Genomic DNA, 144,179 nt, shown 5'->3' on the forward strand with positions numbered 1-144,179 from the left:
TGAGGATCTATGTCTAAGGAATGCAAGTGAGCAGTAATGGGTGGAAAGGCACTAGGTAACAATCCCAGCCTGATCACTAACGCAGCAGGGGCAGGACTTTGCTGGTTTGTAGACTACATGCTAAGAGGCTACAGTTTATAGAAGATTGATATTCATAATCCATTTCCTCTCCATGGAACTCAATCAGTGGGGTATTTTTAGCCGGGTTGAGTAAAAGCAAATTTCCAGCTCTTTTCTTGCTCCTTTTCTTTTTAAGGTGTTGGACATTTGGGAGCATTTTTCTATTTATTTTCAGTTAAATACGTTGTGGAATAAAAAACTGTAAATATTCAGTGTGTATTCACTGCCAGCTGCATGCTTTTGGTAGAATTTGGAGCAAGCTTTCTGGAGTAGATTTACTTCCAAAGGTTAGTTTCAGCTCAGGCATCTGACAACACGTGTGCTGACTAGATGAACTTTGTTCCAAGTTCACTCTGAAAAGTATGTTTACAGTAATCACCTCCAGTGCAAGCTGATATTCACTTTATTCCTGCAGCGTGTGTTGATTTGAGAGCAGCCTGAGTCATTGCCAGTTATAAAAGTATTTGCATGCAAGATTGTCAGAAAATGTCCACTTGTACTAAAAAAGGCTTCATATAACTCTAAGAATGTTCCCCTTAAATTATCACTCACACTCACTCTACTCCTCTGAGGGTTCCTCATCATTTTCTGCAGGGAGGTAAAATCGACATTCTCCTGACAGTATAAACCAATATTTATAACCACCACCGACACAGATTAGATATTCCTTTAGAGAGCTAAGTGTTGTATATCCATTAGAAAAAATATATCCTCGTCAAATTATTCACAACTTTTAGACAACTTAGAGCTGAATTTTTCATTTAAGCAGTGCAAAGATTTGTTGTATTAGTATATTTAAACTTATCAGAGGCTGACAGTGGGCGCTGCCATCCTGGGAATCATGTCACAAAACTCTGTGTGATAATACGAATGATTACTGGGTAAGTTGTCCTGCTTGAACAGGTGCAGCAAAGGTAACAGGAGCCTTGAGTTAGATGTCAGTCCAGCCCAGTTTGTGCACACACATGCTGTCCTGAGAAGAGATGTTATCAGGAAACATAACTTGAAATGTGGACAGTTGTTTGGACTTACACAGTCACTACTTTCAGTGTCTGTCTTCCAGCTTGTGTTCTCTGCTTCATACCCACCCGCTCTTACTTTGCAAATACTTAAGAAGACTAAGGCTGGGATGCTCAAAATGATAGTGGAAAGCTAGTCAGCCACTGTTTCCCTCAGCACTGGTCTGATGTAACACCAGCACTGGGCTTTTCGCTGCCGATCTTGTCAAAAGAGGCACGGGAAAGCCAGTGATTGAGGGTTATTAAATTTTGTCCCGAGGTCAGTTCCCATTCTGTATAGGGTTAATCATGAGCTCAGTGCGGTAAGACCTCTCTGACTCTCGGCTGGAGCTCACCCCGATGAAAGCAGGTAGTGGGCGTCCAGTTAGCATGGCTCCCTGCTGTGAGTGATGGTTGGGGAAGCATAGAAATTGCATTCACAGACACACGGAGCTGCTCTCCTCCTACTTGTTGTTCTGATCCCACAAGGTGTGCAGTTAAACCCCCAACTGCATATTTAGAAAGTATAGTTAAATAGTGCCCAAAGTAGCTATTCCTGTTGTTTTCATTTGATATAATGGTGCACAGGATATACTGATGGCCCCAAAAAGCCTGTTGGTCTATCTCACATATCTGGTCTTATAACTTCTCTACACATTGTGCACTTACAACCACATTTGGATTGCACGTGAGTGATCCCAAGAAACATGATGGTGTTTCGACGTGATGCATTTCAATGGCCATAGCTTAGTAGTTCTGAGTTTGTACATTTCAGCTTTGTACACAGCCATAATATAATATAGTAGAAGTCATGTGGCCAGCTGTCAGTCAGCGTAATATTAACATTTCTACACTTGTAAGTATTGAAGTATGAAACTTTTTTGTTGGTAATATTTTACAGTGCATTGTATTTATTGACATAATGGTTCACTTGTGTTTGTTCTGAATTCTTATTTTAAACACCTCACGAATCCTAGAGCTTCCTCCGCTGCTGAATCTCATTGGAGCTGTGGATCTGTGGAATTTGTAGATCCATTAGTGCTCTGATGGAAACATGCATGATGGGACTGTTTGAAGGGTTCATGATGACGGTGCTGGAAATACTTCACGGAAAAGAACTACCAAAATGTATATTTTGCCGGTCAGGGTTAAAAGACCACAGAGTGACAGAGCAGTGAACTAACTCCCACCTCTCATTCATCCTCCACTGAAGCCAACTCTGACTCATCAAGTCACACACACACAGTCATGAATCAGAGAGAAAAGGCCAGAGTGGATGGTGTGTGGTGTGGTGTGGGGGCAGTGGGTGGAGGTACCAGGAGTACAATAAAAGGTTTTAATATGTCCTCAATACCACATCAACACAGAGCCTGTGTGGCTGATACAGCGGCTAGATGTTTATCTCTAATCAATATGAACACAAAGAGATTACAGCAAAGTCTTATCATCTGTCATCTATTACAGTGTAGCTCCAGTAAATATACTGTTGTTGTCTGCACTACCTGTTGTGGGGGTGGGTGGGGTGGGGTGGGGTGGGGGGGTAAATCCTGCTGTAGTCATCTGGTTGAGCAGCTTTGAGTTTCAGTGGCACTGGTCCAGTCAGAGCTGTGGCGATGATGAAGTGAACTCAGCCGACTGTGTCCTTCCCCAGCTTTGTAAGTGGTATCATGAAAGCACTCCAACATGTAAGGGCATATCTGATTTGCAAACCAAATACCCTCAGCCAAAACGGTCTCTTTCAGTTGTTCACAAGTGGAGTTTATTAAAGAACCATTTGACAGTAAATTATGCCACTTACAGTATGTGTACAGGCTTTTTTGCACTTCCCGCAAGCTGCAGATAAACTGACGGAATGATATGTTGGACATTTCTCATTTGATCTGCAGTGGTGTTGAGATCAGGGTGACAGAAGCTTTAAAAAAAGAGAATATTGCTGCTGTAAACATGCTATAATTTCCATGCTCTGCTTTTTTGTACATACGTGGAAAGTCACCACGATCGGTGCTGTCAATTTGAAAACACGCACCCTTAAAATGAACACGCTTTGCTTATTGGACACAATTATTGTTACAATAATAGAAGAGACAACATGTCCGAGCTGAGACGCTTGAGTCTATGTCTAGTAAATCCCACTTACTGCAAGAAAGCAGATCACACACATTACAGTATGCCAGCCATATTGCCCCTCAGAACAAGACACTCCACACAGTAGATGTAAGACACAGATGCATACATGCATAATGCATGAGTGTTGAGCAAGTGTTCACATTGCGATGTGAGTGCGCTGTTGAGAGTATTTATGGCATATTGCACCGTGAATAATGACTCCAAACACACATATGTACACACACACGCGCACATATTTGCATGTACATTGATGCACACACGCCTGCAGACACACTTAACAATCTAGCCTCTGCTGGAAGTACACACGGATGTCTTCTTGGCAGCTTATAACCTGTATCAAACTACCTGCTTGGCTTGCACTGAGCAAGTAATGACACGTACCCAGTCTTACTGCGTGCACTAAGAGGAGTGTATAGCACAGTCCCCGCTAGACTGTCGGTTCTGTTCAGTGTTAATATTGAGAATGAATCACCGTGCTGTCCTTTACATACAGAACAGATTTAGTGTACTGCACCTATTGATCACCGAGCAGAGGAGGATACTGTATCTGTCAGTATTCTCGATTGGGAAGAGACTGTTTACAGAGGCCTTGGGTGCTGCACTCGGTAAACTTATTGACCAGTAACAAGTATGCTCAAATAAACCCTGCTCATGAATATTGCCCGACATCCCATAAAATGTTGATGAGTGTGCTGTGCTGGATCCCTGGTTGTGTGTTTTTCTGTGTTTCCCTGAGGATGTGTGGAAATCTTTTTAAAAATGTATTTACAGTCCGCTGTAAACACTCTAAAAGTCATTCTTTACCTAAATCATAAAAACAGATACAGACTAAGAATAAAGTCATTTTAGTTCGTCATAGTCTTCTATATCACTGGAACCTTTTGTCGTTGTTTCCCAAGCAACAGTATGTGGGAATGCTCTGTAAAACCTGCAATTAAAATTTCGTCTCACATAGTATTAATCATTTAACAGTTCATGTTTATTCAGAATGTAATTTTCACTCACAGTCCTAATGAATCCCCAAGTATTCCCTGAATTTCTGGTAAATTTTATTCATGCAGCAACAGTTTCACTAAGATCACTTCTTCAAACATAATGTGACTAAGCAAACTGCTGAAACAACTATAACAAAAGACTTTAATATAGGTTATTATGCCGCTAATGACTAAAGTTGAATTAAACTTTAATACAAGATTACAGTCGTAAATGTGTTCAAATGTACGAATCAGATATCAAAAACATTGTGGGAGGAAAAGGAGAAATTCCTCTCATTTCCAGTGTCAGTTAATAGAACTTTAAGTGCACATGTGAAATACTGAAGGATTAAAAACAACTTACCCTGTTATTACTACTCTTAGTCTAGTTGTTTTAGGGCCAATAAAATATGATCACATACTCAGACTGTGGAGAGGAACTGATGAAAATGTGACTTTTGTGTCGCTGACATCTTTATTAAGCGTGTCATTCTGAATGTGTGCAGTGCGGCGACTGGATTTGACCCCACTTGTTTCACAACCTACTCGAGAGTTGACCTGACTTGGGGCGTCTCACTGGAGCGCAGACTCTGACATTTATGGGCTGGAAATTGAATTGGGACTCAGACCTCGCAAGTTTAAGTGACTCCAACACGGCCGGTTGTGTCTCGCATCTGTTGTTTGTTTGAAATAGAGTTTGGCGACATCCATCAATCACAGCGCTACTTTAATTTACACATTTCTGCAAGTGTCGCATTTTTCCCAGCATGATCAACTAATGTAATGAGCTCAGTGCAGGAAGCTGAGGGGTGAGGTTTGAAGGGGGTGGGGGTGCTGATTGGGCAATGAAGTCCTATCATGAGGACTGGAGGCCCACTGGGTGGTTAACAGGCCTCTCTATCAATCAGCTGAGGAGGAGAGGAGAACACACGGGCTCTGGAGCCTCCTCCTTCCCACACACAGCCTCCAATTAAACAATTAGGGGCCGAGGCTTCTCTAATTGGAACCATGGCCGGTTCTGCTGCACAAGGGCCTCTACTACATCAACAGCCCTTCGGCACCCTACTCCATGCCACTTAGCATGCCCTTGAGGTGAACTCTTAACATCCCCGTTGCTCTGTCTCACTGCCCCCCTCCTGCTCCTTGGCTCTCTCTCTCTGTCTGCTTCTGTTTCTGATCTAATTGCAGCAGTCCATATGGATGGTGGGAAAACTGCAGTGTCTGCAAACCTGGGTGTATTTCCTGTGGCTGCTGTGTCCTTTATCGTGGCACAAGCTGCCATAATCCCAGAGTAAGGATTCAGGATTGCATGCTAATTCCTGCCGTACATGAGGCTGGTGTAGCTTCTTGCATGCGCCCCTTGAAGTTTAAATCCCGTATTTTCCAAGATAGAAACTTCAATAACAAATACCCACGCATGTTCTGGGTCAGTGACTCCGCCTGGAAGCAGACATTGTAGACCTGACTTATTACACCACCTGAAACACAGTGCAGCTTCCTCAGATTTTGCCCGTCCCTCAGTGTCACAGTGAAGAAAATGACAAAGCACCATGTCACGGAGGAATGCCAGGCATGTTGTAGCCAGTCACCCAGGTCAGCCTCCTGACAGCGGGCCAGTTTTATGGTTTTGCTGACTGCTGCTTTTGATGGTGTAATTTTGACAATGATCTCATTCTCTCCCTCTCCCTGCCTGGTCTCGAGGAGCTCTGTGTTCAGCCTTCTTCCCAGCAACTGGCAGTCGGGAGGGAGAGGTGGGGGTGCACATTTCATTAGCTTTCAATTCATATTGAATTTATTAATCCCATGCTGGTTCTGCAGGGTGGAAGGCTGCTTAAGAAGGGGAAAATATCTTCGATATAGACACCTTTTCCTCCATCTGCTTGCAATGTGTGTGCAAAAGTGTATGAAAGAGAGGAGGGAGAGAGGGGGAGGGAGGGTAAGGAGCCAAGAAGGCGGGAAGGGAGAGGGAGAATAACAACGACAGCCTAACAACAAGGGCTTGTGAAAAGACTGCAGCGGGAAAAAGTGTGTCAGATCATTTACCAGTGGGGATGCACGACTTCGTCTTTTTAAAGGCAGCAGCCCTGCAGAAAGGCTCTTGTCTAGTCAGCACTGCAACAAAGGCACAGCTATGGCTTTATTTGTGCGCCTGGAATGTTCCTGTGTGCGCAGGGGCAGCACCCGAACAACTAACCCTCAGCTTCATCAAGGGAGGGAACATGGCGCTAACCTCAGCCAGACCTCACCCCAGATAGAGAAGCAAAGCATTGTTGCAACCACAGAGCTGACAAGCACTTCACACTATTTAACTACAGAAGTGACTTAACAAAGAGCAGCTCTCTGCCTAACTGCCTCTGAATAACACTGTTTGACGTCGCCCTGAAGAGACTCGTGTTGTAGCACACTGGTCCTGTTACAAAGAAGGTTGTAGAGTTGGATTTGAGCAGGTGTCAGCTGACACACAGCTGAACTATATCCATCCCGTGTGAAGACGGTTTACAAGCAGACAGCCACTATTGTTTCATGCTATCATGCTTTGTTGACCTGCAAAACCACCAGGACACCAGGCTTTTCTTTTTTTTTTTTCGGTTAGAGCACGCAGTCTGCACTGCCTGGCCCCTCGCTCAGCGTGCCTTTACACACTCCAGCCCCGGCTGCTCAGACGGAGGCTGAGGGCACTGAGCCAGCATCTCTGCATCCTCAGCACTCTGCAGCCCTCTCAAGCTAATGAGGAGGGGGGCTGCTCCCACTTTGTCATATGAAGAACTCTCAATTTGGCATTTCTGTGCTTGCGTTTGTGTGTGTGTGTGTGTGTGGGCGGGGCTGGAAGCTTCCCATTCAAGTTCAGGTGCTGACAACTCTTTTTACAATGGCAGCAGAATTAAGCTGTAATAATTGAAAAATATATATTTCTATTCTTTTCTCACTCCTCCCCAAATACTTGATCTGGCAGAGTTCCGACCACCCCGGTAAAACCTAGTTGACCTGCAGGCCTCCAGCTCACACCAGCAGCCATCAGTGCCAGATATTCCATTTCACTCATGAAACTGTAATGAGGTTTCTAGACAGGGTTCAATTATGGGATTTTCCTCTTCAGTGTGTACAAGCTGTTCAAAAAGTCTTTGCTTTAGGGGTCATCAGGAAGAGATGGCCGCATCTTTAAAAACGTCCTGAAAAAAGTGCATTGTCCTTAAAAATGGCTTGTACGAGTACAATATCTCTGCACTTCCTCAACACGTTTCTCACACGAATTGAAGCTAAAACAATAACTGTCTTCATGGTGAACATACACAGTGCAATGTAAAGCCACAGTGGTGACAGGAAACGTGTTCTCTAAAACTTACATACAATTTTATATATGTCTGAACTTGAGCCAAACAAGAGCCAATTAAATGCCATGCATGATGTTCTCTGTTTCCTTCAGTTCACGGGTCAAGTTTTATTTTCATTGCCTGGCTTACTGGCCGCCTGTGTCATTATGTTTTATGTTGCAGTACAAGTCAGATTTACTCTACTCTACTTTCCCAGATGCAACTTCATCAGCAGACTGTAGCACTGGTATGCTTCTGCTTCCACGTTTCATGTTTTTCTCCCTTTTGAGGTGAATTTCTCAGCTGATTAGAGTAAGACACTGTGTCTGCTTCAGGAAACAGGCAAAAAGCTGATAAGTACATGTATTTATTTACTGTTGATCACAAAAGGGCTAATTACCATCCAGGGAATGTGAACCAAGTACTTGAATCTCATGCGCTTTTGCATTTCAGCTCAGGCTCGTGGCTCTTAAAACATTATATCATTGTAATTCAAGCACAACCTTGGCTCTCAAGATGTTTTTATTCCGCATTTTAATAACTTTGCAGTCAGAGCCAAGTGTCATTATGTGAGTAAATGAATGGAATAAGCCCTTGTTCTTATTATTTTCAAAAGCTCTCCTCAATCCATCTTTGCAGACAAGGTTTAAAGAAAGGTCAATAGGCAGTGTGCATATATATATGTTTGTGTGTGAGTGAGAGAGAGGGAGGGAGGGAGAGGGGAAAGCCAAGAGCACATATCTCTGTGTGCTTTAACATGACGGCTGGGAGGAGGGCTACTTTATTTGAACACGGCACGCTTGTTGACCCTCTTCATAACTATTCCTCCTCTGCACAGGCCAACAATGGGATATTACCACTTAGCCTCTGTAAACACAAGTTACGCTGTTGAACTGTGGACCTCGGAGTCGCGCTCTGAACTATTGGATGCCTCAGCTGTGGCTGCCAGTGAAGGGGAAAGAAAACCTTTCCTGTCTGACTGGTCAGTTTTATTGATTTACAGAAAGCTTTTCAGAGGAGTCACGTGATTCTCGTGATCTTTCAGCAGCGGGCGGTTTGTCCTGTTTCCTCGTGTCTAAGGTCATAGGACACACAGAGCAACACACACATATATATATATATATATATATATACACTGCTCCATACTGTATTGTCACCTTGAGCTACTATTTGAGCATGTTAAACGAATGCTGTCTTACACGTTAATGTTTTTTCTGTCTTATCTGACCACCGGCACTATTTAAATTCAGCCCATGTTCTCTTTCTGGCTAAATCTCAGTTTTATTATGCACTTGCTCATGCAGGATTTAGTCACACAAGAGTGAGGCAGGGCCCTCTGGCAAATGCTCCTATAGCAGAATGGCAGGGACCACAGAGCATGTCAAATCAAATGTCAAAAGAGCTGTTGGCCAACCCCAAACTATCTTACACTTTCATTTCCCCAATATTGTTGAATGCTGCTGGGATAGAATATATATGACAGAATGTCTCTGTGGGACTTAGATAAGAGGGAGCTGGAGATAAGTGAGAGAAAACCATCGCCAGATACGATAGCAATCTGGTATTCACATTAGTTACTCTGCTATGACAACTGTGCTCATCGGCTGTGCCATTAGATGTTTTTTTCTGTTAAACAATCCTATACAGATGGTATCGCGCCACAATTGTTTTTTGTGTCAAGGAGAACGGAGATAAAGCGTGGGAAGCACTGAATGTGAGATTATCATTCATTCCTATGGGGAGATTTAAGGTTGAGAAAGCTGCTCAATCCTATGGGATCAGATGAAAGGCACAAAGCCTCAGAGACCGCACAATACAAGCAAAAAACTCCTGTTCTACATTGTATTGGTAATTAGTTTAAAGTGCTTGCATAATTAACATATCTATGGCGGACCACATCATTCGTGCCTGGAACATCTCCTGTGGTTTTTCATGTGATGGACATATGTGCCTTTGGCTTGGGAGCAGTTTGGACTCCGTGTGGTTGCAAAATGAGCAAACACTGTTGGCAATAAAAGACACAGACAAGTGTCCGCATTATTTTCATCCTCTGCAAATCATGTTGGTGAAGTATCGTCGAAGAAAGACGTACTTGGAGCAGATCTCCATGCTGATGTTGATGTTTGGGGCACTTTTATCCCTCCTCGGGCTGCCACACCTTCATGACTCTATCAGTGTTTGAAGAGCAGCCGTCTGTTTTGTTCCCTCAGGACCGGCTGTCACCAACCTCTCTGTGGCCTGGTTTTCCCACCTCTCACCTTCTGTATGCCAAACAGGGAATGTGACGTATGATTCTATATCATCGTATAATCTGAGACACAAGAGCAGAAACAAATAATGGCACATCTCTGATGTGTGGACACACAGTCGGATATTTACTGCTTATTTACAAAAGTTAGTGACGATGACAGTTCAGGGTAACAGACGTTGTGTAAATCTGGGATTACAAAGCAAAAGCAGTGGAATTACCAGAGGAAACTAAGAAAGTTGCATTTCAAGGGAGAGTAATTATTTAGCAGTAAATCATAGGATAACAGAATTATGGGCTAGTTGGCCAAACAGTCGCCACTGATTTCCAAAAAGCAACACGCATTATCCTATAATTAGGAGACAGTGCACAATGATGAGGCAAGTACTCGCTAAAACTCATTATTATTCCATAAACCTACGGCACTCACTCTTGGAAATGGAGGCAGTAATATTCTGGCTGGGAGTGTGCCTTGGGATAAAAATGGAAGGAAAGTTTTGTTGGCTGAATTTGGTTGAAATTTCTTGGTTGCGTGAAGAACTGATTGTACAAAACAAACTATTTGGAAACTCAGAGAGACAGCGATGGAAGACTAAACCATTTTGTATTTTGTAATATTGTATGTATAGTACAAATTGTAATGATGTTTTATCCACAGTATAAAGACTTGATTCATGGTTGAAATGCTCGGCTCTAATAGTTCTGACTGAAGTATTTGCATGCACAGCTTACAGCGGGAGACTCCAATAACACAGGGGCCGTCAGAAGCCAGTTAGCCTTCAGCTTAATGCAGACTACAGAGCATACAAGCCAACAGCACTGGTTTTATTTGGTTTGTTTCCCTCACAATTTGCAGCTGTAATTGAAGCCCTTTTGGTCTGGCCCAACACCAGTTTGGATGCTGGTTGTATGAGATCAGAAGTGCAGCTCTCAATAGTGCAATGTTTTGCAATATTTAGAAAAAGAATTATGCGTATAATGGAGCTCGTTCCAGAGCAAAAAAGTTTCACTGAGTTTAATGATATACAACCGACTGGTTTCAAGTTGGATAGTTGGAGGGAAATTCTGGCTGCAGCCAAAACCCGCGAAGAGTGTTAATAAAATGCAGATCAGAACATCCTGAAGACAACCAGCGGAAGAGAAAGAAAGAACCCAATTGTGTAAAGAGAAACGGACAAATAAAATGAAAGCGTCAAAATGACAGTGATTTTAACTGTGGACAAAGAAGTGGAGAAGTGTGTGTGCCTTTCAGCTAAAGTTTTATCACACAGCAACAAGCTGATCTGTGCCAGAGTCAGTAAAAAGCTGATTGAGCTTTGTTTAGTCAAGAATAAATGCGGTTTGGCCTTCGGGTTTGTTAATACCAAGCTGTTGCCTGTTGCAGCACATGTAGAGACATTTTGACATCCTCTCTTTGACTCTGAATTTGCATAATTCATTCACTCATACTTCCCTTTGACTGTATTGCTCTTGTTGGCATAAATATGTCACCAAATAAACGTTCAATTTATTCAACATGTTCTCATAATGTAATTAATAGCTTCTGAAATGTCCCTTTACATTTTGCTTCTGCCGTCGGTGCTCCCTGATGCTGCTCTGCACGTAGTAAATGTTTGATTTTACTGCTTTCTTTCTCTCACTTAGTTCAGACTCTGTGAAATTGGGGTCAAATGAGTGCATTTGATTGAAGCAAAACAAAACAAAGGGCGAATCGATGCATCTCGGTCGCACATATCAAATGCAAGTGCGGCATCACATGCGCTAGGTGGTGCACTGTGTAAGTGAGCAACTTTCCAGGGTTTGATCACTGGTAACTGAATCTGTTGCTCAGTAGCGCCACTTGCGCTGGCCTGGCGGCAGGAGCGATCAGTCTTGTGTTATTACAGCCCTCATGACCACGACAGAGTCAAGCCGCACGCACTGGAGCGGGGCGCGTCGTGTCGGCGCTGTCAAAATAAGAGCCGCGCTGAACAGAACAGGCCGCGGCATCTTTTGCCGACCCAAAGCCCGCAGAGGAACCCAGCAGCACCGCTCAGCGACGACATGTGAACGACAGCCCCGGGTGGTCCCGGAGCAGAGTCCGCAGCAGTCGTGTTTAGAGCAACCAACGCAGCCGCGTGCTTTTACTTTCCCGGAAGCGCCGCGTGCTCTCCGGCGTGTTTGTGTCTGCGCGGCGCGAGCTTGACGAAGCTCTGACCACGAACGAGCCAATAGGCTGTGGAAGGCAGAGTTGTCCCTGTGGCCGCCATTAAAGAAAGGAATCCATGAATTCAAATGGAAACCAACAGGAACCGAGGCTGAGAAAATGATCGAAGTAATCGTTGAAATATAGGCCGATGCCACATTTCCAGAGGGTTTTACGGGATGTGTTTGGCTTTTAGACACATTTTTGCGATGGAGGAGTAAGACAGGACGTTTTTATTTTTTTTAAGCAGAGACCGTTTTAGGGCTAAGGGGGAGGGGGAGAGTTGCTTCTTTGCTCTCCTTTTCTTTTTGTTTTATGAACATTTTTCGCTTCCTTTAATTTGTCCCCACTGAGTGCTCCCGGGATGTCCACGTAGGGAGCACACGGTCCCTTTTACCCGCTTTTAGCTCCGGCGGAGGGAACTGCAGTCGGAAGGTTGTTGAATTAACTATCCTCCAGCCAAATGTTACAAAAAAATTTTCTCGTTGATTAAGCCTGCACATCTCAGAAAACACCAATCCGCAAATTGTTCTTTATTTCCCGGGAAGTGAAACGATGGAGACTTGGATCTCGCAGTGAAGAAGGATGAGTTCTTGTTATGTACCAAACGGGGCCAGCTTGGAGGATTGCCATTCCAATCTATTCTGTCTGGTAAGAGATTTAAAACTAAAGGAAAGCAGCCATTTTTAACTAGCTGAACGGGGGCTAAGCTAACGTTAGCCGCACAGGCATCAGTTGATAGGAGCTTAGCTAGGCTTACGGCCCTGTCGAGCTGACATCATTTCAGGACAACAAGGTCTCCTGCCTCGCTAATGTTGCCCCCCTCGCCTCCTCTGAACACCGTGACACCGGGCCACACCGGCCTGCCTCTTAGTACCCTCTTTCTGACACATTTCCATTTTTCCACCGGCGGACCGAACACTCAAGGTTAACGCCGCTCGCTTGTCAAGCTTCATTTACTACATTTGTCAGGACAGACAGCAACACATCGCCTCTCAGCACGGAGGAAATAACTGCTGTGCATTTTGCTGCCCACAGCCCGGCCGTGTGTGTGTGTGTGTGTGTGTGAGTGTGTGTGTGTGTGTGAGTGAGTTGTTGTTGTTGTTGTGGCACTTTCTCCCCCCCACACCTTGTTTGTGATTAACTCCCTCTCGCCACATCTCCGCCGTGTTTCATCAAGTGGCGACCCGTAACCCGAACACCTCACGCGCCGGAGTTTGCAGCGTCCACTCGTGTCGCGGGGAAAGCCGCCGTGAAATCCCGTCTTTGTGTCACACTGACACTTCGCTCCTGGAGGGTCCGATGTCGGTGCCCAACTTGCACAGCCAAGTCCAGATGAAAGCACGCCCCTCATGCTCTGCCTGTGCACCTCTGCTTCTTCTTCTCGTTGTTGTTGTTGTTGTTGTTGTTGTTGTGTGCAACAAGCATGTAACAAGGTTGTTTGTGGCAACAGCGTTTGTTTGCAAGCGTTAATTATTCATGTAATATGTCATCATCTTGTTTGTCAGTGGCCTAATCTCCTTGGACTTCATTTTCTAGTATTCACACCAACTAGGGCACAGGCCCCAGGCTGATTATATAATCTCTGGCATGCATTCCTGAGCTTTACAAACATCAAGGTAGCTGCATATCTAAGCTGCACTTTTCACTTCTATAAACTACAGCATGAAGTGGGATGGCGCGTCCCCCCCCTCTGCCCCCATCTTGCTCATCATATCATGTTGTCAGTTATGACCAGTTGACAGTACCCTAAATAGTTGCGGTTGTGATCCCACTCGCTTGTAGTGAAACAGGTGTTCTTCAAATGCCCTGCGAGGTAAATAGTGCAGTGAGCGCCCACTGTGTTGTCTGCAGTTTTCGCCACCGCAGCATGTGCAGAGACGCTGCTCGAGTGAACAGTTCCTCCTCTGGCCGGATAATCAAGAACATGGTCTGAATGTGTTTGTTGTTGCAGTTAATTGGCTTGTCAGCAGGCTTAACTTCACTTGTAGTTTAGCAGAAGAAGAGTGCAATGCCACCTCCACCACCTCCTCTGAACATCCTGCTTCCACAGTCGGAACTTGTAGATGTGATTTGTGGAAAGCCAAAATGTAACCTTGTAGAAAAAGAAGATCTTTGTGACACAGAAACACCTTGTGGTGCAGTGACACAGGTTCAAGACCAGTGCATTAAGACTGTGCATTAGACTGTGATTGACTTGTTAATACATGCATGCAAGACCTGTTAAAAGTCAAGCGAGGGGGGGGACATATAAATGCATCAGTAGTAATTGTTGACACAGAATGTCGTACAGTGACAGCACAGGGAAATGGTACACTGCTTTTACCACAAGTTGACACAGCTTCCAAGCTGTCCGCCCCCTAAAGGTAACATTTCATTGCAGAAAATCCCCACTCTCTCAATACTACTTAGTTGGGTCGATTGTGTGTGCTGAACTCGTAATTACAATGTTTACGACAGCACTTGAAGGCAGCGTTGGCTACAGTGGACAGGCGAGGCAGAGGCTGGTGGTTGTGGTGCTGTGCCTGTCTGGCTGACATTTTCCTGCTCACTGAGACTAAGCATAACACCAGTGCTGTTATGACTCACTCGCTGAACAGACTCCACTTTGTGGTTTTATGGTGAAAGAATGCTAACACATTGTAGTACTTTTCCCCCCTTCATTTTTCGGTGGATAGTCCTCTCCAGAGTATGATACTACTTGTTGCATGCTTTTCTTTTTTTTTTTTTTTGCTTTTTAAAGGGAGCTTGTTGGAATTAACTCGTAGTGCAACTTCAGCTTATCCGTTCCCGTATAATAATGCACCCGTGTAGCTGGCGTTTCATGAAGTATGTAGTTTGAGCTGCCGTGTCTTGCATAAACAGAAAAAGGTTTCTAACAATTAAACAATCACTCAAATATCTGTTGTTCGGTGTTAGCACTGAATGTGGCATTCTAGAAATTAACAAGACCCGTGTGTCCTCAGTGAAACTGATAGAATTTGCATTCTCCTCGACCAAAAATGCAAACACACACATGCTAGTTTCATGGTTACTCCATGACGGGGTTATCTGAGAGAGGTGGCAGACAGGAAAAGAGTCTTGGTAGAAGAGGAGCATCTGTGACATGATTTGAGCAGCTTCACCTGTTGCTTGTCTCATATCTTGAAAGGCAGGAAGGCAGCTGTTTGAACACAGTGTTCCCTACTGAGACCCAGAACCTTAAGTGGCCAGGGGGAAGGTGAGCAGCTGGCAAAATCAGGGGTCGTAACCCCCCCCCCCAAGTACGCGTCACCTCAGGAAAACTTCCTGGCTGTATCCAGTGACTTTGGTCTTAGATTCTGTCCCGGTGCAGCAGTGTGATTTTTGGCTTTGCAATGTGAAAGATAAAACTTCTCATGACCCACGCACATTTGCTCTCTTACCTGAGCATTTACTAACACACTGGTAGGGGGAGGACCTTTTAGATTCATAGCAGCAGCATCAAGTTTTCAACGAGACGCACTCGTGCACACAGCCTGGAAAGTATGAACATTGGAAGGAAATACACATATCTTTGGCACCCTCTGTTTTTGCACACAGGCTGCCAGTAATTTATTTTGAAAGGACAGACAGAACAACTGCAGAAGGTACATTTATCCTTGATAGAGCAGTCTGCCTCTTGGATATTGTTGATGAGGAGTACTGACGTGTCTAGTCTTTGACAGAGGGGCTATCCACTTCTGCCTCCTCAAGCTTAGGAGTACACACACACACAAGTTATTATCTTGTCTGTAGGCCACAGTTTGGTTTAATACACAATCACCCGTATTTTGTTCAAAATCACATTTGCGACGACCGTAACAGAAAAGAGGTGTAACAAAATGTTTTTACACCATATGGTTTTATGACTTTTTCAGTGCAGGTTAAATTTGTAAATTCTAAAGCCTATTGTACATCTGTGCATTCGGAGAGATTGTTTAAAAAGCTCCCCCTTCTGTAATCACATTTAAAGGTTATACAGCATTCAACTAAAGATGAGTAAACATTGTTTTTTTTCATGGGACTGAAGTTGTACAAGATTCACTTGTACTTGTTTCTAGAGTTAAGCGTAAGGCAAATGTTTCTTACAATGCTTGCTCTCGATCTCTCTGTGTTTTTCAGTGTCAGACCCAGAATGCTGTGTCCAGTTGATGATTCGCAGATACAAAGATGAATTTTTAGTATTTCAGCAGGGACATTAGGTGTTACAATCACAGATTGTATAAAGAAATTTTAGTCTTCATCAGTTGGTTACATCTACAGTCATGCAAGCGCTCGCCTCATTCCCCGTGTAAACAGACTCTGCTTAAAGTCTTGCAAGAAAGGACCTGTTTGATCCAAAGTGACCTCGGACGTTTTATTGTCTGAATCTCCCACATAAGCTCAGCGGGTTTAGATGTGTGTCGTTAAAATGAACTCATGTAGCTGTAGGGCTGCTTCAGATCCTCACTTTTCTCAAATGTGTAGTCACTTCAAAACTTCACAGTGTGTGCGAGTCCACCCTCTCACCAGGTTCACACAGCGTTAAGCTCGGCCTCTCTAGATGAACTCCAGCATCCAAGCAGTGCAGGAGAGAAAAGTCCAGGCTAAATGTCTGAATGCTATTCAGCTCCACACTGCAGCTAGTCAACATTATTGCTCACATACATTGTCATTACTCTGTAACAAACGTTTGCAGCACATTCTGTGTGCAGGAGATACGGCAGGAAAAAAAAAAAAAACTGTGCTAGCAACTGTAACTAGCAAGTATGAATCAGACTGTTTTACAAGTGACAGTTATTGTCACTGAGAGCACTTAGTGGTTTTCAGCGTTAAATAGTTTTTACACTCTTTTCATACTGTACATAAAGTCCATACTAAACGATGATGTTGGAATTTTAACACCGAAGCTCGCGTTAAGATAAGAGCACTGTTAGTCATTTAAGTGCAACTTTGAAATAACAAAGTTACACTTCGATCGTTTATTGCAGAGATTAATGATCATAAAGCATTGAGGTGGCTGTGACAGTTTAATAATGCAATGTCTGTTAATGATAATGTTAGATATTGAGGGGGGAGATATCAGATATAGCCCTAAAATGACAAGCACCATACATTCAATAAGTCATTTATCACCAAGGATAATTGCATGTTGATAGTAACTCACAGCATTTAGTTACCCTGTAACTAAGGAGAAGGGCTTTCCGTGCCATATTTTAAAGGAAAGGATCATAATGTATTCAATTGCCTACTTGGCAGAGAGACTGCAGCATAGATGCAAACATCCTGATGATGACAGAAACGGTCACAAAAAAAAGGTGATGAATAGAACTGAAATGTAAGATGAAGAGTGCTCTGCTCTCGTAGGCTGTTGTATTTCATTCACAGTGCAGCAGCAGCAGCAGCAGCGTTGGCAGCTTTAATCAGTATTTTAGCGGTGACTGCTACTATAGTAGCTAAATCTCAGAAATGAACCAGGTCAAAGTTTCAGTGCCCACAGGATGTTGTCAGTTCGTTCAAACTGCCCCGCGTGTACAGTTGCATTGCTGTAGCTGCAGTTAATAACAAGACGCATGTCAGTGTTCTCCCTGCGTGACACTTCAAAAGTCGCTTGATACCAGACTGACTGTTAATTAAACTATTTAACCTTCACGAGCACACGTGGAGCTGCTTGTTTGCTTGAACTTGAAGAATGACTCTGTGTTGCTTTTTGTAAATGATCTGTGCAACAGTATACACCAACTAAAGCAGTGTGTGCCAGCTGAGAAAGTCTATAGCCAGCTAATATTTGTCATGGGTTAATTTCATTTGAACGACTACTCAATTAATGGTCCAGTTGTTTTAGAGCAGATTGTAACTGCTTAATTGCTGCACTCACGTTTTTATTTGGTTGGAGATTGGATAGCGAGCCGTTTGCATTGCCCTATATTCTTTTGTTCTTGTTGGTGTAACATTTACATAGAAGATACAGTAGGAAACTTATTTGTGATGCAAATACGAGGCAGTGCACTCCACCTTGACAATAACAAAGTATCAAGGAATTATTGCATTTGTTCAAAACTTTAAAACATGAAGTGAATTTACAAGGGGGTATTTCAGACAAAGTAAGCAAATGTGCTTTGTGTTATGAAAAAACAGGAATGCATAAAAGTGTAATTAATATATTCCAAATAAGGTACAAAGATGTGGAGGTCGACTACATAAGGCCAAGAGGTGCCAAAACACTTATTTGTGTAAGAGTTCTGTTATTCAAACCACAGTATCGCTGCCCTGTCACCAGCGTGATGCCTGGCTGTGTGCGTGCAGCACATAATCACATCTAAAGGTGTGAAACCAACGTCTAGGAGAGGCCCATGATATAATCTGTAGAGCACTTATGAACAAAACCTTTTATACGGTGAAACACACAATGCCATTGGGGACGGGCCATGGTCAGTAAGATGATGGGGAGGCTGTTCACTTGCTAATTGCCTAGCTGCACTGCTCATGATCTGGTTTCACAGTTAACCGTTGTCCCCACCCTCCCTTTGCATTGTGTGCACAGATGTTTCCTAGCAAGATGCAGGTGTGATGTAGTGCTTCTCACACTCCAGCAGGAAGGAGCAGCCTAACTGCTGCAGCTCTGTCTGTCTGTCTGTCACACACAGACCTAGCTCTGCTGTTTGCACGGTTTGAGCTGGTCCTCTGCATGTGCAGCAGCTTTTGAATTCTTCAGGAGCCAGATTGTTAATGGGAGATCATGATGTTTTGATCATACATCCAGACCAATGCTGTGCTACGTTATGATGACACTACAATGCAACCTTGTGCTTTTGTATGGTTGCCAGCAACCCTTTCCCTTGAGTTAGTGGTGGAGAACTAATTAAAACACATGCTCCATGTTTATTGATGATGTATACAGTGTATATATCATAATTATGGAGTAACAGTCTAGCCTGTATGCTGCTGTGGTGTATTACCTGGACATGTGCATGAGTCATAAATATAGTCACAACTGAAGTTAGAACCACAGGTTTATTAATGACGTTTCCACCCGTGAGTTCTGACTACATCTTATGGCTCACTAACTTGTTGTTGTGATCCAGCTCTGCTCCAGCTGACGCCACACAATGCTGTGTTTTGACAGTGCCCAACCTACGCCCAACCCTCACCCCCACCCCCATCACAACTAACACCACAAATCTCCCAGCTTATCCCAAGCCAGGCGAAAGACCACCGCTTCGCCACAACCACGGGTAATCACTTGTTCAGGCTCAGCGCCTCTGCACTTGAGTTAAGATATCCCCTGAATTGTAATGGATTAATTGGTTGAATATACAGAGGGACAGCTTGCCAACTCAGCCTGAACGGAATAGGACTAAACGACATGAAAATGAACAGTCCATGTTCGCGCAGATTACTTGAAATGTCTACAAGGATAGATAGGGGACCAAGATTGCCAGCAGAATTGGGGATGTACGCCTGAGGCATCGTGTCTCTGTATTTTGTGGTAGTTAGTGTGTGTGTGTGTATGCGTGCATGTGTTTAGGTAGGCGTGGGTAGTCCGTCGGCGCTTGGGTGATAAGCAGCAGTGCTAGCTAGCAGTGGAGCGTAATGTTCCTGCTTTAACACTTAATAACCCCGCCAGTGATTTACTGCCTATGAGGCTTTTTCCTGTGTGTTTTGTTCTCTCTATAAAAGCCAGACAGCGTTTATAGAAAGGCAAAGCACCCCCCCAGCACTCACCAATAATGAGGATTAAGGTGGTGAGACCACAGTTACCAGCATTAGTTTTTTCCTGTTTGTGTTTCGAACATGTTTTTCATGTTGATATTGAAAGCACCTGAGGCACATGTACACAGTTCTTTGCAGAAACGAGCAAATGTCCCACATTTTGAGGGCAATTTCTATTTTGTATGAACACACAGAGATGCACTGTTTGCTTGTCATGTCGTGTGTGTCTTTGCCTGTTTCAATCGTCTTTTCCCTCCAATTTTTTTTATTTTCATTGCTACGGTTTTTTGACAGCCTGGGTGTCTTGTTGTCAGAATTAGTTGGTGGGTGAACTGCCCCATAAAAGAGGATTAATACCTACTCTTTATGCCCCGCTCAGCACATGTTTACTCTAAGGTGCTGAGTGGATCCTGAAGCAGCGACTCTCAACACTAACGGTCTCTCCCTCTCTCCCCCTCCCTTGTCTTGCAGGCTGACTTGACAGGAATCAAATGGAAGAGGTTTGTGTGGCAGGGTCCCACCTCTGCGCCCATCCTCTTCCCAGTGACAGAAGAGGACCCCATCCTGTGCAGCTTCAGCCGCTGCCTGAAGGCAGACGTGCTAAGCGTATGGCGGCGCAATCAGCGGCAGGGCCGAAGGGAGCTTTGGCTCTTTTGGTGGGGGGACGACCCCAACTTCGCCGATCTCATCCACCACGAGCTTGCAGGTGGGAGCCACTTGGCACACACATAAGGGCATGTCATGTGGAAAAAATAATGTACGCTCCATTAAGCTGTGCAGGTACATCCTCTCTGTGCTGCTTCCTCACTGCATGGAGGTCAGAGGTCACCTCCAGCTACTGAGGAACACTCGGGGTTGCTTGTTGAGCAAGAGTGCTCACTGACACAGATGTTTGCTTATAGTTAAAGAGCAGGTAATTTACTCTGCTGATCGATGATAGTTAGACAGATGGTCAACCAAGTCACTCTCTCTAGTGGGTTTTTGCAAATGAATTAATGCGAATGAATTTGAAGAGAGAGGACAGCTATTCTGTGTCTCAGTCACTGCTTGGCAAGAAAAATAATCTTTGAATATGAAATTCACCAATGCACCTTTTGTTGGATCCATTGAAGGTAAATAGCTAAAAAAGTGATGGCTGTAAAAGATAGCTGGAAGTGTAAAGGGCTCACAGCTTTTGTAAAAGAAGCACTTGAACATCGATCACCCTGTCAAGATATGTTATTGGTTGTACAATGAAAAATGATACAGATTTCACTGCTTGATTGTCGGGTAGGCACAGGGGAGACACCCTGTAAGTGAGAGCCTCAGGGAAGTGTTAAAATCTGTGTGATCTGATACTTCCCTAATGCCCCCTCTTACCCTCCCCTGACTGATAAGCTGACCAGCCATGATGGTGGTGCCAACACCTGCAGGGCAACTCCCTTTCCCAGGAGACACTGGGCATCACACGGTCTCATTATTGCATGTGTGTTAGAGAGAGGGGTCTCATACATCATATAGCGGGGTATCATATGTAAGTGATCGCTGGCCTACAGCAGACAAAGCACCACCTTGCTTTTTTATTTTGACAAAGCAGCGCAAGTGATCTAGAGTCACGTGTGGCCATTCCACAGAGGATGAACTAGAAAGGATGGAGGTATGGGAAGCTCAGTCCGACTCTAACTTGAGTGAGAAACACAGCATGCAGGAGCAGCCATGCAGAAACGAGGCAAATGCATCCACCCCCCACTTTCTTCTTTTCCGTCTTCAGTAGTGTTAGAGGTGGAAGATGGAAAAGGCCATCTTTATTCATGCTCTCTGCCATGTAGATTGAACTTTGGAGACTGAGCCAAGCACCGCCCTTCTGTGACCCTCCTTCATTATGGGACATTGTGCCTGAAGTGGACTCAAAATGGGAGCTGAAGGCTACGACGGGCAGCTCATTCAGGCCTAACGGGTCCTGGTAATTACCTGAAGCGTCTGGCTCAGACCCTCTTAATAGAGTGTGCTACATTTCAAGTAGGAGGGGTGTGGAGAATCTATATTTGGAAATTGTTGGAGTCAGTGCAATGGTCCTGCACAGGTTTTGGGGAGATTTTACGTGATGTGTTTTGTGTTTCAGGAGATAAAAATTAGATGATTGAATATTGACCAGAAAACCTGCGCTGCCTCTTTTCCCTAGGCATTTTAAAACAAAATGATGAATTGTGTTTTGGCAGGTCTTGTTGCAGACGTGGTATTCCTTGAATTTTTAATAAAACACCACATCTACAGTGCATCTATTCCTCTTAGCAAAATGTTGACCTGGGGAGTCGCAGAGAAAGATCCAGGGCACCTGATGAGATTTTTCACATTCCCCACTCCCCATGTTCCTCAAGTGTTTTGCTCCCTGTCTCAACTGCGTCTCGGTGTGAATGGTTCCCAGATGGGCGGTGTAATCCGTGTTTCCTGTTTGGAAGCTGCTGCTCCCTTATCCCTAGTGGAAGATGTCTTCCTCCTCCTGCTCGAGCCTTTCCCACCCTGTAGCTGCTGTGGGGCTCTGCCAGTGAAATGAAGCAGAGCAGTCCATCTAGATGGATCTAAAGTCAGCCAGAGGGCTTCTTTCTCTTGTCTTCCTTCCCCAACCTCTGCGCTGCAGCTGCTGATCGGTCTGTTCAGGACGGTGTGTCCTGAGACCTGATAACACAGCTGAGACGGGTGGAGGAATGTCGGGACTTGTGTCCACATTGCTTTACATGTATGTGAAAATGGTAGTAGCACTGTGGAGGAGACGCTGCTGCGTCTGCCTACAGCCCTTTAAAGTGTAAAGCTGACATTACACTCCATACTCCACCAACGGCATGCTTGATGGTCAATTAACTCACACACACACACCTTTCCGAGGCAGGGATTGCTGTTTTTCCCTCAGATTATCTAATTGGGAATAAGACGATGTCATGTGACTGCTGATGGAATTTTAAAAAATTGTCTCTGTCTTGAGCACCAGAATTGAAGATCACTGCCTGAGTGTTTGCATGTGTGTGAGATGTGACTGTTGCGTTTGTGGACTCTCTTGGGCGCTCTGCACGTGGAGGTGCGAATCGACAAATACCAGTTAGTGTTAGCCGGGCAGACCCCAGCAGGACCGGCCCACCTATGCACTCAACTGGAATGTCACAGCTGTTGTCGCCTTTTAACTGCCACACCCCCCCCCCCTCACAAGTTTGATTTTTTTTTTTGCCTTTGGTCCTAGTCTTGGGAATTTTTTACAAAAAGCTTTATTTTCTTTTTTGGGTTTCCAGCCTCTTTTTAGTCTTTAGTGCAGTGTTGGCGGTAAACATGAAAATCCGCTCTTTTCCTTTCATTTCAGCAAGCTGAAATGGCACTTGCTCATTTCCCCCCCCACCCCCTTCCACCCTCATTAGATTAGCGGCCTGTGAAAGTCTTTTAATTTTGAGCAAGTGCCATTTCTGTATACCAGTGTGCCAGTAATCCCTTCTCTCCAGGGAGATGAGGGGAGAAGGAGTGAGCTAGAGAGATGAGAGTAGTGAAGGGCGGAAAACTTGAGGGATCTTTTAACGTCTGACACTTAATCACCATTGAAGGAATGTAAGGGTAACCACCAAGCCCCTTTTCTACACTGTTGGACAACCCGCCCTGCTCGTACCAGCACAACGAGAAAACCAATTCTAATCTTCCCCTGGCCATGCACAGAAATTATTCCCAACAAGTGAATGCCATTGCTGAATTAAGACCCACCCCTCCCTGTGGTTGAGTGAAGGCATGTATTCTTATGCAAATTCTTTGCTCTCTTCATCGTCCCCTCCCCTCAAAAGCTGGTGGAATCTCCTGACCAGGAGCATCCAGAGTGAAAGATAAATGGCTGCCTTTTCCTCCCTGCAAAGACCCACTGATCTTTTTTTCATAGAAATTAGGTCTGTCTGTGAGGGTAATTGCTTCGTGGTACATTTCTCCAAAATTCTCACTAGCCTCTCCCAGCTCCTTTTCCCACCCTCCATAGTGTCCTTTCCCTGTTCAACGAAGTCCCACAGGGGCTTCCACTGCTGGCGGTCTGGCACCACTTTTCCCTCTTGGGTCTTTGCTAGTTCACTGTTCCCTCATGTGACTCTCGAGCAGTGGGCTTCATGCTGCAGTCACTCTGCACCTTTCTGATTAAGTAGAAAGCGGAAAGAACTCAAAGAACATCAATGCAGAGTTTTTACCAAACATAATTTGATTAATACATTCAATTTGGGGGTTGCTGTCTCGCAAGTATGTGAAACGTATATCCGCGCATATTCCTCTCTTTGAGCAGCATGCCAGGGATTGTTGAGGGGATGGTTGAAAGGGAGAGACGGTCGTCTGCCGTCCAGAGCAGGTTATCTGCGAGCCATCTCCACCGTGGTCCCTGGAGCTCACACACCTATTCATTACTGGGTGTTGGGTAGAGAGAACGAGAGAGAGAGAAACGGTGGGGGAGGGAAGAAGAGGGTTGCATTTAAAGTGTCCATCTCCTCCACCAGTTGATGATGAGCACATTGTTTGGGATCCATCCAGTGATTGAGGGAAGAGAAAGCTCAGCTCAGCAGCTCATGTAAACTTGTTTTTCACAGTGATCTTTTGACAGTTGTTTTAGTTTTTGCTGGTATAATTATTAGATTTTTTTCTAGCATTGCCAAGTTCATAGGTTTTTTTTTGTTTTGTTCGTGTTTGACCACTCTCCTCTGTGCCTATTTGAATCAAGAGTGAAATAAAAACAACTCTGCTTTTCACCTCGGGGCAGAATAACCAGATCCAAAGGGCATATTTCAGTAGTCTGTGAGGGCTGTGTTGGCTGAAAGTTTCACTGTTTTACAGGTCAGGCTCTTTTTTCCTGCCTTCTGTGAAGATCTCATAACACACATATCTCACATCTGTGAGAGATGCTATGAGCTATTGAAGCACTACCTGCAGAATACAGATGTTTGTAGACAACAAACTTCCACGGCATTCGATGCCAAAACATCTGTTTTGCCTCTGTGCCTTTTTCAGTGCTTCATTGTCTATATGACTGCATAATGAGCCACCTGACCCAAATGTTTGAGCTGCTGTTGATTTTGTGTGAAACAGACTTAAACCCTAAAACAACAATCGTTTGGAGAGATGGTGCACTTTTTCAGACAGCATGTCCTGGAAGACATCCACAGTGCTGCACTCACTGTTCACATGAAAAGTGCCAGAAATAGTTGTGTAACGAACGAAAAAGAGAGCTCGAGAAAGAAGTTGAAACCCTGCCTCCTTTCTCACCTCCACACAGCTGGCTAATCATGGCGTGAAGTGGGTGTGAATGTCGGACTGAAGCTATTTGACCATCCAGCATGCAGCTGGTGGAGTATGGAGTACACTGGTAGCTTTACACCTTTTGTGGCACAAGCTTGCGTTGATCATCAGCGAGCCTCTAGTGAACAGATATGTTTGCTCTCCATGCTGTATGACAACACGGAGAGCAATTACTACCTTCTCATATCAAATAAATGAAACTGTGTCTGAATCTGAAATCAAACTTGGAACTTGCAACTGCTGCTGCTGTGTGTGACACAAAATGCATTTAAAAATGCAAAGAGTTGTTTCAGACTTGTGACTGGTATAATATTTTAACATAAACCTGGAAATAATCAAAGTTTGAGGATGCAGAAACATTTAAAAGACAAGGTGTGATGGAAAGGTGTTAAGGAAACTTAAATGTTTAAAATTCTGCACCATTTCTAACAATCAAATTTAAGCATTCAGCAGATCAGATGAACTGATCTCCTCTGTACATAAGGCCAGAAGCTTAAATATTTCCTCTTCATTCTGTATGTCATAATGTCTTGTGTTTTTAAATGTTTCTGAATCCTCAAATGTTTGGATTCCAGGTTTATGTGAAACATTTTTGCACCCCAGTGTAGTAGACTACAAATGTATGTAATCCCAGTTAGATAGCTGTGATTTTAAAACTCCGCTTGTATTCAATTTAATAAAGCATGCTTATTTGATCTGTGCTGCTGCCATGCAGCCACTCTGTTGCTCATTTCCTGGTGCCTGTTTCCATCTGAAGCCGGTCACTGACTGGCTGAGGCTTTTTCCCTCTTTCAAAAAACTCGCCTGTGGACTTGAAGTGTTAATCTTTACGAGTTGACACATTTTGACAATATGAAAATCTGGGATCATATTTGTCTATTAGAGCCGTATTCTTCCAGCAAAATGTCAAGCCATCATTTATGTGGTTGTCTGACTCTGCACTTGCAGTCCTATTTTAAAGATTGTAATGGCATATTTGCTCTCTTGGATAGTGACAGGAGCGATGGCACACAAAAATGAATGCGATACAGATTCAGTCCCACAATGATGTAAGGCCCATTGTATGCACTGCAGCCCGTTGGATGCCCCAGGCAAGGATTCAGAGAGGAGAAATGCCACTCACTCTTTAGAATTTCCAAATGTTATTGACTTGGACAGCCTGTGAAAGTCAAACTGAATTTTGAAATCTCCACACTTCAGCTGCAAACACGGACAAAGGAGGAAGGTGTCCGAAAGCTTTTGCGTGGACGGGACAGTGAAGTGCGGCTGTGGCTAAAACTAATTAAGAAACTGATGTAGAATATATAAATGGGACAGGAAACATGTTCTCTGGAATGACATTTAAACATCCTGTTAACACCGTGAAAGCTGTGTTTTTCTCTTTTTCGTCTCGGCAAATGGCACATTCACCTTTCTTATGCTACGTGATCACTGCCGAAAAATGCCGTAAATCCTCGGTCTTGGTGAATGTTTGTTGGGACTACACACTGGCTCAGTGTGGCGACGGTCACAGAGAGGCTGTGGATGTGTATCAAAGATAATTAGGCAGTGATGCACGTGGTTAACCTTGGCTCGGGTTTTGTCGTGCTCTCTCTTATTTTCCCTTCAAAGATGGCTCTAAAGTTCAGTGTGCAACGCAGAGAACGATGATGAATAGATAAAGCCAGACCAGCTCTTAGGAGGAAAAAGTAGAGGAGGCTGATGGCTTTTGTGCTTGGGGATCAATTTTCCAGGGCTAATCTCCTGCCTGTAAACCACCCTCCGCTTTCCTCTTTTCCTCCTGCTCCATCTCCCTCTCTCGCTCTCTCTGATGGATCTCCATTGACTGGCACAGCGCAGGGACTCGGCCATGCATGCTGCTCTGGCCCATGGGTGCAGTCTCCCTCTCTTCTCTCTCTATCTCTCTCTCTTTTCCCTCTCTGCTCAAGAAATATTCATTAATTAGTAATGGAGACTTTACAGAGCACCACTGGTTCTCTCTCTCTCCTTGCAGATAAGGAGGAAGAGGAGGAGGAAGTGGAGGAGAGGAGAAAACCTTCTGGCCAGGCTTGGTAGAATCCCCCTGAGCGCAGTCGATCACAAGGCATTAATCTTGCTGTTTAATGACCGACTGCTGCTCTAATTGCTTATACACAGACGAGCAACTGGGGTGGGAGGGTACCTCAAAAATTGTTCCTCAGCTTAAACTAAATTCCTTAACTTCCTGCTCACTTTATACCGACCCCACACGCACGTTTTGTTGAGATATTTAGCCGTGTTTTGAGGATGCATAGTGATGCTGAACTGTAGCTGGTTGTTACAGAAAAGGTTTTATGAGCTTTTGTGTCAAAAGGTGTTTCCTCGCTAGAGGTAGCTGTGAGTGTTCTTAATAGAGCCGCTGTGCACCCGCTTAAGAGCTCTTATAAAGGTCAGCTCATCTGGGCCTGCTACACAGGAGGCAGAGACATGAAAGTGTCCCAGCCATCAGCTGAGCTCATAAATCTTTGTTTAAATGAGGCCACTCATCTTTCACCCTGTGCACTGACCACCACACACCACGCCCCGCCCCCCCCATCACATGTGCACTCACAGGTCTGTCACCAAGCTGGGATTTTGGGTCGCATGTCACCCCCAAGTCTTATAATATAAGACTATAATCGTCTGCTACAGCTCTGCACAAAAAGACGGTGACGTACATTAGGTGAACATTGAACTGGGTGGCAGCCCTGAAACATTTAGCACGTACAGTTTGAGTCATGTTGATGTTAGTTTATGCCCTCAGTAAAGCTGAATATTAATTGTTTCAGTCAAAATGTTGCTATTTCCAGTTGTGAGGATGCTTTTCTCCATCATATATGATAGGACACTGATGACCATGTGTATGACTGGTTGAGATTAAACAAGGAACTTCACCTAAGGGCTCTGTGCAATTGTGATGGGCAGTTTTCACAACTTTTTGACTTTATAGACAAAATGATTAATTGATCAAAAAAGACAATAATCAGCAAATTAATTGGGAACAAAAACTTCCACTTCCAAATAAGACTGAACACTGAGATGCTGGAGTTTCTGCACTCAAATCAAGTGTGACGCACTGCTCTGTTACAAGTTATGACCCACTCCTTCTCTGTTGACTATGGGTGCTGATGATCTTTTGTTTTTCCGCAGTGGTTTCCCATTCAGGGGAATGGCTTTTTTTTTATGTGGAATAATGATGAGGGCTGTTGCTTTTGTCCCTTAGAAAGCAAATGCATTTCACTCAAGGACCAGGGAGGCAAAGTGCTACAAGAAAAACAAACATGCTCATTTCTTTAAAAAAGGGTTTTGTCCCCCAGAGCCCATTCTGGAGTTGTTACCCTGCCATATGTGGCAGGTCGAGTCCAGACACATCTGTCATGGGGATTCCTCCATTAAACATACCAAAAACTAAGGCCAAGTCCTGTTTGTCCCCGAGAGAAGAGTCACCCTTGTCCTGGATGTTTGATTTTGTTTAGAAAATTAATTTAAAAAAAAAAAGTTGCGTTGCCATTTATAGTGGGTGCCACTTTGTTTACACCGGAACAACTGTAGATTTCGACTGCAACATTAGTTTTGTCTCTGTCTGTCTGAAGCTGGGAGTGTTGCAGCAGGCATTGCATGATGAACATGAGGTCGTTAGGAACACTTGATGTAAACCAGACGCCTGTTTTAGAGCTGCTTGGCGCTCGAGGGAGAGACTGAGGAGGAGCAGGCGACAGGGAGGAGGAGGGGGTACGGGGCAGATGTGGTCTTGGCAGAGGAAAGCAGATGGGATTGCCATGGCGGTTGATGTGAAAGTAGGTGTAGAGAGGCTTCTGCCAGTTTTACTGAAGAGTCATCATCCACAGAGGAGTCTGCAGGTTTAACTGCAAAATTCAAGCTGGGTTGATTTGTCTCTTGCGGTAATTTGAGCCTTTCTGCTCTCCTCGTTTTCCCCTGTCTTTCAAATGTTATCAGTCACACCAATCTGTCTCTTCACCATTAGAGTTTGGCTTAAACCTTATTTTGTTTTCTTCTTTCCTGCCCTTTCTCTTAATCTGCTGTCAGTGCTGCGCTGGGCTGGCTTTCTCCTCGTGTTGACTTTTTGCCCTCTTGCCTGCCAGGATGGCCAGACCAGCTGCTAAATCACTCAAAGCAGAGTTGGTGACAAGCGCTCTCGATCCCATGAATGCTGCGTCACATCCACAGTTTCGAGAAAGTTAAATGGCTTCATACTGTTGTTGATTTATTTGCATTCTGCAGTTGCTGTTAATTTTTAATAGGAAATTGCTGTTTTCCTGCTGTTTTCCTTCCTTTGCCCTGCTTTTCTGTGTCCCTGATCTTATCCCTCAAGATGTGAGTGTACCCGATGAATTAGTTTGTCGCTCTTAAAATCGTCAAGCACGTAGCCCCCTTTTCTTGGCAGCTAGCCCGACGTTGTTTTCCTTTGGTTGGATGTAGTGTTTTAAAGGCTAGCTGAACTTGCTGTGTCTAGTAGAGCTTCGGCATTTGTAAGTGGATTTGATGGTTTTGGTTTTTCCTTTATAGAAATTCATATTGACACTTTGACATTAGGTTTTCTTTTACATTTTTTGATAGCCTCCATGTAACATAGGTGACGGCTTACACTCAGGAAAAGCAAAAAAGCTCTCTGCATCTGCTTAAACCAATTTTTCATCTCTGCCAGACTGGCACTGGGCCCATGGTGCCTCTCTTGTTTAAGGGAGGCAATCGATGTAATTTCCTCTCTTTTGATAGCCTTGAAATAATCATCTAAATTTGAAATATCTTTACCTACCTTTGCACTACAACAGTAAGCCAAGGGTTCGCTTAATAATTCAATACATTTTGATTAACTTGCTTCTGGTCTGGCCTGTGCCTCCCTGGCGCACGCCAAGCTAGCACGAAGGGTCGGTCGCACCCGTTATTTATTTCGTCTGTGCTCAGGCAGAGACGGCACACTTGGGGAGATGTTTGGAGACTTGACTGAAAGGAGCTTAAGTGCTGTAAGATGCGAGCAGTGGCTGTTAATGAGATTAGACCAGCATTCAGGCCAGCGCAGAATGTGATTCAGAGAGCAACCCTGATATGGGTGTAACGGGGCATTTATCCATCCTGAACAGCTTGGTTCAGGACACTTGGTTCGGTATGAGACTCGTTCCAGTTCGGTATGAACCAAATAACTGTTGTCCTGTGACTCTGACACAGTCTAATTACAGTGGAACTATTTGCAGGTGTGGAACAGAAACTCAAAAGTACAAGTTCCACCCGAAAGTGCTGACAGTGTGTCAGTTGCTTTCTGTTAAACCATGCTAGTTTGGTTATTGAAGCCTGCATAGCAACACTAAAGATATCCAGACAAGACCGTCCTGAATAACGCCCTGTTTGAAAGCATCATGGTTTCCCTCTAAATTAAAACATCACTGACCAATCAGTGGTACACTGGGCAGGAATTGAGTGGTCAACCGAAATTGGGTAACATAGTCTACAGCAACAGTGACAGTGGGAGGGATGTTCCACAGTGTTGGTCGCAGCATATGTGTTACCGTAATAGATTTCATAGAAGACGCAGTATCTTTGCATGGTATGCTGCAAAGTGTGTGAGCCACAATGTAATGTTCCTACCTGTGCACATGGGTTTAAAGCACATGACTGTTTGACTACCTTTGGCCACGTTTAACTGTTTGAGTGCACTAATGCAAAATAAAAAAAATAAAAAAAAGAAATCTTGGTTTTTCCCCCTGCAGTAGTGAAAACAAAACCAGGGTATTATTCAACTGTGAACCCGTGTTCTGTTAGACTCCTATGCCCTGGTACTAAAAGTCCATGTGCGGAGGACCAGAAAGCTCCTGAAACCTCCACAGCCTAAAAGCAGGCAGCAGCAGGTTTCTATGTTACCTCTCTCTCTGTCTCAGTGAGACACGGCTGTTTGCATTTGCATCACCTGTTTGCCATCTTTTTGTGATATGTTTTTCAGATGCCACTTAAGATATGACTTAGTGTTTTGCATTCCAGGAAATGTTCAATTTCTGGATGAAGGTGTCTAGTGTTAACCGGCAGGCCGTTGAAAATCGCCTGTCACGCTTTTCAGATTGCCGGAAAAGTCCCACAGTTCTTAGCAGTGAATGCACAAGGTCCTATTCTGAGTTAGTTGTGTGTTTGATTAGAAACATAAATGTTCACAGCTACATAAATAGTCATGCAGCAGTATGCACCATTCTCACTGTAATTGTAAATGGAGTTTTTGTCCTGTCAACACTGACACTGCTTGCCCCAGAGACTTCTTAAAGATGTGTAAAATGGCCCAAAAAAGTCTTATGAGTTTTCCTCTTCTCACCTTTTTCTGTCTCTGTTTTTTCCAGCCGAGGAAGATGGGCTGTGGGAGAACGGACTTTCTTACGAATGTCGCACGCTGCTGTTCAAAGCCATCCACAACTTGCTGGAGCGCTGCCTCATGAATCGCAGCTTCGTTCGCATCGGCAAGTGGTTTGTCAAACCCTACGAGAAGGATGAGAAGCCCATCAACAAGAGGTACGTTGCTCCTTTGAGTTGACATGGACCTGCTCTGTGGAAATGGGTGCTCTCTTGGCTTTTTTTGTTTCACTGTTGTTCTTTAAACATGGACTCCTTCTCGTTGTCACGCTGTGATGTGGCCTGCTGCAACTGCTTTAACAGACACAGGGTTTACAGTGTGTATGTGTGCTTCAGTCTGTAGGGTTAGAGGTTCTGTCCCCACACTCCATACGTATTCATTATGGCTGCTCTGGATGGAAGCAGATATTAGATAGATATACTGTAGAAGATGCATTGCTACGTTTTTATTTGCTGCTCATCTCGATTGCAGTATCTTATGATGTGAAGTCCAATACAATCTTTATTTTATTGCATTTGTGTTATTTCTTCAACATGAAGCTTCACAGCCTAGAGTAATTAGTTAAAAAAAAAAAAATGAATGATGGTCAAACTGCCAGCAATTGATTTAAAACACGCTACTCAATAGTGATTATTTATCTCCAGCATCAAAATGTTGCTAAGAATATATGCATATCGAATTTGTCCAGCTTGCTTGACCTCACTATATTATTAGTTCAGCTGAAGCTGCTCTTTATTTTATGTGCCTGGTTCACTTACTTGCAGGTCGCTTTGCAGTTAGTTTCTAATTCAGAACAACCGGACACTTTTTTTTTTTTTACAGCTGCTGTACCCAAAGCAAACATTATTGATGTATCAAAAAAAAAAGTGTCTGGATCGGCCCCCATCCAGATGTTGTGGATCAGATCAGGACATCTGTGTGTGGTACACTACATTACACTAGTAATGTGACAGTTTTAAAAAAGACTGAAAGAGGCGTTGTTGTGCCAGAATGCCAGCACTCTCTGTCTCCTATCTCTCCTCTCGCTCTGAGTGTGTACAACTGAGACATCCTCCACCTCCTCTTTGCTATCTGCTGAGCTGGATTTCTTGCCCTTGGTGTCTGGGTTTATTGATAAGAGATTGAGACTCGGGTAGTGAAGAGAAAATGACTGTAGCAGTTTTTGCCCTGCACCACCAACAACTCCCTGCCACTTCCTACCTCATCTTGTCTCTACACTTAACATGGAACCATTGTTTACCTTTTTCTTTCTTTATTAATCATAATTGTAGTGTGAGGTGTGACAGATTGTAAGCCCGCTAGTGTAACAACTGCATGGCAGTGTTAGATGAAACAGCAGCCTCTAAATTGAGAATCAAAGAGGATGTTTTTAGAATGCTTTCGATAGCTAGCAAACTCCCAGCTATGGTCTTTGTGTGTGCTTGTGTCAGTGTGTTATTGTTTTTGGAGTTGTTTTGGTGGCGTTGCCAGATTTTCCAGTCAGGTGGTCACGGGGGCCGTGCAGCAACATAATCTTGTGTGTGCACAGACATGTGTGTTTGTTTGTTTGTTTGCAGGCCAGTTGTTCTGTCCAGGATAGAAATGGCCAGAACTCTGCTATCTGCCGTCAGCTCGTCTTTATGATCGCCACAATGTGGGGTGGCAGATCAGAGTAGCCAGCTTTAATTCAGACTCTGTCAGGGCCTTACATCTGTAGACAATGACGCTCATCTCTCAGGACAAGTACGGTTGAGTTTCACTTAACTGGCAGAATAATAGACAAAGGAGCAGACAAAATAATTCCTAAGAACAAGCCACTTCTCTTTTAAGCTATATTCATGGCTTGTATTTAGCTCTATTGCCACACAGGGCCCCTGTCGAGGGAAAAAAAACAAAACAATGGTCTTTTCCTCTGCTCTGGAATTCACAGGCCACCCTCTTTCTGTGTGTCGGCTTCTCTCTCTCTCTGCTCTCTCTGCTCACCCTCTCTCTCCCCTTCCCTCCATCCCCCTCTGCTGTCACGGAGCAGACTCGGCAGGTTATAAATAGTGGTGCAACCACCCTGAATCTTAGTTGTCGTCAAGGATGTTTTTCCTCTCTCTTTGGTGTGTTCCGCTGTGCTCTGGCCACACTGAGATTTCGACAAACAAAGCACCACAAAACTGTGACGGAAATTTGCTAGACCCCTTTTGTGTTTTTCTTTTTTCCTTTCTGTTTTGTGACCAGCTGGTCTGACGGTGAAACATTTCCTGAGCTGAGGACTATTGATGTAAGGCTGTGGTGTTTGAACGGCTCAAGTTAGTGTTGAGAGTCCCACTCTCTTATGTTAACATGTGATCAGGAGCTCCTGCCTTTGATGCGTCTTGGCTCCATGAAGTCCCCACTAGTTCTGCCTTAGTGTTCACCCAGCTAAAACTCAACCAAATGGGTGACATGGCGGTGCTTTTATGTCAGTGCTTGGATCTTAGATCATTCACAGTGACTTGCTGAATGGGGCTGAGCAGTTCCAGGGAATTCCCACCCTTATCGTCCAGTGAAAACTGTACGCAACTGTCGTGGTTTCACGGCCATCATTCTTGGATACTTCTCCTAAATAAAGGAACACCCACTCGACTGATTAGTTAACAGTGTTTGCTAACATCTCTGCTCATTTATCTCCGCTAAGCACCTTGTTCACCTTTCATTGACAAGTAGGTCAAGACGGGTGCTAGTTATTAGTGCCTCTTCTAAATTCGTGCAAGTGGATTTGCAGCATGAACAATTCAAAATATATTTAAATGAACATTCTTCCTATGTGAAATTCATCAACCCAAATTGTATTTGTATATATTTTTTACATTATTCTTTTAATAATCTGTAGGGTCATAGTAAGTAAGTATTCAGTATCGATTAATCTCGTAGATTCTGGAGCTTCAATTAGTGAATCAACAGAAAAATTATTTTGACAGTCAGTTAAAGAGAATGTTTGAATTTGTTAATTGTGAAAAATGACTGCGTTTCCTTTTTTAGTTTTGGACAGTTAGGCGAACTAGGTAATTGTGTTTTTAGCAGATTTCTGATGATACGTTGTCCAAACAATTAATCAGATACAGATAAATCGATTTATTAATATAATAGTTTTAATTGTTGTAGTTGTAGCCCTAATTGATTGAATAGTTCATTATCTGTCAGTTGATCAATCGATTGATTATTGCTGCAGTACGTGAATGCACCACTGTGGCACACTTGTCATTATCATTCATGAGTCTGAACCTCTGGACTTTGTCAAAGCTAGAAATAATAAATAATTAAAGATCTTCTGGTGTGGCTGGTCCAATTCGATGTGCTTATGGGAATGACTGACTACCCCTCTGATCATCACACAGCCCCTCTACAGCATCCAAAGTCTCCGGTTGGTGGGGGCTGTGGCCAGCTGACAGTGTTTATAACCTCAACCCCAGACCTCAGCCTGTGTTGAAATGCTTACATCATCTCCTCCCTCCCTCTCTCCCTCCTCCTCTCTCATTTTAGCTTGATGTGTGTGCTAAGCATTAGGCAGCAAACTGAATTTTCAGAAGCTTTGATAATGATAACCTCCATTAGTGCCTCCGCTTGCTTCTGTTTTCTTCTCTTCATATCAAGATATTATGAGGCATTTGCCATATTTTTTCAGAGACTCCCATTTTTATGAATCTGCAAGAAAATGAAACCTGTCAAGATTAGTGTTGAAATAAAATGCTAAAAACAGTTGACCTGTTTTTAATATTTGTCTTGAACAAAACAATGCACGTTGATTGGTTGAAGCCTTTGTTTTTATTGTGAACTGCAAATGCAGCAGTGTGTGTGTGTGTGTGTGTGTTGATACAGCTGACAGTAATTCTCTTTGTCTGGAGTACAGGCGGCTTCAAGTTGTGCAGCCTGGTTGTTTCTGTGAACCTTATGCTGCTAGGTAGACTGGCTTCAGGAAACGGAGAGCACGGGAGAGAAGACACGGGAGGGAGGGAACGAGCGAGGGAGAGCTCCTCTTGGTTGTCATGGCAGCAGGGAAATGCACTATGGGATCGTGTGTTTCCAAGGTGAAGTGGGATGCTTGCGCCCTATTGGTCAGTTTAAGGCAGACTACCTCATTGACTTGCTCCTAATTGGCTGCATTACTGAAATTCAGAGCAACATTAAATCCAGCCTGCTTTGATGTTTCAATTTGATCAGGACAAAAGGGATGATATCTCTTTTTATCTGCTCGGTATGCGCTCCGTATTTAAAGCAGCATTTCCAAGATCGACCGTGTACTCCAACTGCGCTGCAATCAGGAGATTGTTAGATTACTACTCTGCTGTATTTAAACATGTGTAGTCTGTTGTGCATTTAGTTGTCGTTGTCTGACTGAAAGCATCATTAACAAGTCAAGCTGTTATGAAATGAGGCCAGTGTGCATCAGCTCATATTACAAGAGCGAGTCATAATGAATGAATGCAGAACACAGTTATACAATAACAAATATGCCTGCATAAACACATGCGACCGTCTGCACTTTTCTGCATGACTGTGTGTTAATGTGGCTGAGCTCATTCTTCCTCTGTTGTTTTGGCCCGATGTTGGGAGGTGAATGTGTGAGTCCTGGTGCGCTGTGGCAGGCGGAAGCAGAGAGCAGCACTCTGTTAAGTAGGACAGTGCAGGATAAAGGGCCACTGCCTCCAGTCTGGGGCTAAAGCGCTAAATTTATCCCCTCCCTGCTCCCAGCACAACACAAACACACAGGGAGACGGGCACACAAACATGCTCGTCAACAATCGGCATGCAAGCCAGATCACACCGAGGGCAGTGGAGGAGCCGGCACACGAGCTTTTCATTAGAATTATTGGTGTAAGACAAAAGAGATGCCGCCAGACAAAGCTGCATGTTTAACATGTGGTGTGCACACGGACTAACCCTGCTGATATAGATATACAGGACAGCTCAGCACCTCTCTTAAATACCCCACCCCCAACACTCGACCCCCCCCCCCCCCCCCCCCCCCTCCCACCCCCCGGGCTTCCCTATACTTCATCAGTCTCTCTAGCAACAGGAACTCTAGGGAGAAATGGGCTGTGGGACCATGTGACCCGGCGCTCTGGATATATCATGTTGCTGGAGAGATCCTGTCCAGAAGATAAATATGGCTCTTAAAGGAAAATACCAGTGTTTTCCATTGGTATGGGTCATTTTCTTAATTGCTGCACAATTATAGATTATTAATAGTCCGTTTCCCATTGCATCGTTTTACTGTTATAATTTACATCACTGACCTTACAAAGACCCCACAATTTGTAACTATCTGCTAACGTGCCCATTTTAACTCTATACCCGCATTTGAACTATCTGCCTCGAGGCAAACCAAATTATTTATGCTGACCACGTCGGTTGAAACAATATTTGTCCATGAAGTTATTGCCGAAGGAAATGGGTAGACCATGTCTCTCTAAAACAATTGGTATTACTGAGTTGAAAAGGACAAATTATGGCTTTCTATCATGGTGAACTATGTTACTACAGAGGCCAGTGTGACTTTGATTAACATATCTCCTGACACTGTGTGTGTGCGCAGTGAACAAAATGCTTCCAATGTTTCAAACGGTGTGAAGAAACAAGAGCCCATCAGAAGTCTCACAGCACCGTCTTGTGAGATTTTTCCATCACTTTCCGCTCCTGAATGCCACCTTCATTTTATCTAATGCTGGTCAGAAGCCCTGAGAGAATTAGAGAATTTATCTCCCACTACTTGTGTTAACAGGTGTCATCATCTCCATGTACTGTGACACTGAGGAAACCCATATTTGTGTCAGCTGTGGAATTCAAAGGTGGCAGCAGAGATACATTTCTCCATCTGCGGAGGGAATCCTGTGTCCTTACATTTCCTCTGCTTGCTCTCAGTTGGCCTCTTCTTCACACCCTTCATTCCTCCCACTTCCCCCCTCTTCCTTTGTGACCAGAGTAAGGTTGAAAAGGGTCTGCATATTCCTGGTCAGTTGTCAGAAGATTTCTAGGGGAAGTTAAGCCCAGGAATTCCTATACAAATGCTGTTCAAATAATTTACCAGTAATCAAGCAGTCCTCTGATGGTGTTAATTTTGAGTGACAGCCAGTGGGGGGAAAAAATCTATTTCTATTCTAAATTCTATGTCTTTTTTCTTTTCTTTTCTTTGTGATAACCCGTCTTCGTCCAGCTGGCTACCTGAGGCTGCTGCTGTGTGTGCATTTCAACCATGTTAACCACTGTTAGGCGTATTCTCCCCAAAGCTTATGACAAACTGCCGAAAATGAGCCACGAGATGCAGCAGCCAAACAAACTCGTGTACTCCGACTCAAATAACAAGAGCCAGTCTTAGCTTCTAGTGACGGAGACAGAAAATGAGTGTGCATGGGCACGGGTCAAATTGGGATTTGTTATGCAGAGGGGCTCTGGGTTCAGGGGACTTGGTAGATTCACTTGGTGTACCTGCGGAGCTGCCTAAAACGTGGGCTCGTTGTGCCATGAACATGCCTGAAATGCCTGCCAGGATGTATGCCTATATGCTATGATTGATGCCTGGTCACATAATGCGTAACGTAATAAATAGCAAAGCTGTCTGTCTTTTATAGTCATGTAATGAATGTACAGATGCCTATTAGATTGTAATCTGCATGAGAAATAAAGATGAAGGGAAAAAAGTGGTTATAATAATCGTCTGCTTATAGTGATCAATTTCACCCAACAAAAGTGGTGACTGTAACTGTTTCCACTGTAGTCATTCTTGTGGCATGTTTTGGTGAAAAGTGTGCCCTTTGCACTGCATTCAGCTGCACCCTCTTCTGTCATTTTTACACGTAATTTGCCAGCATGCCATCAAATAGGAAAAATGGCAGTCCTCTGCACGCACAGTGCTTTCTCCCATCACACGTGAAGCCAACACCTCGGCCCCGTCAGAGCCAAAGGACTACATGCTTTCAGAGTTTTGATTATATTTCTGGAGTGAACTTTTTTTATTTAGGATATTTCAGTTAACCAGCAGATAGTAGCCTAATGCAAAGTACTCTATAACTAACAACTAACGACAAAGTAGTCATTCAAATTAAACTAAGTTTAAAGCACAGCCGCATCATTGGCTCAATTTTTCTGTTAATTTGTTTTTTCATTTGTTTTTATTTTTATTCGCATTTTCCCTGTAAATTCCAGTAACACCCATGGAAAGTTCCCATACCTCTAGACCAGAGGCTATCGCAGAGTATGGGGCCAAGTGATGGTCTGAAGAAGTCGTCATAGTTAATCCGTTAGACGTGACTCCCTCCCTTCCCCTCTGTCTTTTTCTAAGTAACTATGATTCCTACGGTGCTGTCTTTAATCCAGAGGTTGAGACAGATGGCCACGTTTAGAGCTAATCCCCTATATGGTGTTAGGCCTTTCACCTCATCGCTGTAGACTACAAGGTGGCTGCATTGTAGCCTGAACTAGACCAAAATGTTAAATGATTAGGAACCCTACCACAGGGTGTGGGTACTCTCCAGAGACACCCTGGAATTAAGTTAATCCAAACAGATCTGTGCTAGCCAAAGGTAGCTTCCTGATTAAATTCACTGCTTAAGTGATAATGCAAATAAAGAGGCAGAATATGTAACCTTACATAGAAGCTGTGATCCTGTCTGTATGTTTCTCCTCACTGTATAGACGGCATCGTTCAGCCGTCAGCTAAGACAACTCCCAGTTCTTCCGCTCTCTTCAAAGTAGTGTTCAAGTAAAAGAAGAGTGAAACTGATTTATTCTTACAGATTTTTTTGGTGTTTAATATTGAAAAAGGTCATGTTATGCAGTTTAACTAGAGAGAGGCCATTGCATGTGCAGTTTTCTTGTTTTGTTATTAGAATTATTAGAATACAACATAAATATAGTGGTAGATCTGATGTGCTGCTGAATGTGTTCAATCTGTATTACTTCTCTGCAACACACTTTCAATATTGCTTTATGCTGGACGTTATGTAACATTGGGGTGGGCGATGTAGCCAGAATCACCCATCACAGTATGTGATTACTTAATCAAACAATCACACTAGTCAATATATATATCATGATACTTTACTTACATTTTCCTGTAAATTAACATATGGTTTAAAATAACCATACTGTATTTCATCACGTGATTATTTTCTTTCTTTCAAACTTATGCAAACAATAACGGCTGTCTAATATAGGACAACACTTTTTAAAAAGAAGATGCTCAAGACAGTAAAACATTCTTTCAAACAGTTTCACAGGTTTGAAGGTTAACATGTGCATTAAATCCCAGCCTGACTTGAGTTGGCGGGATGCCTCCTGCTCCTGCTCTGTGTTTCTCACTCTCCTCCATGTCTGTCCAAACAGCGTTACCTCGCCTGGCAGCTGGATTTGTGAGATCATGCTGTATTGAGACAGTGTGGCTCCTGCAGTGGGAACAGTATTGCCATAGCTCAACCGGTGGACATAATTCTATAACATGGCATATACCGTCACACACTAATGTAACATAGAACATGAAGGCTTAGGCATAACAGCTAATTACCCAAACAAGAGCCTTTCATGCTCACTGATTACCTGCAAAAAAACATTTTTATTCACTGGAACTAATGCTGCCAAGTGATACTTTTAAGGTATAAGGAAATATACAGCGTCTTTCCTGCCCTAAATTTGAGATAAAAAGAAATCTGACTACTTAAATTCAGCTTTAAGCTTGGAGACTGAAAATGAAACGCATCCATGTGGCCGTTTTTGAGACATTTTAATGATTAAATCAGTAAAGGTTTACATGCACCATGAGCTCTTTCTGTGATACTTTTGTTTAGTTTCACTACACAGTCGCAGAGTTTTGCAAGTTAAGAATAATTAGTCCAGTAATACAAAAGCATGATGTCGCTCCGTTAACCTTTCCACGTTTCCCCCCGCTACAGTAAGGAAATCCCACAAATGTAGCCATGGCATTTACTTACATGTCTGTGTAGAGTGTGACACAGCTGGTAGTCAAAATTTGAAACCAGTTACTACAGCATAACATGATTTTCACAAACCGTTTCATCTAATTTGAAAGTGAAACGACAAAAGCAGGCCATGCCTTTGTGAGTTAACTGCAGAACCCCAGCTTTAATCCAGGATGAGGCTGACTAATTGGTCATGGCTCTGGGTGGTGAACCTTTATTATTACAAGTGCACAACTCATATTACTAAGGGCATGATGACCTAATGAGTCAACGTGAGACTGGCTTAAAATTCCATCCTTTTTCCATACTACAGTAACCAGTATTTCACTTATAGGGTTACAGGATGTCTCAGTCTACACAGTTAAAGAGTAGAATTGTTTGCAAGTATATTATGTTCTTTAAATAAAGTGCACATGGCGCGTTCAGGCTCAATGTGAAGTGCCACATCACATTGAGGTGGTATTCACAATCACGACGCAGTTACAAAGTGATTATGTGAACATGGCAGTGAGCATAATTGCTGAAAATATTTTTTCAGAAGAGCACAGGTATCTAGGCTCAGATTGAAACAGTGGCTTTTTAGCTGACAGCAGGTGTATTAGAGGAACCCTGGGGCGGGCAGGCGGGCGTGCACGAGTGAGTGTGTCTGCATTTGAGTGTGATGCAGCCTAAATGGGGAGGGAGCTGGAGTCTGACTTGTTGTCAGGGTTATGTCAGTATTATCTTTAGTCGGCTCCGGCTGCATCTGTGTGTGGCTCTGATAGACTTGCAGAGGATCGGATTTCTCCTCTTTTTGTGGGCTTGTCGTTCTATCTCTTTCCATTTCTCTCTCCCTTCCTAGTTTAATCTGACACATATAAAGAGGCTCACCCCCCTCTCCATTTGTGGCAGAGAGAAATCAATTCAAAGTAATAGAGCTCTGAGTGTGTGTAAGTGAATGTGCTGGCCTTTAGTTTTAGAGTTTTAGTGTAGTGTTTTCTCTGGCACCCAGTCTCCCGTGTGAACTGTGTGCTAAAGCCGGGGCTGGTGCGTCTCTCAGGGCTCTGTGTGTTTGTGTGCTTGTGTTGCTTTGGCAGCAGACAGTGCTGTTGTTTCCCAGTGGTCAGGTGGCTAGACAGTAGGGAAGATTATATCACCCTGGAAATGTGTCCTATAATTCATTGCTGTTTACCACCGTCAGTCTTTTTCTCTATCTTCCCTCCCTTATTTGTCTTATCTTTTACTCCAGAACGCCCTCTTATTTAATGAAAATGTGTACAGTTCTTATGAATTGGCATGTTTCTTGTCCCATGTCAATTCCTAATGTGGCTTTGATATGAAATTCAAATTTACACTGCCTTGAAATATTCTGCTGATGGGTAATTAAGTCTATCATGTAAACAGCAATGAAAGCTCCCCAGCACCAGTGTTGTTCAGAAAAATGTCTCCTAACTAACCGTGGCTTCTTTGAAAGTCTGTCTCACGTCACTGTCTGCAGTCAAAACAGTCCATTCTTGTTCATGTGGTAGCTGATTGTTATTGTAAGCTTTAATTCCAGTAACATTGTTTAATAATGTTGTGTCAGAAACTGAGCCCATGCCAGCATGTTGTGTCGCTGCAGCAGCACATGACCAGTCAAAACATGTTTACATGCCCCAGATTGTAATAACAAGCTGCTGCAAATGGCAGATATCCATGTGCAAGACAGACCAGAGGTGATTTCTGTCCAGTAAAGCAAAATGGTCACAGATGAAAGGCTGATCCTTGCAGTTCTGGAATTAAGTCATTTTAAGGGCCTCGGCATAATGGCCAAAATGTAGGGTACCAAGGCCAAGTGATGTTACAGTGTATGAAGACAAAGCGGTGTACAGTTAGGACTTAGTGTATTGAAAAACCTAGAACAATGTAAATATAGAGATAAAACAGCTGAACATGAAAAGTAAACAAAAATACATTTTACAAAAAGAAATTTTTTTTTGTGCAAAAGTCTTAAGCAGGTGTGAAGAAATGCTGCAAAAATAAGATTGCTTTCAAAAATATCAAATTTACTTGTTTTTATCAACTTTTAGCAAATATTGATTTGATTTAGATTTTTCTTCTGTTCGCTCACTTTGCATTTGTAAATGGATAAAAATAGATTTTTATATTATTGAAAGCATTCTTACTTTTCAATCTTGCATTTCATCAAACCTGCCTAAGACTTTTGCACAGTTCTATGTATCATCATAATATTTTAATTGGGAGCTACAGAAAATATGTCCCTGAAAATATATCAGTCTGCCCAGATGACTTTGTGACCTCACATGCTGCAGTAGGCGTATTGTCTCATTTTAGAAGCAAAGCTCCGCGTCATGGATCACCCAGCCCCAAGCAATTTCCTGGTAAAATTTAAAACATGTATTTTAATACCAATATAGTGTTAAGCTGCTTGTGCTTATCACATAATGTTAATAGGTTAGCTCTTAATATTATGTTAATCTAACACATATATTCACGGGAGTGGGAGAAATCTCGTGCAGCTGTTGGTGTACAGCATGATGACGGAGATGCTGGGAAAAGTGAGTTTGTTTATTTTGGATGTTGCAGGTAGGTGTAAATGAGGGAATCCACAGCTTTCTTTTAAGGGTGCAATGCCAATCTGGCTGCACGGGTGGTTCATTTTAGAAGGGCCATTTGGGCCACTCTCTGGGGCATCCAGGGCACTGGACGTTTGGCTGTGGTGAAATTCCTGCCCTGCCCTTCCCAGCAGTAGGGACACTTGCTGCTGCTACTGTTGTTGTGCTGAGGAAGTGCGCATCAGTCAAACGGAAGCTCAGTTCTTAGAGCGCGGCCGGCCAAGACTCACAAACATCTGTGGAATGTCACAGCTCTGCAGCCTCCTTCCTTTTTCTCCCCTCTCTATCTTCACGTCCTCCCTAGAAATGTCCTTTTAAACTTCAGGCTCTGTGGCTTCCATTTGACTCCTGATTCACCTAAAATCACGTCTCGCATTGCCTTTGTAACTCCGTGTGTCTATGCATTCATCTGATGGCTGAAAAGAAAAGCATGTGGCTCTTCAGTTGGAATATGTTCAGTAGTTAATGGTCAGTGTGTTTACAGTGTGTGTCTTTACATTTTTCTACAACAATATAAAATTCAAACAGATTGATGCAAACAGCAGCGATGCAACAGTGTTGAGAAGTTAATATGTTGGTAAAATGCTGATTAGTTAAAGCTCCTCGAGAGTCTAGTAAAAACAATTCACCTCGACACAAAGAAAAAAAGACGGCCAAAGAAGTTGAGTGAAGTTTGGGTACAGTTGTGTTTGGTAGCAATATATAAAGAACAGAACCAACATATTTTAGAACAGTAAAACACATTTGACTGAACGAGGGAAACAAAACTCAGTGAAAATGAACATTTGGCAGGAATATCATACCATGTATAATATTATGTGATAGACAAATTACACTGCACATTAGCTTACAGCAGCCCAGACAGTAAGTGAATGACCTGGGATGCTCTTTCCCGGTACGTTTACATGGGCGACTGCTATTGCTGCCATTTGCTGTAACAACAAGACACAAATTAATGTGCTGGCAAGGCTCGGCCACTCGCAGAAGATAATGAGATGGTGTTGTTGTGTTCAGAGTCATTGTTTTGTTCAGAAAACAATCTGGTTTCTTCATATCAGTTGTCCACCATTTTTGTCAGATAGTGAAAGTGAAACGGTTTTCAGTACATGAGAAATGATTCTTTCAGACTGATTGTTTGAGGATAACTCCATTCTGAAGCAAGTTGGTTTATTCAAGTCGATTAATTGATAACTCAATCTTCAGAAAATTAATCCACAGCTATTGTGATAAGCAATTAATAATTGTAGTCATTTTTAAAACAAAAATGCCAAGCATTCGCTAATTCCTGCAGTAATTCCACAGTAAACTGAATATTTCAGCTGAGAGACATAACAGTAGGTTTGTTTTGACATTGGGAACGATTGATGGTGTATCGTTAATGAAAGTAATGCTTAGTCGTGATCCTAGAGTTTGAGGTTTGTGGCTAATGTGGGCTGTAATGTGCAGTATAGTGTAATATAAGTCCAGTTATGAAATGTTTAATGAGATTAAACAGCAGTCTGAGTTCAGACACAGGAGGGAGGATGCTGTTCTGCTCCGGTGTGTCAGTTGGTGCAGGTACAGGGAAAAAGCTCTTGGATAAAGTAAAATCGCTAAGTAATAAGCTTTTTGTAAAAACGTGCCAGATCAAAAGTTCTGGATGGTGAAATGGCTGATCATCTTTTTGTGTGCTACACAGCAGACCATCCACGTGACACTGACCCTCCCTCGCTCCCTGCCGCCGCACAGGTCTCCGCTGGCCCTTGGCACCTCATTTCCATGGCATGCCAGCTGAAGGCAAATGTGCCCACCTGCCCTCCTTTGTATGTGGCTCGGCTTCAAATCCTCACTGGATTATCTTATTGTCTCCTTGCCACGCCAAAGGCCACCGGCCATTTGCATCTGAGAGGTGGAGCAGGGAGTGCCTCTGTGGACAGTCACAGTGGCGTGTGAGTGAGCGTTCGCTGTGTGTGGCGGTGAGGAGAGTAAAAGGAGAGCAGATCAGAGAGCAGCCCAGTCTATTTGCCAGGTAATAGATGAAGAGGAGAGGGGAGTGGGAGGAAAGGTGGAGACAGAGAGAGAAAAGATGATTAAAAGATCTTGTGGCTTTTTGTCAGGCTACAACGGCAACCCTCCCTCCTTCAGATTCTCTCTGAACATGACTGAGAAATCCCACACATCTAGTTAATGAACATAATATTTTGACAAGCATGTGGTTTTTTTTTGAAGGCTCTTTATTTCAGACTCAGAGTATTGCAGGTACACTGCAGCCTGCCTTGTCTCATATTTTCTCTGCAATGTTAAAATGATGCATTTAATTCCACTAATAACAGAGCAAACAAACGGGATGAGAAATATTAAGTCGTTGAAAGAGGGATTTCTCTGTCCATTAGTGCATGAACAGTGTGCTGCTGACAGGTGGTGTTTTAATCACACACATGCACAGTTTACTGTGCTACTCAACCCTGGCCTTGGGTTTTAGCCCCTTTTTGAAGTGCAACTGCTCGCTGAAAGGGAGATGACATTCTAAAATCCCAGAGAACCTGAGTCTCGAGGCAGGTTCGACATACTTTAACAGACACAGCGAGCAGGGCCCCCGAGGCGTCCCTCAGGGGGCTCTGGGACCCTTAGGCAAAGTAAGAAATAGTTTTCAAATGAAATCATAATTTAATTATGATTTAATTTAGAGACTGCAACTTGCCGTTTTTACACTCTGGCTTTAGAACGGATTAAGCAAACAAGATTTAACATGCTAAGTAGTGAGCTTTAGAGGTGCTGCCCGGTGGATTTTTTTTTTTTTTTTGTACCTGTGGGCAGAGCCAGGCAAGCTGTTTAACCCTGCTTTCAGTTTTAGAGCTAAGCTAACTGGCTGCTTGCTAGCTGTAGCTTCACTTTACAACCATGAGAGTGGCATTGATCATCTCATCTGACTCTCAGCGGCAGCGAATAAGCAGAGTTCCCAAAATGCTGAACTATTCCCTTAAGATTTAACCGTATCTGCATAATAGGTGAGTTTATTACAAAGTGGTTTCCAAAAATAAACGTGCACCTTTTTTTTAATCTTTGTTGAATCTGTATTAGGTCCCTCAACATATAAATCTTAGAAAAAACACATATTGATATTTATGATGAATAAATCAATCGTAAGAAAATCCTTAAATCCGTGTGCTGGCTTGCCCTTACCTGCACATGACCTGCTCACAGAGTCTCAGCAACCACATACACACTTTTCGCACCATGTGTAGCAGCTGTTGTTTTTGCCGGTGTACGTGTAGCCCACATGCTGTTTGCCTCACCAGCGGTCCCTGGATGTTTGCAGAAGAATTGTATTTGGCACGGCGCTGCGTGCTAGTGCATGTCACATGTGTGGACAGGGCGACGAACGCTCCTGCACACAGCCACAGAGACGGATTCAATAGGCTCGTGCTGCAGTTTGTCACAGCACAAGCTTTACAAAATCCCGTTCCTTTTGTGCACGTCAGTGGGAGACGCGGTGGTGAGGAAACATGTCATGTGCTGCTGCTGTTTTTGTTGACGTTTGGGTGGCTAAGTGCTAACCAAGCACAAGCTGGTGTTTGAACCGTCCCTCGTCCGACAATCACTGTGCACCTCAGTTGTCTAAGCGTTCATTTGGGCCAGTGGTATATGAAAATAATGAATGCAATTAATGAGGCTGGCATACATGATTATTTCATAAACATGCCTCAACTGCACATTTGTTGTTTATCAAAGTAGATCAACGGATTTCAGAATCTTTGAGTGACATTTAAATGTGTATAGTGATATTTTCATGTAGAACACGTTGTCATCTTATCACCACTGGGTAGTAATGTGATCACTCAGCATGTGACAGTTTTAATGCCAACAACTGGCATGTATGATAATCGTCTGGCACCAGCAGAGCAATCTGAACAATCACATGTGTAAAGAATTGATTTGAATCTCCTGTGATGCTGTGTGTGTGTGTGAGTGAGAGGGTTAGGCTGTACTTCTGTCTATTGAGCCACAGATGGCAGCCCTCTACCTCAAGCTTACAAGTGCCCCTGCAAACACAGATGTGTGTGAATGTGTGGTGTCAGGTTTTCTTTGCGTGTGAGAGGAGAATGGTAGTCCGCAGTTCTGTTGACATCTGCAGAATACAACATCACATTTTGCCTCTCTCAGTTGTGGTCTATCCCTCACTTGCTTTTCCTTTCCTCCCCTTGTTGTTCTCTAGGCCCACGTGCCCTCGTTCCCTCCATGTACATAAATACACCGCAGCATTAGCAGGATGGCCGGCTAATATATTCTCGTAATGACGACATCACTGTCACTGCTTGACAGGCTAACCAGCTCATCTATCACCCCAAAACATGTGGTTTATTCCCTTCAAGAGAGCCTTAAATTACCCTAACACACCCCTTGCTAGAATTTCTTAGTCCAAGTTTGCCACTGCTTCTAGTATTCGGCTCCATGCTGTGCTAATGAGGAGGACTCACGCCTGGCTGCCGTTCTAACCCCCATCTTTATTTTTCTACTTGCTGTTTCTCACACACCCTCCAGGTGTTTGGGTGACATGCCATGCCCCAGGACTGGAGGGTGTTTTACACAACACACACACACACACACACACACACACACACACACACCTTAGTTGTACACTGCAGTCAAAGGAGCCTTGTGTAATCTACTACTCCAGCACTGGAGCAGTCGTGATACACAAACAAAGGTGTCTTTGCTCTCAGCGTTACCTGTTGGTATGCAAAATAGAAAGCAGATGCTGCAGACATAAATGCACAGCTTCATTTCTTAAAACTATCTGCAAAAAATCTTTTAAAAGAAACAAATGAAGCTCAAGGCTCACAGAAATGCATATTATAATAAGTAACGCTTAATACATATTTTTCATCAGGAAGCATAAAAACTGAATGTAACCATCACACATTTGGACTTCAGCTAATCTACAGTATGGGAACTAAAAACGTCCTTTCTTTCCATGTATAAACTGAAATTAATATTTGTTGACATGAAACATGAGCTTGTTTTGTAAGATTATCTGGCAGTCTAGTCTGAAATTTTCACTATCATTGTGAATAAAAATTTAATTACTTGATGTAATCTTCGTAGCACAATTATAAAGCATTTGGAGGATTGGATGATACTGTAAATAGGCTTGGAATCTGAAAAATCAGTCAGAGGCTGCAGAAGGCAAGACAGCTGACAGTTTCAGTGTCGGTGTGCTCCACAAACTAATGTGGCCTGCGTGCCTTTTTTCATGACTTTTTTTTGGATTCCTATTAATGGTTCTGATGTTTTTTCAGGGGTATGCTAAGTTATGAATTCCTAAATTCATCTCAGGCCAGAAACAGACAAATCAAGCCAAATGCAACATTATCTGGTAAGACTTAATTCAGACCACAGCAGTCACATATTAGCTGTTGCCAAACTGCAGAATGCACCGTCTGAATGGCCGGTAACTCAGCCTGCTGAAGCCTTAGAGTAACTAAACTATTTTACATGGCAAGGCCTGTGGATATTGCCCACAAAGAGTTGTATTGTGGTTATGTTAGGAAGAGATTGTTCGACAGTCAGTAAAAACAATAAGATGATTGTAGTGAGCAATAGCACTTTCATTGTACATTCAGACACTTAAGTATTGTATTGTGACAGACTTGAAAACATCTGAAGCTATTCTGAAATTTCCTGACTGTAGCAGTCCTAAATCCAGCACTGCTCAGGATATCTAAGTCTCTCTCTGGCTCTGACTCACCTTCATTAGCCTAGTTGCTTCCAGCTGTAGAATATGAGTATGATACATTCACAGCCATTCACTAACTAGCACCACCTCATTTTGACAGAAAAAAAGAAGTATAAGATGAATGTCAAGCTCTGGGGGGGCTTAGGGCATTTCTTCACTATGTAGGTGGTATTATCTTCTTGAAGTGCTCTCTCTCTCTCTCTCTCTCTCCACTCACTCACTATCTGCCTTGCTCTCCCTCTCTCCGCTCCTTCTCTTTAATCCTCTGCAGAGTAGGTGTGCCAGAGAGAGCGACAGACAGAGAAGACTGATATTTGCTTAACCAAATCCTCGGAGGAGGCAACCCTCTTTGATCCACTTCCAGATTCACAGCGTCCTCTTTCATTTGGTTATCCGTCACTTGCGCTGTCTCTCTCTGCGTGTGTGTGATGTGTGCATGTTAACGGGTGTGTGTTTTGAACGAGACCAGTCTGAAAGAGAGAGGAAAGCCCGCAGACAATGGTCTGCATTTTGCTCTGCCCCCATCTCCTTCTGTCTGCCACGTCCTTGCTTTTCCGTTTCTTCTTCAACTTGTCACTTTTATTGTGTGCTGTTGAGGTCAGACTGGCACTGGCAGGCGTTGTTGTAAGAAGAAGAGTGTGTGTGTGTGTGTGTGAGAGAGAGAGAGACAGACGGAGAGAGAGAGAGACAGAGAGAACTGTTGTAGCTGTCGTACCACCTGTGAGCACCGCTGTGTTGATTGTTAACCGGATCAGTGTGCAGGTTGTGTTTTAAGCCTCTAAACTCAAATTTCCCACCTTTTATATGTCCCATTTATTGGAGGGATCACTATTTAGCATTATGCTGGACTTCACCAGAACAATTTGATATAGTCAAATGTAGGCATCTTTGTCTCATCAGAGAGTGCCCACATTAGTAGTACCCTCTTCTCTCACTCCCTTGTATCCATCTCTGCCTTCATCTTTCTTATCAAGGGTCTGTCATGTTGAAGTAGAATATGAGTGAGAGGAGAGATTCCATTGTAGCCTTTGAGGAAAAACACTGGCCTTTGTAATCATATCTTCTCTCTCAACTTTTCCTCTCCCTACCAACTCTTCTTTTTCTTTCTTTGTGAAACGGAACATGAACTAGGCTGTTTGATCTGCTCCCTGTACCCACAGCAGTCACTTCTCCTCCTCACACTCTATTGGACTTATTCATTGCAAGCAGGACTTCTATTCAAAGGTGCATATTAAAGTAGCGCGATACCAAATGACTCATCTCTCTTGCTTTCACTCCACAGTGAGCACCTATCCTGCGCCTTCACCTTCTTCTTGCACGGTGAGAGCAACGTATGCACTAGTGTGGAGATCAACCAGCACCAGCCTGTCTACCATCTGACGGAGGAGCACCTCACTCTGGCTCAGCAAGCATCCAGCCCCTTCCAAGGTTGGTCTCGGTCCACTACACAGGGCCGTTCTTGTGAAATTCAGAGGCGAACATGTTACATGCCAACAGCAAACTCTGCACCCTTTGTGAATTAGACAACCCCCTTTGGAACAGTTTGAAACAAAAACTGATGTAACCTCGTCCTGATATGTAAGATTAATGTAAAGGTGCATACCCACCTTTCCCAAAAAGCTGATCAGTAGCCTAGCAGCTGGGTAAACAAATGAACAGTGTTGTTCTATAACATGTCACTTTGATTTGATCCTCAGGTGGAGTGCCACTTAGTTAGCGGCACTCCACTTGAGGATCATTATCCTCAAGTTTTTGTTAAAATCTCATCACTGGTGTCTGAAATATTGCATATGACGAAACAGACGTCAGGTGATTTTTGTGGAAGAAAATTTTCCTTTTAATTCTTTACTTCAAGTCAGACAAAAGGCTGTAATCAGCTGACATAATTCAGTAGGAGCCCCTTGATATTTGCACGTTTGTACACATGCCTGTGCATGTGGGCAGCTCTGCAGGATCAAATATGCTTTTGCCTAGTAAACATACATTTTGAAATGTCAATATGTTTTTACTATAACATAATTCGGTGACACTACAGCAGCAGCAGAGTCAAAAACTTGAATAAAAATCAATTGTTCATTCCTTGGCTTTGCCGAGCTACAGCATTCACTTTAAAAGAACAAGAATGCTGCACATTTGGCTTTTAGATTCTTAAAGTTGAAAAACTTGTAAAAGTTTTCCCCAAATAGGTTGAACTTTGTTTTTGAATGATTAGTCGTTGCACATGTGCTATCAAGGGTCAATAAAACAGTTATCAACCAACAACAGCAGTGAGCATGTTGCAGCTATTTTTCTCTCAGGAAGCCAATTTAACCACCAGAAAATCTAAAAAAATTAATCTAAGAAATGGCATCTTCTAAAACACACGTTAATCTTCAGGATTCAAGGAGCCCCTTCAGCTCAAAATAACTCTATCAGGCTGTCGAGCAAAGCAACAAGCCTGTTGCCCTAAGGAGATAAGGTGGAGTGTACTCATGTAAATAAATAAGTGAAATATGAGATATTTTCTCATACATTTGAAATGCCCAATGTGACTGTAATAGTGAGAAGTCATTTTTAAAAGTGATTGATTAAAAGTGAAATATGTTAATAAAATGCGTTGGGCCCTGTAGCTATGATAATGCCTATAATAATCTTCTGTCAGGCTGTCTTTCATTACAGATGGGCTTGCAGCCAGTTAAAAAGAAAATCCTCTGCAGTCACTTAAATTATACTGTTGCTCTAAAAACGTGTTTCCCTAATGATATTTCAAATTCACCACCCTACCTTAAAGCAAACACAATGTAATCCCAAAACCATTGTTTGCTTACCTTTCCACTCACACACACAGATGTTGATGTAATGACTGTAATATACAGTGATTTCTGAGAAGGGAAGGAAACAGTTGAGTTTCTGAAACCGTTTCGAACATGTGTCACACACTAGTTGGCGTTTGTATCAGAAGCTTTGCATGACTACATGTATCAGGCTTTATGCAGCTGGACTTGCCCTGATCCTTTCCCTCTTTTACCTTCTCATCTATTGTTGGATAGATGTGATTCAGCCCTCCACACTTCACACACCCCCTCCAGGGTAATAGCAGTGATCACTTCCTCCATTCACCACAGCAATTCCTGTATAGCCAACCCCTTTACTGCCTCTAGACCTCTCCTGAAGGGAGGTGATAATGTCCTGTCTTGTTAAAGACTAGTGCCTTGGATAAAAATAAAATGATTATTGGAACTTGGGGTATGGATTCCTACAGGGATGTTGATGGCTTTTGTTAGTCATTTAGGATGATCAAATTGCTCCCTAGCCACCAACAAGGAGATAGTTACTCGTGGCTCATTTTATTGGTCAGTGAGTGCCTGCCCTTGCTCAATTATCATCCTTCCTGTTTTCTTAGTTATGTAGTTCAGGAACGTGAATTTGTGAGCAGACACACTTGCACCTCCTTCTTTGTCCATTGTGAGATAACGTTGCTTCAGTTAAATTGCCTGAATACTCAATTCTTGTGGATCACCTTGAAATTGAGCTATTAAAATCATATTAATTCCCATTTTGATGGGATGCCCTGGAAACACCCCCGAACACCCCTGGAGGTACTCGCGCCTCATGTTGAGAACGACTGATTTTCCGTTTATGTGTGTTCAAATGAAGCAAACGTGTGTCTCTATGGTGCGTTTGTACTACAGTGTATGAGTACAGTGTGTCAACGCGCAGGTGTGTGTTTTCACCGCCGCAGTGCATTTCCTCCTGGCTAACCAAGCATAGCGGCGAGGAAGGGCTGACTTCCATCCCCCTTCATCCATCCATCTCCTCCTCCCCCTCGCTCCCCCTCACCTCTGCCAAGCTTGGTTTACTGTGCAGCAGAGCGCTCCGGCAGGCAGACCTCTCCAGGATGTGACCTCATAAAAGGGCGCAGAGTGAATGTAATGAACTCTCAGCCCATTACACTGATCTGAGCACATTTGACATGTCTTCAGGGAGCCAGAGATAGACTCACAGTCAGAGAGAGAGAGGCAGAAGGGACGGAGGGGAGGGTGCGCTGCGGTGGTGATGGGGAAAACGGTAAACCATTTCCATAATTGTGCTGAATTTGATATCTCGTCCACAACTGGCCTCGGGTCTTAGGAGTGTGTGTGCAGCAAGAAATGCAGAAATGAAAGGGAAAAGGCGTGTGGTTGAATTTAATTTAGGTTAATATGATCGACCATAGATGGATGTTGTGTACTGCAACATAAATAACCTTTTGTTCTTCCCTCTGTGGGGTGGTTTTTGCTGAGCTAGTATGTTCTGCAGGCAGAGGTGAAACGTTGTTCTGCGGGGCTTCCTGGATACATCGTGTCTAGACAACATGCTTCATGCTTTACGTTTCATTCTTTAAGTACCAAACTTTGGTAATGCTGAACAGTGCTCTTTCCCCACACTACATTAAAGCCTCCGGAAGTGTTGGATCTGTACATTTGACATTTCTGTCACACCAGTGAGTTTTAACCGCTCCCGTTTAAAGTTGTGATCCTTAAAATTTTGGTCCCGGTTGATTTGACACCTGTGGTAACCATGGTAACCACAGGTGTGGTTTAACACTACAGCAAACGCTCCTTGAGGAGCAGCTTTGTCAGAAACACAACAGAAGAGCGACTGGTGTATCTGTTCACAGCACAACTAAACCAACTCAATGTGGGGTAGTTTCCCACACAGTGCAGCCTGCAGTCCTTCACCTACCTGCTCCCACTTGTTGTGTCACTGTCTTGGAATAAAAACTGAAACTGATCTGACGAAAAAGCCCAAAATGACTTGTTTTGATGAAAGATGGTGCTCAGAGTTGTACATGGTGTTAAACACATTGGCAAAACCCAGCGTGGCTTTTATTGTACAACAGCCACTGGAAATGTAGTCTAACGCTTTTCATGTTAAGCAGTAGCTGTAGGAAATGTTTGGTTTGTATTGATACTACAGTCACTGCATTAATAAAGAAAGTGAGCAGTAAACACTGAGGCTGATTATCAGTAAATAATTATGACTTGAAGTGTTACCAGATTTGGGTGGTAAATCACTGCTAAGGTGTCCAGTGAAACACTGCAGATGCATCTCATCTCCCTTTTTGTTCTCCTTTCTTTCTGTTGTCTCCCGCCATTTTCCCATCCTGGAAGCCGATCTTTGGTCCAGCCGCAGGATCAATACCTGGGCACAGAGGCCATCCACTCCAGTAATGACACACTAGAAAAGGAACGTAGAGAGGGACATTAACTGATGCTCACTCACACACCCAGCCAGCCAGCCAGCCAGCCAGTCTGTTTGTAGAGCCATCTACACCCCCCCCCCTCCACAGTCAAACATATGATACATGCAGAGAGAGAGAATAGATGCATAACAAGCTGGCAGATTGTGTGTGTATGTATATTTGCGTGTCACGTTGATATGCATTTGGTTTCCGCGCTCATATGTATGCATTATGCATGTTAGTTTATGGTACAATCTACATTCTCTGATGGATGTAGGTCTGCTCTATAAGCAGACTGATTGGCTCTGTGTGTGACTCCCATTTGTCTGTGCAGTCGGGTGTGTGTGCCGAAGAGTGGCCCTTTTTATAAGCCTCTGTTTATGGGCTCTGAGAGGCCACCGCTTGCCAATAATTGGCGTCTGGATTGCTCTGTAAGTATTTGGCAAGTCAGCCGGGACCGGCTGGGTCCAGCAGTGCTCTGGAAAGGTCAGAGCGCCGCTGATTCGCCGGAGATGGTAAAATGACAGGGCAAGAGAAGCACATGGAAGAAGAAAGACAGGGAAGATGATCAAGATAGGAAGAATTAGTTTGTTGTAAGAGTGAAAATAGGAAGAGAAAAAGGAAAGGTGTGAAGTGAAGGCCAGAAACTTCGAAAAGGGCATAAGGAAGGACCGAAAGGAATGATCGAAGATAGGAGCAGGATAAGGACAGGATGGAAGAGTGGTGGAAAGAAAAGGAAGGAGAGAAGCAAGGGCTTAAGGCTCGAAGTTAAGCTTTCCGAAGAGGAGAAAGAATGAGGACCGTGGAATGAAAAGTTCAAAAAGAGCAAAAAATTGTTGGGGATTTTTAAAAAAGGAAGCTGTTTGAGGGTGTCGAAATATAAGATAGGAAAAGGGATAAAGCTGAAAGGAGAAGCAATGGAAAGAAGGAAAAAAGAGAGGACAGGAAATGTGAAATGAAGGAGGAACTGGTAAGAGAATGTCCTCATGCTAACACTGTCATGTCTTTCTCTCCTCTCTTTCACACCCTTTCCGTTCGACTAGTGATCCTGAGTCCTTTCGGCCTGAACGGTACGCTGACCGGCCAGTCGTTCAAGATGTCAGACCCACCCACCCAGAAGCTGATCGAGGAGTGGAACCAGTTCTATCCCATCAGCCCCAGCGCCAAGGAGGGTGTGTCGGAGGACAAGGTGGAGGACATGGACTGGGAGGATGACTCTCTGGCCTCTGTGGAGGTCCTCGTAGGTCCGTTTTAAAACATATATATCACGAAGCTTGAGATTACCTGTTGGTTTTCTGGTTTTGACTGGTTTAGGTTCCTAAATTTCCGCCTCCATCTGTGTTCAGGTGGTGTGCGGATGGTGTACCCAGCCTGCCTTGTGCTGGTACCCCAGTCAGACATCCCTGTTGTGGCCCCTGTGGGGCCCTCCCACTGCACTGCCGTCTACTCGGGTGGCCACCAAGTGCCTGCTTCCCAGCGAGAGCCCGCCATGTCTTTGGTGACCCTCACCCCTCCCACGTCGCCTGAGGAGGCACAGACAGGTAGTGTTAAACAGCACAGTGAACATTTCTACATATAGAAGACAGGACAATATGTTTCGTTAAACCTTGGTCACCTTTGTTGAACTTGCTCTTTCCCTCTCTAGTGGATTCTCACTCGGCCCAGAAGTGGGTTAAGATGCCTTCGTCGTCTGACGCATTCAGCGTGGACAGAACAAGTTACCATGGAGGCAAGATTCCACGCCGGTTAGCCAGTCAGGTGGTGGAGCGCGTCTGGCAAGAGTGCAATATCAACCGAGCCCAGAACAAGTAAGTCTGTTATTGTCTCTGGAAAGTAGCACAGATGGATTATCTATGCTATAAATGAAAATTGCCACAACCCAAAAGATTTTCTTTGTGTATTGATTGGTGCAGCTGTAGATAAGAGGCTGTGAGAGTTTCCTGTATCTAGGAAAATATCAGACAGTGAATGAGGACTTGTTACAAGTCCAAGGTGTGATTTTCTGTCGGTGTTTGAATGTGGCACATGGTATTAGAAAGTGTACATTCTCATTTACTCTATGTGGCTGAGTGAGTGGTTAAAGAGCAAACCCTCTGGCCACTGGTCAATACCATCATCTCTGTGCACAAATAGGTTCCGATCAACAATGGCTGAGACGCTGAGATATTATGTGTGGGAGGGTTGTAGTTTATGTAAATCAAGCACACAAGTGATACAAATAAGACACCAAAACAACCTCCATAAAAGTGTCCGTTCACCTCCACATCTTTACAGCACTGTAAAATCACCAACAGTGTGCTCAGACCTTTTGCTGACTCTTTCGTTTCAGTGAGAGAACCAGTCAGCCTCTCCTGACTGTACTTTATTTTTTATTTTTTATGAGCACTCATAGGTTGTTGTTCTGTCAAGCCGAGTAAAGACGAGCGTGGTCGTGTGGCAGTGTTTAAGCACTCTTGAAGAGTTGGAAGTTTCATTTTCAGATTAAAACAATTCACTTAACCCAACATCTTTAACTGTTTGAAGGCCCGACACAGGAGCAGACGTCATGCTTGATTAGTCCTTTTTGGTAAAATTTGAATGATGTGTTATTTGTGCAGTTTTCTGTTCCTCCTCCTCCCCCCCCTGCACAGACCCTTTCTCTGGCCCGTATCTTTGACGACACTGTTGCCTTTTGGTGGTATTTTCCTGCACCCTCTGACTGCACTTCTGTCATAAATGTACTAAATATCCTATAATAGTGTCCCTTTTCTATAATGCTTGATTATTCACGCATAAATAATACAGAAATACAAAAACAATCCTAGATGGAAATAACGATTACTAGTAATTAAAATGTTGTCCCACAGTCTTTTGTGCTATTCACCATCAGTGAATCTGACACATTGGGAGCAGCCGGGGATCTGTTCCCCCTTGACCAAGCACAGAATGTCGGCTGGAGTTAGCTGTTGGCTTGTCAGCCAAAATATTATTGCTCCAAGCAGGGCGATGAAATCAGCCTCAGCACAAATCTTTTACCATTCGCCACTGTATACCAAAGGAACATGAGAAGGGCTGTGCACTTGTCAGGATTTGTGTCATTATTTTAGGATTTGTGTTTCAGAAATTATATGAAAGAGGAGGATGGGTCTCTTCACATGAATAATGCTGTACGAAAAGAGCTGAGGGTGAAAATAATTGTTTCTTCCCCTCCCCAGGCGGAAGTTCCCAGCCGCAACCAATGGTACCTGTGAGGAGGAGCTGACTGAGAAAGTGGGAGCCTGGGACTTTGTGGAGCATTCACAGAGGTCGTATTGCAGCTGTTCGAGGTCAGTCACTTTCCACATGGAAGTGCAGTACAGGCATACATGTGCAGGCACTGCTCATATGTGTGCGTTCAAAGACATTTTAAAGAGGTTATTCAGAGTCTGCGGAGCTTTGAACACCGGCACAGGGGGCCATAGTCAGCAGAATGTGTGCAGGTCTAGACTTTGACAAGGATATTATTCTTCATATTTTTCAATTTATCACTATTTTGTCTAAATGACAGCCGTGCCGGGGCTGAAACCTCTGCAGGACTGTGTGTTTCTGTAAGTCAGACATTTTTATTCCTGCACTGATGGGAATAATTTGAGGGAGAAAGAATAGTTTGACCTCTGATGGAGCTCTTAAGGGATACTGTGGTGGTAAAAAGAGAGTGTGCGTGTTGCATGCTCCTAACATTGATAAATGAGCACAACACAAGTCGAACGAGTTCACATGTATCTGTTTAAATGTCACCGACGTTTTTATCTACTGGGACAGATGGCCACAGCTACAGTTGATGCATATTGTCAGGACATAGACAGGGAAAGGTTACAGAGAGCATGAACCCCCTCCCCTGTGTCTGACACCTTGATGTTAATGATATTCTTTGTTTGTTGTGCATGCTTATGCGTTCCTGTGTTTCTTTCTGCTATTTTCTAAATTCAGCCTCATGGAAAGCTTGATTTCATTAGTAGTTTATTTTCTTATTCATTATATTTTAATTTGATGAATGTCTTTGGGACCGCAAATCGGCTGTCACCCCTGCATCCTTCAGCTTGTCGTCTGTCCCGGCCAACCGTAGTTGCAACCAGCTGCTTTACTAACAAGGGTACATGTAAACACAAGCTTGTGCCATCCACTGCACACTGCAGGTCCATTCAGTGAACTGCCGGGAAGCTTTACTGTCCTCCACAGGGGGAGTCTGAACCAATCTACTAAACTGAAAAAAAAAAATTCCCATTCATGGTTAATCAGCCAGTATAATCTAAACTCTTATTTTTAGTGTGTGTTTTGATTGGTGGAAACCTGGCAAGTATGAGCCTACTTCCATCGGGGAATCCTTTGCACTAGGCCTTTTTTCCTCCTAGGGAGTGGAGAGTCGACTTGGACCGCAGACGAGAGCAGAGTGGATTGGGCCAGTCAGCTGGAGCATGTTAATTTGTTGGAAGCCGCCCAGCACTTTGGCGACACAGAAATAGGAAGCTCTGTGCATTGCCAGTTTTAATGGCCATTAGCTTTGTTTTGTAGATTGAAGCCTTCCGCGTGTCTGCTTATCTTAACATCTAATTGTCAGGACATGCAAGTAGCCTGGCTATTAAAGAGACGCAGCGTCCTCGTCAACACCCTGATGTGTAACCACAGCAGTAGGCTGAGTGGTGTCCCAGCAACGGAGAGGCTAGAGACACACAGAGGCAGACAGTAGCAGTGGTGAGAGGAGGTGAGCTGCATGGCTCGGTAAGCTGTGGCCGGGTCATCTGTTCTCAGAGCAGGTAGTATGTTGTGCTCAGTGTAATGCGTCATGTGATCAACCTCAGTGAGATATTATGTATTCTCTACTGACAGCATGTGGTTTGTTTGCTTTATTGATTTTCTTTTCAGATGTTTTGGAAAAAAGGCTTTTACAAGATGCATTTTGTTCATGTCATGAGTTTGAGTGCGAGTGATAAAGAAAATTATGAGTGCGCAGTGACAGTTTTGGATTAGGTGTTGCAGTCTTGTACTCATGCAACTTAATTGGTGTCTGCCTGCTAATTGATTTGAGATGAATTAGCGGAGCTGCCATGTTCCAGGTGAGAGTTATTAAGTTAATTATTTTTCTAAAGGAGAAGCACGTGACCGTTTAGAGGGAGCTTGCTAAGCTGCACACGATCTCTGTGCATCAAGAAAATGAAATATTTGTCATTGCACATCTTTCTGGTTTGATATATTGTCTCTGCTTCTGTTTTGCTTAGTGTCACCAGTGCCTCCTCGTCTCACCGCACTTCCCTGTTTGTCTTCTCCCCTGTAGATACAAATCGGTGAAACAGCGAACAGGCAGCACTCCAGGCCAAACTCAGTCAGCAGGTCAGCCCTCCCAGCCTCCTACCAAGCACAAAGCTGGTGGAGAGAAGCCAGAGAAAGGTGACAAACAGCAGAAAAGACCTCAGACACCCTTCCATCATCGCAGCCTGACCAGCGACGACACTTCAATAGAGACGGAGGCAACAGCTGGCCAAAGGTTGACCATGAGGGGTCAGGACGGGGGAAGATTCCCAAGTATACGCTCAGCGGATGTGTCCGCCATCCAAAAAGGCCCCCAGCTCCACAGTGGGGGAGTCAATGCTGGGCCGTCAGAACAGGCCAACTCACCTCAACCACCACCACTTAGCCCCCACCCCTGCGAGCGTAGCGAGGAGTCAGGGGAGGGCATGAAGAACCCTTCAACCCCCAACAGTCAACACTTTTACCAGCCACCACCGGAGCCCTGCCTGGTCGGGGTGAAGGGTGGTGGCGAGGAGCCTGGAGGGCCAGAGGGTCTGAATCAGCACTTCCACTCGCATCACCCCCACACCCACCCCGGAGCTTCGAGCTACTCAGAGCCTCCTGAACCCACTGTGTATGTGGGCGCAGCGGTCAACTTGGAGGAGGACAGCTTCCACGCACCATGGCGGTTATTCAACCTACCCCGCAGGAAAGAAGCCGAGCTGCCCACACCGCTGCTGCCAGGGGACAAGCTGAGGGACGAAGCCTCGGCATCACAGGACAACCTGGTGTCAGTCACAGAGTGAGTGACACATGCCAATTAACAATCACTATTCAATGCCTTCTCTCTCTCCCCCTCTCACTCACCCACACACACACACACACACAGAGGGATAAAGGCTTCAGCCATTTGCACACTGACTAAGCAGTTAGGCATCCCAGCCCTCCCACCTTTTCCCCTGTTACAAAGTGGCCCCGGGCCGCTTTGGAGCACTTTCAATAGTCTAGAAAAATTGTTTTGAGAGAGTAATGATGCAAAACCCACCTTCTCCCCCTTTCTCATTCTGTCTCTCAGATCTCCCCCCCGCATCACTCCCCCTCCCTCATCCCTCAGCTGCAGAATGTTTGGTATAGCGCTTAGCATGTTAATCTCTTGCTATGTGCCCTTTTGACATCATACATCACCAATGTGCAGGGCCAGCACTGCTCATCGATTCCTACACACACACACACACACACACACACCAGAGCGAGGAGAGAGGAAGAGTAATGGTAGGGTAAGATGAAGGTAAAATCCTCCGCTATTGTAATATAGTTGAAGCTGAAAGAAATACAGTCTGCTGGCTATCAGTTTGGCAGACACCGCAGAGAGACTTGCACCGAGAAGGAGCTGCTAGCAAGGAAGAGGATCACAGATGGAGAGAGAGCGAGGGGGCTTGTCCAGTGTGAAGGCAGGCATAGTGACCAGCAGGCCGTAGGGTGGCCGTTGTGGGAATTATCGGCAGGGTTATGCAATCCCAAGGGGCCAGCCGCTTGGACGGGCTATTCTAGTGAGCTGTAATCCTCCCGGCCACAGCTCTGAATGGCAGCTAATCTCTGGCCCAGGCCACCGCACACCATCACCTCACATCAGAGCTGGACAGGCATGACGGGAGGACAGAAGTACAGAGAAATATAGGAGACAGTGAAGGGGAGGGATAACACATAAGTTGGGTCAGTCCCTCCTCTCCTGACTAGCAGCCAATAGTTTACTTCTTTTCCCTCCCCCCCTCCCTCCCTGTTTTGTTACATATATGGAACAAGTAGGCCACAGTCATAACTACATAAGAGATTTTGATAAGCCATGTCACAGTAACAAGTGATAAATGTGTCTGTCTGTCTGTAAGTGTACGAGCAGTCACCACCCTTCCATAAATCTGCTACCAATGTAATTGTCTGACAACAAACATGATGCATCCAGTTCTGCTGCATGACAGCTGTCAGAAACGTTTGCATTGGCTGCCATTTCTGTTTCTTCAGATAAACTATTGCATACGATATCAGCCAGCATCAGGCCAAAACAGAGCCGTTGAGGAAATGATCCTGTTGCCAAAATTTAAAACGGAGAGTGATTCTTTTCTACTTCTTTACTCTCACACAACTCTTCTCTCTGTTGTGTGTTAGCTGATCCGACTGCTCTTTTTAAAAGGCCTGTAATTGAAATGTAGCTCTTAGAATGCAAATTTTTAAATGGCACATCTGCTGCGTGTGAACTGTGAATCTTTGATGGTTATCTCATGTTGCTCCAGCATCCTCTCATCTCAGCTTTTCCATCTTCCCAGGGTGATGTCAACATCTAAATGGCCCCTGAAGGTGTCTGAAGAACGCGTTCAGATGTACCGAGCCAGGAGTAATCAGTACCTATCTGCTGCCATAAACGACGGAGATCACGAGCCGGAGGTGGACCCCTACGCCTTCGAGGAAGGAGATGTCAAATTCACATTCTCCAACAAGAAGGATAAGGCAGGAGGGGAGCGCGAGCCAGGCAAGAAACAAAAGGTAAAGCAAGCCAAAGCGACAAGTGAGGACTGAAGTATCACTTGTCTAAGCCGTGCAGTATTTAATGGATGTATCGTACCCTCCTGTTTGAACGGACCCCCTTACTTATACTTACTCTTGATAGAGGTCATGATACAACTGTTATGTGCTGTCCTACATGGGCATACAGATAAATTGAAAGCAGGTCTTGGACCTTGTTTCCATAACAACAAACTGCAGTACCTTTCTGTATTGGCAAACATTACCTTTGTACAATTTTCAAACATCAAATTGCATCTCCCACAACATGGGTTTCACTCCAGCTCTTTACTCTGCCATATGCATCTCATTTGAACATACTCTGCTCTTTTATGGCACTGGTTTTGATGCACCCATATGTTTAAGATGTTATATTTGTTTTGTCTTGATGCTACTTCTGACAATGTTTTTCATTTTTACCTGTGATTTTTACAGTTGAAATGACTTGAATTAAACCTCACAATGACCATCCTGTCGCACAGTATTCTGGACATGATGTCATAGTGGCGTCTGTCTGGCCGTGTCTTAGACTGCTACACACAAACCAATTAAGCATCATGATTCATCTTAGATTATTCACCTAATAGTGTGGCTAGTATTATGGTGGGATAGTTATAGAGCCCTGCTACCTCTGGTTTTTGTCTAACTCGACATCCACATCCACACTCTGAGCTCTCTCTGTCTAGAATAGGCCATGCCCAGTGCCTTTTCCAAGTTGGGTGCTTTGATTCCAGTTTGCAGCCACACCCCGTTGGATTTAATGCAAAAAAGACAGTGACAGTTTGAATAATGCCTAGCAGTGTGAAGCCTTCCTAAAAGGTGGCATGGAAAGAAGCAGCTACATCCATGCCTTCCTCACTAGTTGCCTGGGGTAAAAAGGGGACAAGGGGGCTGATTTTAAGATCAGGGAGCAGGCGAGGTAGAAAATAGGCCATCGTCAGCAATACTGCACTAAAAATAACGCTGCGACCGCTTTCCGCATACATCCGCTTTCACTGCTCTGCCCAAGTCTAACTGCACAGGAAGCTATCCCTGAATCCCCATTGTTAGCTGAGCCCAGAGGAACACCAAATAGTTAGTCTGTCTAATTTCCTTTTAGTTGTAATGTTTTTCCTATTTGATCTGCCCCTGCCCTCCTTTCCCTTCCCACCTTGTTCCTCCGCTCTGCCTCTGGGCTTGTTGGCTCCGGCTCCAGACAAGGGCCACCTGTTAGCTGCGGATCGCCCCCAGCATTGAAAGGGAGATTCAAAGTGTGTGTGTTTATTCATTCCTTGGCTGCATGTGTGCATCAGGCTTCACACAGCCTGGAGTCTATGCACAGCAACAAACCTGGCTCACTGAACCATTAAGCTTAAAAAGCACACTCAAATATTTTCTTTCTCTCGTATCCCCCTGGTCTGTGCTGGAATGTAAGGGTGAGGAGTCCCCGAAGAGCTGTCAGTGCAACGGAGCCCTTCCACTGTCTGCTTTATGTGGTGTGTGTGTGTGTGTGTGTGTGTGTGTGCATCACACACCACATATGTGTGGGTGTTCCTCCCTGATTTTTGCTGGATGGATAATACCTTGATGCTTTTTACCTTTAGCGTCTTTTTCATTGTTGCTGCAAGATAATATACCTCCTACTTTGCTGATGTGGAATATAGACCTGAAGTACACAGAGAATTTCCTCTCCATCGATGACTTTAGAATAGTAAGAAGAAGAAGTTTTAGGTTCCAGTTATATTCCTGACCATTTTACCATTTTTTGTGAGTGCGTTTGGAGCTTTATTAGTTGCTCAACAGACTATTAAACCACTTACTTATTGCTGACTACAGAGGGCAGAGACCTATTGTGAAGATTACATGGGCATTTCCAGCGATCAGATGAAGAAACCGTCAAACTAGAGACTTCTTGGCATCATCTGATGAACATACTGATGCACAGGAGTAGTTTGCCTATGTCAGAGCCTGCTGAATAATGAAGTGCACAAAGAAAGCCTCAGATGAACGAGGAAATTAAGTGAAATGGAGGAAAAACGCGAGGAAATGCTTTCATGCAGGCAGCTTTAGAGTCAAACAAGCTTTTGCAATATGTAAACACTCAACACATGCACACTTTCCCACCCAAGGCCAGGTTATTGATATGGGGTTAAGGCATCATTAGCACCTATAGATTGTGTCCTTGGTCTGGATGTTGTGCACTGCTGTGGATTGGTCCTTTAAGGGAGACAGATTAGAGTCTGTGTTACTCAGAGAAAAGCCCTGGAGCGTAATGAAATCAATGGCCAGGACATAACATTCCTGTTCCCCAGCTAGAACTGCTCAGCACACAGTGTACACACAACCCGTCATAAGAACACACACACACACACACACACACACACACACACACACACACACGGAAGGCCAGCCCTCCCCATATTGATGTCTGGGTGGGAGCCTAAGAGGCCATTCCTTGGATCATGATTTCACTCTGATCCACACTGGAAAACTCATTTGCCACAGTCAAGCAGTCCTTCCTCTCTGTTCTTCAGTTTCTGTCCAATTTTCTCTTTTATTATTACTATTATTGCTTATTCTTACTTATTGTTTTTGCCTTCATTGGGGGAAAAAAGAGCCCCTTTTTTGTAAGTTCAGTCTGTCTGCTCGATATTTTTCAATATTTTTTTCTGCGTTTCCCTGTTCTGTGATTTATCCCAGCTCTGGTCTGGTATAGTTACGGACTCAAATGATTTCACACATCCTCATATTAACTATGCTCTGCCACAGGCCCTCATTAATGACAAGAATTGACTTGGGATTACTGTCATATTATTATAAACAATATATCTGTCTGCACTATACATTCAGAGCTTCCTTTGATCAAACATTCACTGCTTGATCTCTCTGGTTGCATTGGGTGGGTGGGTGTGTGTTTTTTTTTCCCGTTCCTTCTTGTAACCTCCTCATCTTTCTTTTTCCTCACAGGGTGAAGAAGGAGGGGCAGGTCCATCAGATGGTAAGGAGCCTCTTTCTTTCATAACAACCTCCTTGGCTTTTTCTGTGACTTGGCTGCTGCCACACAAATACATAAAGTCGTACTGCCACCCTCAGAAGGCCTCGACAGTGAGTCCAAAGGGTACATGGTGTATCTTGGTGTGTATTGATATCTGGAGAGTGAGCACATCAAATGAAACTTGTCAGTTACACTTTCAATTAATGTTCCCAACATATCAACAGAGAAACTACATTCATTCACCCAATAAGGAACATTCATTCCCAATTGTTTTAAATCTAAATCTTACTTAACAGATTTGTTATGCCATTAGCTCTTCCAAAATTGAATTTAGATGAAAATCTGCTTCTTGAATTGCTTGAATAGAAAGGTAGTCCGTTAGCATGAACAATCATGACTCGAATCAAGATTTGTGCCTTTCACTGGCTTATAGTTCTGGTGTACGAGGTAGATTTTGGGTGCTGGAGAACTGAGATACTTTAGTATTAACAGTAAGTGTGTCTGTGCAGATGCTCAGCGGGCGGCAGCTCACAACCGCATGGCTTCCACCAGCCTGATCCACGAAACAGACCTGGTGGTGTCCATCAACGACCTGGACAACCTCTTCAACTCGGACGAGGATGATCTGCCGGTTAGTACAGACCTTGGCTCACACTGCAATGAAAATCTCATTACACGGAGCGTGGTCTGGCACAGTATGCGTGTGTGTGTGTCTGTGCGTGTTTGTGTTTGTGTGTTTGTGCATGTGTTTGTGTTTGCACTGGCATTCTTGGGCCAGGGCACAGTCTTCACTCAGCCCGTCATCAGCTGACAGTTCTCACTACCCACTGCAGTTACTCTAAGAAGTCGTCATGAACGTTCTGACTTGCAGGCTCCTTAAGTGTGACAAATATAACAGTGAATTTGGAGCTGTGTTATTAACTGATGCTTTGAGTTACTTTGGTGCTAAATCACTTCTTTTCTTGTCCACAGCCTGGTTCCAGACGACCGGTGAATGGAACGGATGAGAAATTTGGCGGCAAGGAACCAAAGCCATCCACTTTGGACCCTGTATCCTGCATTAGTATGTATCTCTACATCTCTCTCTCCATCTTTTCCCTGAACACTGATGTCCCGTGTCTCCCTAAACTACAAGGATGGATTTACCTCAAGTGTTAATCTAGAATCAGATTTGTCATCCCTGTGTGCCTCCTTAAAAAGTCAGAATGATACACTGACATTTTGCCAGAAGTCACTTCAGTTTTAAAAGTATTCCCCCCGCTCATTTTCACCTAAGTGAAAAGGCATCATATGCTTTAAATCCACTAATTAAAACTAAGACCTCTAATATTAAATCATAATTGCAGCTCATCCTTGGCTCGGCCACCTAGTGGTGGAGATTGTGGCTGTGATTAACCTCACAGTGCATCAGTGTTTAGCGTACAGCTGCTGTCCTGGTGTCTCCTTTGTTATTCTACAGCGGGCGTCTGTGCTAACACTAGAGCGTTGCCTTGAACACAACTGTACTGCACAGTATTTTCTGTGATTTTTTTCTTTTCATGTAGTTCTTTATTCCAAGGGTTGAGCTCAGGGACACTGTAATGTAGAGCTAAAGAGAATTTAAGGACACTATATTTTACTGTGAAGCAAATTGGTCTCAGATCAACCGTTTTGCTTTAGTTTTATGAACAATACTGTACAGTCATAGAATCGGCCCTTTTACCATGAATTGTGTTTTATATTGGGCAATTGCCAAAATGGTTCAAGTGTTTGAGGCCTTGGATATTCCCCACTCAGTCTCTGGCTCTGTCTACTTAGGTATACACTCACGTGCCAGTTTATTAGGTGCAACTAGCTAAAGCTAATGCAGTCTAATGCAACAGGCCTGCGATAGATCTACCTTCATGAAGGTTGCAATGTTAAGTTTTTGTTTTTTAGGGAGGTGTAGATTCAACTGTATGGTCATTTTGGAGGGTGCAGTTGGTGGTGTTGTTGAGTGGTGTACTGGCAGGTGTTTCTATTATTTTGTCCATCCCATTTATATCCATGAGGGTAGCCAAAACTCCAGAAACACCTCCCTGTATAATGCAATACAGTTCAATAACACCACAAATGATGTCCTCCATAATGACCGTACAGTTGAATCTAATAAACTGAGTGCATACAGATCTTTACCAGGAAGCCTGTCGTTCCAGTTTAAAAGTGTAATTATCTTGTGAAAATGATAGCGACGCAAAAAGAAGGAGCTCCTGCTTTTAGCCACCTTCCAACTTCACATAAACAGCTCTGCTGGCTGCTGTAAGTAGTCTCACTAATATAGGAAGAAAGCAAACGTGAGCGAACGTGCCAAGATAACTGTGACAAACTATGTAAACATTTCATCACTGGTGGGCGAGATGCCTGTCAGATGCCTATTAGCATGGCTAATACGTATTCATCTGTTTTATATTTACATGGTAGCTGCCTATAAAGACAGCTGCTTGTCATATTTGGATGCAGAACAAGAAGACGTACATCAGCGAGCATCTTGACAGAAGCAGTAGTAACAAACAGCTTACATTGTGAAATCACCCACATAATTGTTATCTGTGTCTCAAAGTGCTGTGTATAGGGTGATTAAGATAAAAACAAAAATGTAATTAAGTTTATCTCATTATTAGCATGTTTAGCAGTGTAAGCTGTACGATAAGGGCAATGGTGTAGGAGTAGACTTTTGACTTACCTTCTACACTAGTTCCTCTTCACTCACCTTGTAATCCAAGTCAGTCATATTCTGATGGGCTCTTTGTGTCTGCCTCCCTCCAGGTTCAGCAGACCTGCACCAGATGTTTCCCACGCCTCCCTCCCTAGAACAGCACATCATGGGCTACTCACCCATGAACATGTGCAGCAAGGAGTACGGCAGCATGGAGGCACCTCCGTGCATGACCATGCTGGACGGCACCTCATCTCTTGCAGGTCACTTCAAGATTGAGGTGGAGGAGAGCTTCTGCAGCCCCAAGCCATCTGAGATCAAGGTGGGTCTAGACTCAGTGTAAATCTGTCAGGAGCTATTGCAGTGTCAATTACAACTGACTGAGGCAGCGGACGTCAAAGCGAACAATAATTGGTGGATATGTGTTCTTCACCCTGCTCACTTTGAGGTGACTGGGTGGCCACATGGTGAGAGGCTGCCCTTCAGGTCAGCAATATAGGGATGATTCCCCATGTTAGTGCCCATGAGCAACACACTAAATCCCTTCTAGTTCTGTAGGCCTGCGGATGATGTGATGACACAGAACTTGCCTGAGAATCATCAGGTGTCTACAGTATTAAAAGTTAAGCAGTGATAGTTTTTTGTAAGTGCAAACAAGAACTGCTAATAGCTATTTTGGCACAATTTTAGCTGACTATGAATCACCAGAACAGAGTAGATGATGTCACTGCATGCGTCATGTTTCATTCTCTGCTACATGTTTTAATTCTAAAATTGATGTTTTCAGTTTAGACCCTGTGAGGTACGAGTAATGCACTTTGAGTTACTGAGATCAAGGTGCTATATGGTTTTGTCTGTGGTACTGTGAGGTAGCAAAGTCTAATTTATCCTTTGTATGAGGTTATTTGTTCATCCTGTTTGCAATGTGGTATTCACATTGTTGAGCTCGCTGTTCATCCTGTTTCCCTGGGTCATTACTTTTCCAGCGGACAGGAAACAAAAACAGATTCTATCTGCAAAGACTTAATTATTTTTCTGCCTTACAATGCCTTATCCTCTCTTGTAGGACTATTCATTTGTGTACAAGCCAGAGCTGTGCCAGGCGTTCGTAGGCTGCTCCATGTTCGCTCCTCTGAAGACATTGCCCAGCCAGTGTCTCCCACCTATGAAAATACCAGAGGACTGCATCTACCGACCGAGCTGGACCATGGGCAGAGAGATGCTCAACCCCGTGCCTGTCATGACCTTCCTCAACAAGGACAGGTGTGCCACTGTGGTGCTATTCACTGAGCTTTTCACAGAGTGGGCCTTTGTCATCTTCAGGGACGTCCTCAAGTGTTGCTGTTATCACACAGCTGAGATCTTTAGTATGAGAATAGCTCTACAACTGTGCAGTACCATGCAAGTCACTATGTGATGCACTTAACTTACAGCTTAACTGAAGCACATCAAGTGATTCACAGTGGTGTCAGTGCGGGGCCTTGCTGACACTCCTTTTCATGCCTTAATTCTGTGCTTGTTTCAAAATAATTTATCATGATGATCTGGGCAAAAGGTTACTGAGGCATTCTAATCTAAACTTGCTGAAGAAATGCCAGCGCTGTGCTGGCTGTCTTGCGTTTTTGTGTGCAAGGAAGCATATACTCATACTCTGCTTCCTCTCTGTCCACACACACCCTCTGGTCTCTCCCCGGACGCCCCCTTAGCAGGCAGCTCAATTTCCCATGCATGGCTGCCTCAGGCGGAGCGGGGAAATGAGTGTAAAATGCCCTCTTGGTTGAAGATGAGGATTATCACTGTAGTGGTGGGATGGGCCCCTGTAGCGGCTTCATGCCACCTCACTGCTCAAAGCAGCTTGGAGTCTCTAGTATGTCTGTCACCGTTCGCCTTAACTACACAAGGCCACACTGTGGCGTGCGCACATATGGAATTTCACATCAGAAAATTCCCCAAACACGTCTTCTTTTATTCTATTGATTTTTTTTTTTGCTTCTCTGTAATCAGGGCAGTCAACCCTTATTACATTATATGGACTTAAATGTATTATACTATGTGTTGCATTGACCAGGGAACATGAAATCTGGTAGGCTCAGGTTCATTGATCCGTATCTAATCTTGCTACTCAGAGCAGAAACTTTCAGCATGATGCCCTTCTTACATCATCGTTTAACAATGTCGCTCTTACTGACTGTTTGACTGAATTGTGTTGCATAAAATGAAGTACAAACCATTAAATTTCAAACAAGAATGCAAACCCTGCACTAATATATTGCCCTGAAGCAAATGCCAAAGCACTTCCTCAGGTATGGTTGGGACTGGAAATGTTTTGAATTAAAATGTGTTGCTCTTGACTGCAAAGTGAGCTGTCAGCATATATCCAGCAGGTTTGGGCTTAGATGGAAATGTAGACTGACTTTTACATTCATTCTTTGTGCAACAGAGCTAATTGCAACTGTGGGGCTATATTTTTTCCCTGATGATTATTAACATTTGTATTAGAGTACACTGGAGCATGACAGGAAATGTAGAGCAGAGCAAGAAACAAAGGTGGTAACATTTAAATACTTTTAATATGAGGAGGGCTCATTATTTTCATTTCAGTTTTTTTAAGTGTGTAATGTGAGGCTTGTTAAGGTGGACTGTGCAGTGAGGGAGAGCTTTGCACTTGAGTTAGCTTGGCCACTGTCCAAAGAGTCATTGGAAAAGATCTTATAATGTTGTGTTCGTGCTGCCTTCGTGTCTGCATGGCATCTCGAACGTGCCCTGGCTGCAGGAACAGAGAGTTGTTCTGGGACTTCCTTCTAATGGGTCTGTGCCAGGAGTTGTTCCCCACATACAGCGAGGGACATGATGTGCTCACCCTTCCTCCCTCTCTCTCTCTCCCTTCCTCTCCTCCTCTCTCCTGCTCTTTCATACGCTCTGTCTCTCCGCCTGCTTCCTCACTGTTGCTCGCCAGCCCAAAAATAAACCTTACCTCAGAGAGACACTCATTGAAATGTTTATTGAATGTCTTTTTCTCTCCCACTGCTTCTTATCGCTACCCGTTTCTCGTTCTCTCTCTCCGGCATTCTTGTTCTCTCATGTGTAAACATGTGTGCAGTCTAAGCCCTCACTGCATTTCTTATTGTTGTGAATGTGGTCATGCCCTACTGCCTTATTACTAGAACTGTCTTTACAAACACAGCGAGACAGTTGGAGCTCAGTATGTGGTTATTTGAAGCAATGTACTCATTGCTGTTCTGGCTCTTAGTAAAATAAGTATGTTCTGTTTTCAAGTGCAGGGCATAATCTCTAGTTCCATGCTATGATTAGATGTGCAGTATATCAGGGCCGCAGTTGAGATTTTTCTATGAGATATTTCTCTTTTTTTTGCAGTGATGAACATAGGATATTAATCACTGGGAGCTGTGATGAGAATAGTCGTTCTTACTCAATGACTAATAGGGATCATTTCTAAACCCTTAAATCTGCTGTTGTGTTTCCACTTGCATCCTCTCTAATTCACATCTTTTTGTCTTTCTGCCCTCAGTAACATCCCCAGCGTGGGCAGCACCATGGACCAGGACTACAGCCAGACCTACACCCCCCAGACCCACACGCCCTTCATGTCAAACAGCGCTCCACCAAGTAATAGTGGCGCCGGCATCCTGCCTTCTCCTGCCACCCCACGTTTCTCTGCCCCCACCCCACGTACGCCACGCACTCCACGCACACCTCGAGGGCCCTCCAGTGTCCAGGGCTCGCTCAAATACGAGAACTCTGACCTCTACTCGCCAGCATCCACCCCTTCCACCTGCCGACCGCTGAACTCGGTAGAGCCGGCCACCGTACCCTCCATCCCGGAGGCCCACAGCCTCTACGTCACCCTCATCCTCTCCGAGTCAGTCATGAACCTGTTCAAGGACTGCAACTTTGACAGCTGCTGCATCTGTGTATGTAACATGAACATAAAAGGAGCGGATGTGGGCGTGTACCTGAGCGACCCCATCTGCGAGGCACAGGAAACCTGCAGCTGCGGCTTCAGCGCCGTGGTCAACCGGCGTTACGGCAACGGCTCGGGCCTCTTCCTGGAGGATGAGCTGGATATCATCGGCCGAGGCTCGGACGTCAGCCGAGAGGCTGAAAAGCGATTTGAGGAGCTGCGGCTCTCGTCGCTGGAGAGAACTGGAGTTGGGAGGGGTGACCGTGTCCCAGATGAGCTGATTCTCCTCCTGCAGGACCAGTGCACCAACCCATTTTCACCCATTTCAACTCTGGAGCATGACATAGTGACGCGGGGGCCAAATGGGGCCCCTGTGCCACCCTGTGTGAGGGTGGAGGAGAGGGACTACCACAGCGACTGCTACATGGCTCTGGAGCACGGCAGGCAGTTCATGGACAACATGTCAGGTGGAAAGGTGGACGAGGCGCTGGTCAAGAGCACGTGCCTGCACCACTGGGGCAAACAAAACGGTGAGGAAGCTTAGACTTTCATGCATGCCTTCTTTTTTTTGCTGTTAGTAGAGTAGCTTAGACCTTAGTCATGTTTTGATAATATTCTTCAAAATAATGAAACTTCATTTGTAACATCAGAAATCTCACTAAATCTGTACGTGTTAAAAAAGTCAGAAGTCAACATATTTGATGCTGTATTTTTCTTTTTTAGATTGAATGTTTTTAAACATTTGAGTGATATATAGTAGGATTGTAGTTTTTCTTTAGCAGTTAAACATAAATGCTTGTTGTTCATGAGTCAAACTCCTTGACCTGCACGTTATATAGTCAACAATACAGATCAGGACATTTACAGAGAACTGTAACTAAATTTAGGGCTAAAAGATTTGTTGAGAAGCTCCTCTGACATGTCTACTTTATTTTTGCGTGTTGAGTTTCTCATGTTGTGATTAATCTTTAGCCTCCCATTTCCTCCCTTCTCCAGCAGTGGACGTGAGTGCGCTGTGCTCTCAGGACGTGCTACGGGTGCTGATGTCCCTCCAGCCAGTTCTCCAGGACGCAATCCAGAAGAAGAGGACTGTAAGGTCGTGGGGCGTTCAGGGTCCCCTCACCTGGCAGCAGTTCCACAAAATGGCTGGACGGGGTTCTTACGGTAAAGCTGGGGAAGTTTATCCACTTGATACACAGCTGTGTCTGATGCTTTGCTACCATCCACTCAAGTTCTATTAAAATCAGATAGCAGTGACTCATGTGTTCCACCACATATGCAGTGGATGTTTCAATCCATTCTGCCAAGAGTAAGATTTTTGGAATAACTCCCTGCAAGTAAAGGCTTTCAAAATGATTACTGGTAAAAATCCATTACTGTGAGGCCGATAACAACATTTGGCGCTTGTGTGTGTGACATTTGGGATGTGTGTGTCTTGGGGTAGAAAAACCGCGGCTGTTGTCAGATCAATAGGCAGTGTGGTCCCTGTGCTGCGGTCCAGATGTCAGCTCTGTTGGGAGGAGCTGTCACGTCGTTTGGTGACCTCACATTCTGATGCGCGGTGGCAGGCAGAGGGAGGGCAGCTGACATCTTACCTGTTAACAACTTTCACTCACTCTCCTTTCTTTCTTTGTGTTTCTTTTCACCTCCTTCCACAATTTATTTCCCCCTCTTTCTCCTCCCCCTCCCACCTCACTCCCACAGGCACAGACGAGTCTCCAGAGCCCCTGCCCATCCCCACCTTCCTGGTGGGTTATGAGTATGACTTTGTGGTTCTGTCTCCGTTTGGCCTGCCCTACTGGGAGAAACTGTTGCTGGATCCCTTTGGCTCACAGCGGGACATTGGGTACCTGGTGGTTTGTCCTGACAACGAGGCCCTGCTCAGCGGTGCCAAGAGCTTCTTCCGAGACCTCACTGCTGTCTACGAGGTAGAGAAGGGTGCAAACACTTCAGTGTTAGAGCTATCCAAATATCCAAACACTGCTTTACTTGTCTCCACCTCAGATTTGACAAATACAATAATTATCTAAGACTTTTATGGCAATTATGCTCAAACCAGTGTTTGTTAACTATTGCCATATGAAATTACTTTTATGTACCGCTTCACACACTTGCCTGTATCTGTGCTTTTCCAGTCATGTCGACTTGGCCAGCACCGACCCATTTCCAAAGGCTACCCTGATGGCATCGTCCTCGTAGGTGGCAATGGAGCCAAGAACCTCATGGATCAGCCAGTCAGCGACTGGTTCCTCAAGGCTGCCAGCGGCAACAGCGACGCCTTCACAAAGCTCAAACTCTATGCACAAGTGTGCCGCCACAACCTCGGTATGCGTCATTAGGAGCCTGCGTTTGTTACCAACTTCCACCTTCAACACTGCTTGGTTTAGTCATAAAAAAAGGCCAGCTAGAGAGCCTTGACTGCTTTTAAAGAGAGCCTCTGTGTAGGAAGAAGTGAAGTTATAATCAAATGAATGTGAGTGTCTTTTCATTTTCTCAAAGTGCATTTGATATTATTAATAAAAGTCCAATGCTGTGCTTTCTCGCTTTAGCTCCATACCTCGCCTCACAGCCATTGGACAGTTCCCTCCTCGCACAGCCCAGTCCCCTGCCTTCGTCCAGCCAGTCATCATCCACACAACTGTCTAGCTCCGCCTCCAGCTCAGTGGGCCAACAGGGCTCAGTGAACAGTGCAGGCTCCACAGTTCCCAACAACAACAACAACAACAGCAGCAGCAGCAGCAACAGCAGCAACAACAGTGGCCCCGCAAATGGCTCCGTGTCATCCAGCAGCCTGGTGACATCCTCAGGCCAGCCTGGCAGCGGGATGCCGTCTGCCAAGTCCACCTCCTTTCCCCCCTTTGGGAGCATGGGCAGCCAGGGCCAGGGAGGTGCCCCCCAGAGTGGACAGCTGGGACAACAGGCTGGTACTCAGAATACTGGCACCTCAGGGGACAACTCCAGCATCCAGGCCCAGGGGCCCACAGAGCCTCCTGAAAGGTACAGCAGGATTCAGAAGCGAGCTCCCCGTCGCCTCAGAGAAACACAATGTACTTGATCAGATTTGCGCAAAAGTGACAGAAAGTCACAAAAAGCTTTGATCTAATGGATTTTCAAACTGTTGTGAAGCGATTCAGTAGTTAGTTGCTTCTATGAAATAATGGTAGATACAGTGAAATAATTCCATTATAAAGTAAATTTTACTCTTGTTGCTAGGCAACATTTAGATATCATGAATGTTGTTTTAGAGAGGTTTTTCAGTAGTCTTTAATGTAACGCAGCCATTCAGAAGCAGGGGACTTAAACTAACTGAGCACTGAAGACTAGAATGGTGTGATAATACTGTGTGATCTTCTTGTGCTTTCTTCAGCACTTTGGAACGTGAGAAGGTGGGCGTGCCCACAGACGGGGAGTCCCACGCCATCACATATCCACCTGCCATTGTTGTTTACATTGTGGACCCCTTTAGCTACGAGGAGGCTGACGGTGGTCCTGGGCCAGTGCCGGCCCACTCCAGTGTGTGGACGCTGGGTTTGCTACGCTGCTACCTTGAGATGCTTCAGTTCCTGCCCCCTCATATCCGCAATTCTATTTCTGTACAGGTGAGGGAAGTTCCCAAGAGAGACACATTTTTATTGCTTGCCACATTGTATTTCATTATCATGAAGGTAAGTGCATAAGTGAAAATGCATTAATTGTGCATTTACTGTCAGTGTGCCAATTACTCCTCAGTGGTTACCAGATTATACTAATCAGCATCATTGCTGACACATCCATCATTATCTGAAGCATTATATCGTTTGATTGCCAACTGAGTGACCAGAAAATAGAAACTCCTTAACAATCTAATGCAATACAATAGTAATACATACTTCCTTACATAGAGTGTTGAATATAGAGTAATGTTTGTATGAAGAGTTCTGTGATACGTTTTAAGGCCACGGTCTGCTGTGTTTGACTGTGTCATACTGGAAGGTGTTTGTCATGTTTTGCTTACCTCATGTCTACAGAGAGGAGTAAACACAACAATATAATGCAATCCAACACTGCCGCACCAGCCTACACGAGACGATCACCTCTCTAACCCAGTTTCAACTATTTAAAATTTCACAATGGCCGTACCTGAATTTGAATTTGCCAAGTTGAGTCAGAATGGCCAGTTTTTTACTGAATAGGTGACATTTCGGGGGAAGCACATTTGTTATGTGCTTGTTGTTCCATGAATGAATATTTGTTCATTGCACACTAGACTTTCATGTTTTACCTGCAAGACTTTTTTTCTAGGTTCATCATCTTTGATATGAAAATTAGTTGCACAGCTCTGCATCACTCTCCCCTCTGTTTCCATCCTAGTTAGTTTTGTAGTTAGTCATTTTGAGACCCAGCTTGGAAAAGTACAGTCTGTTGTGTTGTTATCTTGCATTACTCTGCTTACAATGATGCAGAAAAACACAACCACTACTTGCACACTTGCCCCTTTTTTAGTAGATATTGCATTTGTAGAAGCATTGTTTGAGAGTGTAGAAAGAGTGTTATACTCTGCTTGCTTATGACCAACAACTTCTGTTTTTTTTACCTCAGATCGTCCCCTGCCAGTACCTGCTTCAGCCAGTGCGAGGCGAAGACCGTCATATCTACGCCCAGCACCTCAAATCTCTGGCCTTCTCTGTCTTCGCTCAGTGCAGACGGCCGCTGCCCACCTCCACCAATGTCAAGTCCCTGACGGGCTTCGGCCCAGGCTTGGCCATTGACACCGCACTGAAGAGCCCAGAGGTAAATCCGTCACAGAGACAAGTTGTAGCAGTTGCACCTTAATTGTTTTGAGGTACAGTTTTTGATTGTTAATTTTTATCAACTTACGAAATGCAAAGTGAGCGAACAGAAGAAAAATCTAAATCAAATCAATATTTGGTGTGACCTCCCTTTGCCTTCAAAACAGCATCAGTTCTTCCAGGTACACTTGCACACAGTTTTTGAAGGAACTCGACAGGTTGGTTGTTCCAAACCTCTTGGAGAACTAACCTCAGATCTTCTGTGGATGTCGGCTGCCTCAGATCCTTCTGTGTCTTCATTCAGTCCCAGACAGACTGGATGATGTTGAGCTCAGAGCTCTGTGGGGGCCACACCATCACTTCCAGGACTCCTTCTTCTTCTTTACGCTGAAGATAGTTCCTAACAACATTGGCTGCATGTTGGGCTCGTTGTCCTGCTGCAGAATAAATGTGGGGCTAATCAGACGCCTCCCTGATGGTACTGATGATGGATTAGTATCTGCCTGTATTTCTCAGCATCGAGGACACCATTAACTCTAACCCTAACCCTAATCCCAACTCCATTGGCAGAAATGCAGCCCCAAACTTGTAAGGAACCTCCTCCAGCTTCACTGTTGCCTGCAGACACTCATTATTGATCTGCTCTCCAGCTCTTCGGTGAACAAACCGCCTTCTGCTGCAGCCAAATATTTCAGATTTGACTCATCGGTCCAGAGCACCTGCTGCCATTTTTCTGCACCACAGTTCCAGTGTTTTCATATATAGTTGAGTCGCTTGGCCATGTCTCCATGTCGTATGGGTTTTTGGTCGTAATTCTTCCATGAAGACCACTTCTGGCCAGACTTCTCTGGACAGTAGATGGTGTACCTGGTCCCACTGGTTTCTGCTGGTTCTCAGCTGGTGGCACTGCTGGACATTAAGCATAATGTGTCTTAAATCTTTTAAGTTTCCTTGGCCGACCACTGTGTCAATGGTCCTCAACGTCTCTCGCTTCTTTGTGCTTCTTCAGAAGAGTTTAAACAGCCCATCTTGAGACCCCAGTCTGCTCTGAAATATTTGCCTGATGCAGTATAACGACCTTCTGTCTTGTTGCTGTGCTCAGTCTCGCCATGATGACCTGTGACATGAAACTGTCCTCACAGCCTCACCTTGGCAGCAGAGTTTGGCTGCTCCTCACCCGGTTTGAAGCCTCCTACACAGCTGTTTCTGTTTCAGCCAGTGACGTGAAACTGATGATCATTAGCACCTGTTGGGTGTAATTGGTTAATCATACAACTAAATATGATCCTACAAAATCCCTGACTTTGTGCAAGTGTACCTGGAAGAAGTGATGCTGTTGTGAAGGCAAAGGGAGGTCACACCAAATATTGATTTGATTTAGATTTTTCTTCTGTTCGCTCACTTTGCATTTGTAAATGGATAAAACTAAAGAATTAAATTTTATGTTTTTGAAAGCATTCTTACTTTACAGCATTTCTTCACCCCCCCCTAAGGCACAGTACTGTAATCTGACTATTGTATGGCAGAGAAGGGCGTTTTGTTGTGGTGTGCAGTTACAGCTCAGTTGTTTACCTGGTCAGTAGCCGCACCCTGCTGGCTGTGTTTGGTAGCATTAACATGCTAGCTTTGTCCTCTGATCGATAGGCAAGCAAACAGAGCCTGGCACCGTGGCCCCAGCAGCAGCCTTTCAGTTGCTTTCAGTTCTCCCACCAGACATGACCCTGACCTGATATGACCAGCCTTTTACTCCAGCTGTGTTCAGTCTGCCAACGAAACGAAAGAAGGCAATGACATATAGAGTTCTTAGTGCTAACAATCGTCATAGTTTTTTCTGCTGGAACAGGACCAAGGGAACTTGTAACCCTCTGCTATTCCAGAGTTTTCTTTCCATTATCTGCTTGGCTAGCTCCCTGAGACCTCCATAATGGGATCTCGACTCAAGGTTTAGACAAAGGGGCGCTTTCGATCAGCACCTAATTCAGCTGACTTCCTTGCAGCCAGTGCTAACTTTTCCCTTTAACACACTTGCAAACCTTGAGCTGCCTTGCTGGGAGAAGTGGGATACGGATGAGACAATGGGAGTGACACCAGGGACAGTTTTATCTGGCAAAGAAATCTACAATGTGAACTCTGCAGAAATTAGGATTGAAAGATGGGATCTCCTGCAGCTGTGACAGATCAGCAGTCAATCATGCATGCAGAAAATGTACATATATGGAGCATGTGCAGTTTTTATCCATTTGGGTAGAAGGGCTGAAAACGTATCCTTCATGCTGCCACCTTCACCTCCCTATCTGCAGAGGACGGAGTGCCTGCGCCTGTATACGCCCCCGTTCATTCTAGCACCAGTAAAAGACAAGCAGACGGAGCTCGGGGAGACATTTGGGGAGGCATCGCAGAAATACAACGTGCTGTTTGTAGGATACTGTCTATCCCACGACCAACGCTGGCTCCTGGCTACGTGCACTGACCTGTATGGGGAACTCCTGGAGACCTGCATCATCAACATAGATGTACCCAACAGGTAGGACACCCACCATCTGTATGATATGAAAACCTACCAGCTTCACCATCGCTAAGTATCAGTTAACACCACTGGACCCCCACACTGACACAGAGGTTATTAAAGTCTGTGTACCAGAGGAAGTACAGAGTTCCAAGTTGTCTCGACTCAACAGGTGTGACACAACAAAGAAAAGTAATTTCTAGCTGTCTGGTAACAAACTGCCAGCTGTCGCACAGTGTTTTTGTTTATAGAATACAATCATTGTAATTCTAATACTTAAAATGTGACCGCTTGATATGAAAACTGTGATATCTATATTTTTTTAATCAAGTATGTCATGCTGGCTGTCAAATGGCACCTTTTGCTGAAGTATAAATTGGACTTGAGTGGGCGCACAGCTGTCAGTCAAGCATGGTGTACACAGGCCCACACATTCCTGACAAGAGGTTCACCTTTACCTGCCTGACAAAATGTTAAACCAGCTCTAATGACTAAGCACACTGTATGTCCACTTGACGTCCTGCCTTACTTACTTCTTTTAATATTTGTTCTGAAGACTTCAAAATACTTAAAAGGTGGTTGTGACACGCGTGTCAATGCATGGTCTGCAGGGCGCGGAGGAAAAAGGGCTCCGTTCGGCGGCTCGGCCTGCAGAAGCTGTGGGATTGGTGCTTGGGACTGGTGCAGATGACATCAGTCCCCTGGAGGGTGGTGATTGGGCGACTGGGCAGAATAGGACACGGAGAGTTAAAAGGTAAGGAGGACTGTCATGCTAAAATGCTTTCCCTGACACTGAAGTGTTCATCTTCATTCCAGTGTGTCGCTTGTTCATTCATCCCTGTTGCTTTCCTCTCTTGATCTTCCAGACTGGAGTATTCTGCTGAGCAGGAGAAACCTCCAGTCATTAAGTCGCCGTCTGAAGGAAATGTGTCGAATGTGTGGCATCTCCGCCTCAGATACCCCCAGCATCCTCAGCGTGTGCTTGGTTGCCATGGAGCCCCAGGGATCGTTTATCATCATGCCAGGTACAGTGTGCACATGACAAAGATTATACATGCACCCACTATCTGTTTTAACATGCACCTCTCAGTCACGTTATTCTATCAGGAGGGGTGAAGTGTGTGTGTGTGTGTGTGTGTGTGTGTGTGTGTGTGTGTGTGTGTGTGTGTGTGTCTTTTCACATATATATGTGTGTGTGTGTCTTTTCACATATATATGTGTGTGTGGGGCATGATGGATGGCCGCAGCATATCACAACACGTGTCCCTTCCTTGTCCAGATCAGATTGATGGCAGGGGAAGATCGTGTACCTTTCGCTCATAAAGCACTACCTCTCAGACGCCCATTGATCTCAAAGCGCTGTGATGGAGAGCCAGATCAATGGGTTTATTTTGGGAAACGAGTGAGGGATTGTCAGTGCATCATACCAGGGTTGTGTTGAGTGATGTTGGGCTGAGGACATCTCCCTCCTAAAAAGCTCCTCCAGCTGAAAGAGATTAGCAAGCCTCAGATGACTACAACCGGGGGGCGGGAGGGGGGGTTACATCACTGAAACATGGTTGTTAAACTTAACCAAACAGCTGTTGTTTCATGTCAAACTGAAATTCTTAAATTATTATGAAATACATTCTGTATGTGGAGAGTTTAGATTATCAAATCAATACATATTAATATTGGAAAAGTCACCTCCATTACAAAGCTGCTCCTTGATGCTCAGTTGAAGATGTTTCATTTATATTAACATATTTGTTAGTGTGTTGCAATTAAGTTAAATCAGGTAAAATCAGTGGGAGGACTACATGGCTCTAAAAGTGGCTCTGGTACATGCTTTAATGTCTTCACTTGGTCCTTGTGGAGGCTCCTTTGTCGTCCTTGCTTATTCCCCTCTGATACACAGGACAGCAGCTGTCATGATGTCACTAGTCATGTAGAGGGAAACTAATCAAATCACAAGGGCTGTAGACCGTAGTACCAGTGGCTACTATTACAATCAATTCTATGTCAATTGACAGAGGGTTACATTTCAGGGATTTGTTGGGCAGTTTTCACCAGTTTCAGTTTCCTATTTGATGCTTTAATGCTAAAGAGTTTGGGTATGTTATGTTCAGAGACCAGCAAGAAGATTTTAGCCACACTGGGGAAAAAGATTGTGACACAGATTCTCATTTTGATTCATTCTTCTTAGCCGCCCTGTTTGTTTTTCTCTCCTTCCCCTGTGCATCCCATCAGACTCTGTGTCGACAGGCTCAGTGTTTGGCCGCAGCACCACCTTGAACATGCAGACGTCCCAGCTGAGCACCCCGCAGGACACCTCCTGCACCCACATCCTGGTCTTCCCCACCTCCGCCTTTGTCCAGGTGGCCAGCTCCAATTACACCAACATCGACCCCAACATCGACATTCTCAACGCCACCACCGGTCAGTTGTGCTCCGTCATCCATCTTGCAGTCATTCCCTGCGATTCCCTTGCGTTTTTAATTCACTGTGGCTCATCCTGTCTGCTGGATCATAAACAAAGTCACAGGCATTAAAGGGAAATGCAGCAAGTACTGCATTTTCCCCTTTTGTTGTTTCTAAATCCTTCCTGTTTACTTTCCAGTCTATTAAGATTCCATTTTGCACTCGTGTTTGCTGACATACTCGCATCTGCAGCACCCTCAAGTGTTTTGAGCATATTTCCTTTGTGCAGATACATTTTTAGCCAGAAATCTGGAGCATGGCCACACACACTCAATACTTTGCTCCACAAAATAGTTAAATCAACCATATAATGGCATTGTCGATAAAAGCTAATATCCAAATTACATTTTCCAAAATGTATAACTATCTGATGGCCATATCAGATGGAGAAGAAATTTGGATAACAGTATTCTGGATTTCTGGACTTGGTCACTTGCACCTCCGTTGAATTGCTCTTCTGTTCTCCTCAGATGGGTCTGATGCTATCGGGATCTTTGACCTGCTGGACCAGGAGAATGAATTGGTGGACCCAGACATCATCAACATCTCGCCCACCACTTCGCCAGTACACTCCCCGGGCTCCCATTACCACCACGGAGGTGACGGCAGTAAGGTGAGAAGAGTAGTAGCCTCAGAGTGATGTGACGCGTCATGTCTCCCTCTGTGGATGGTCTGACTGTGGAGTCTGTCAACAAGTGAACAAAGCTGACCAGGATTTTCTACTTTGTTGCAGGGCCAGAGTACAGACCGTATGGAGTCTCATGAAGAGGTTCCTAACCTCCTGCAGCAGCCTCTGGCCCTCGGCTACTTTGTCTCCACGGCTAAAGCTGGCCCGCTACCCGACTGGTTCTGGTCAGCCTGTCCACAAGCTCAGAACCAGTGTCCACTTTTCCTCAAGGTACCGGGCTCTGCTCCCCCCACATGTTTATTTAGTAGTGCTACACAAAAAGTATAAGCTCTTTATGTGGTTGAACAAGACCATTTGTTGGAACATTCAAGATTGGTCATTGGTTATGGTTACTGTAGGGACATTAAGAGTTTGGGAACCACTCTCTGTCTCTGTCCAGATGTAACAACATCACCATACTAGCACCTTTAAAAGCTCACAAAGTAATGTGCTGTATCTTGTTTGTTTAATTAGAATAAAACAGATGTGTAAAAATGATACTGGCTTTGTGAGGGGTTATATGGTGGACTTTGTCTTGGCCAGATGCAGTAACTTCCTGGAGTCTCTGAGGATTGCCTGGAAACGTCACTATGACAACAAGACTCCAGGGAGCCACTGCTCCAGCACATAACTCCCCACAAAACCATAACTGTGCTTTGAAAATACAGTTAATATGGAAGCCATTAATGAACTGTCAATCTGTCGTGTTGTGTTTTTGTCACTTATGTGACAAAGTGCTTTAAGTGCTTTTGCAGTAACTGAACTCGTGTGTGTGTGTGTGTGTGTCGTCTTTGATTTGCACTAATGTCCCGTGCTTGTGGAGTTAGCTCCAGACTCACCGCTGCTGTCATTGCTCTGTGAAAAGAGCTATAATTATTTAGATGAGATGTAACAAAAGGTTAGTAACTTCATTATAATTCCATTGACATTACCTCGTTCCCTGTGCTCCCTCTCTCAGGCCTCTTTGCACCTCCATGTGTCTTCAGTGCAATCAGATGAACTACTGCACAGTAAACACTCCCACCCCCTTGACTCCAATCAGACCTCAGACGTACTCAGGTAAACAACACCAGAACACATCCACCACACGCCAAGTGCACAAAGTACTATTACCACCCTGATGTCTTCAGGGGGATTTTCGCTTTTGGAAATTTAATCAGACTGAAAGTGTTTTTGGGATGCAAATAATGATGATGATCAAGAGCTAAACATGTACTTGAAATGGTTTTTAAGCTTAAAAGACAGTTTCTTGTGCATTTTTCAAATTATAGCCCAAGATTTGACAGTTTTGAAAAGTAAAGGCTTCTAATTATTATTAAACCCAGTGTGACAACCTATAAATAACTTACAGAATAAAGAGTCACCTGGTGTTTTTTGTGTGCCTGGACAGATTCGTGCTGGAGCAGTACAACGCCCTCTCCTGGCTGACGTGTGACCCGGCTACACAGGACCGACGATCATGTCTACCCATTCACTTTGTGGTGCTCAACCAGATGTACAACTTCATCATGAACATGTTGTAGCCAACATTTACGGGGGGGGGGGTGTAGGGGAAACATTTCAGAGAAGAGGAAAGTGACAACTCCAAAGGGGGTTTCATCAAGACTGAAGAAAACCGCAAGAGCCGGACCAGAGTACGGAGCTGGATCCTGCACCAAGATGGGACTCGACGGCTGTTCTAAGCTGAGACGGTCCCGTCCCCCGTGGCTGTTCCTGGTTGAGACAGTCCTGTCCCTGTGATTCAGAGACATGCACATAGAGACAAGGGAATAAAGAAGAGGGGGAAACCAGAAGCTGAGTCGCAATTAATGAACGTGAGAGAATGATAGATTGGTTGTCATGGTATGTAGCATGGCAGCACAGTCACTGGCCAGTCTGCATTGGAGAGACGAGTCTATCTGTAAAGTTATTGGAAGAAAAGGGACATATTTGATCAAGGAAAACTCAAGAATGGATCTTTGGTTTTAAGACCCGAAATTCCTTTTTATTCCTTTGGATGAAATAGTATCCAAATGAAATGCCTGCATCTATCTTATTTATTGTAAGTTTTTAAATGTATAATTTGTCTTATTTCTTAACCTCTTTTATATATAAAAAATGGAGAAGGTTTATATCACCTTCCTGCTTTAAAGCAATTGGTCTAAGATATATGTAATCGTCTTAATTAAAAAAACAACCAGGAAAAAAATCCCATAAAAATTAAATAAAGTCCCAGTAGGTTGCTTTTAGAGTATTATTTTTTGTAATGGAGACAGAATATTTGTATTGTCACAATGTACAGAAGAATTAGAGTGGAGAATTATGTTCCATGCCTTTGAGCATGAAGGACTTACAGCAAAGCTGTAGCTACAGAGGACTTGTACAGCAATGAACTTCACTGTGTTCAAATAAAGAGGTACATTGTTGTATATAGTATTTTATACCACACATTTAGACACAAAAACCAAACGGCAATATATATAAATAATTATATATGAATGCCATGCCAGCAGTTGGTGGTGTGGCTTCTGTTTTAGGAATAAAGTGCGTCAACTTATTTTCCTGTGCTTGTGTTTATTGCTCTGGGGAGGGGGACAGCGATAGTGGAATGGAAGGAGAACTACTGGAGGTAGCTGACATCAGGTTTGACCCTTTACTGTATCGGGGAGAAACAAAGAGCGGTTGTCCTAAGGGCAGACGTGCAGTGTCCTTTCCAGCACGTCCCTCTAGTTGACCACACCTCTCCTTGCTCTGATTGGCTGAGGTCGGGCTCTGTTGGCACCACTTCTGATTGGTTATGGATCCATTTAGACCAAACCCATTTTACTTCAGTGTGAAAGTAAATGTGTGGTGTAAATGAACTTTAACCAGCCACGGATGGCTGCTCACTGGACAGACAGTGTTTGTACACGAAGGAAAATCAACTGTCCTGATTTCTGGTGTTCAGAGGGAAACTGTACTTTGACCATTGATAATCCATTGGTGTTGCTCTGGCAGATTTGCCAATATTTGTTGGCTTGGAAATTTGACCATCAAGATGTATTTGGCCTTCTTTTGAGTGTAGATAAATACATTCAATATTTAATAAAACCCTGAAAATTTATTTTCAGTCCAGTGCCATGTTTCTTTTTGGGAAATCATGGTTGTTGGCAGTAACCATCTGCCTCCATTGTACAGTCGGTCTATTCTCAAGTGGGAAACCCTGCATAACATTTTGAGTCAGATATCTTACTTGTAAATTGCTGAATTGCCCCCAGGTCGTGTAGTAGCATCTGGCAATTCGTTCTTTTGAGAATTTTCTGCATTTCTCCTCGCTGTCAGCAGCCTGTGGATGCACAGAGGTCCTGCTCTGTTTGCCTTCATCCCTCAGCAACTGCTGTCAATGTGTCCTTGGAAATTTAGTGGAATTTACACAGACAGCATGTCGCTGACTGGATAGGTAAAAGTCCACAGCATTTAAGAGGGAAATCCAAATGGCAACACATTTGGTAAACCCAAGTAAGCCGTGCCACAATAAATCTTCATTTGGTGTCATTTAGAAATATAATAAAGCTACTGCATCACATTCAGAAAGACTTTGGTTTGTACACATTAGCTTAACCTGATATAAATAAGCATGGAGAGAAGATCGGCTAGTGGGTGTCTACATTATCTATTCTGCAACCATTAATGATGCTGAAATTGTTCATTAGAGGAGGAGGGGGGGGGGGGGTATCTTTACACACCGGTGGTCTGTTCTTATCCAGCCTGTATTCATCAGGTACACTTGCTCTGTTTCAACTATGTCCCCACTCACCACCTTCATCTAAGGAGCTGTGCACCATGAGAAGTATGCTTTGTTGTAGGAATGAATGAATGAAGGCTCCATCATCCTTGTGTAATGTGTCAAAGTGAGCCCGGCCCATCTGCTGCAGCCTGCTGCCTCCTCCAGTCAGTGTCAGTGCTGCAGACAGGCAGGCAGCTCCGCGCCGCTGGCTACACCACTTCCACACTGTCTCAGATATAGCACCCAGTGTAGGTAGAGGTGAGATCTAAATGGGGATGCGGAAATCATCAAATACAGAGATCTTTTCAGAAACCTTCCGGCAGCAGCCAGAACAAGCTTCTTTCTCTGCCACTGGCTCAGGAGTCCCTCTTAAGGTTAGCCAGTGACCGCCGGCTACACAACCCAGTCCGAGGTCTGAAGGCCTCGATGGTGATATTTCTCTTTTAAAAGTCTAACTGCCACCCTAATAACTGAGGTAAGATGATTGTTGTTTCACTCTTTTGCTTACATTAAGTGTTTACACGACGGAGACGGAGCAGACAGCGCATACGAGCGTCGTTATCTGACCTAGCCTAGCCTAGCTTAGCTGTTAGCTGGGTAGTAGCATGCTAACAGTGGCTCCAGAAGCAACGGGCAGAGTGAATGGGTCTTAGCCATTAGCTAGCGATAATAAGGTGCCTAGCTGGAGTTAGCTGTGTCTTCTGATGTGGCTTGTACTTTAAAAAGACGCATCAAACATCTGTGAGTGTTCCTAGTTAGTCCAGACTATGTTCTGACTTGGGGTGAGCAAATTTCATGTCAGTTAAAGTTACCGACTTGAAACTTTTATTTCCAGCATTAGCTAGCGCTAGCAGCCCCAGCATTAGCTAGCATTAGCATTAGCGCTGGCTGTTCATGATAGCCAGCGGTTTGTTAGCAGCCTTATCATAACAATAATTTGTAGTGAACCCTGAAACACACTGCTCGTGGGCCAAATATTTAGTAACTGTATCGTCAGTAAAAGAAGAAGTGAATGTCTCTGCTGGTTGGTGACCAGCAGTCACTCTCCACTTTACTTGGACAGTTTGGTAGAGTTTCTGTGGTGTTTGCTAAAGCCTTACATCGGTGCATCACCTCACGCCCTAGAAGACCACAGAACTATCCACCTGTCTGCTCCAGGTAGTCTCAGAGTCTGCTGTGTTTTGAATTGTCCTCTCTGCCCCCCAGGCTGAGCTGTGGAGAGATGGCAGACAGTGCAGGGCTGCAGTTTGTCAGCTCCTATGCTTTTGAAGCCATGCAGAAGGTGGATGTGGTGCGCCTGGCTGCTCTGAGTGACCCAGAGCTGAGACTGCTGCTGCCCTGCCTGGTGAGGATGGCTCTGTGCGCTCCAGCTGATCAGAGCCAGTCCTGGGCACAGGACAAGAAGCTCATCCTCCGCCTGCTCTCTGGAGTGGAAGCTGTCAACTCCATTGTGGCACTTCTGTCTGTCGACTTTCATGCTTTGGAGCAGGATGCACGAAAGGAGCAGCAGCTCAGGTATCTAGTCGACCCACGTGGTAATATGACGTTTCACATGACGTTATAGATTCATTATTTTCAGTTAAAAGTTCATTTCAGCAGTACACACAGTGCACCTCTCTCTTCTGCCAGGCACAAGGCAGGTGGCTCAAATGGAGAAAGCATCCTGGTGTCTCAGCTGCAGCATGGCCTGACCCTGGAGTTTGAACACAGTGATCCCCTCAGGAGACTCCGGCTGACCCTCAGTGAACTGTTGGCCATTATGAATAAGGTAGTCACCATGTAGCTCAGTAAATCAAAGGACATTGACATGAATGAACTTGGCTTAAATTGTACTTAAAAATTGTATTTTCTTCTGAAATTAACAACAAGATTTCCCATGATGAGGAAAGGCAAGAATATGTGCTAAATGACACCAAATTAACTTACATAAATAGAACTTTTAGATTTAACGTATAAAGGTTATAAAGAGTATTTATTATGCCACCCTAAACTACACAGATGACCAGCAGTGTTGACCAATACACTGCAGAAAAAGGGAATTTCGTCATAAGTCTAAGCCGCAACTTTTTCTATAATGTAGAAATGTGAAAGAGACATCTTTCATGCTTGAGTATAGAGAAACAGAGTTGTCTTAATATAACGACATCAAGGCATCAATGACTTGGTGCAAAATACAGAATGAATAAAAATATCTGTAGAACTGGACCGTGGATGAAATAAAACACGACTTCTTTTACTTACTTACTTACTAAGTTGGCATTAGAAATCATTCCCTTTTTCTGGCAGCCGCTGTCACGTTGAATGAAAAAAAAAATATTTCTCTTTTCAAATTATGTGATGGATGATTGATCCAACAATCTGTTTCCTTCGTTGATTCTCAGGTGGTAGACTCCAATGGAGAGTTTTTCTTGAAGTCCTCTGAACTCTTTGAAAGCCCTGTTTATTTGGAAGAGGTCGCTGATGTCCTCTGCATTTTACAAGCAGGTATCCAGCTCCTTTTATCTTACGGTGTTGAATATAATGGCACAAGTATGCTGAATGAAAATGGCAGGATTCAGAGTGTCATTTTGTGACATGACGCCCAAATCGAGACTCTATTATGTATCATATAAGCGAGCTGGTGAAAATAATGCATGTGAAAGGTGTTTTCAAATGGCCACATTTGACAATTTAGGCCAGAGAAACATTTCACCACCTCAGTTTTTCCCATCTGGGAATGTATTTAAAAAACAGCAATGTGTCACATGATGTGCTGAATGGTAAAAACATCCTAATCTTTCTATAAAGCCAGCCTGGAAATAATCCACCTCAGTGATACTGTCCACTGCAGTTAATACATTGTTAAGTGCTGTTTCTTCCTCTTTCTTAGAGCTGCCCTCCTTGCTGCCCATCGTGGATGTGGCAGAGGCTTTGCTTCATGTCCGCAATGGAGACTGGTTTCTGTGTCTGCTGGTTGCTAATGTCCCCGACAGCTTCAATGAAGGTAATTCATGTGTTTCATAACACTGCACATGCTGGCACCTGATAATGTGAGATGGAGTAGCTGGTTAATTGTCAGTAGTAGCTTCATATGACTAGTGTGTGTACCTGCTGTGGCAGAAACAGGGTTTTACTTAATATTAATAACATTTCTGTGATGACTTCATTGTGATTATAGGCAGATTGCTATTGAGTTGCCATCACTTTGTTTTCTTTCTGAGTTGAGCTGTTTCCCCTCTGATTCTGGTCATGCCACTGGCCTGAGGGTGTATGTATTTGTCTTTGATGATGAACATTATTGACTCGCACACAGTGTGTGTTTTGAGAGATGCATTATAAGAAAATTCCCGCTGTCTCCAGTGGCTCCTTATCGCACAGAGGGTCAGGACTAAGTCAGTAACTTCAAGGAATTCTTTTGGCTTTGTCACAGGAAAAGACTTCATGCAGCATTGACTTGAAAGTGAAATGTATTTACCTAAATGTGAAGTGTGGGGAAATGGTTCTGTATAGAAGCATCAAGGTCTGTCATGTCGCCCACTAGCTGGTAACCAGGCCCAACTCCACTGTCTCTTTCATGGCATATGAAATAATCCAGAAGTGGCAGAGATGGAAACGATTGTTATCTCGGTGCACGTCATAATCCCAGCCAACGATCAAGCCTTTCAAACTGTCAGCTGTGGAAAATGACACGGGAAATGAGATAAGGCTGTGGAATTACTGTCTTCTGGTGGCTGTAATCTTATTTACAGGCAGATAAATATGTCATGAGTATATGGTTCAGGGTGTATGGAGGAACATGATTTGGCCATGACATTGCATGTACAGAAAATCAGGAGACTTTGATTCCATTATTCAGTGAGCATGATCTACAACATTAGACTGCTTTGGTTCAGGAAATTCACTTGTCTGAATTATGTTTTTTTAGGGTGTTATATGCTGCTTGTTTACTTCAGTGTGCATGTCTGTCTTTGCAGTTTGTCGAGGTTTGATCAAGAACGGAGAGCGTCAGGATGAGGAGAGTGTCGGTGGTCGACGCAGGACCGAAGCCCTCAGGCAGCTTTGTCAGATGAACCCCTCACAGGCCCTCAACATCAGAGCCATGGTGGTCAGTTACACTGTTAATGTATTCACAGGACTTGATCACACTAAACTCCCAACAGCATGAAATGCATTCCAGCAACAGAATCCATCACAGCTGCTATGTTCCACTGGAGATGGATTAGTGAACTTATTCTGCTAGTTTTTCATTAACGATGCATCAAGTGTGAAAAAAACAAACAAACTTGTTAGCACAGTTTTCAGCTTCTCGTCAGTGGGTGTGATATGCTTCATGGCAAAGTGTTTGTTTGTGGATACTTGTGCAAAAACAGGATTGCATAAAAAACGAAGTATGAATTTGACAAGTATTTACATAAACCACACTTCTGAAATGATTCTTTCTCTTCACATCTAAGAAATCTAAGGCAGCCTTACAGCTATGCCTGGTTCATCTGTGTTTCCCTTTAAAGTGCCAAGAGTGGGGATGTGGGAAACATAATGGCTGTGAAGTGGCTGTAATAAGTGTTTTTATATTAACATTATATCAAATGCCAATGTGAAAACACAGAAGCACCAGCTGAATTTGCGGCTCCCTCAGCTCTATGGAGCTTTATAATTAATATAACAGCTCACCGTTCAGCTGTGTGGTCTTTACTGTTTTGGTTCACTTTCACCGCTCTTATAGCTTCAGGCAGCTGTTTTCAGTGGAAAAGCTCTTAACACAAACTGTATGTTACTGTACCCTCAGCACCAAACAGCAAACAGACACAGTGAGTGCACTGAATGTATTTGGGTTTCGAACTGTTGGTGACACAACACGACATCCTTCCAACAAAACATCAGTCTTTTTTGTTAATTTCCACTTAAATTCACTAATGATAGACAGGCTCTGTTTAGCCAGGGACATTTTATTGTAAAGTAATTTCACCCAAAGACGTTATAAAGTTAGAAACGCACAAGATATTTATACAAATGTTAGCTGTGATACACTTTGTGATACTATCCCTGAGGGGAGGAACTGGTCTTGTTGCTTCTCCCCTGCTCTGAAGAGGGTTACAGCACAAGGTCAGTTATCGAACGACGCCTCAGGATGTAGTAGATAGTCGTTGCCTTGCATCAGCAGGACTCATAGTTGCATTAAAAACTGTTCTGTGATCAGTCAGCTGAGCAGAGACAAGTGACAAAGGATGTACAGTAACGTTGGAAGGATTCGTTGATCGACATACACATACACATAGACTGACAGGGGCTGCTGATCCGCAGGAGACTGATCATTCACATACACACCAAAGCTTCAGGAGCTATTTAGGGATTTCCTTCCGATTAGTGGAAAACCGCTCCACCACTGAGCTACAGCTTACCGTAACTGAGTAATACAATAAAATGTACTATGTTTGTTTGTTCTGTGTATTCCCAGGTGGAGGAGTGTCACCTGCCTGGTCTGGGTGTGGCTCTGACTCTGGACTATAAACCAGATACAGCAGATGAGGCAGTCAGTCCCCTAGTGTCATATGTCAGCGGTCTGCTGCTGGGCACCAACAGCAAAGTCCGCACCTGGTTCAGTATGTTCATTCGCAATGGACAACAGGTGAGGGCCCGGCGAGGGTTTATTCTGTATCACATTTGGTGACGTTGAACAGCACGCACACACAAATACTCCAGTTTGATGGAGTAGAGTCCCACACATAGTTTGGTAAGTTTGCTGTGGTGCAATAAGATCCACGTTGGTACCCCAGAGAAGGTGAGGTGAGCATTTTGTCTCAGTATGTTGAACAGAGATCAGAGGCAGAAGTACTCTGTGTGAGGTGATGGGACAAGATGTGGTGGTGTACTCAAGGAGCAAAGTACTTGTCTTCATCTTAGTCCACTGGATGAAACAGGGCTAAGTTAAGCTAAACAAAGTCATGTTTACATGATTCGCAGAATAAGGTGTTAACATGTCCTGCATCTGTAGTCGTAGGAGTAGCACCACCTTAGTCAGGATTACGCCTGGGTGTCTGATGTGTGTGTGTGTGTGTGATGTAATCATCCTGAGTGTAAAAACCATGGAGACATTGACACAGACACACACAACTGTCTTTCTATACTTGTGAGGACATATTGCATTCTCTGTCCCCCAGTGCTCGACAACCGTCCTCACTTTCTGCACTGACAATTTTGTTGTTCAATTAATTGCTTATTGATTATGATTGATAATTTTCGTACTAAAATGCCAAACATTCGCTGGCTGGAGCCCAAATGTGAGCACTTTGATGGGACACGGCAGCTGACTTATGTCTTGCTCTCTCATTCTCATTCTACTGCCAGCGAAAGAGAGAAAGCAGCTCAGTGCTGTGGCAGATGCGCAGACAGCTGCTGCTGGAGCTGGTCGCTATTCTGCCACGCTCACGCAGCACCCACATGCCCAATGATGGCGATATGGAAGGGGATGGGGGCTCAGGGTACTCTGGCCTCAGAGAGGAGCATGTGGTGAAGGCGAGCGCTCTGCTTCGACTGTATTGTGCCCTCATGGGCATCGCGGGCCTCAGGTAGGTCAAGGAAGCTGCAGAAGTCCTCCTGATCGTTGTGTGATCATGTTTGTGATGTGCGTTTGATTGCCTTTAGAGTTTGAATTTCAGATTTGAAAGTACATGTTTCGCCTGTTGTTCCTAACTCAGCATGCTTTATTTAGCATTAACCATCTTCTCTGGTCTTTAAGATGTACATGTCTTAAAGATGATTTACTCAGTGTGATCCCTCTGCAGACCTACAGATGAGGAGGCAGAGCAGCTTTTGCAGTTGATGACCAGCCGGCCCCCGGCCACTCCTGCTGGTGTTCGCTTTGTCTCTTTGTCCTTCTGCAAGCTGTTGGCCTTCCCTACTCTGGTCAGGTACTTAAAGCCAGTCCTATTTAGTCCTACTTTCAGAAGTCTTTGTTTTATTCAGCAAACACAAATGGGTTTGGACCACAATTCAAATCACACTGCTCTTGAGTTTTCATTTTCTGCCAATGCAAGCTATCTGCCAGAAGTCCTCTCTGCACCTTTTGTGAGCATTATTCTGTGTGTGTGTGTGTCCAGCACTCCAGAGCAAGAACAGCTGATGGTCATGTGGCTCAGCTGGATGATCAAAGAGGAGGAATACTTTGAGAGGTAAGGAGAATCTCTATTTTTATGCCACAGAGCAGTTACTAAACAGGGATTATAGTACGGACAAACTGGGGCCCTTCGTATGTCCAAATGAATAGAGAGTAACATTCTAACAAACTCTGTCACAGTTGAGATCTTTGCGGTTTTAAATACTCATCAAATTGCAGACCTTGTAGAATATGAATATTTAAGTGATGTTGTGAAAATATTAATATTGTGCATGTCTCCCACTTCTAATTGTAACATTAGTGTGCAGTAATGCAGAAATGCAGTTTGCATCAAAGCAAAAAGTGTTTGTGTTGCTCTTAATTACTTTGCCGGTCCTGATAGTATAGCCACTAACTTGAGAAGCTGTTTTAAAATCATAGAACATCACGGATTAATACTATAAATCTCTAGAATGTAAAAACATTTATGGTCACATTTCATAATGAATTAACACTATTAATTATCACAGTATTATAGATTAACACATAACTATACTGAGGGCATGATGTGAAGTCAAGCTCCTTATTTAATCAGATTTTATAAAACAGTTGTTGTCAGACTTCTACAGTTAATCTGTTGAATATTTCAAATAACTTTCTGTTTTTCACAACATTGTGGTGTTATCCTGCCTGGTTGCCTGGTTATTATAGGACCCAGTCAGAGTGAACTATTCTCTCTGCTGTTGCACTAACAATACTACACCAGTATGGTCTGGGTCAGTTCATCAAAACTGTAAAGCTTTAACCATGATACACACATAATAAACAAGCTACTAGTACTACAGTACTAGTTAGATGTGGTAAGACCATCTCTGGATTCATATTGGAATGTGTGCTTGCTTTGTTTATGTCCACTATTTTGAGGCATTTTATGTTTCATCTGTAATTACTTCTTTTATCAGACTTGGCAGAGGCAAACTCTGCACAGGCTTTCTTTGATTGTATGTTGAAATTAATTTACCACTGCCTGTTTTTAAAAACAAAATTTAGCTGCAGTATATGAATGTGTGTTTGTGACTGTAGTCCATAAAGCATAAATCATCTTAAGTGAGTTGACTAAAGGGACACAGATTCCCTGTGTGTGTGTGTGTGTGTGTGTGTGTGTGTGCGATTGATGCAGCAAGCATAATCAGTTTATTAAAATTCTGTCCTGTAAGACGCAGGATTAACGACAAGTCTAAGTGTCTTTTTTCACTTGCCTTGCATGTGTATGTGTGTCCTCCTCCTTACAGTGCTGCGGGCGTATCTGCTTCTTTTGGAGAGATGCTATTACTGGTTGCCATGTATTTCCATAGCAACCAGCTCAGCTCCATTATTGAGTTGGTGTGCTCTACTTTGGGGATGAAGGTAAGGTGGTAGGTGGGAGGGAGGCAGCGATCAATACATCAGTCTGACTGACCGGCTACTGGCTACACTCCTCCACTGCAGCAGTGGCGCATATACAGGATATATCACTGATGGAACACTTGCAGTATACACATATCTAAGAAGACACTCCTATACCCTGTAGCCACTTTGTTGTTTTATTACTTATTAAGTGCACTATTGTTTTCTGCCTGTGTGCTAAGTAGTTTTCCTGTCTCAGTGTATTTTCCACTAAGATGTGTAATGTAATTGGATTTAGAGCCTGTTTGTTTCCACCCCTAGGGCAATCCTCTCAATTCAACGTTGTGCCTGCCATGTAGAATATTTCTTATGAAATATGAAAAGAGGGAATTACAAAATACCAGCACTGTTGCCTTCCGGTTGCTTTCACTCACAGTAAACCTACCATTGTTAATGTTCTTTATCTGTGTGTGTGTGTGTGTGTGTATTCAATGTTCTGTAGATTGCCATCAAGCCCAGCTCTCTCAGCAAGATGAAGACCATCTTCACACAGGAGATCTTCACAGAACAGGTGCATACATTACAAGTCCATCCTTCTGCACATTTCTTACCTGCTAATTCCAGCTTTCATTGATTTTATTTGTAAATGTATATAGGCTTTTATTCTCATCAATGCTCATTCATTTTTTTGCATTGAGAGCTGCCATAAATTCAGGAATGTTGAAGCTTTTCATTTAACAGCTTGTCAAAATGAAATAAAATATCCCTCTGAAAGTTTTCAGTTGGCGATGAACCACTTTAAACTGTCATGGTCCACAGCACTGTTTCCTGTCAACACATCTTGTTTATTACTTGTCTATTGTGTGTGAAGTAGTACTAGTAGTAGTGGTGGAATGCATGACATCTCTGCAGGGCGATGATTCTGCCATGTTACATGTCAGCTTGTAGTTGTATAATATATGGAAATGGAAATCATGTAAACCTTCCATGAACTGGTTCTGCTCAATGACCTACATAATTGACTGCAATAGCAAAACACAGCCAAAGATAAAAAAAGGTATGGATACCTCGGCGTAACAAAGTCTCAGACAAATTACTGTCATCTCGCTGCATATATAATCATCATCACGGCCCAATTCTACATTTGTTTATGTGCTTCATATATACGAGGCGTTGTTGTTCGGGGTAATGAGCAAACAAGAAGCCTCGTGTTACCGTACGTGATCGTGATGGAGAAAAAGGAGAAAAAACTAAATAAACAACTGTTCCTTGTCTATTTTACACAGTTGGTATTTAGATAACCTCTTTCTTATTTCTGCTGTGTAGGTGGTTACAGCCCATGCGGTGAGAGTTGCAGTGACCAACAACCTAAGTGCCAACATCACAGGATTCCTGCCCATTCACTGTATCTACCAGCTGCTTCGGAGCCGAGCTTTTACCAAGCACAAAGTGTCCATCAAGGTGGGACGTGCACTCAGTGGCTCATAATGACAACTAGATGATGGTCTGTTTTGCCCCCTTGTACTATATTTGTGTGCATCTTCCAGGATTGGATCTATCGCCAGCTCTGTGAGACAACCACCCCCATCCACACCCAACTGATTCCCTTAATTGACGCCTACATCAACTCCATCCTCACTCCAGCATCCAAGGCCAACCCAGAGGCAACCAACCAGCCTATCACTGAGCAGGAGATCCTAAATGTTTTCCAGAGCTCTGCTGGGGTGAGTCAGTCGTAGGGCTTCACAGGAACTGCATTCCACTGAAACTGCTCCCTGAACAATTAATGGTTTGGTATGTGTGGTTTGTTCTACATTTCACAGGTCCTATTTGTATGATTTCTGAGTGTGTGTGAGTTTTTGAAGGAACAATTTTCCTTGCAGTCAATGGTGTTATCGCTCTTTAATGGCATTTAATAGAATGTTGCCTTCAATATCCCAACTTCTCTTTCAGTCTTTCTGTCACCCCTGAGTTCCTGAGTTAGTTATTGTTACAGCAGTAATTATTTTATATGTTTATTTTTTTTGAAGAATGTTCGAATAGGTCACAGTGACTATCGAATAGTGTTTTTGCTTTACATGCACATCCCTAGTCCTAGCTTGCTTCTCTCTTTCCCTGTTGCTTAGCATGGGGAGGCTAGTCGTGGAGGACGACAGTGCTACTCCATCACCACCCAGCTCCTTATCCTCTACTACATCCTGTCTTATGAGGAGAACCTGTTGGCGAGCACCAAACAACTGGGTATGTATAAGATAATGTCCCATACACTGCAGAATGCCTGGCTTCCCACTGTGCTATTGGCTCACTTCCTCTTTCTTATTCCTTATTTTCTGTTCTTCTGCTGGCCCTAAGTGCATCCATTGTCATCTCTTCCACTGAAGGAGGCATTGTATGTGAGATGGAGGGAATTTGTCAGGAGGAGAAAGGCAGCTTTTGTCCTCTGTGAAGTTGTAGGAGATGCTCTCACTCTGGATGTGCAGTCATTCATCCTTTTCTCTCTCAGCACTGAATGTTGGACGCTTCATAGAGAATAAATGGAGGGCTGACAAAGAGCCAAGTACAATGGCTCCGGGAGCTGAGCTAACTAGGACAGCTGTAGGTTAGATTGAGCATTAGCAGTTAGCCTAGTCAGTGTTTATTCTCTCCCATGACGAGCTCTCCTCTTGCCCTTCATTAGGCCAGATTTATGTGAGAGTTTATGCCCATCTCTTTAATTGCTGTGTTTACCCAAGTGCTCCCGCAGCCTTCAGGGAAGGAGTAATGAAGCCCATCAGCAGTGGTAATGAACCCACGTCAATGAAAAATCACCTCCGCTCCTCTAACGCATCGGCACAGCGGCTCTGGCGTCCTTACACTGCCAAACAAAACACTTATGCTCTGTCTTGTCCTTTTCTTGCTTTATGTTCTCACCTCCTCCATTTCCTGTTTTATCATTTCTTTGCTTCCCTCACCCTTTTTTGTCTCTCTCTCTTTGTTTTTGTTTTTTTTTTAAAGCCCTGATGCAGAGGAAGCCAAAGTCCTACTCGGCAGCTTTGATGGACCAAATCCCCATTAAGTACTTGGTTACACAGGCCCAGGGACTGCAGCAGGAGCTAGGGGGTGAGACATGAGCTTAACATTTGTTTACATCTTTACCTCCACATTTTATTTGACTAATGTGGTATTGCTTACTTGGGAGCACACACAAGTTACATATCAAGATTGTAACTGCGATATCAAATAACATCTCACTTTGAAGTAAAATCACTCCACCAGCATAAAAAGCTTAAAAACACAATGTTCTTGTAGGTAATAAACTTAAAATTAACCGTCCTTTCTCTTTCCCCTTTCCCAGGTTTGCACTCTGCCCTGTTGAGGCTGCTGGCCACCAACTACCCCCACCTATGTCTAGTGGAGGACTGGGTGTGTGAGGAGGAGGTGACTGGTACCCTGCCCCTGCTGAGGAAGATGATGCTACCCAGCAACACCTGCAGATATACGCAGAGCCAGCTCCACCAGGGTGAGGATGATGGGAATAAGGGCCGAAAGAAATAGAGTTGAGGCAGAAGGTTATGTCAATGGCCTTTTAGCGATCTGTGCAATACATAACACTCTTTTAGTTGATTAGATACAATTACAGTAAACTTAATTAATGTAATGTAAATGTCTTTTATAGCAAAGTTACAAAATACAGTTACAAAGTGCCTGACAGTAAAATCAATAACGTTTAAAACCATAAAGCCATAAAAAATACACAAAAGGAAGGCTTTTGAACGAAGACTTGGACTCAGCCAGGCTTATGTCCTCGGCCAGGTCGTTCCTCAGGTCAGCCTCAGGTTCCTGGTAGCAAAGGCTCTGTCCCTTTCAGTTCTCAGCCTGGACTGTGGAAAGGCTAAGACAAGTGAAATGGCTGTTGCAATAGTAAAGGCGCAAGGAGATAGAAGTATGTACAACAGCTTATGCTTCCCTAGAATTTAGTATAGGTCTTGTTTTTGTGATATTTTTGGGGTAATCAAAGCATTATTGGAAAAACATTATGATATTTTGCATAATTCAGTTTGACCTATGAAAAAGGTAACAATTTATAGAGTGAATAGTATAAAAGGAAAAAGCCAGATTCAATTGAGCCAAAGTTAATTCAGAAAGATCTTATTTGGAAATCAGCCAGCACCAGTGATACTAACCTGTAACCAAAGGTGTGCAGGGGGGAGAGTAGTGCAACCGGTCTTGAGTGGGACAGGAAAGGGATTCTAGTATTGTATAATACATTTACAGGTGAAAGCCATTATCCAACTGGAATCTTTTATCAGTGAGTAATCCTTCAGGGTTTAGAGGATTATGCTGTAATTGGCTTTTCTTTGATAGAAGTCCTTGACAAAATGCAGAAGTGTAACAGATAATTTGAAAAAGGTATATATTCTCTGTGCATTAACCTGCGTTATGGTGTGTGAAAGTGATTGTTTATGTATTTATTCAACCATGCACAACTGTGTTAAAACACATCCAGGTTGTAACCTTCCTCAGGATAATGGTGCCAAGAAAGACGACCAAAGGATTAATTGTGAATAGGAAAGAATAGTAAGAGTAGGAAAAATAGCTCCACTGCCTCCCAGAGTGTGAACTGAATCAGACTGCAGCATTAGTGTGGAACCTCACCTTTCAGTTGGGTGACATACTCTTTTCAATGTGTAGTTCTGACACTACTGTCTTACACAAGATATATCTGATGTTAAGATAAAATGTCAAGGGAACATGACAGCTCTACACATTGAAGATTAATTCACCCCCTACTGCACCCCTCCAGCCTTCCAGAAGTTACCATCCAGCAGTCCCAGGCTGATGCGGATCCTGGAGCATTTAACACTGCTTTCACCGGGAGACCTGATCCCTTACGCAGATGCCCTCACAACCAGCATGGCTCTGCTGCTGGAGCCCGCTGTGCCTCGCCGAATACTGCAGACCTTCAACAAACTCTGGATGGGCCTCAACACTGTAATGCCCCGCAGGTACATGTGATTAGAAGTTGGAAGGATAGAAAATGTTGCTGTGAGAGCCTCAGCTGAGAACACGACTGACTGTCACATGGGAATAATACATCATGGTAACTGGAATGTTTAATTTGTTTACATTGTGCAAGATTAAATCTCATAGAAGACCCTGATGATTGATAGGTCTAGTGGATACGGTATGTTTTCTGCCGGAGAGCGTGAATTAATGACAGCACTTGGGTATTTGGGCTCAAAATCAATCAAGAGTCCAAATCAATATTTTGTCTTTACTAATTAGAGTTTGGCATCTTTTGCCCAACTTAATGAGAGAAAAAGTAAAATTAAAGTGATCTTTCCTTTTTGGCTGCTGGTTAAATTTGTCTCTCTTCAGTAAAAGGTTAACAGTAGTGCTTGACTTGCTACTGTCTCTCTCAAGGCTGTGTGAAGTTGCTGAGAGACTGAGTAAATGGATCAAAGGAAGACCTGTGGAACAAGAGTTGCTGCTCTTAACCCCAGGCTGCTTACTCAATGATTATTGTGTGAACAGATCGGAGGTATTGAGCCAGGCTACTCTGTCAGCCTGCATGGACTCTCTGGGGAGACGAGGGTGACCCTCACGCTGCCCCAGGGCCCACAGGAGCACGGTTACCAAAGCTCTGAGCAGACATCCTATTGATCCAAAAGGGGCCTGTAACAAGAAGAGCTCAGGGCAGGAAAACTGAGGGAGGCTCTCCATGAGGGAGATGTAGGGGATTGTTGCCCCCTCCCTCCTCTCTTCCTCACTTCCTCCAGTATTGAGTGTTGCAGAGGGATAGACGAGAGGCTCTGGTGAATCTAGGAGGAGGGCAGCAGTGCCAAATTCTACACAGATCCACTGATTGATGCCGGTGTGCAAGCTGCAGGAAGGCTTGGAGCTCCAACAGTACCCTGCTGTTTATAATTTAGCATTGGTCTCACAAAGAGAGATTGAGGGTGAAATGTTGCCACAGGCTAATTTGTGAGTAACTGAAGTCATTAAACTCCTACTGAAGCGTGTCTCATAATTTAGTAGCATTTGGTTATTTTTCTTCCCAAATAGAACGAGTAATCTTTTAGGATAAATGTGGGCAGTCGATGATTGATTGATGAGTTTATTATTAGTAGTTTATCAGGATAAGTATGATATTTTTGTCATGCAATTGCAGTCTTACTGAAAAGTGCCACGTCATTTCATTGACAATCAGTCTTTTCAAATGTTTGACGTCTCAATTTAAAATTAAATTCTTTGAGTTATGAAGCTTCGAAAACTGAGCGAAAATGATTTAATCTTCCAAGTCCTGTAGTGTTTTTCCTCCACTCCATAATGCTCAGTGTAATGTGAATGAAAGTTAAAACTGATGTACCTGTGTTGCAGGTTGTGGGTGATGACGGTCAACGCCCTCCAACCTTCTGCTAAGCTTCTCAGACAGCAGAAGCACACTCAGAACGACCTGATGGTGGACCCTCTCATTGTGCTGCGCTGTGATCAAAGGGTGTACAGGTAACTACAGGGCCGTACATGGACACACACAGCACACGGCTACACTTCTGTTCATGCTACACTGGGTGTCTGCGCACACAGACCTGTTCACAGGATGGTTACGATGTGTATCAGCTTGAGAAAATGATCAAACTTCATAGCACTAATAATATAACCGTTTTTTAATCTACCCACACAAAGCATGTTCATGTCAAATATATTTATTGGCTACTTTTATATTTATATGAACAAATTCATTGGTGTGTTTAGGAGAGTGAAAAATGTTTCCCCTAAAAAGACCAAACTCTCATTCCCTCTGTGCACCGTACCAATCTGCTCCTGTTGATGTATATATATCCAGAACCAAGACTTTGCACTTCACACACACAAAGCAGAGTTACAGGTTTACTTTATTTATTTATTCCTTTATGTTTTGCCAGGTGTCCTCCTTTGATGGACATTGTTCTTCATATGCTGAACGGCTACCTGCTGGCATCAAAAGCCTACCTACACTGCCACCTGAAGGAGACGGCTGACTTTGATCGGCAGAGCCAGACCGTCTCAAACCAGAGCGTGCCTGGACAACCAGACACGCCCGAGGTGACCAGGGAGGAGCTGAAGAACGCCCTTCTAGCTGCACAGGTATTTTAACCAGCCACCAACACACGTTGTTTCTGTTACATACTCACTTTTTTAGAGAAGACTTATTTTTATTTTCATGCCATGGGGGTTTGTTAAGAATGAATAAAAAAAAAAATGGCGTGACATTTCATTAAAAATACCTAAGAGATGACCTTTCACACCTCGCCATGTTAACCACCTGTTTCTGTTTAACCGCAGGACAGCGCAGCAGTCCAGATTCTCCTGGAGGTGTGTCTGCCAACCTCTGAAGAGCAGCAGCTGGGGGCCAACACAGAGAGCCTGCTGAGGAGCATTAGGGGCCCCTTGCCAGGGAAATGTGAGCAGGGAGGACTGGGGCCACAGGCCAGGAGGAGCGTGGAGGATGCTGAGCCAGAGGGAGGCCTGCTCAGTGACTTGAGGGAAGTGCAGTGTCTCATCTGTTGTCTGCTGCATCAGATGTTCATTGCCGACCCCAACATTGCCAAGTTGGTCCACTTTCAGGTAACACAATAGGAAAAGGGAGAAATGGACTCTACACTTGAGAAATATATATATTTTTAAACATTTTTTTTACTGTGGCAGTGGAAAGGCTGGCACGAGTACAGTCATAAACCTTTTTAACAGGGCTGAATCCCAAACCAACAGGGACATGTGTTCCTAACAGGATTTTCTTCCTCCCTGTCAAATTTTGCCATTGGAAAGTAATGTTATCATGCAAACATCCTTTGTGTGAGTAGTTGAGTGGATATTGCCATATCGCTGAAAATACCTTTTTAAGTCAGTTTTTCAAGCAGAGCCAAGTCATTTTGACCCCATTAGTCACCACATTCTGCCACGGCTTTAGTGGTAAGTGACTGCAGCACTCCCAGACGTAGCAGACGGCCATATGGTGGACTTCATCAAACCAGTCCTTCCTCTGTCACACTAATCCACCCAGTCTACCCTGCCAAGCAGAAGCTGCTGTGTGCATTCGCTTCAACACACACGCGAATGCACACAGCAGCATATTAAAGTACTTGTATGTTTAGATCACTATCCTTATTCCTCCTTTATCTTTCTTGGATTTTATGGTAAGATTTAGATTTCCCATTCTCTCCCTTTTTCAGGGTTACCCTCAAGCTCTGCTGCCTCTAACGGTGGCAGGCATCCCCTCCATCCATATCTGTCTGGACTTCATCCCAGAGCTGCTGGCCCAGCCCCAGCTTGAAAAGCAGGTGAGCCCCCCTCCCCTTTCCTCTCCTCTCTTTTTCCTGGCTTTAGATTCTAGGCTTGCCCTGGGCTTGTGCCAGAGCCTCTCTTACACTATCATGTTTGTTTTTTTAAAGCACTTGTGAATGTGTGTGTCCCCACAGATCTTTGCAATCCAGTTGCTGTCATACTTGTGTACCCAGTATGCCCTGCCCAAGTCCCTCAGTGTGGCCAGGTTGGCCATTAGCGTTATGGGCACCCTCCTCACAGGTCAGTGAGCTGTTTTTATTGTCTTTGTGTCTGTTTCTTTACTCACCCTACTTTTTATTTATCTACTTTTGTGTCTCCATTATTGAATTTGCTCCTAGCTGTCACTGTGTGTAACCACAACACAGCCTGTCAACAGTATATCAGCTACTGTCATACAGTATGTTTTGATATTTGTATCCCCATGTTTGACTGCCACCATCTGGCTTCTGGCTGTTAGTGCAGACTTTTCTCTGCATTACATTAGTATACAGTGTGTACCAGCTTATTAGCCACTCCATCATTGTTTATGCAGCTCTTGTGTGGACTGTAAGTGTGTGTGTGTGTGTGTATGTGTGTTTGATTTTTAGTGCTGACTCGTGCCAAGCGTTTCTCCTTCTTCATGCCCATCCTGCCATGCCTGGTGGCCTTCTGCCAGGCCTTCCCTCCACTCTATGATGATGTGGCAGCTCTACTTGTACAGGTAGGCCAGGTTTGTGCCTCCGACGTTGCCACCAAAGCCAGGGACATCGATCCTCTCATCGCTCGTAAGTATACTCACTCACTCACTCACTCACTCAGGTACATTAAACAGTTTGTTAAATGGATTGTTAAATGTACAATATAGGATTTGTTGCAATTCCTTAGAGTTGGAGTTAGACCTGGTTCACTGAATTAAACACAATTGTCTCCAGATAGAAATGTCCTGATTTCTTTTATTATTATTATTATATTTTAAGTCCTTTAATAATGAGTCTCCCCAATATTTTGATTTTACTAAATAGAGTAGCTGCAGAATTTACCTGAAGAAGGCCCGTACTACATTTAATAAAATTACCCCAATTTACGTCAATATTTTTGACAGTTGAATAAAACTGTCTAAAAAAGAGTTCCTCTAATCTTTAAGGAAAAGTCTATCACTGGATTCCTACTCCAGCCAGCTGTTTTCCAGCTGGAGCCACCGCAGACATTGGACATGTTTTGTAATTTTTGTCCTACTTGGTCCTGAGTCTGCCACATCCAATTTAAAAAAACAAGCCCTGATCAGCCTTAAATATTGATATTTGTGTACATTTTGTAACATCACATAAGCAGAAAAAGCTAAATGTTATATTGTGCATGGACCTGTTTTTTTAATACAGGGCATGGTTTCTGGTGAAGACATTTTCTAGAAATATGTACACACCATAAACTAGAAACAAATCTGTAGTTTATGTTCGGAACGATGTCAGTGTAAAGAAGACAGACAGAGAGAAAATGGAAAGATCTGTCAATGCTGAAGCAGTAACACAAATAAGAAGTCTGCTGTTCTCCTGCCTCAGGCCTGCAGTATCTGAAGGAGAAGCCTCAGGGGGCTGTGGCTCCTGGAAGAGGCTCCTCCAAGCTGACTTTACCCCAGAGGACAGCAGAGGAACTGGGTGGAGCAGACCCTGATGTCCAGCTCTGCTACTGTGTAGAGGCCACCTTCATGGACATCATCAGCTCCACCCTCCATGGACTGTAGACCAGACACACACACACACACACACACTGGACAGGAGGGAGGGACTGGACTAAAACTAACAATTCAAAGACTTTCACGCTCCTCCGAGGGCTTCGGTGATTCCACCTTCATCAAGGGTTTCTCTCATTCTGTGCACATGAATGACTGTGTATCTCTTTTAGTCTACTCGGCTGTTCCCGACCATTGGGCTCCTTTTTGACACCATGTAAATAAATCATTACTAGCATTTGAATTAGAACCTGTGAGTTTATGTGCTCTGTCAGAGTTTATAGAAAGTAAAATACTGAACATTAAGTGGTTCGTTTCCTTGACCTCTACAGACCACTGTAGGCATATTTTTCTAAGCTATAAGCGTTGTGACCTTTTCTCAGCTACTGAAAATGGAAAAGGTTGCCTTGAAATAATATGTAGAGCTTTTGTACCGTATTTGTTTGTAATAAAACAAAGAAACCCTTTCACTGATGAGATTTATTTGGACAAATGGTAAACACTTTGGTTGTGTTTCTTTTGTCCATTTGTAACATCCTGCAGGTTGTTGGCTGCGTCGAGGTTCAGTTTAGTTTAACTGCTCGGGGTTTTCTCCTGCTTGCCTCTCCACGTGTTTTTTGCAGATTTGTCATATTTGAGAGAGGTGGCTAATGTTGCATTTTTCGACAGTGAGGACCCAGAGGAAGACGGGACTGAGGTCAATACATTGGTAACAGCTGGTGTAGCCTTCAGTCTGGGAGACTGTACTCCTGAATGACAAAACCAGTGAAAATGTCTCCGGACCTACGCCGAAGCCAACGTGTCCCTGTAGAAATACCTGCTGTACGGACAAGGAGAAGAGATGGTGAGAAGGCAAAACCACCACAAGTTAGAGTAACTAAAAGATGAACCTCTTTTACTCCCATTCAGGAATTATAATGCTCATTAAGTGTCTTGAGCCTCAGAGGTTGTGACCCTGTTAAGTCCACAATGGCTTCAGTAACGTTCCAGAGACAGGAGAACTCTCTATCTGGGGCGTGTGCAGGAATAATGAAGACCTATCATTGGCCTTGACCATTATCTAAACCAACAGACATTTAAACTGTCATCACAGGAAATGTGCCGGTGATAGCTGCTAACATTAAACATGGCTGTGTTACCTTAAGTGTCCTCTACCATACCAAAGACCTGGGACTGGCTCAGCCAAATGGAATACAGCCATCGTAAATGTTATTGATCACCTGTGCTTTTCCTGCCCTGACACGTCAGAATGTCTGCTGTCAAACAGCTCTATTAAATACAGCAGAGCCATCGTTCTTCTCTTATGTCAACTCAAAATGTCTGCTGTGGAAACAGACCCATTCAGTGGTGGACTGAGGTGTGTGTTAATGTGTTTGTAATGGGGAGAGGTCCTGTGGTCTCTGGATAAAAGGCTTAAAGTTGATGGGCTTTAGTAAAATGCAATATTGTTTTGCACTTGTGTGTCCTTGAGTGGTGATCTGTGAGATTTCTGCTGATGTGTGTGACATGGTCTGCTTTTCTCATGGCATTAGTTCTTTTCATGGAGGTGGACCATGAGACTGAGGGGAACTGGACCACTGGTGTGTCAGATCATTAGAAGTGCTTCCAGAAAGCGAAGTTAGTCATTGATGACCGTCTGTCTGCAGAGGGCAGCCTTTACCACATGCTGGAAGATCGGTAGAATGTGAATGGAAACAAGCTACATTGGCAAATATCAATTTACAGTCTGCTCCACTGCTCCTTATTTTGGTGTAAAGTACTCGGCAGATGATCTCCTGATGCAGCTTAATTTAAATGTAGTGGGTTGTCTCAGGGATTCTTTAGGTCTTTGGTTTGGATCGTGCTCATATTCAGGATAGTTGTATGAGTGGATGGAGTTTATTGTCCCAGAGGGAGGTTTGTTCTCTCAATCATTACGTTTAAACACATAAAGGTTCATGGGTTAGGGTTGGTATCAGTCTTGTTTCTGTGGCACACATTGTAAAAGCATCTTACTGGTCTGGTGTCATTGCTTTCTCAGATGTTAAACCTGTCTGTGTTCAGTGTGAAGATGGGCCTGGGCCTGTTGTAGCAAATCATCTTATGTAACTCTTCATTGCATATTTTGGCTTTAAGAAAGAATTCTAGCCAGTTTAATGCCGTTTTGTCTAACCCGTGGACTACAGCACACATCGTAACCTCTCTTTGGTCCTCTTGAAAACTGTTATTGACATGTTCAGTCTCTTCAGTGGGTAGTCATTCACTACTTGCAATAACGAACCAGACGGTTAGCAGGCAGTTTTACACCACTCACTTAGTGCACTTATTACCTCACATAAATTCATATTGAAGCATCTGTGCCATCATATCTAGACATATCCTGGTACTTCACCAGAGGGCAGTCTTGCCACACTAAAACAGCAGATCCTACCTGCCACACTAAACCCATTAATTAAATAAACCTTCAAGAGTCTTAACTCACTGAAATATGAATATACCACTGTTAGAGAAGTTGCCCCATGATTTACCGTGTTTATGAACAATAAAATGTGAGTGAAAATAATTTCTTGCATTCATATTGTAGGTATTGCCCTGCCTCTGTAAATGGTGATTCACTACTGTGTAACAGAATGAATTGCCAGGGGATAAAATAAATAATGACAGGGGAAGATGTACATTTTATTGAGATTGTAAAGTGCTGATATTATATTGAATAGAAATTGGTCGACGTTACACAATATGTTTTGCGATCTTTTATGTGAAGACGTTCAAGTTCGCCGTTTCTCTCTCTGTTGTGGAGGCATGTGTGAAGCACTCTGCTGCAGTTTGTTGTGCTGCTGCAGTTTCCCAATGCTGTGAGAGATGCCTGAAGCAAGTGAGGGTGAAATCACAGAGCAGTTTTGTTTTCACTGGCATTGCCACTGCACTTCTAACACCTAGCACACCCTTGTATACTGCAGAAAGAAAGTGGTGCTGAGGGGGAGACAGACGAAAGCGAAAGATGTATTTACTCTCAGTTCAGTATGAAGATGGGACAAAGGAAAACTCCAGATGACACCGATGATCTCTGCAGGTTTTCTCCAGTAAAACAGAGCACGTTGAGCTTGTTGGGTGATCATTTGCATGCTTGGAAAGACAACATGATGACATTCATTTTGTAATTAGACACAAGCTCTCACGCTGCAAAGTCCATTAACAAGTTGATGGTGTTCCGATGTATCTAACAGACCGGCCTGATTAGATTGTGAGTGTGAGACAGAACAACATAACTGCCCCATTCATCCATACAATGCAGGCAGCAGATCCCTCTATGGATACTTCATGGCCATGCTCTATTTAGAGAATCACCACCTCACGTCTCAAGGCACACTTGACACACCAATCAGTGTGAGGTCAAGAGGACTCTGAATATTTGTGAACTTAAGACGATCACAGCTTACAAGAGGGCTTTTCAGCTCCTACTTGTGAAAAATCATGCCAGCACACTGGCGACGGCTCTTTTTGCAGCTGTTTACAGCTTCGTGTAGTTTGATTCAAGCTGTCGTTGATTCATCTCTTTGGAGGAGGCGTAAAAGACAAAGACTTTGAACTGATAATCCAGTAATTTACTGCAGTGATAGAAAGTGTGTCTGTTGTTGACTTGATATTTATTCTAAATGATGATAATGTTGTTGTTGTTGTTCTTCTGGTGGAAAGCATACATGTGTTATTCGATGACCAAATAGGTAACCAGACCTTCATTTCTTGTTATGAATTCTGTCCAGACACGTGACTGGGATCCAGTGCAGCGTGTTGTACAGGGTCTGAGGACTTATTTGGGAGTAGTCTTTTTCTTTCCCAGGCCTTGTACCTTAACCAAGGATGCGTAAACACCGACCTTATTGAAAACACTTTCACAACAATGCCGCTGCGAGAGGGGGAAGCACTTAAATGCTCCTCTTAATGTAGTTATCCAAGTATACACTACCTCCAGCTTTTCCACTGCACATCACAAGTGTATTTGGTTCTGTTTACTTGCTAGTAATAAAAGACGAGCCCTTAAGAGGCAGCAGAAAATGCCACTTCAGCTTGTCACAAGAGTCATTGAGGTTAGCAGAGCATTTGCTCCCTGTTGGCCTCAGCAGCTCTCTGAGAGAAAGGCACTTCAGGTATAATACAGTGAAACACCCACACACTGCTGCGGCTGCTGCTAAGCCAACCACAAGAGTCGTGTTTGTCTCTCTAGTGCTCTTTGGGCATTTGACTTTTCAAACGTTCTGTTTGAATTTGAAAAGACGGTCCCTCACACAGTGCAGTATTTTTACACTACTGGGACAGAAGCACCAGATATCTCATCTGTGTTCTCCACACAGGGATTATGAATGTTCCAGCAGCATTCGCTTTATTTCATACAACATACATTCCTCTGGCACACGTCTACTGGCTGCAGAGTATTCATTTACATTTTTAGCAGTATTGCCTTATTTCTGTGCATTTGCTATAAATAAATATTTGGCTGTTGCTGGTAAAATCACAAAGTGGCAGCTGAGCGACAATAGGCACTGAGCACCCAAATCCCACACTACTGGGCAAAGCCAATGTAAAGGTCAGGAAAATGCCATACATCACAACAATAAGGGCGTAAGTCTTGGTTCTACAACCTTTACTCATCTTCCTTCAGTGGGTTTTCTGTGTCTTCTGGTTGATGTAAAATAATTGTGCTGATATTTTGACCTGGACTCTCAAAAGAGATTTCCATCTCAAGAGACCAGATCCAGATCCAAAGAATCCAAAATGTTGGTGTCTGTATGGTTATGTTGGTTAAACATATGCTGACGCTGTAGGACAGGTTTCTGCTGTGCGTAACAGTAGTGTGATGTAAGCAGGGTACAAAATATAGTTCATGGTAAAAGCATCTTCTCCTTATTGTTTATTCTTTAGGGCGTTAAAAACATTACCATACAGTGAGTGGCTTGGTTGGAATGGTTGCTAGTTTTACAGTGATCACAGCCTGGAGGTCAATGACTATTGGCCTTCTAATTATTGACTACAAAACCAAGTGAGGGAATATTTGTCCTGCGTGGATAAGGTAGTTCTCTCTCTATCTACATTTCTTCAATGTGGAAAAAAAGCTTGTTTTGCCTGATCAAAGAACAAGGAGAGACAAGTGAGATGGTGGTTTCTCTCAGATCTCCCCTCCACCCTGTCTTCTTCGGCTGCTAGAAGTTGAGGGAATTGATTACACAGAGCAGGAACACTTTCTCAGGCCTGAATGCATATTTCACAATTTGTTGCTAGGAACAAAGGGACAGTGTTAAAGCTTTCATAACACCCTCTAAAACTTTTGATTTCCCCCTCGGATGAGCAGAAAGCGTCAGGAAGAAGGCGATTTAAAATTAATTGGCAGCGTGTCAGCAGCATATTTACATTTTGTTCTTTTAAAGATGCAATTAATTATAAGAGATGAAGAAATCTGCAGAGAGATGAGATGCGTAGCATTGGTTGCCCTCCTCCCTGCAGACTGTCTTTTGCTCTGAGGGAGTGTAGGCAGGCTTGCCAATTAACCACAGACTAAAAAAGACCCAGAGCTCCCACGTTTCAGCAGGTAAAAAAGGCACAAATTTAAAGTGCCTGGCAGGAGATGTAACAGACAGACAGTAGCATGTGGTTTGCATACTCTTGTGCTTCAAGCTGCAAAAGGAAGATGTAACAAAAATGTTCTCTTTCAAGAGTTTGTAACTCCAGGAAACTATTGTAAATTGGGTGCTGGAAACGCATAAACTGTAAGTGCTGTGTGCAATACGTTGAAGGGCCCTATTGCTTCTGCTTTTATCACCATGTGCGCTTTTCTACATTAATGAATACAACTAACAGGACTGAAGCAGGAAAAGCTGTCTGTAGTCGCCCTCACATAAAGTCTGTCTTCATCATCATCATCATCATCATCAAGGGAGCAGTCACTTCGACATCCTAGAGTCTTTCTCTCTAAACTCTATTTATATCACTGGAATTAACAAAGCACAGCTCCCATTCAGTTAAAGAAACGAGTCAGTGAAGCAGCGATATCTGGTAAAACCTCCATGCTGACATGCTGATATCTTTGAGAGTTTTTCACATTTTGATTAAATTCTGGAGCTTTTTTTGTTGTTCTCTCCAACATCCTGACTAGTGAAGCCTGAGACAAATGTGACTCCAGTTTTTCCTCCTCCCCTTGGGATACCCCTAATAACCCGTATGCCCGTTCCCCAGGCTTTCACAGAGAGACCCGTGTCACAACAAAACAAGCGCTAGCCTCTCTCATTCCTCTAAAGCTAAAACACCAAGTGAAGCTGTCAGAAATACCTCGAGGCAAAATAAGGAGTATTTTTGTGTTTTTGTCCCCCCCACCCCCACCGCTCCTCAGCGACCACAAACACGGTGACAGCACCGCAGAGCTTCTTTAAAGGCAACATATGCTTTTGTACTGGAAATACATTAGTCATAAGGGGAAGGAAAGGGAGGGACTGGGGCAATTGAAGTTTGGCAATAACATCTCAAATGCCCCACATTTCCACTGGAGCAGTAAGTACGGAAAAGTTTGAGAAGAAAGCGAGAGTTTGATGTAAGAACATAAAAAGGAATAATGCTAGATACCTCGGGAGCTCGCTCGCTTCGCGCATTCCTGTGAAGACCAAAGAGGGCCTTTTAAAAAGCTTGTATAATTGATTCCACCCAGAGGTAACCCAAGGCAATCACCTACCTCACCAAAAGCGAACACTAAAGCCCTGTGTAAAGAGAGCCTGGTTTTGTTCTGTGCTATTGCACTCCAGTCCCTGCCATCTTTTTTTATTGGAGCATCTGCGAGTGTGAATAACTGCGAAGTGAGGCAAAGCTGAATAAACATTGTCTGAATAGGTGATTGATGGATCAATTTGGGTCCCTCGTTTCCCAGTGCTGGTGGTGGCATTCACATTGATTATGTTGTCTGTGGTCGCTGGCCAAAATACAGTCCTTGAAATGAGTATGTCTGTTGGAAAACAGCCAGCGCTGCCTCAGCCAAACAGATGGCTCCCAATGCTGCAGTCATATCCATATTAATGGCATGATTACAATGCATTACAATCGAGAGATCTTGTCATTAATGTTCTGATTTAAAAAGCAATTATGGGTTTTGATTATCCTCCGCTGCAGCTATAAGGTGTGTGTGTGTGTGTGTGTGTGTGTTGCCGGTGGGCCCGTAGAGATGGCAGATTGATTCCTCAGCTGAGGACTGTGTTTAGCCTCCTGACTGACTGACACCTAATGAGCTGAAACAGCTTGTGCGTAATGATGGAAGGGAGCAGGGTCAAACGGTGAGAAAGTAGAATATGATGATGGTCATAAGCCCATTATCGCTGGTGACAATGGATGTTCAAGTGTGTGTGAGTGTGTGTGTGTGTGTCGCTTTAGCAGGTCCTATTACTAAACTAAGTAAACTGCATCTGCTGCTCACCATACGTCCAAGGTTAGAACCCTCCTTGATTGGCTGCAGCGCTGTAAAGATGTTAAAAGAAAAAGGCCTGGCCTGTCATCTGGTCACTAGTGGGCAGATGACAGGCCACGTATGATCACACTCTTCTATCAGCGTGTGTGTCCCGGGTCACATGAAGCATTAAGGTGATTTAATTTACTGTCACTGAGATGTTATGAGAATAATCTGTAGAATCTGCCCTCGACTGGGCAGAAAGAGATGTTTGTGGGGGAGCAGCATGTCCACGAGCTGAGCCTGATTAATCAGCACGAATGACAAGTGAATTTTAAATCCTCAGTGTCTCTTTTCCCAGCACACATCTCTGTTCTCCATATGCTCACTCAACAAAGCTTTGCTCTGCGCCCCACAGTAGAAGAGTAGTAGAAACAATCTAGATGTGATTTGGGTTGTGGGGCTGCACAGTGCTCTCTGGCTTCCTCCCTCAGCTCAGAGACATGGCAGGTTTGGCTAATTAGTGACTTTAAGTTGCCTGTTAGTGTGAGCATGAGTGGTTGTCTGTCTCCATGTGTCGGCCCTGTGATGGCTGACGACCAGTCCAGGGTGTCCCAGCCTCTTCCCCAATGTCAGCTGGGTAACCCCCGCAACCCTTAAGGATAAACGGTACAGACGATGGACGGATGGATATAAATAATAATGTGTAGAGGAACTTGATGCTGTGATGCATCGTGCAGGCAGAGATCTGATCTCAAGCTTCACAGGAGACGCATGTGGAGACACATTCTCATGGCAGCTGTGAACTGATGGACTTCGGACTGTACACTTGTGACCGGATCACCCAGGATGCATATGGATGCAAGGTATGATGAGGGCCTTTAGTACTTTGCTTTCATATTCTCAGAGATATTATTGCCAGATGCAAACACAGATAGTGTCCCAGTGTCCTCACCTGGTTTAGGTGTCATTCCTTTAGGATCAAACAGCAGGGGCCTCTCACTTGAGTGGTCATCTCCATGGTTCTTTATGGCTCCCAGAGGTGGATCCTGATGACTGGTGATCCCCTGACTTCTGGTCTGGAGCCACCACGAGGTTGACATTTATGGTTTTGAATGAAATATCTCAAATACTGAATTGAATGCCATGGATTTTGATGCAGACACTCATGTTCCCCTCAAGGGGAATTTTAATCACATTAGTGATCCTTGAGCTTTTCATCGAACACACTGAATACATCATCATGTCAAATTTGTCCAATCCAATGATTCACCATCAAATACCTTTTGGAACATTCCTATCAGCCTCTCGATTGACTAACGTTAGCGTGTGAATACACTCAACAAACATGATTAACATTTCACCTGGCTTTGACATTCATCAGTCTAACTAGGAGAAACCTGTTTTTTAATATGAATATCTACTTTCCACAACTGACAAAAGCCTCAGCAGAACATCCAACGTAGCCACAAGATGTGTTTTCAGTACCAACCCCAATGATCAGTTCTCTAAAGTGTGGGAAGACGAGACAGGCCGAAGGAAAGGAAAGTAAATAGTCATCACATCGTGTCATCAGATGATGATGTTCAACATTTTGAGAGTCTGTAGAGGAATGTCCGTCATCACAGAAATCTCTAGAACCCAAACACAAAGAGTAACACAAACACACTTGTAGACACCGTGTTGCTTTTTTAAAGCGCGTAATAGTTTAAGACCTTGTAAAGGGCAACAGCATCTTCCCTGATGAAGAGAAACAGACGGATAGCAGTGTGGAAATTTGATCCCATCTTCTACCTCCGCTCTCTTATTACCTCAGGTGTGAAATCCTTCCCTGCTCACATCGGAGAGCCAAGCGGGCGTGCTCAGCTGTGAAATTGTATCTTTTCTGCTCCCCTCGCCCCCTCCCACCAGCTCCTCTCCCTGTCCTCCGCCAGGATGGCTAAACACTTTTTTCCTTGGCTTAAAGAAACGCGGCGCTTCCTGTTGTGAGGTGAAGCTGTTCTGCTCCACAGCTGAATATTCAGGTGCCTTCTTCTGTATGGTCTCTCACAGCTCATAATGAAGGGATCACAAACCACAGACACTCTTTGACACGACAGCAGTACAGCGGCTGCATGTTGCTGTCACAAGTGGAGACGGCTGACTCCTCACATTACCAGGCGACTGTGATAATGTCGTTTTGTAAGAGCACTCGGAGGAACTGAATCGCACGCAGCGCTGGAAAACTCCATCTGGGGACATTTGAATTGAGATGTAATAAAAAAGCACAGCAAATATGTGCCATCTGTTAACATTACAAGGTAGTTGGAGCACATTTTTAAATGCTCTCTGCAATGTTGAGCTGGTGCAGCCAGGCAGCTTGGGGGCCTGCTTGCCCAATCCTACACAGATCCTCTGTGGTTTTTTCCACGTCTTGACAGCGATGCCCTATTTTCTTTGTGGCTTCCCCTGTGAGAACAGATTGCTCTTCCACACCTCTCAACGCTGCCGGGGGGGCAAGAGAGCAGCAGTTTGCTATGGCTGGAACAGTGCTAGCCTGAACAATGACATGTCACAGTGCTGGAATACATAACCCAGAGGGCTCCACCACACATGCCGGAGACTTAATTTGCTTATTCAGAGTACAATAGATTTAAATCACATTTGAGCATGCATTAGGGGCTGTAGGAGAACAGCCACACTTGGTCTGTTCTATCTGTTTACAGTGCTGCCAAAGAACCTCATGTTATTTTAATAAACGCGTCAGCCTTCTTTCATCTGGCCACGATGGATGCCATCTGCTGTCAAAAGTGCAGAAAATGACCACGTCTTTGTAGACACAACCTCAGGGAGAAAGTCTTTGTATTTTCTATGACTGCTTCACAATAAAAGCCCGTTTGTGTTTCTCCAGTTGAATGTTTTTAATGTGAGCGTTTGGTTTGGGTTAGCGGTTACTTCACACAGCTCTGATCCCGCTGTAGGAGAGTAAACAATACGATTAAACCGTAATGCTGGATCATATCCTCTGCGTCCTTTGTGCACGAGGAGGAAATCTGAATCCTGTGCAGGATCTGTGGAGCCTGCCACGAACAATTCAAACTACTTTTATTGAGAGATAATTATAGAGTGTAAATACTTGGGCTGGCTATAGCTGAGAAAATGCAGACTATAAATACGTGTTTGGTTTCATGCAAAGAATTTGGATTATAACTTTAAAAGATGACATCAGAGGTCAACAAAGCACACAAACAGCCACAGCTGTGAGGTCAGCTGTTTCTGTGGCCACGGTTCACCAGCAGTGAAACTGGGGTTCAACCTCAAGTGTGGATCATTAGATTTACTTGTCTGATTTACTACCTGGAATGATTTTCAAAGTGTGACTTTGTCCCACTGGTGTGTTTTTCTCACGTGTGATTTACTTCCACTGCAGAGCAAAATGTTGGGGAGACACACTGTGTGCAATAAATCTCTTCCCCATGAAAATGTTTCTGAGGATGTGTCCTGCAAGTGAAACATAATATTCTAGCTTTGAAAAAAATATGGTGTTAACACCAGTGGGTTCATTTTTATGTGATTACAGGAGCAATGGTAACTCATTCTGTTCTGACTGAGCAGCACCAAAATGCCCATAATATTAGTAAAGAGGGTTTCATCAATTAGTGATGGTGTTAATAACAAGATCAAATGTTGCAGATTCTTCCTTTCTGACTAAAGTATAGTCTGACTGAAACTACTATAGGAATGTGTATAAATTCACGTATTCTGATAATTGATATAGTCGAGCACCTTTGCCAGTGAGTACATCTTTGGAGGCCTTTCAACAGGCGATGTGATCTCCAAACTCTTTAATACAGAATAGTGTTTCCCCTCCTGCAGCCCCTCCTGCTTGAGTGAGGCCGACAGTGGGAACGCCTGCAGAATAATTTAACAGGACCGTGGGGAGAGCCAGAGAAAAGACAAAACCCTCCAATATGATCTCTGAGGACCCCTCACCAATCCACTGCTCTCCTCCCGCCATTGTCATTACTGACACTATTGATTATGGCCCTGGGAGTGATGATAGCATTCGGCTCTGCCCCTCCAGCGGAAGCCACAATCATGCCGCTGTGTTTCCCAAATGATAGACTGTCTCGGAAATGAAAGAGGAGGTGAGGGCTGGGGAGAGAGAGAGATAAGGGTGATTGAAAGAGATAGGAGAGGGGGGCGGTGGGAATGGAGGCCGGTGAGGGGGGTATTAATGTGGCTCGGTTAGTTTTTCATAGCAGCTGAGGAATGTAATGTCCCTGTCGGCTGTATTAAAACACGAGGGCACGGTGTCAGAGTTGTGTCGGAGGCAGTGGGGCCTCGATGGAAACACGAAAATGGCGTAATTGCCTCTTTGCCTGTTTGAATTGCTAACAAGGGAGCCTGACATTTTCAAATGGTGCTGATTGCGGAGAGCTCAGGACACCCAGACAGCCAAGGCTCTTGTGTTATCGGTTGCTTTTAAATGAGAAGAGGGACGGTCTGCTTGTGCATATGGAGAGAATAAAAAATCAACTGTAATATCATCTGGAATGTCTACATAAACACAAGTGGGAAGTTTTCATCTCTGTTTGGGACACACACACACACACACACACACACACACACACTGCACGTGACACGCCAGGTGGCCCCTTGATTTAATTAGCACAGTGGAGCTCCAATTAGCTGCTATAGTAAATCAGATAGTGCTTTTCATCAAGGCACCGAGCTGATAGGCCTCGTAGGACCGTATTCTCAGTCTCCTCCAGGGAAGACAGTGGATCACAGTTGGCCATGAGTGGAGGATTATAGAGGGATTAGAAGTAGACTTTACTGCTTCAAACCACCTCTGTGTTTGGGTCTTTGTCTTTGACCTGCAGCAAAGAGACAAGCAAAGAGCTCCTGCAGCGTCAGAGTGTTAAACTGAATCACCTTTGGTTGGTTCCTTTACTGTAAGTTTGCAGCTGTGACCCGGATGCAACACAGTATAAATTAGACAGACAAGATAGCAAGACCAGTGCCAGTCTGTCATGTTTCATATTCAAACTGTGGCACGCTCACTCTCAAGTACAACCACCATTACCCTCCAGTATCATACCTGTGTTTGCTCTGCTGTTGCTGTCTCGTCTGACATTCTCAGGTAGATTATAGATTATCTAATGATATCTCAACTTGTTTGGATGTTACAGTGAAACAAAGTAGAAGAAAAGTTCTAAATGTCTTGTCTTCATATGACATAGTGGTGTTATCCTAATCAGCCATACAGTAGCTGCCACCAAGTCTCATAAAGGTTTCATGTAATTTTGACCGCTAGATGTATTTGGACGATCCTGTCACATCCTGTTGAGCACCATCGCCTCAGACTGGAGCCGCTGACCCTCTTTACAACCACTTACTGTCCAGCCACTGTGGGTCACTGCCCGCTGCACTGTACCAGTTAAAGGTCTGGACACACCTTCTCATTCAATGCTTTTTCTTTTCATCGTTGTAGATAAATAAATATGGAATTATGTAGTGAAGAAAAAAGTGTCAAACAAGCCAAAATATGTTTTATATCTTAGATTCTTCAGAGTTTTTAGTCCTTGTGCTGTGATGACAGCGTTTCACACTCTTGGCGTTCTCTCAGTCAGCTTCATGAGGTCGTCACCTCGATGGTTTTCCAACAGTCTTGAAGGAGCTCCCAGAGGTGCTGAGCACTTGTTGGCTGCTTTTCCTTCACACTGCGGTCCGACTCATCCCAAACCATCTCAACTGGGTTTAGCTCAGGTTATTGTGGAGGTCAGGCCGTCCCATTGGCAAAAAATAAGATTTTCCCCAAACTGGACTCCCCGTTCCTTGGCAGCGCCTTAAGATGCTGATCCAGAAAAAAAAAACTAACATTAACAAAAACAGACACTCCAGTGTTTCCCATATCATGATCACTTTTAACACGTGGTGTCAATCATGGGTTATTCCCTCAAGCACGCTCTGCAGGATTGTGGAATTATCAAGAAAAAGCTCATAATGTCTGTCAGTCTTTCTGCCGGCCTGGATTTAAACCGCAGCCCATTTGACCTGGAAGGCGGGAGAGACTGAGAACGATCTGAAAGTGGAGTCCCCACAGCAGGAGACTTGGCTGTCAGTCCAGATGAATATTGAGTGACAGCTCAGTGTTGCTGAGTAGCTTTGGAGACATGCTGATAGTGTGCCACACAGGTACACACTCATACAGCACCATATGTGTCTGTGCAGTTCAATCAGCGATAGCAAGGTTTCCACACCTGATTGAGCGGCCAGCACCCTGTGTGTGTGTGTGTGTGTGTGTGTGTGTGTGTGTGTGTGTGTGTGTGTGTGTGTGTGTGTGTGTGTGTGTGTGTGTGTGTGTGTGTGTGTGTGTGTGTGTGTGTGTGTGTGTGTGTGTGTGTGTGTGTACGTGTGTTAGTGTAATTGAATTCAGGGACCTTGGTGCAATGAGACAGTGTTCACGGTCTCTGTAACCCTGCTCTGCGTTTATCGTTATGAATCAGGCCAGCGTGTAATTGCTATTTTGACACACATGTTGTGGCACAGACTTTCTCTGATTCCCTTCATCCACACTTGCCAACGTACCTCACATATCCATTTACCTCAAGGCTAGGAGATCAGATGAGGAATAACAGTATGGGTGGAGAAACACACTGTAACATGACAAATGTGAACTTAACTATTTGCATACTTTGCATACCTCTTTGAAATGCTGTGACAGCAGAGCTCTGAACACATTATATTATTACAGAGCTGTGTAGCAATGATGTGTTACTCAAATAAGGGTTCCTGTGACATGCAAATGTGCTTGAAGAACTTCTGCTTGAAAGGCAAGGCGTGTTGTGTGCCTAAATACACACAGGGGTTCACTAAAATCAATAGAATTCAACAAACTCCTCAGAGGACCTTGAATATCCACATCAAATTTCATGAAAATCTGGCCATTAGTTTTTCAAAGATGCCTTATCCAGGATCAAAGTGTTGGTGGTGGAGACATTTTGAACTGAAGTGAAAGGATCAAAGTGTCACCAGAAGCATTTGGCTTCATCATTTGGTTCCAATGATCGTGGCAATATGGCCAGTAGTCATGAGGATATTCTGGATGTTGCTTCACTATATGATGCAAATCAGTTACTCCGTTACATTCTTGCATGTTACTTTTGTGGAATGAGGTGCCGTATGTTACTGGAGAACCAAGTATAATGGAAAGAGGTGGAATTGTGTATTATTTATTTAGTTCTGACAAAAGACTAAATATGGGGGTTACTGACATGTTGCAATAAAATGCTTTCATCTGAAGTGTATGCATGAACAAGTGTGTGTGTGCTATTCACCTTCTCATCCACAGCTGCAGAGACAGCAAGGCCCATCAAAGGACCAGATGAAAGGCTGACCCGGCGAGCTCGGCTAAGCTCTCCAATCCAAACACTGACATATGCTGATGTGGCTGTTGGCTGCAGCGACGGCGAGGGCCAAGCAGATGGAGGACAGCCTAGAAAGGTAGCATCTACAGTGTGTGTGCGCGATGGTGGGTGGGTCTCACAGGCAGGGCTTGATCCTGAGTGTGTGTGTGTGTTAAAACTCTGTCTGTGTTTTATATGTGCATTTTCATACACACCTGCCACACTGAGCCGCCTGAGCTGCTGTGAGGATCCAGATGTTCTGCTTTGCATGTGTGCAAAGCTCTAATGAGGACTGCTATCATTCCCAGACTAGACTCACTGAATGAGACAAACATACCTGTGAGCACTAGATGGATAAAGTTTCTTTGATTAACTTTATATACTTTTTATTAATGCCCACCAGTCGTTGCTAACCGGTTCCTGTTTCAATGTTTAGTGCTACATAATGCCAAGAACAAGGTGGAATAAACAGGTATATTGTTTCACTAACGCAATTCTTCAACCTTTAAAAGAGAAACAAAAGATTAGTTTAGGGTTAATACTCCAAAATGGATCACAGAATTTCAGACTCAAAATATTTAGGAGGGTCAAATGTACTTTTCTGCACTGGAAAAAACAAAAAGCGCTCTGCATGTATTTACAACACCATTCTGCCTTCATGGAGACCAAAGGGATGTTTTATAATTTCATTCTTCTTCATTTGGGGCCAAAACTATTTCATATGTAAATGATACTTTTGATGTCTGAATTATATACATTATCATGTTTTTTCTATAAATTGTCATTATTGAAAACAGAAATCAACATAGCAGGTGATTCAAAGCCTTTGAATGGTTTCTACATTACTCACAATCCCGTTTTTCTTTTCTTTTTTTTTTTGTCAATCACCTTAAAAGACCCTCAGCTTGCAAACCAGAAGCTCCTAAAATATGAGCCTGGGCTAGGTGCACCTCAAGAAGCACTCATCAAGAAGCCCTGAATGGAGCAAGAGTGGGCCATTGCATCCACAGTCTATTAAGTCAGCTATTGTAGTTTAGCTGAGGCAGGTAGAATGTAGATATAAGGCCGGATCCAACCATCAAACTCTTTGCGTGCGTGAGGAATAGAGGTTGAAGGCAGCTTAAAGGTACGTTAGGTCAGGGTCAATGAATGGTGTCGCCCGTCAGGGAGCTCAGTAGATGTCTGAACATGTGTGTGAGTTTAAGACTCACAGGTCATTGTTCTTTGCTTTCGTTGAGGCCCACTCCCACCTAGTCCTCACTGTTAGTATTACTAGTTCTGTAAGCTGAAAGAAGTTGGCAAACTTTTTGCGAAACCTTTCCAAAAACCTTTGTGAATGTAAAGTTTTAATGACCAAGTGAGAGTCAGAGTCAGGTTGTAAAAGGTGATGTGATTTCTTGGATAATACACATTAATATGAATGATGGCTGGTCAGTGCCATTAAATGTCTATCTGACGGGAGAGGGTGGGAAGAAATGGAAGATGTGAGGAGATTAGATGGAGTGAAAAATGGGCCGTTATGAGCAACACTGTTACCATGTAAAGTAGTAGAGTGACAAAGATGGATCTCCTATAGTTTCCTGCTGTCTAATATATCACCAGGGGCTGGCTCTGTCCTTCATCGTAAACCCTGATAAGTATAATCTACCTGACAGATCAGGAACGCTACTTACTTCACATTGTTTCCTTTGAGAACGTATCCGTTTAGTTAATTCAAATAGTCAAACTACTTTTCTTGATTTGTGGATGTTTGATTGTTTTTCTATCTTCAGTAAATCCTGATTCTGACTTAGAAAGAGCTGCTTTTCTTCATTCCCACAATTTCAGCTGAATGTTACCCTCCTCTGCAGGAAGGCCTATTTTCCACAGATTTGTTCCCCTGAAACATTTTTTTCTATGAACAAATTATATTGAGATTTTTTTAGCCTTGTTTTTTTTCTTTGCAGGCTCAAGGGAACTGGTGCAAGAATTACATTTGTGTGGCGTTAAACTTTTTCTTGTGGTGGCCACCACAGTCTACTTTTTTTGTTGGCTTTTTTGAATCCAGTTTTGCAGAGGTAGACCTTGTTCCCTGTGTTTAGTTTTACCTCCTCAAGTTCCATTTTTTTAAATCAAAAAAGCATTACAGTCAGTGGCACCATTCATCTTGATTAAGAAGGGACTGGAACTGTGGAGCTGGGTATGTGTCTTAACAGACCCTGTAACATCTTAACTAATATAATCTTATTTTAACCTGACACAGAGGCTGCTGGCTCCCACCCACCCTCAGTCTGACTGTGCTCCAGGCATAGAGAGATGAAGGATGCTTGGCTACAGCAGCTGAACACAGTGAGGCGAAAACTTTCAGAAGAACAGACAAGGCTGAGATAATCACATCTGTGGCTACTTCTATTTACATAGCTATCCATCTTTGATAGCAGAACCGCAGCTTTGTTTTGACCAGAAGGAGTGGAAAACCCGCTCTATCAAACACAACAGTTGCTCTCTAAACACAACCAATTAGGATGACGGATGACTTGCGCCTCGGCAAGCATCCCATGAGAGACATGAACATACAACTGAAATAACAACACAAACAAAGAAAAACAAAAAACGACATCAGAGAGCAAAGTGGAATATGTTTCATCCTGGGAATTTTGGCGCTTTGATTCCCTCCCCTTAGTCGATTGTTCTTCATCACGGCTGACACTCTGTTCTATTTGAGGAGATCTGTAGCGCAGGTTTTGATGCATAATGGATGGGGGCTGAGTCGGAGCAGTGCCTTGTGGGAAGATGGAGGAGAGCTGGGGAGGGCGTGCCGCTGTTGCTGATTGCTTCTTATTGAGCCCAGGCGCCCTTGGGATTGTCGTTATGAAGCGCTCAGCATGCAGAAGCACTGTACTGTGTCATGCCTTATGCTGTGACCTACATGAGTTACGTGCAGCATATAAACACTAACTGTGTCTATAAAAGAGCCCCCCCCCCCCCTTATTTACAATTCCGTAACGCACCGTTATTGCCTTTAACTTCACTATCATCTTGGAACAGTTAAAGTCTCCTTGAAGAAACGAACTGAGTTGTAAACAATCTCGAGATGAGCTCCAGGAAACCAAACCTGGTCTTGCTAAGAGCGTTCTGCAAATCTGTTAAGAAAACTCATTACTGAGAATTACTGGTGAAAACTCTGTTTAACGAGCACTCTTTACCCCGAGGACAGAATAGCAGAGCGACAGAGGAATCCTTATCGCTTTAGTGATCCTGTATTTATAAATCCAAGGGTCAAATGTTGCTTAGAGATTGTTCAGCTTGTATAACCCCACCGGCATTGCAATTCACCATCAGAACTCATTTAATTGTTCCCATTAAACTACTAATGTATGATGTGTCAAATGTTAACAAGCATCTCGGATGATGAAGCACTCAAGAATTTGGTATAAACCAGCAGCATTACTTTGCGATCCCTCCAGCTGTTTCCCTTCTTATTTCTCTATCTTGCTCCTGTCTTCTTCCATTTTCCTACACAGTGGTATCTTTGTCCGAGCTGTCGGAGCTTACACAAATACGATTGAGCCCTGGCTCTGCTAAAAAAGGGAGTTATGTTCAGTGATGGCAAGAATTGATTTCCAATTTCCTCCACAATGACTGCATCATTTCCAGCGACTCAGGCAATTTGGCCTACATTACTGAGACTGCCGCAGGCTGCGGATCAGGGTGACAGCTGTCTTCACCTGAGGCCCTGCTCGCTGAGATCACAGAGACCGAGAAATTTGCTCTCAGTCTTTTCACCGATGCCGCCTTGATCAGAAATTGGTCCTGTCCTTTAGAGAATTCAAGATTTGAAACCTTTTGGTGGACAGAAACACATGTGCTATTGTGTTTTGTATTATAGTAGACTGCATATGTCCATGTGTGTCTCTCTGGGTTATATTTAGTTTTTATCTTAAATACCTTTCTTCCAGAGATTCTGATGGTTTAAATTTACATTTTACATGTATTTGTATATGTGATAAAGCCCACCAGTGGTAGTCACTTAAACCAGGCCCACACTATATGTAGTAGGAGTAGTAACACAAGGCCGGTTTGTCCTCCATTCAGCCCTCCTGACAATCTGTTCTGGTGCCTTTGTCGATGCCGATGAGGGTTTCCATGTTTACCAGGTCTGTCCTGATGATCTCAGACATGTCGGTTATTTAGGACTCTTTAGCATGTGGATGATAACAGCACTACTTTCTGAGCAGCCAATGAGAGAGACGAGTCTAAAAGGAGACAGAAGTCCTGGAGCAGCTCACAGTATTACCAAGCAACCAACAGTGAACCTTCATGCTGTTGAGGCTAATATTAGCTAGCATGCTGCTGCCAACGATATCAGAAGTGACAGTTAAAATCTCACCTCCCGTTCTCGCTGATGAATGGACAGCCTGTGTTGGCCGTGTCTTCCTCGCACGTTGCATCATGTGAGTCTCAGTTTTGTTTACAGCTGCTGCCCCATGAGATCACATTAGATCATACAGCACAGTCCAGTGCCTCCTACAGCACGGTGATCTGAATCACATCCTTTATTCTCAGACCTTGTGATGTGTGTATGTTTGAGTTTAGGGAGAAGAACATCTGAGAAGATTCTCCTTATGTGCATAATGCAGCCTGATGTCGGTGAGGATTTTAAAACTCCTGTAGTGTGAGTCTGGAAAACCAGCGTGCCAGGGTCTAAATACTACCAAAGTATATATAGTTTAAATAGCTGGACCATTTTGTCAGCTGCCTTATTTTCACATTGGAACTTACACAACGTAGTGTGACTGACGCAGCAGTCTTAATTCATGCCTCTGTTTTATCCACATTTGATTAATGTAATGTTTTGTTGTCTGCTACGTAGCTAGCAGTAATGTCTTCAGATGGTCCAATATGGAGATATTATGGGATGGCCACTTCTGATCTTACACCAATCGTTATGTCTTTAAATGCTGACAACGTACCTGTGCTGACCATTATTGGTCATGATTTTATAGCCCACAGGGAAGCTGGTCTGGACACTTAGGAGGAGATTAACAGTTATTCAGCCATAACTGACAACCTGTTAAATAACTACTGATCTGCCTATAGATGCTCTGATGTGTTTTAATATGAACTGTGAAAACCCATCATGGTATTGAACAATGTACCACAGACAGCAAAATAAACACAAGAACAAGGTGCATAACATTAAATGGACTAAACAGGGCTCGTTGCTTACCAACATTATACGAAGATTAAAATTCACTTGGCAGGAAGCAGCATGATAATAAACCCTGATGATTCGTGGAAAGAGGTCAGAGTTGTGTAAAACCTTCCTCAGCATCCAGCACTGAGGGTGCACGTGGTCCTTCCAGAGTCTGTCACCTCTGTATTGTTAGTGACTGTCATGAAGGACGAGGCCCATAAACTAAGTAGCCTGGAAACTGTCGACCTTATGCCACTGCCAGTATTCTCCCAATAGAGCCGTAATGAATCCTACTAACAGGAAAACATTTGTATACATTTGCCGTCACTACTGATAAGCAGTTTGGCTCATTGTGGTTTACAATGATGCAATAAGGTTGTTGCAGATTGAGATTCCCAGATGGCATAGTCCATATAACTACATCTCTCAGTGTCTAATTGCTTTCACTGTCCAACCTACTCACTCTGCTGCACTCCTGCTGCCTATTTTTAGTTTCTACACCAGCACAGTTATCCAAATTCTGTCCTTATTTGCAAAATGAGAGACTTAGTCTGATGTCTGATTCAGAGGACAGAGTGTGCTTGAATCCTGCTGAATGTCATGCTGAGAGATACACGTTTGAAGACTTTAATGTAAAACACGACCGATGAAACTACGTTTCCAGTGTTGTGGTCAGGCATCAACACAGTCACCTACATTCCTTATGTAGGGAAGTGATGTAGAAACTAGATTCAAACATCATACATGAGAGTAACCTCTGGAGACACAGAAATGTGGAGAGAGGATTTTCTTTACTCATCACCAGTTAATTCAAACTCCACTTTACCCATTCATGCTTCTTCGCTATGGTATGGTTACAATATATGATCCCACAACTCACTCACATATCAGGTTTTATTATTGTGAAGCTTTAAACGTCACTGTCAACAGTTAGCAACGGTTGGATCAGCAGTTCGACTCCAGCGTGGCTTGTGTTGGAGTTTTTACGACACCAGACAGTGAATACTATTCTTTCTTTTGTCCACATCAAAGTTAATGTTGCAGCAAATAGTTTCTATTGTAATGTCTCAAAACCTACTGATGAAACTGATGTCATGGAGAAGCAAAATAATCTGCATGTGTATTTCTGCTACAAGGGACATGGAGGCCAGTGAGGAGATCCTGAGGTCCAGAGAGCAGAGAAGAGAAGGACAACCCACTACAATGGTGGAAAGCACAGGTGGACTTACCACTGCTGTCGTCTATTGCTAAAGAATACCTCTGTGCACCAGCCAGCAGTGTGGCCACAGAGAGAGACAACATCAATACATATCACAGTCTGTATATACTGTAAGTTTGTTGGTCTGTTCTGTACACGTCTGTGCCTGTGAGGAGGATCCCTCCACTGTTCATGCTTAGGTGTCTTCCATTTTTCTGTGGCTGTGTGGCATTATGTTTTCAGGTCTGTCTCAGGAACACCTGGAGAGAATGTCATTACATCTGGCACAAATATTCACGTGGTTGTCATGGTCACCGTGACCTCACCAAGCATACACCAATTATGACAACATTACACACAAATGTCTAACAGGATAAAATGATGAAGTGAAGACATTTTATGTCCAAAAGGTCAAATGTCAAATTAAGTGTGACATCATAATGCTCTTTTCTTGCTGTTTCTCAGCACCATAACTCAGGAAAGGACCGGGTGGGGCCGGTTGGTTGAGGCAATCTGAGGCAGTAATTCTATTTCCCTGTTAAAGGGTTTGGTCCTCATTCCAATCGAGGTGTTTAAGGTGTTGTACGCTGTTGTATGCTGTTGTAAAGCCCCATGAAGCAGATTGGTATTTGTGATTTTGGGGTAAACTGAATGAAATGTGACTTGAATTCTTTCATTGCATTACTGAGGACTGTCTTGATTCCAAGGCTGAGATGTTTTCTACAGATGTGGGAGATATTTAGTAGGACCCAGCAGCACCAGAGATATACCACTATGGATTCATTACATTTGCTTTTTGATTACTCTAGAAAAAGTTCAGGATATTCCATGTTGGCAAAGAAATCAAAGTCTTAATCAACCGTTTTACTGTATTGGTATGTGTTAGAAAGGGAAGGTTAAGAGCTGCTATATGTGTGTTCTTCACTCACTCACTGTTGTGTCCCTGAGCCCCTGGGGTTTGGAGGAAAGTTTTAGCGCCGAGGTTCTTGTACTGTATTGATTTGCTTTCGTTTTTAAACATATCCATCACCCACAGGCGAGAACATGGCCTCATTCTAATGTACAGTCAACAACTCTTCTTCACTGCTTCACACAATTAGATCAACTAAGGTCCATTCAGGGTTTTAAGCATATTTATCTCAGGTCTGCAGTTGACTCGCTGTTGTTGCAGAGCCAAAGGTGTTGCATCAGTGTTGCTTTTCGCTGCCAGTCTCACTGATTTATCCAGCTCAGATTTAAAAAGGATGAAATTGCAGTTGTGATTGTCAGTCATGCTGTGTCTTCAAAAGAGAAGGGAGGTTTTATTGTTTTTAGGTGTTGTGATTGGTAATGTGTTGTTTCAGTCTCTGAGAGTGCTTCGTGGGGAGCAGTGAGATAGTGATGGACAGGTCCTGTGTGTCTGTTTGCTGTGTTTGTGTACATTTGGTTGTGGGGATGGAGGGGTTGTAGCCATCAACCACTCATCAACAATCAGCCTCCAGCTGTCAGCTCTCCACCAGCCTCCTTCACTTTTGCTGGTAAATCAGCAAATGTCAAACTGTTAGGGCAAGAGGGTCTGTCAGTGCTCAGAAACACAGACACATTCACTGCATGGTTTCCTCTTTGTATTTTTGTATCAGTGACACAGAGAAAAATCCATCCTTGTTTACAGCTACTCAAAGGTTAAGAGTTTGATGCACCAAACCGTTTCCCAAAAGCTACAAATCCTACAGCAAACAGATACAGGTCGCCACAGGGAGGATCACGGAGGCCAGGATGACTGTGCACCCATTAGAAAGCCATCATCATTCAATTTACAGCACACGTTACGTGCTAAATTAGATCTCTATAAGGTGACAGTGGCTTCTATTAGGCGTGGTGGTAGAATGGAGCTTTATCATAGTGCTGTTGCAGAGGGATAAGTGGGAGGCCATTTGTCAGCTGTAATGCATTGCTCACAGCAGTTTTAATCAAAGAGCACTTTGTCCTTTAGACGAATGGTTTGGTGGAGGGGTGTTCAGCACTAAAATGCTTAGTGGCCACGGTAGATGGCAGGATTGAATTAGGCTTTAGTTACAGTATATGCCTGTGGGGCTTATTGTTTTTTATTATTCTTACTTTCATGTGGATGTGAGAAAGTGCAACAGGGTGTCGGAGATGCTGCTGATTGGTGAAGAAATACCAACTTTTTAGAAAGAAAAACAGCCTTAAGATATGAGCATACACTGTGTAAAAGTTCATTTAGTAGGTCTACACACAGCCATGAAGCATGTCTTACTGTCGTACAGTGGAAGACTGTATCTACATGCTCTTTTCAGTATTTTGAGCACAACAGTGAAATTGCTTTCCATGTCTCCTCAGATCTCTTGTTCTCCTGTAAGAATCATTGCAGCAGATGAGTGCTTTTAGTTTTGGACATTTAAAGGCTTTACATGGAATTATAATGAGATGAGAGAGGGTTGTGATCCCCCTTGATGGTCCACAAAGCAAATGTGGTATGATTAAACCAATCCCAAGATGACTGTAGCTGTTTATTGGAAAATCCATTACCTCTTATTCAACTGGCAAGGGATTTAGTCATTTAGTCATTACAGTGAAAAATACAGAGATGCTTTAAATGCTCAAGATATTTTCGTGTTCTTACTTTCCTTAAGTAATACAGTTGATGTCTTTCCAACAGCATTAAACACCAACCTAGATACACAGTACGAATGTTAAAGCCTCAGTTATGTGCTTACAAAACAAACATCATGTCATCAAATGAAAGAAACTGAATCCTTTTTTTGCTCATTAGGTTTTAAACAATACAGATAAAGAAAGGATCCATTATGTAGATGAACAACACATTCACACATCTAACTCAACATTATTAACATAAACTATTACTGCCAAACTAAATCAGGCCTCATAGATGATACATGGGTAAGCCATTCTTTCCATTTTTATCAAAGCTATCAATTTCAGTTCTTAGTTTAAATGTAATTTCCTCCATTGTGTTTACATATAAACTAAGTCTATCCACTCGTTTATTTTTGGTACGTCTTTCTTAGGTCACAGCCTTTTTCCATTCCATTAACAACAGCCCTCAATGAATGTTTATCCGGCCTCGTAGCTCTTCCAGATCACCAAAGTACATGATTTTAACATTAAAATAGATTTTTATCTTAAAAACTGCCTCCAGGACACAATGGGCACGTCTCCTAAATGGAGCCACAGAGGGGTGATCCTTTTTTTTTTTAAAACTGGCTAACCAAACCATTTAGTCGTTCCTGCTCACTGGCATCTCTTCCCCACTCATCCATGCAATATTCCAGACAGCTGGAATTCTGTAATACTGTTGACTAAGGGTTAGGTTGGCTAATCCAAAGCATGTGATAAAACAAGGAGGAAACCAGTCTGCGGGTGAATGAGAAGTGCTACTCAGCGTCTGGGTGCTTTCTGGTGGCCTGTGATTAACCTGAGGGAGGCGAGGGGGGAAAAAATCAATAGTTGAATTCATCTCCCAGATCACAGGAATGTATTAGCGTTGTTAAACACATTCCACTTTAGGCAGCGCTTTTCAGACACATAAAATGAGTCATAGTTTAAACCTTTTTTTAGTGGTGTGTCTCCTCCAGCCATTAAATGTGGCCAGACCGTCGTTAAGCTACATCTCATTTCTTGTCAGATGGTCGTGTTGATGGCACTGATTCACGGCTGCAGACGTCTCAAAGGCTACGAGCTGATGGGAAAACACCAAAGGGTCTCATCAATTTTAAGGTAGGCCTGGGCTAACCTTAACTTCCTCTGCCCCGTTAACACACACACACACACACACACACACACACTAAAACTTCATCTAGAGCACATTAACATTAGCATTACACACACAGAAAGCTTCAGCAGCTGCTTGCTCTAACTGAAGCCTACTACAGTAAGATTTAGGGAATTATCTCATTTTCTACTTCATAACGGTGATATTGTTTCTCACTATTAATACAGTGACACAATGCAAAGGAACCACTGTTTCTAAAATCATTTACCTACTTTCTGCTGAGCGAAAGCTGTCCTTGGCCACAGGGTGGTGATATTTGCTTATGAATAATCTGTGTGATTACACATGATCAGAGGCTGCTCAGGTGCCTCGTTACCTTCACAGGGAGACTTTCTGACTTAACAGTGAAGGTGGTGTCGTCACAGCCATAAACATGTTAGTGTGTCCCACTTGCCACCCTCTGAGCATTTGGTGTAATATTATTTACTTAGACACACAGATTTAGAATGAGTACTGCAATCCTGGTCAAATATTCCTGGTAATCCATATCGTCTTCATGCAGGCAGTATAAACAACATCCTGTTTTGTTCTTCTGTGTGAAAGTTATAATTGTAAATAATATGGTAGCATCTGTGACTGCTGCCTGACACTTCCCATACTGTGTAACATTAGAGCAGGTAACACAGCTTGAAGAACTGCTGCAGGACGGCACCGAGAAGCATTCGTCTAGCAAAGCATTCGTGGTTTTTTTTCTTGTTTGTTTTGCAGTGCTGACTGGAGTCATGTGTGTGGCTGACTGAGATAGCCCATGGAGTAATTTTAATGCTCTGCTGGATGCTTGATTGGCCGGACAACTGAAGATTCGCTGGTGGCGGTTGGACAAATTTGTGGTGTTTTTGTCATTTCTAACCTTTGTCTTCGAATCTGGTTGCACACAGCAGACTTTATGGTACAAGCCTGTCTTTTTTTGTCAGAAGTGGGGGTGGATTAATGGACTCATTTGTCTTTCCTCACCATCGCTGGGTTTCTGTGTCTGTAACAATTTTTATTTCTAAAAAGCTTTTTTACAACATTGTACTCCTGTGTCTCTCACACACATCGATGACCTGCCCCTCCAGTTTGTCACATGGTGTAATGTGCACTTTTTATTCATTGATGCCTCTGGGAGAAATAAGGAGCATTCGTTTCGACGCAGTGGATCACCCCACTCATGCAAGAACAGCAGAATAGTTGAGTGGAGAGGACTGAATTGAGATTGTGATCAGATTTCAGTTCATCAATGAGCCCTAGTGAGCAGAGCACAACACCAAATAAGATTAACTGCAGGATCTGCCTTCTTATAATTGTATATTTGCATATTTTCTACCACATGTGTAATTGATTTGCATTGAATTATCTAAACCCACCTGGGTCCCTTGGGTTCTGGGGCCTTTGGCCATTAGCCCAGCCATGGTCGTCATGAGTTTCTGTATCTGTGCTTGTCATCCTGATTATTGTTCCCAAACATCATTTGCTCTTCCATCTGATGCTCCAGTCGGACTGTACAGTCAGTTATGTACAGTTAGGTGCTTTGCCACGAGACACTGAGGGATCTCATGGTTCAATGATCAGTCACTGACAGTGGCCAGTGTCTAAGTACTCCCCATTTAGTTCCCATTTCTCTTCTCAGCCAGTCTCCAAGTGTTGCCGTCACACCCCTTGCTAAACCACCCTGTAAAAGCCTCAACGGATCATGACAGCCCTGCCCCCTGCTGTTTTCAGCCCCACAACGTTTGGGGACACGCCTTAATTGGCTCTTTTCTTGTGGTGACAGGGCCACCTCTGCTCATATGTCTTAAGTACAGTGAAGCATTAGCACTTGCTCATGCAAAGAGGGTTTCCCAAAGCTTTTCCCAAAGAAGTGTCACTGATTTTTCCCAGCATTCATTTCAAAAGCAATGTCGGTGCCAGCCAGATGGGTGCAAGGGAAGATCCAGCCTGCTAAAAGAATTCTTTCCCTCTTTCCACCATCTGCACGCACACACAAACACACATGGAAGAAAAGAAAGACAGGGGAAAGTTATGACCCTCTGTAAGCGTGTTGAAATCAGAGCCGGGGGAGCCTTAAACTGACGAGATGAGATGGACCTGTCAGCCAGGTTACGTCTTCACAACCTCTGCCCTGATTCTCAACTACCTTCACAGCCACACAGATCAATACACACCATGCTACGGGGCTTTTGGCACTTGTCACAAATTCAGCAAAACACAACATCCTGCTACCCACTGCTAAATTGGATCAATATTTCCTTCTTTTAGCTAAGCTAGGTGTGTTCAGAGGTATTTTTTTACTCACAGTCTATGACACCACCTTACTGGAATGTGATTGGAGATTTGCTGTACCAGAGGGTCTGGAACAGGTGCTTGATTATCACTGGAGGTGGTCGTTGGAGTCCATGTTATTTAGAAACAACACATGCTTAGTTAGCAAAGGTTGTCAGGTTGACTGCATCTGTATCATCGATCAGATGGAGGGGGATACATCTCCCTATATGGGCCTCTACATGAACCTCCTACAGCAGTACAGCATTTGATACTGTCTCTGCATGTATCTCATGAAAAGCTGAATTAATCCAAGGTAACCTTTCCCCTCCTTTTTACCAAATGAACACCACATTTCCTGATGGTTTCTGTGGCAAGATGTCCATGTTCTTTGTTGCCTAACCTCTCCTCCTTGGCATTTACCCTCATGTTTAGAGCTGCAAGATGGATAGGAATCAATAGCAGCTGTTCACCGCAGCAGTCTGATGGAGTAGACACATTTAGTGAAACGGCTCTAAAAAGCTCAAAAAACTGTGGACTACCTGCCAAGCAACAAACAGAAGCCTAGTGGAACATTTAGCAGCTAAAGAGCCACAAAGGAGAGAAAAGAATTAGCTGGTTTTTAGAATCTGGACATGTTAATTAACGATGGAGTTGTTTCTTGGCTATGCATATCTAAACTAATAAACTCTATGCTGTAGTCAGATGATTACTGAACTTTATCCTGAGATGTTGATCCATAGAGTTTTAAACAAAATGAATGAATGTTTGCACTGTGCTCCATCTAGACTGCTGTATTTGCTCTTTATATGCGTTTCAAATGGAGTTGTTTGGTGAGACATGTTATTTATGTTTTAGCTTTCTGACAATATGTGACTACTTTTACCTTCAACCCCAATCCAGTCGAGCACAATTTGAAATAATATAAGGGCTGGAGGAGGCTGCCAGTTTTTTATCTTTTAAATTCTATTATATATAACACGCACTCCAACATATAGCACACTATAGATGAGCACAAACACATTTTGTCTGTGAATTAACACCCTCTGGTGGGATGTAGTCCCTGAGTGTCCTCCAGATGATCAGAAATGGCTGATCATTACCTTTGAGCACAGAGCTGGCTCTTCATGTAGAACACATTAAAGCAGCAGTGGCTCTCTATGATCCTCTTGCTCTTCTGTGGCAACATGTTACTACTTGATCATTGATTGAGCTACCCTATAGCATAATCAGACGCTCCTCCATCTTCAGTTTGGCTCATGTTTCAAGTGACCTGTGATTCAAAAAAGAGAAATCTTTGTGTTTTGGTTTTGGTTTTCAGTGTGCTTGTCACTCTGCTCCATTGAAAATAAGACATTTCTGCACGCAAACGACACCCAGGGGCATGCAGTTTGGTGATTTTGCTAAGAGGAGGGAGGGCATCATACCTCATCCCCCTCACATCATCTGCTGTGGAAGGGAGTAGAGGGAAGAGATAAAATGGGAAGAGGGTTTGGGACTATTAGACCCTAGGATTTCCACAGAACACTGACTCTGAAGTTATGAATGTAGCCAAACCAGATTAAATGAGCTTTGCCTGAGGCCACTGTCCTAGCCATCTAAAGAGGCAACATCTGCAGTGGCTATATAAACAAGGGAAGGATAGTGATTTTAATGAAACTAACCCAACTTAAACAACTTTTGTAAACTGAGGATTTCTCATTAAATATGGATTTTGATGCCAATATTTATGAGAAAGGCTAGGCTGTTGACAGTGGGTTAATAGAAATACTAATAGGGCATCTGACGTGACAAGCGTTCCAATTGAGCACTCACTGATTCTATCCAGAACTCCTGTATATGATAGAAACTAATCAATCCTGGAGTAGTACTGATAAGGTTGCAAGAAAATGGTGAAATCCTGTCCCATTCAGCTCATGATAAACAGAAGCAGCTACCAAGTACCAGCTCCATGATCCAGAGCACAGACGTCCACACGTACACACAACTAGCAAAGGTAGATAAATGTGAAAGAGAGAGAGTAACCATAGAACAGAACAGGGCCAGAAGAGCAGCAAGAGGAATCTGCTCCCCTTAAAGGCATGGGGGGGACCCCAGGCTACCAGTCTTAGGGGCAATCTTTTTGTGCATATACAGTAACCCCTCTGTTGCCTTAAAATGATTGGGTAATGACTTATTGATGTTCTAAAATGTGCACACAGTGCGGCTGCCCAGCAGGCAGCAAGGCAAAGGAGAAGCAAGACAAAAATAGGGGTCTTCTGAGCTTTCAACATCCTAATTAGAATCTACTGTCGGGCCTCTGCTCATTAACGCAGCTTTCCTTCCTTTGAGGGAAAACACTGCTTCCACTTTCTCCTAGCCTCTTTAATCTCATCCTCTTTGTCTCTGCGTTGCTACTTTGGGTGTTGCGTAGGAAGATGTAGCAGCCGAGCAAGACAGCCGAACATATAGCGAAGGGCCAGGATGTCGAAACAGTCAGCTATCAAAGGAAGTCATGTTGATTAGGCAGGAAACATGTCTCACCTTGTGAAGCATTGCATTATTTATTTGTACAGCTGAAGCCTCTTTTTCTCTCAGGGTAAGCAGCACAACAGTGTGTCACTTCAGTTTGGGGCTCATCTGATAAGCAGTGCGGAACGGACAGTTGCTGCAAGCATTCTTCCATGTAGGAATTTTTTAAGCTCCACGCTTGATAAACAAGTATGAATATGTACTCAAATACAGACACATGGGAAGTTGGAAATGAAGTTTTGGTGTGATTTGATATTGATAATTGCAGAAAAGTGTTGAAGCCAGAAAAATAAGAATGTAAAATGTTAATGAAGACGATCGAAGATAATGAAGTGTTTTTTATAAAAATAAACACAATTGGAATTGGATTTTGTTAGCGACATTGATTCATACTCATTTGTTACCTTACTTTTCATTTTGAGTTAGGCTGGAATGAAGAGTTATTTTTTCAGTAACAAGTAGTGCTAACCACCGTGCTGCCCTCCTCCTAGAGTTCCTAATTTTATTTACAAGAATCCAGCACCAGAGAGAGCAGTCTTCAGCGCGATGTCAATCACATGCTTGTGCACATACTGCACTAAAACAGGCTCGATATATTCAGCGACAGCTTCAGGAAGAGCTTTGCAAACACTATGGCTGAGAAACAACCATCAGCAATCAAAAGTCAGTGTAGTTTGTGTTCTGTTCTTGCTTTGGGGACCCACAGAAGGTGGTCGCACTAAGAAGCGTCGGGATATGATCCTCGGTGAGCAGCAGCCTGCTTAGTGGAGTTGATCTTTATCAATGACGTTATGGATTTATAACGTAAAGCAACCCCACCCACCTCTCTCTGTGTTTCTCCCTGTCTGTCTGCTTGTGTTTAGACATAACTGACAAATATGTGGAATAAGTTCGTAAATAAAAAAAAAACACACCATCACAAACAGCAGTGATACAAGCCTATTTCTACTAAACATAGTGGATGAGCTTTTGAAAATTCATCATCAAGGGATTGAAACAGGGGGGAAATCTCCAGCCAGCAGCTGGCGCCTCTCTAACAAAGTGAACATTATGACCTTCATGAAAAGTCTTCTTGTAGATCTGTTGAATCAGATTGCATTAGTTTAACCTTATAAACGGGCATACATACACACTTATATATCCTCCCATACATCCTTTAAATGTCTATGTGTGTAGATTTGGACGAGAATATAAGCAAAGCTATAGAAGTAAGATTATTTTTTTGTGCCATTTATGCCAGGACACACATTGAAGGCCGTGATGGTACACGTGCTACCAGGCAGTGCACCAGCGCTCCCCAGGAAACATGTAAATGTGTTCAGCTTATATTAGGTAGTCAGGCAGGAGGAGTAACGCTGTCAGGATTGTGAGGAATCAATAAAAGATGACTAGTTTAATGCAGCTGGATATATTTTCCATGAAAATGTCATGTACAAGTAAGTTTTTGTTTAATATAAATTTCTTGATTTTCCAGTTCATGGGGATAGTTTGAACCAAGAGGAGTAATCTATTGTCTTTCTTGTTCAGGCTGATTAATGTTTGATATGTCTCCTGGGATGCAGATGGAGGGAGGTGAAGGGATGGGGCAGTGCAGGAACAGGGATAATTATTCACTGATCTTCTTCCAAAATTGTTTAATGGGTGTGCAGTGCCAGGTGCCGTGAACATAGCTATCTGAGATATTTGGTGTGCAACATGAAGAGATTTCTTATGCAGATCCCATTTTAAACATTTTCTGTCCAGGAGAGTGAATTCTGTGGAGTACCTTATACCGTTTGCCTGTTTTTGCAAATTAGGTTCCAGAAACTGGCATCGTAAGTGATGGATAGGTCTAGTACCCATTTTAATGACATTTGCATAGCGTTTTGTCAGACTGCGATATTACTCCATATATTTTGAGAAGAGTTTTTAAGAGGAGTTAATTAAGGGAAGGAGGAAGATCTAGGTTGGTGGTCATAATGTTAAGACTTGTCTGGAAGGATGATTTGAGTTAGAGATATTCCAGAAACAGCACTAATGGCATCATTATATCATAACATGTCATCACTCAAATATGAAATCTGGAATAAGGTGGAATTGGTTTTCAGGAATATCAATTATTCAGTTCAATATCATTTACTGAGCAAACAAGACTAAGAAAGGTGTGTGTGTGTGTGTGTGTGTGTGTGTGTGTGTGTGTGTGTGTGTGTGTGTTCATATTCTCACCTCTTCAGATCCCAAAGCGGTGATTTGTGGAGACGTGGAAGAGACGTGGAAGAGACGTGGAGGAGACGTGGAGGAGACGTGGGCCGATGTGCTCAGATGCGATGATGGAGCACTGCAGACGGATGAGAACCAACAAGCTCTTCCTGTCTTCCTGTTTCCTGCTCAGGTCAGTACCAGACAGCAGACAGAGGTGATTAATGTCGGGCTTCTGACTGGCTGTCTGACAGACTTCCCCTGGTTTCCCCAAAACAACTTGGGAGAACAGATATATTTGTTCCACCTACTTGCTCTGACGGAGGATGAAGTTACAGGATGATATGTGGGATATTTGATTATTGGTGGATTGTTCCAATCGACTCAAACTTGATTCTGTGGCTTATTTATGACACATAACGGCATGTAGACCCTCAGCAAAATTCACCTTTAATGCCAGATTGTATTATATGTACATTCCATTCTCAGTCTAATCCGTATATTATATTTATATTTATACCTGTAGTTACTAGCACACATGTTCATAGCACTAATCTGCACTAATCTGCCTCCCACTCACTGTCATGGCTGGAGACTCTTAGTCTTGTTATGTTTCCATCAGCTGTGTCGTGGATCCATTTAATGTCGCTCCCAAAAACACAACTCATTTCTAATATAAGTTCTGATCCAGTAACTTTGTTGTGTAATCTTTTAACATTACACATTAGGTATTTCTGTAAGTGCCTTTCTGCATGAGGGCAGCAGTGTGTGAGAGGGATGAGAGGTTTGGAGCTGCTGATCAGACTGTCATTCACTAATCAGCTCAGTGCCTGTCATCATCTTCAGCCTAATCATTTTCCCCTGGCAGCTGATTGCTTTTTATTACATGCAGCACACTAATAATCCAGGAGAGAGCCTCCACACACACACACACACACACACAGCATATCAAAGAGAGATGTCTGTTGACGTCTGACAGCTGTGTTCAACTCAGGATCACTCCACCATGTTGAGTTTCTGCCAGAGGAAACGGAGAGAAAGTGTTTGATTTCTCATGCAGTGTGGGGAGGAAGGGGGGGTGGAGAGGGACAGCGATGAAATTCATTAATTCCAGCGATTTGCCAGTCAAAGCTCCTTCTTTTTTTTCCAACCAGACCGAACATAAACAAACACAATCATGTGCAAATGAGTCGAAATGAGATGTGACAGTTCTATTGGGCTTAATTTATTAGCAGTGATTATGCAGGACCGCTTTCCACTGGCAGCCAGCGGAGATGACTGAGCGTAAATAAAAGAAATCAGCAGCTTTATGAAAAGTGGATATTATTAATAGTGATGGCTAAAGCTGCTGGCATGATGAGATTCATTTAAGCACTGATATGCTCAACCGTTATGAAAGGAATTGTATTTTTTCACTTCTTGAGTATTCAATCCCAACTAGAAATGAGCTTTTCGCGTCCTGCTTCAGGCACTATTGTCACAGCGGGGGTTAAATGTACACTGTTAATTTTTAATGCAATATCTTGGGTTTCTACACGACAGCACACATTGTGTGCTTGACGGCAAGTTGGCGAGAAGATTGTAATGTAAAGATTGTTTGTGCTTGAAAGCTGATTATGTGAAAGCTTTCCAACTCTGCTCTCACAGCTTGTTGACGACTGTGAACTGAAGGGGTGTCAGAGTCCTGTTAAACTAAACCACAGCATTTGTAGAGGAGACTAAAGAAGTGCAGATAGCTATATTTAAAAACTATGATACAGCTTATGTTGCCTTTAGTCACGCAGTGGCTGTGAGGACTCTCCGACAATAAAAACACAGGAGTTTGTCCGGTGAGTCCCATGATACAGTCAGACTGAATGCACAGGGAAACCATGTATTTAGTGTTTCCAGCAGTGCATTGTAAGTTTGAAGTAGAGACGGACAGGCGGAGAGAAAAGAGGACAAGGTGCGAGGCATTGATTTCACACTGTGCTGACAGCTTGCCGTTGATCATCCCAGGTGGTGTGGAGGAGCTGCTATAATACAACATTGTCATGGAGGGCTCTCACCAAATTCACTGACGTCCTTCTGATCAATACTTGAGGCGGCTGTGACAATGCCAGCCTCTGAGAGCCATTTAATCAACCCGTCAGCCGAAGCTGTTCGGGCTGCTCTGCAGGGAATCAGGCTGATTTCTTAAAGGACTGCCTTTTCTGCACAGGGGTCGAAGGTTACGGGGGCCCGCTGGGGTCTGTCGTGTTATTTAGACACGCAGAGTTGCAAAACAGGCTGTTAAATTTCTTTGGGGGATAATACTTCCCTCATGGGCAGCATTTTCATTTTAATTTGCAGCACTGGGCTTAGATCAATAACCATATTACATTTGATCAGCACATTGCAGCCGAATCATGGACGGTAATAAAGCACAAACCATGAACCAGAGTTAAAAATGTCTCTTCACATCATCATCATTTCACATACTCATCTAAAATAATTGTTGTTTATCTGTGCAGGTTTGTTTGACAAGGTGTTTAATTTGCCAGATTAGCATAATTTGCATGTTAGAGATGAAAACAAAAACAACAGACAGAACAACGGTTGAAGAGCCTTAATTAGGCGTGTGAAGATGCTCCATAATTGCTGTAGCTTTGGTGTAACTGTAAACAGAGCGTGTTTGCTTCTGTGTGTTCATGTGTACACATCTGTTCCGGCTGCACACACTCAGCTAGATTTTGGGATAATTGTAGAGGTTTCACTATCTCGGATTAGGAGCAAATCTGATAATTAGCTAATTATCATTAGACAAAACCTTAATAAGCATATTCTAATTCTGAGGAACCCACCTAACTCTGCTGTGAGTCCCCCCAACGTAATCGCTGCAGTAACCTTTCAGTGTTGTGTTATCTGTATGTGGCCAATTAGCTACAGTAAAAGCTGCACATGTTAATTTCACATGTAATGTGGCGTGTGGCCTATTTCACATGACTGCTAATAAATCAGGCAACAGCAGCGAAGAAGAAGAAGAAAAAAATGACCTAAAGTACGCTGATCAAATTCATGTTTTCATTATTTCTGAAACTTTCTTGTGGATTTTCCTTTCAGCTGGCAGATGAAAATGTCCTCAGATGTTTCTGGATCAGCTGTTGTTAATCCAACACCCCAGTAACTGTAGTCCTGCAGAGCAGATGTGTGTGTGTGGTGAGTAACGCAGAACCAGCTGAAGGCTTTTCTTCCAGTTAAGTGAGACCAAAGGAATATTCCTCTTTCAGTTAGCTAATGACCTTTTTGGAGCCATTCACTGTGGCTGAGTGATGAGCCTGTAGCCAACGCCTAAAACCCATTACATGTTCTGATTGTGTCAATCTAATGTGCTAATTGAATGCTATCTCTCAGCCAATTTTCATCAGTGAGGAGCCCATGCTGGTGAACTGATTTGGATATAATTTGCACAGCGAGAGCTTCAATCACAAGAGACAAACATTTTCCCTCTCATTAAAGAGCACATTAAAGATTATCTTCTCTAGTTGCCACAGTGACTCTATCTAATATGATTTGCTAGAAGTGTGCAGAGAACAATTTTCCTGTGTGATCCAGCGAGACTTGCATTTTCTCTCCTCTCTTCTCTCGCCTCCTCTCTCTTCTGCAGTAAGTGCGTCTAAAGAGACCTCTTTGATCTTGTCTCATTGCTCTCAATACTCCAGACTGAATTTAAATCACAAGGCAGACTATTTTAAGAACAAAGCTGCCGTCGTGCTGAACAAGGGAAAAGAGGAGCTCACTTTTATTTCTCCCACTGTCCTGTCAGAGGGAAATTTGTTAGACAGTAAAGGAAGCTGTATTTAATAGTGTGTCGCTTGAATCTATCACATGACCATTTGAGAAATATGGTGTAGTGCTTTGACTTTAAACGCTTCAATTTCTGTCTGACCTCTGACAACTAAGGCATTTGTAGATGATTTGTTTTCAAATTATTTTCTCATTATTGTAGCCATGCATATACATGATTGTTCTAAAACTGCCCATGTAGTCAGAGGTTATTTTTCATATTTCAAATATCGTGCAAATTATAAAAGAAACAGAAGATAAAAAAATGTTAAAGATTTTTGTGCAAAGGTTTACTGACTGCATCTCCCCAATAGAATTGTTCACTGCCAGGAAATGCCAAAAGTTTAAATTACTGTGCCCATTTAATTAATCACAGAACATTTAATTGCACGGTGCCCATATGCACGACTTCTTCCGACTTTAAAGCTTTACTACTGCAGCCTATAATGAATGTAGCTGTGTGTTTCACATGGATGATCCAGGTCAGATTCAAACTGCTAGCCCTCTGGCAATGTTAGTACTATTCTCTGCCAACTGAACTATACAGTGCACAGTACTGCCAAGTTCATTCTGGGAGTTTATAATGTTTTCATGAGCCCTACACTTTGCAGAATTTCCTGAGTTCATTGAGGAGCACACAATCTTTTAAGTGAAGTTACATTTTGAAGATTAAAACAATGTGGAAACATACATTTTCAGATGGCAACAGCAATTACATACATTTTTTCAGTTATTACCTTTATGAATTAGTTTTGTAATCCTCTTTTAAGCAGAAACAGAGGATTAAAATCCCTGACCTGTGTGGGAGGATCATTAATATCCTCAGAGGGGACTTATTTTGGCTTACATCTTCACCAGACAATACAGCTGGAGTCTCCGTGCTAACTTCCTGTTTTTCTCTCTGCTGCTTGGTCAGGGTCCTTTAGGTCTTAAAAAAAGGAGAAATGATTCTGCCCTCACACTTTGAATTTGCCCGTTCTGGGCCTAAATCTGTTTCTACAGTCTTGCTGTCACTCATCTGTGGACCGTCACCTGAAGAGGCTTGATCGATATTTTTTAATTTGCCCAACTTTTAAGGTAGTCATGCTTTTTAAGATAAATTGTACTGTAACTTATGTCACTACATCGTTGGTTTCATCTATATTCTTTATTCTGAGCTCTCATATAGTGGCTTGGTGGCCAGGAGCAGAGGGGAAAGGACCCAAACACAAACAGTCAGATCCTTCAAGAGTTTAATGGCAAAAAGCCGTACAATAAGGATGTTGGCAGACAGGTGCAGGTGGAGATAGACGCAAAGTAGAGAAGAACAGAAGCAGATTATGACAATGACTGCTGAAATATTAGGTTACTCTGTGATTTTATTTGCCTGTTTCAGTAATGGCTCTCACGCCATGTTTTGTCACTGCGTGTTGTAATTAGCACTATGCACATTACAAACACTGTTCCCCTCTCTGCTCTCTGCCTGTAAGGAAAGGCTTGCTCCTATTTTTCATAGCTGCCCTTTTCAAAAAACATGCCACAGGAAAGGTCAGCGAGATCTGTAAACATTAAGGATTATCATAGCCTCTTTTCCATTTGTCTACTATTCAAAAAAAGACTCCCACAGGTAACTTTTAAACTGTCTGCCGACCAGTTCTGCAGTGAACTGTAAAGGTTTTCTCTCCGTCTGTCGCCCTCACAGACTCCTGGCACCTCTATTACTTTTATTTTGCTGACTGACATGAAATCTACTGGCAGAGGGTTGCTCATCGTAAACAGGGAGGGAAACTGTCAAAGGTTAGAGCGATTGGGATTTAATCTTGACAAGGGATCTAGGCTGAAAGCCACATAAAGCCTTACTCATAAAAGGACACGGCTCTCCGTAGCAGGAGGCGAACAAGGAAGATGCTTGTAATAGCTCTCAGCTGATAGACGGACACCGGGCTGCCAGGAGAGAAGAAGACGGGCACAGCTACACTATCCTCTCTGTCTAGGTCTTCTCACATGGGGGCAGTGTTGCACCACCTGTCACACTTCTTGCTCCATTCCCATCATTTCCCCCCTCCTCTTCCTCCTCTTCCTCCTCTTCCTCCCCTTCCTCCTCCTCTCCCCCCTGCTCCTCCTGCTGATGTGTTTTTCATCACCTTTACTGCAAAGCCATACAGTAGGGATCCTCCACTCTGGGTCCTCTCACTTCCTCCCTCACGATCTAAATTTAATACACAAAAAGACACAAACTCAACTTAAAGATTGTCAGTGTTAAAAGACCAACGGGCCCAGAACACCTGGTACTTCATTTAACATTAGAATAGATTTGTCATTTGAACACTAAAGCTTTAAGTGATTAGTACTATTACTGCAGAACAAACCTTTCTGGAAAATCGTTTACAAAGTGGCAGTGGTACGTTAAGTAAAGCTGCTATTTGAGAGATTTTAGTAAGGTTTCAATTTCACGGTTTCTGATTTTCACTGAATACTTCTGCACGTCCATTGGGGAGAACCAAACTAATAATGCGCGCACAATCTTTCGTAGTCTGACCACATTCATTGGCAATATCTGTTTCCTTGACAGTGATTAAGTGCTGAAACAAAAACTAGTAACACACATAATTACAATTTTGGTCCATGAGTCAGTTGCCCCAGTGCATGCTGGAAGTGTCCACAGCACACAACAAAATATTTGACCCAAACAAAATTCTACGTTCCCCCCTGACTATGAGGCAATAGGGCACAACAATTCTCAAGATGATGAGGCATCCTCCAGCTGATGAACAATGCAGTATTGATACTTCTTCAATACAGTCCAGATAATAAGCCGGTTACTTTGGCAAACAGGCACCAAACCGAAGGAGAAGTGAACCTTTCTGTACCTCCTTTGACCTCTCTCCCCTTACCGTCTCCCCTGCCTCCTTTCCTCCCCATTATCCTTCTTACTAAGGTTAGTTATGACTGTGATTGAGACCACATTGTCTGAACCCCCCCATCTTAAGCAGAAACACCCCACGCAGTCTCCCCTTACACGAGTCTGTTCCACAGGTGGTAGAGAGCGAGTGCAGTCTGGTTCAGTGTATCACAGCGGGCTGCTTTTCTCCCTGGTTCACAATACCCATTGATTTGTGAGCTGATGCTGCGCAGTTCCTGGGCACTCTGAGGCATCTCTCCTCTTTCTTTCTCTGCTCACTCACCCCCAGCCTGGCAGAAGTCTTCTGAGGACAACTGCAGCGCGAGAAGACGACAACACATTGCCGGTGGGTGGGGTGTTGTTTGTTTCATTAAACATGACCCCAGTGCACTGTGGGAGAGGCATTTCATACTGACAGCACGTACATTTATTTTGCCAGTGCTGGAGGGAAAGAGACACAAATAAATGGATTTTGAAAAATCTTCAACAGCTGTGCATCTGGATCCTAATGAGAAATGGGATGCTCGCTAAATATGCTCAGCAGGAAATATTTCTTACTACGTATCATTCCTATGTAGCCTGTGATGAATTTCCTCTATATCACACGGTCATAACTTACATTTAACTCGTGAAATATTTCTACACCAGAACACGGAGTTCAAGGTTTTGTAGATTCATGACTATGTGATACTCAAAAGAGACAGCATGGGGTTGTTGTATATAAATTCAGGCTGTGCCAAGGTCTGCAGTTAACTTATGTCTGTCTGGGCTGGAATACAACGGGGCCTTTAATCTCTTTCAGAGACATCCCTGAGGAAGAAAAGAATGATTACAAAGCAGGATACTGGAACAGACTACTTCTAGTGAGCCCAGATGAAACGGATTACAAGTAAACCACATTTTTATATTTATATATATATATTTAAATATATATATACTGTATATGTGCAAATGTTTGTCCAAATATTTGCTGAGATGAATTTTTTCCACCTGATTTTTTCCACCTCCTCCTTTTGTTCATTCTTTCTCTTATTCTTCCATCTGTAACAGTCTGGCTCGAGCTGCTGGATCTCAAGGATGGATGGAGGGATTTAAAGATAGATCGACTCAAGAAAAGTCAAGGGGGCCTAAATGAGGGCTTGGTTTAAAGGCTCTATATCCCCACTGACAGGAAAGAAGTGAGAAACAGATATCCACAGCCTCTTGCTCTTTCCCCCTTCCCCTCATCTCTCCCTTCCTTCCACCACTTCTTAATTCTTCTCTTTGGGAACCCCAACATTCCTGTGGTTGAAAATCACTTCTGGATCCTATTTCTTACCAGTCTCTGCTGAGAGCGCATAGAGACACATGGAGATCGTTACTTATTCAAAAGGCTGTGTAATCCAACCAGTTTCCTTGAAGACTTGATTTTTTTCCAGACCGCAAAACAGTTTGTGAATCAAAGTTCATTCTACCTGCATACACGTGTAAATACACATGCATCACAGGCAAGAGAGTGGACAATACTGAAGTGTCTTTCAGGAGATCGGTGAAACTCCATCATCCATCCTCCATGTCTGAAGGAAAAGCGAAAAGTCGCTGGAGCCAATCCCAGCTGACTTTGGGCGAGAGGCGGGTACACCCAGGACCGGTCGCCAGTCAATCACATAGAGACAGACAACCAGTCACACTCACACCTACGGGCAATTTAAAGTGACCAATTAACCCCCACACACAGGAGGTGTACTGCACCACAGTTACTAGAGATGGACCAGGCAAGACTGACTGAGGGACAACAGCCCACTCATACAGATGGGAGGTGTGAAATTATACCGTATGTGGTAGTTTGGGGGGAGAGCTGGATACAGAGACAGAACATGCTGCATGTAGGAACAGCACGGCAAAGACATGTAGGGGAGGGTATAGCAG

General features: G+C 43.6%; 2 protein-coding genes across 2 annotated transcripts; both read left to right on the forward strand.

Moving 5' to 3' along the window:
- The first annotated feature begins 12,051 nt into the window (after positions 1 to 12,051).
- Positions 12,052 to 84,020, forward strand: med13a (mediator complex subunit 13a). The gene is made up of 30 exons (XM_070843153.1): positions 12,052 to 12,614; positions 20,127 to 20,361; positions 31,271 to 31,439; positions 49,792 to 49,937; positions 54,756 to 54,956; positions 55,059 to 55,253; positions 55,358 to 55,520; positions 56,907 to 57,017; positions 59,003 to 59,758; positions 61,278 to 61,494; positions 64,459 to 64,489; positions 64,996 to 65,117; positions 65,459 to 65,549; positions 67,271 to 67,482; positions 68,227 to 68,423; positions 70,690 to 71,612; positions 72,079 to 72,246; positions 72,787 to 73,010; positions 73,218 to 73,407; positions 73,632 to 74,079; positions 74,450 to 74,681; positions 75,661 to 75,852; positions 78,152 to 78,375; positions 78,969 to 79,111; positions 79,224 to 79,382; positions 80,587 to 80,775; positions 81,288 to 81,430; positions 81,551 to 81,715; positions 82,443 to 82,543; positions 82,875 to 84,020. Exons 1-30 carry the CDS (start codon positions 12,549 to 12,551, stop codon positions 83,005 to 83,007), a joined length of 6,546 nt encoding a protein of 2,181 aa, XP_070699254.1. The 5' UTR covers positions 12,052 to 12,548; the 3' UTR covers positions 83,008 to 84,020.
- Positions 84,021 to 85,437: 1,417 nt separating this feature from the next.
- Positions 85,438 to 104,169, forward strand: ints2 (integrator complex subunit 2). Its single transcript, XM_070844159.1, has 25 exons — positions 85,438 to 85,704; positions 86,436 to 86,744; positions 86,859 to 86,997; positions 87,611 to 87,713; positions 88,099 to 88,212; positions 89,183 to 89,313; positions 90,664 to 90,834; positions 91,554 to 91,774; positions 91,991 to 92,116; positions 92,306 to 92,377; positions 93,594 to 93,708; positions 94,190 to 94,258; positions 95,014 to 95,148; positions 95,235 to 95,411; positions 95,814 to 95,928; positions 96,682 to 96,786; positions 97,022 to 97,186; positions 98,471 to 98,672; positions 100,048 to 100,173; positions 100,593 to 100,794; positions 100,993 to 101,274; positions 101,880 to 101,987; positions 102,126 to 102,231; positions 102,579 to 102,755; positions 103,530 to 104,169. The coding sequence occupies exons 2-25, from the start codon at positions 86,452 to 86,454 to the stop codon at positions 103,709 to 103,711; spliced, it is 3,636 nt and encodes a 1,211-aa protein (XP_070700260.1). The 5' UTR covers positions 85,438 to 85,704; positions 86,436 to 86,451; the 3' UTR covers positions 103,712 to 104,169.
- Positions 104,170 to 144,179: the final 40,010 nt, after the last annotated feature.

This window comes from Pempheris klunzingeri, chromosome 14 (genome assembly GCF_042242105.1).
Source record: "Pempheris klunzingeri isolate RE-2024b chromosome 14, fPemKlu1.hap1, whole genome shotgun sequence".
Taxonomy (NCBI): domain Eukaryota; kingdom Metazoa; phylum Chordata; class Actinopteri; order Acropomatiformes; family Pempheridae; genus Pempheris; species Pempheris klunzingeri.

Coding starts and splice junctions, on each gene's coding strand:
- med13a (XM_070843153.1), top strand. CDS start 12,549: ATGAGTTCTTGTTATGTACCAAACGGGGCCAGCTTGGAGGATTGCCAT. Junction 12,615..20,126: donor ATTCCAATCTATTCTGTCTG/GTAAGAGATTTA, acceptor CTTGTCTTGCAG/GCTGACTTGACAGGAATCAA. Junction 57,018..59,002: donor TCGTATTGCAGCTGTTCGAG/GTCAGTCACTTT, acceptor TCTCCCCTGTAG/ATACAAATCGGTGAAACAGC.
- ints2 (XM_070844159.1), top strand. CDS start 86,452: ATGGCAGACAGTGCAGGGCTGCAGTTTGTCAGCTCCTATGCTTTTGAA. Junction 95,929..96,681: donor GGCGAGCACCAAACAACTGG/GTATGTATAAGA, acceptor TTTTTTTTAAAG/CCCTGATGCAGAGGAAGCCA. Junction 100,174..100,592: donor TGTGATCAAAGGGTGTACAG/GTAACTACAGGG, acceptor ATGTTTTGCCAG/GTGTCCTCCTTTGATGGACA.